The sequence below is a fragment of the Podarcis gaigeae genome, assembly GCF_964106915.1.
Source record: "Podarcis gaigeae genome assembly, chromosome: 13".
NCBI classification, from domain to species: domain Eukaryota; kingdom Metazoa; phylum Chordata; class Lepidosauria; order Squamata; family Lacertidae; genus Podarcis; species Podarcis gaigeae.
Genome location: NC_139689.1, coordinates 16,374,616 through 16,495,553, shown reverse-complemented (window position 1 = coordinate 16,495,553; position 120,938 = coordinate 16,374,616). Strand labels below are relative to the sequence as shown.

The following is a 120,938-nucleotide window of genomic DNA, read 5'->3' as shown; positions in this document are numbered from 1 at the left end:
CTCTCATGGGTGTCAAGTGTCAAGATTAGATTTTAAAATTGGGGGTCTCCAATGTGCCACCTATAGGCTGGGACTACCAAGCCCCACCCCAGATTGAAGTGTCCTATCCCACTCTCCAGAGCCAGCACATGCAATGGTTAACACAGTGCAGAAACACATTTGTATCATGCACCCATCCAAAGAAGTATGTCACCAACTTGAAAAGTTTGGAAAGCTCTGATCTAGCCGGTGTCCTTTGATGCTATACTACCCAGAACTAATTGAAAGAAGGCGATATATAAATGTAATAAGTCTTGGGATGGATTGTGGTTATATCATGTTTGGGCAAGGATTAACATAAAAGGTGCTTTAGCTCAAACATGCCTGGGAATCTCTCCATTGCAGGTGGCCATGCTGCGAATACTCAGTAGGATTTGAAATGCAGTTTCCCAGCTCACGTTATCTGTTTTACACATCCAGGACAGAAGTCTGGCTTTCAGGGCTGAACTTTGCTGGGCCCAACTTCCCACTGTTGTTTCAGTACTCAAAAGACTCTCCCAAGAGGCCTTTACTCAAAATTACAGGTGGCACACCTCTGGGGTGGACGGACTCAAATCCATTTCAGCCAAAGTTCACTGTGCCTTAATTTAAGAACAGAGAGTTCTGCTGGATCTAGGCAAAGGCAGTTCAACATCCTGTTCTCAGTGGCCTATGGGAAACCTGCAAGCAAAACACAAACGCAGCAGCTTTCTCCCCCCGCAACGCAGGAATCCTGCCCACAGCCTTCACTGGGTGGGTTTGACTTTGCCTAATTCTCTTTTAAAACAATCAAAGTTGGATTTGAGCCCAAGCAGCCTTGGACGGGTGGTGCTGTGGGTTAAACCACAGAGCCTAGGGCTTGCCAATCAGGTGGTCAGTGGTTCGAATCCCTGCGACAGGGTGAGCTCCCGTTGCTCGGTCCCTGCTCCTGCCAACCTAGCAGTTCAAAAGCACGTCAAAGTGCAAGTAGATAAATAGGTATCGCTCTGGCGGGAAGGTAAATGGCGTTTCTGTGCGCTGCTCTGGTTCGCCTGAAGCGGCTTAGTCATGCTGGCCACATAACCCAGAAGCTGTACGCCGGCTCCCTTGGCCAGTAAAGCGAGATGACCCGAGTCGGCCACGACTGGACCTAATGGTCAGGGTTCCCTTTACTTTTACCTAGCCTTGGAACGTATGCAATTACCTATAATACATGGGAGTACCTTCAAACATGCAGAGCATCACCACCCACCCTTACAAGAGCAACATCTGAGATTAGGATGGCGTTTTCAGGTCTAACCTTCAAAGGCAGCTGCATCCCTATAAAGTTGATCCTTGTGTCTGCCTCCCCATCACCTTTTCCAGATCAAAGCCAGGAACCCACACAAGGGACAAGTGGCAAATCCAGTTCTTCAGCACAAACATACCTCTCTCCTTCACCCCAGGACTAGTGTGCTTATCTCCATTCTTGGTCTTGGCCAAGAATAACATTTTTCCAGGAGCCACTAGAAACTGGTTTTACAAGCCTGGATGCACAAAGACTGCATGCCAGATGGATGAATGTACCTTAAGGGAGAATAACTTTGGGTAATGATTACAAAAGCTGCCAAGTTTCTTCTGACACTTTGCTTAGTAAAGGTTTTATATACATGCCCACAGTAAGCACAAGAAAGAAATGAAGAAAACCAGAACTTCTGTGTGTTTGTAAGTTTTCAGCCCAGCAAGATTATTTGTCTCAAAGGGAATTTAGCTATATTATTACAAATTCCCTCTTGCCCTGCAAAAGATTGGCCCTTTTAAAAGTCATGCCTCCTGCAAACGAGTTGTGTATCACTGGTTCCAACTTTGATCTCTTAAAATGTAGTAACTAGAATGTTGGGCCAATTCCAAAATTAAGAGCATTGTGTACGACACCTGTTGTTCTGCCTTTCTTCAAAGACGTCTGCAAGCTTAGGCTGAAGATACTTCAGCCGACCCTTCCTCACAGAGGTTTATGGCCAAGCAGGTATCTGATCTAAAGCCCACAATCTGTTGTTACATCAGTGATCATTGCCACAACAACCTGCTCCTGTTGTTTTAAGTCTACTATTTAATCCTCAAAAGATCATCTGCCTTACCAAAATCCCCCTTACTCAGCCCTTAGTCACAAAGGGTGTTGGTGGAATGCAGAGGGTTAACATGACAAGTGACATCACCAGTTGTTACATAATGTCCAAAGGCAGACCGCACAGCAGATTGGATTCCCCGACAGCCGGAAACTGGCTATTATAGAACATCGTGGCCTCCAGTAATTGAATAGTTAATTTACACGGCATCACTATTAACATCTTTCCATCCTGGAAGACGGAAGCAATTAATTGTACAGATCTGTTCCCAGGCAGATGCAGCTGTCTCTAGGCTAAGGGAAGGTGGCTTTTACAGAAGGCTGCCCAAGGCTAACCACCTCCAAGGAGGAATGACCAGGCAACAGCTGCACACAGAGAAAGTCTGATCATAAAACTGAGGTTATCACTTGCATCCAGATCGAAACAATGAGGCGGGGGTCAGTTTCCCCCAGTTCTACTGTTGTATTCGTATGGTCCATGCTGAACCTGCTATGCCACTGATGTGAAATGTAGAAAGACAAAACGTTTTAAACGTCGTGACATGTACAGGGTTTCAGAACTGTGTCAGAATTTGATATTTCTTACAGTTCCAGGAGGGATGGTGGAATGGCGCAGGTGCGTGTGTGCGCACACACACGTGCATTCTCTTAAGTAGAAGCTGGACACTCAATTTGGGATGGCAGGGTAGAGCTTGTTCTCGAACAATGGAAGTGCAACAGTTGGGAATGATTTTAATATAACGGGGCCTGGTTGAGGGTAATGAAACTGCAAAGGACCACTGAAGATGGATAAAGGACAGAGTGAAGGCAATTTCTGAAGAAAAGCTGCACTTGGGCTGTTGTACTAGTGGTACCTCGGGTTAAGTACTTAATTCATTCCGGAGGTCTGTTCTTAACCTGAAGCACCACTTTAGCTAATGGGGCCTCCTGCTGCTGCCGCGCCGCCGGAGCCCAATTTCTCTTCTCATCCTGAAGCAAAGTTCTTAACCTGAAGCACTATTTCTGGGTTAGCGGAGTCTGTAACCTGAAGCGTATGTAACCCGAGGTACCAATTTATTTTAGTTTACAGGTTGAGACTTGCATGATTGTTCAACCCATCACCAAACCCTGCCTCCAAGGAGCATGCTAGAGAGGAATTTCAGCAAAGCCTTCTCCCTGGCATGAGCATCATTACTGCTTTTCATATGGAAGATAATTTAGCAACGTGAGCCTTCATAGTCAAGGCCAGATTACAAATTTGTCAGTCAAAGAATATCGAAAGTATCTGCACAGAGCCCACTCAGATGTAATTAAAACCAAGAATCAAGCAAAATGTAAATACAAAGATTGGTTTGTGACTTTAAAAGTTTGGCTTTAGGCATCAAGCTTCATTGCCTGTTCATTTGAGTCACAAAGGTCAAAGTACACTATCATGCAATGCAAAGCATTAATGAACTGTACTAGCTGCACACCAGTGTTAAAAGGAATTCAAATTAACTTAGCAAAGACTGGATTTAGTAGAGTGCAGTCACTGCTGCTTCAAGACTACACAGAGGATGTAAAAAGGCTTTGGCCTTAATATCCAAGTTTCTGACAGCCAAGTACAATTGTAATTATGACTATGACATTTATATGTATTTTTTCTTTAAACAAACCCAACCAGCAATTCCAGGATAGGATAAAAAGAATCTATTTTTAGAAAATATATAAGAAAATTAAACAGCACAAGAGGAAATTGCCTCCCCACCATGCTTTTGAGACTTTTGTATCCAAATCACTATGAATCGCGTACATTTCAATGGCATTCCATGGAGATTTCATCAACAGCAGTGTATACATTGAGTCAGCTCCATCAGTGTTAACAGCGTAGCTAGACTTGTGCTTATTTATGTATGAAATTAGGCTTAAGCCATAGGTATGTGAACCTCATAAATGCAAGGGAAGGACTCTAAGGATGCCACATTGAAACATTTTGGCTGCATTCTTAAAAATGAGAAGTATCTTAAAGGAAGTAAAACATTTCCACCCACCATGTACCAGCCACTGACTTGGTATGCAAAAATGCTTAACAGCAAAGGCTTACTTATGTATTGAGATTTACCAAATCACGATAAATGAAGCACTCACATGCTATTATCAATTCAGACATTACTGTTCTTGAGTAGTAAGTAACATGGACAACCCTCCTTTCATAAACACTACCAGATGATCCAAGAGTGAGTTGTTAAACATCACATGCCTACCATTAAACAGATTATGCTTTTAGCTATTGCTTACTAAATCAAAACCAATGCATGAGTCAAAAAGTGAGTTTTTCAGTTGAATGTAAACTTCCTCCCATACTACAACAGTTGAGATACTGTGCAGATTTGTTTTATAGCAATTCACATTTTTCAAAATTATGTTAAAGTTGGAAAATTTATACAAATACAAAAGCTTTTCAAACAATGCTTTTTAAACAGTATTGTTACTTTTACAAAGTCAAATAAAACAATGTTATTTTCAGAATTGACTGAAAACATCTTTATTATTCAAGTGCCCTATCCCGCCCCGCCCAGCAGTTATACATGCATGACTAAAACATTTTGGCTTTTAAATGTATAGGATTACTTCCAAATACAGTCAACATAAAATAGAAGGGAATACAAAGTTTGTACACAAACGCAGCAAGGAATACACAGGTTTGCAATGAAGTTGGACATCATACAAAATAAAAAAAGTTTATAAATTCACATGGTCTGGGATCCTATGCAGGCTCAATAGGGTCTCTCACGCCGGTCCTGCCTGTGGTCCCCTCTGCAAAGGAGAAAGGAAAGTTTACATTTTAAATTTGCATATTTGTATTGTTTGTTATACAATAACTATTAATAGCCCCAAGGCTAGGCTGCAAACCCAGCAAGTGGATCCAACAGTCACAACCTCAGCCTCCCTCTTTCACTCCCCAGAAACAGAATTCCTAGATTCCTATTCCTGAGCCTTTACAGTAGCCACCACTGAAGTAACCTTTACCTCGAATCCATTTTTCCTGGTCCAAAGCTGCCTCTGTCTCCGCCTCTTCCGCCTCTGAATCCTCCCCGGTCTCCGCCCCTGCCTCCCCGGAAGCCCCCTCTGTCAAAGCCTCCTCGGCCTCCGCGTCGTTCTTCACCAAATCCACCTCCTGGGGAAAAAAGCAGATTTGTATTATGCAACTATTTTGAAATGAGAAATGTGCTTTTCTCACTGATGCCGTTGTGCCAAATAGGCAAACTGTGTATCTCACACAGACAAAAAAGAATCCGCCAGCAAGGGAACAGGATATACAGTAACTGGTTTCACACAGAGAGAAAAGTAAAACCTTAAACTCACCCATGTGTGGTCCTCCAGGCCCATCTGGCTTTGGTGCCTTGCACTGGTTGCATTCATTACGCCATGAGAAGTTCATGTTTTCACAAGTCCTAAAAACACATTTGGGGAAGACAGATGATTTAGAGTTCCAATAGTCATTAACCCGATTTCTACCTTCATATCTAAACAACTAAAGCAGACTGCTTACGGGTTGGGGCATTTCCAGTCTCCTGCACGTTGCTGACCACCTCCTCCGCTGGGGAAGCCCCCCCTGCTGCCCCCGCTGGAACCACTGCTGCTGCCGCCACCTCCTCCACCACCAAATCCACCACGGCCCATGGGTCCTAAAGGAAAGAGGCATGTAAAAATCAGTGGCAGCAGCCAAGTGAAAAAGGATTTTTTGCAGAATGTTTCCTTGCTGATAAACACCTTATATTAGGTTACCTTTCTTCCCTAGAAAGACTGCAGTACCCATACCTCAACTCCCTTATTTCAGAATGGCTGCACAACACACATTGGTCCTCCTCCCCCTCCCTTGCTGAAACTCAATACAGGTATAACAAGAGCCAATACTGCTACAAGCAACACACTTCACTACTTATCAACCACAGCAATGACGTGGAATATACCTCCCCTACCGCCACGGCCTCTTCCTCCACGGCCATTGCCACCACCACCGCCTCTGTTGAAGTCTGCCCTCCGGGTAGCAAATGATACTTTGATAGGGTTGCCTGAGAATTCTTTTCCTGGTTAAGAGAAGAGCAGGGGAAAGGATTACATTTTCCCCGATATAAAGATAGAAGGCAATTATTTCACTATTGGCACCTCTCCTCTACTGCACATCTATTTCTCTTTCAATATTTATTCATCAATTTATATCTCATCATTTCCCCACCCCCCCAGAAGCCTAGTAGTGGAGGCAGAAAGAAGCCTTCAAAGTACAAGCATAGGAACTCTTTCAAAAGTCAAAAAAAGTAATTCGAAGTCAGCACCATACCATCAAACCAGTCAATGGCAGCCTTTGCAGATGGGGGATCATCAAAGGAAACTGTGGCCTCTCCTTTCAGTTTTCCTGTCTCGCGATCGGTGTACAGGTTGATCATAGGCTGTCCTGTTTTCTTGTTTGTCTGTTTACAAAAAAAAGCACAAGATCAATCTACTGGAAAGATCTAATTCAATGTTCTTGCATCCGATTTTCAATACATGACAGGTGCCGACTACAACTGTTTAGGAAGCTGCAATTGATGTGCAATTACCTTTAAATGTGAAAGGTAACTTGCCTATACAGCCCTGAAGGTTAATGAATGTGCTCATGAGGTTCTGGGCAGATTACTGCTGACATCATGAATTCTCCCTTGGAGTGTAAAGATATCCAACAAAGGTTTGTCTACCAATTAGTATCTGAAAGTAGGTAGGGCTAAAGCAGGGTAGATTTGATTTAAATCAAATTGATTTAAATCACTAGTCAGTAAGACTTTATTTAAATCTTTCTTTTTTTTTACAGAAAGACTCATTCTTGCTGGTATAATCTTAATATTTACAACCAGATGAAGGTTTCATTTTTGGAGTAATAAATTTTCATAGTACTTTTTAGTTATATCAAAAATTACTGATTTGGTTATACTATTAGAAATACATAGACAGATAATTATGACATTATTGTGAGGTTTAATAAGTTAACTGTTTATATTTGGACAACTTTTCTGCTGTACTTTATTGGAAGGAGAAAAATAATCATTTCCTGAATAACAATTAACTAAAACATTATAGTATATGTATCCATGTTTGTTAAGTGATGTGGTTAAACGATAAAAAAAACACACCTGAGACTGAGCTTTAGCACATGTGAAAAAACAAATCCTTATTTCCTGATGAATAGCGTTTGGACTATAATGTAACTTAAACAGAAAACTATCTTTAGAAAGATTTTTCCTCCAAAAGCATTTTATTTTAAAAATCCAATTTAAATTTTAAAAAAATCTTGATTTAAATAAAAAATATCCAATTGATGTATCCTACCTAGCGCAGGCTTTTGGCACTGCTCTGACCATTCAGTGTTTTGTGATTCTACTTGCCAACAGCAACTCCACTAGTAGCTGCTTTTTTTTTTTAGCCAGCTCAGTCTCTCAACCAGCCCTTCAAGCTCTCATTACCCACTTCTACACTGCACACTTTACAACCAAAGAGTATAGTGCAACCTAAAAAATGCAGCCCTATTGGTAATGGGATCATCTCACAGGCATAAATAGCACAATTTACCTTAATGATGCCAATCTGCTTGAAGTAATCTGCTACCGACTCAATGGTTACATTTTCACCAAGTCCCTGAACAAAGATGGTGTTGTTGTCCGAGTTATCCTGCTCGCCAGCTGCAAGGAATGAGAATTAGCTCTATCTTCCATCATAATTTCTGCTTCCCAATAAAGTTCTTCCTACAGCCTCTAAATGGAAGTTCCAAACTTGTACTCCAATGAATACTGAACCACATGAAGCAGTTTTCCAAATTGAGACAAAATTTTGGTTACTGTCCGAAGACCTCAGTTGAACAGAACTCAAATCTGCACAATTCATATATTTTGCAGTTTACAAAGTTTGTGGGTTTTTACAAGGCAACTTGATTACATGAAACTCTGCTGTTCACAGTAATACAAAAAAAGAAGGAAAAAAAGGACACCATAGGCTTCTCTGGTTTTCCTTTGACATTTTTACCCCTCTCTTCAAAGTGGAAGCCTGGAAATACTTTTCTGCTGGCCTCACATTCAGGTTTGCAGCCACTTACCAGAATCGTGGCGTGATCCTTGATCCCGTGGTCCTTTTGCACATGAAAATAAGGAAGGAGAGATTCAGTTAGCGAGTGAGAACTTCCAAACTGTTTTCTCACATCAGCACCACCATCATGACCACATCAGAAACAGGCCAGTGTTGGAACATGTGCTGTTCCAAGGTGAGTTTTAGTGCAAAACAAACACTCCCATTCAGTCAGAAGTGGTCCACGTCTTAATTACAAGACTGCTTACTGCAAAACCAGTTACAACTCTTTCCTCCACGTCATACTAGACCTATTTTTTTGCAGCTCTGCAGGGAGGAGCATGGCCTCCAGACACACACCCAGAACACCATTGGAGAACCACTATTTTGACATCTTTTATAGCATACATTAGCCACTGCTACCCAGAGTCTTCTACTGACCCTTGTTCAGTCTTTTAAGTCTCCAGCACCTTTGCAATCTATTCTGGATTTGGTTCATGAGACGAGACACTTTTTAACTTATGCACAGAGAACAAACCATCTTACACCATAGTACACATTTTGAATAAGCCCTTTAGAAATGAGAGCTTTATGTTCTTAGAAACCATCTGGTTATTTACTTGCATCACCACTCTACTATTAACATATTCTACACGTATGTGTATATATATATTTTTTTACCATTTCAACACCTTTTATTGCACCCAATCTTAAATTTTTTGAAAGCATATGCCCAACACTGGTCTCAAATGCATTAACAATCCTATACAAGTGTGTTTTACTGTTCATGCCAAGCCTTTTTCAGCAAACCCTATGGGAACGTTCCTTAAAAAACAATTCTTTTGATTTGGTACAATCATGTTCAAAACGACCATTTGTGAAACTTCGTAATGTTAAAACCAAACTCTCTTAAAATAGAAGCCCATGAAACCACTTATTTGTGAAAGAGCTCTTAAGAGTTTCATACAAACAAAGTTACACTTCCAAGTTTGAAGGGAGCGGTCCCTCCCTTGATTCCTGTACCAGTAACTTTTTAAGCAAGGTACCATAAACCTTTGTTTTACCATGTTTCCTCAGGACTGCATGCACTTCCATTAACACGCTTTAACCCAACGTTCTCATGTGTTTTTTAAAGGAGAGACAACAAACAAAACCAACACTTACAAAGTGATTTTCTCTCTCACATTCTCCCGCAAAACACGTCTTTGGATTATTGATTTTCTCCCATCTTGTTGCAAAACATACAACCAAAATGTACTGTATTGGCACCAAGAACTTGGCTGAGTAGAAAGCCCCATAATGTGGAAGTCAACACCACAGATACAACCAACCATTTTGGCATATGTGCCACAACAGGGGGTGCTCCCATAGGTTTTTATCTGATAAACGGTGGCTTTTCAAACCCTTTGGCATACAAACATCAGTCTCTCCGAAAAATAATATATAGAAATACACTTTTGCGGTTCAAGTTTTTGAACTCTTTGGACTTACCACCAAATTTATTGAAGCCACCACCTCGCTCACCACCGCTGAGGAGATAAGTTAGAAGATAATGATGCTTTTTTTTCCATGACTAAAAGGTTTTGTTGCTAGAAACTACACCAGATCCATTAAGATGCTGGCCAACACTTTTGTTTGGTTCTTCCTGAAGATCTAAAGACAACCTGCTCCACCTTTTCTTTGCCCTTAGCATTTGTTTTTTTAAAAAAATGGATCAATACACCCTTGAGAAGGTTTGCAAATGAAACAGCTCTAGTGTTTTGTCATTCTTGCTTCCGATCTTGAAACGTTACACGAGGCGTCGTGATGCAGCTTTCGAGACAATGCTGGTTTCCTTGTTGCCGTCCTATTCTTGGCATGATTGGTGAACCAAGCTCGTTTTTAAAATATTGTATACCGTGCACGCTGTTAATTCCAGTTCACCCTTCTCAAGTTTGTGCCTTGTATTTTTGCAAAGCTTTTGTTGTTTACAACCCTAAATGCAGATAACTGCTTTGAAAGCACGTAAAAACCCATTCCCTCATCATAGCATATTCGTAATAGTACGTTATTTCAGCTCTAAAGACTGCATTATCTGCCTGCCATAAGATCTCTCTCCCTTCCTCAGACCCTTAACTAACATGTGGAAGGTGGAGATTTGATTAAAGTTCATTGACTTTCACACCTGTGGCACACAAAATGCAGAATTTGTTAACAGAGCAGGTATTGTTAACAGATCAACAACTTTTCATAAGCAAACAACACTTCAGCTGCCCCCACCTATACTCACCTCTCTACTATTTCATCTCTCCCAGTCAACAGGAGCCCAGAGCCAATGTTGCTTAGCAACCATTGCCTCGTCAAATACCAATTTTAACCACCCCTTCACCGAGGCTTAACGCACACCCAACAGCATTAAGGATACCGCTTTGCAACACATAAACCACAAGTACAGAAAGTCCAGCCGCTATGTGGGAAAACCAAAACACATCATTTTAGCCTACATTGGCTTACACGGCTAGACCACAGCATTATGAGCATTATGAGCCCAATGAAAGCTGGCTTACAACCTGCATAGAAGCTTTGTCTTGCAAAATCTCTTACTGAAGAGATTCATATAACCTTTGATTTATCAGCATATACAAACCAGGCCCCTTCAGTGCACCTCATCAGGTTAACACTGGGGGGGTTGAAGGATAACCCTAGTGTCTAGATCAGTGTTTCCCAACCTTTTTTGGGCAAAGGCACACTTGTTTCATGAAAAAAATCTCGAGGCACACCACCATTACAGCCCCGTGACGTCAGCGCGCAGCGTCACGCTGGGAGGGACGCACAAAAGTGTAAGTTTCAATTTTTTCCCCTCCCCCTTGCCTTCCTTCTGTGCCAACCGCCAAAAAGCCAAGAAAAAAGCCAAGACTTTAGGGCAGCAGGTCGACACGGAAGAAGCTCCTACCTAAGGACAGGTGCGACGGCCGTGTCCTCTTCTGCCACACTTGGCAGCCCTGCCTCACGGTCGTGACTCCCACCCTGATTTCTCCCCGCAGGTCGAGCGGCACAGGCAGCCCAATGTGTCCAGCCCAGACACAAGCCCCGCTTCCCCACTCTAGATCCTGAATGCGACCAAGTGCTCTGGACTCCCGAGCAGGGTGGGAAAGAGGACTCGCATCTGGTAGCCTCCGGGCTCCTCGCCTGCTTGAGGGATGGCATTGCAGGCAAGCTGCCGGCCGTCGCCATCGCCGCCCCCTCATGCGAGTGCACCTGCCCGGAGTGGTGGGCTGGGGGAGGCTCGCTCTCTGTGGGGATGTGGCCCGCACGCGCGGCCCCGCTTCCTCCTGCCCAGGGCTGAGCTCCTTACCCGCGATCTCGGTCTCGCGCACGCGGATCCCACTTATTCCGAAGCTCGCGCCACTAGCCGGGGCTCTCACACCGTGCCAGGGCGAGGCGGCGCGGCCCACTGACGTCATCGCGGCTCGCCGCCGCCCTCGACTTCCCTGTTCCCTCCCCTCCCTCGGGTTGCCGTGGTTACCGAGGACTGCAAGCTGCTCGGGCGAGCATGGGGCATTAAGTGGGAGAAGGAAAATTAAAATTAAAACTCGCCCGAAGGCCGCCTCTCCGGATATCTTTCGAATTTTTTAATTTTTCCCGCGGCACACCAGGCAACGTCTCGCGGCACACTAGTGTGCCACGGAACACCGGTTGGGAAACACTGGTCTAGATACCGATTTCCCCCCATAAGAAGTACTAAAGTTCTTGTATATATTTGTATGGAACGGCAACATTGCTCAAAGAGGACCGTAATTCACCTTTGAGGAACAGTAATTATGTTCATATCAAGTGCGCCTTTTGAGGTTGTCAACAGATCCAAGATGAAAATACGATGTTTTGCCCCATGCACAGACTTGTTACTGCAATGGTTGATTTTCATAAAGTAAGAGTTTTTAACTCCTTCACATGCAGACAAGGAACAAAAACCATTTTGACATCCATTTAGATTCACCCCATAAAGAAAAACACACTGACCCCTAGCAGCATACATGGTGGTAGCCCACCCTTGATTACCAACAATTCTATATATTTCAGCCATTCACACACTGCACCCTCCCAGAAGAGGTTAGCTTTTATGGCAAGTACTAGGAGAGATGCTAATTAAACAAACCCACTCCCTCTCCCACAACTATGGACTGGACACCTACCCCATGCCTCCACGACCACCTCTGTTGCCACCTCTTCCACCACTCCGATCAAAGCCACCTCTACCGTATCCGCCACCGCCACCTCCTCCACTGCCTCTTCCACGGTTGCGGTCTTGCTGGCCGCCATATCCTCCTTGATCCTGGCTGCCGTAGCCTCCTCCACTACCACCTCCACTCATGGAAGACTGATCCTGTCCGTAGCCACCAGCTGGAGAAAGTTTTAAAAAAAGGGGGGTGTTAGCAATAGTTTCTGCTAGCAAAGAGACCTGGATTTTTTTGAGTGGGGGGAAAAGAATGAAGATTCTACAGATCCCCTTGCTTCTCACTGGGGGACAGCCATTGGCTTCTACACTGCACTGCATAAAATTTGGCTCATAGTACTCATGTTTGGCTTTTGGAAGTGAAAGGAAAGGAAAAAGTACTCACATCCACTACCACCGCCACCTCCTCCACTGCTACTGCCACTGCCATACTGACTCTGCTGGCCGTAGCTTTGGGGTGGGTTGTAAGAAGGCTGCTGCCCATAGCTGCTCTGCTGTTGGCTGCCATAGCTGGACTGCTGACCATAGCCTCCACTCTGGGGTTGTCCGTAGGTAGAGGTCTGAGAGCTGGTACCGTAACTGCTGATTTCAAGGAGACACAAACAAAGGACAAAGGGTTCAATACACAGACCATCCTACAATACTGTTCTGGCTTTATACAAAGGCTGAGGCTTTAAGCTCCAGGATTCCATTTGGAATACTGCTTAAGAATTCAGGATGATTGTATGACTAAAGAGCAGAGTACACCTGGGGTTTGATCAGGCAAATTTCAGTAGATTTAATGTAAAAAAAGGTAAAGCCCAAAGCGTATGAATAAGATTTACACCACTATCCCTGCTGTGAGTTCTTGTTGTTTGGGATTTCTCAACTGTTACCTTCCTGTGGTGGAACTGGCTGGCTGTTGAGAGTAGCTGGGATAGGATGACTGCTGTCCATAAGACGTCTGAGAAGTCTGACTGCTGCCATATCCTGTTGATGAGCCGTAGGCCTGTGGTGTTGACTGGGTGCCATAGCCAGCTGTTCAGAAAAACAATTCACTCTTGTTAATCTCAAATGGCATGCAATTTGTGTAGCAATAACTAATCAGTTCTTCAATAATAACATATAACTGCACTGATGCATCCCGAGATGTGACCATAGAACAACAAATTAAGCAGTGCTGAGATGAGAGCATGTTAGATTCGAAGCCCTGCTTGTGCCACCTTTTTGCTACTTTTAAGTGCTTCACAGGATTGCAAAATGAAAAGGCTGCAAATTACAGCATCCGGAAAGGACACTTTAAGTACTGTGTTTTCCTTCCTGTCTCCTAGCTCCAGAAAGACGTGTGCTTCACAGCTTAGCCAATTTCCTCTCATATTTTCCTATACAGTCATGAGAACAAAAAACAAGATAAGCTACAATACTCACAGCTTTGAGTCTGGCCATAGGAAGAACTGTAACTACTTTGGCCATATCCAGAAGTATCTGCCGATTGTCCGTAACCACCATAGCTCTGCTGCCCGTAGGGCTGGCTGGTTTGCTGAGAATAACCTTGTGTGGGTGGAGTTGGGTAGGCCCCATAACTAAGGAAAAGCAAGAGAAAAATATTCAGCAAAGGAACATATAACTAAACTGTAAACTAAATTCACAATCTTGCACTCCCAACCAGAATCAAGCTTGTCACTACCATTGTCATCTGTCTTTTCAAATCCAGTGTGCTATGTCATTGCAGGCATCTGACTGAACTCCTACTTCTGTGAGTGTTTCAATTAAGTCTGAACAACCACAAATGGGTAAGGGAAATTACAAGGAATGTTAAGACTAATTAATTGATTCATTGTGGCATGAAGATACACACACCAACAATTCACTTTGTTCAAAAGACTAATGGCCAGAAATAAATTCCAATGCTGATTCTATTCAGAGTAGACCCACTGAACATGACTAACAGGTACATGAATTTCAGTGGGTCTAGTATAGGATTTGGTGACTATAAACCACAAGTTTTTAAAACTGGCCTACTTTTAAGGCAAGTAAAAGGTATGTGATTGAAATTTATAGTTATGAATGACAGGAAGAGAGTGGAGAGAGAAATTTCTCCTCTCGACACCAGAACTTGTGGAAAGCCAAGGAGGAAGCTGTATGTCGAAAGATTCAGGACAGATAAATGAAAGCACTTCTTCTCTTCCACAAGAGGCAGCAATGACCACAAATTTGGATGTCTTTAAAAGAGGATTGGACAAATTCCTGGAGAAGGCTATCAACGGCTACTAGCCATGATGGCAATGCTTTACCTCCACAACCAGAAGGCAGCAATCCTTTTGAATACCAGTTGCTGGAAACCATAGGAGGGGAGAGTGCTTTTGCTGCCCTGTTTGATGGTTTCCCACCAACATCTGGTTAGTCACTGTCAAAACAGGATGCCGGGCTAGATGGGCTATTGGCCCGATTCAACACTCTTCCTATGTTCTTACAATAGTCTTAAATCCCCACAACTCTTGGAAGCAGCACTAATGAGTTATGCTTTCGAAGGGAATCTTTGATTTTAACCATTTTTCTAAATTTGGAATCAGAAGTTTTATCAGCTTCTTCATACGATATATTTTTCCCCCAATTTTTTTTCCAGTACGTAATACCACCACTTGAAAATTAGGATTTTCTGGTATTGGCAAATTAAGATTAAACAAACCACAGGTCGGATCTTGTCTATCTATTCCTCTGGGAACAGCTCCCGGCACCCTAACATCCTTCATGTTTTTACAGAGGTGACTAGCATGACCTACTTCAAGATTACAGAGACAAGAAAAGCACTACTTGCATATGGCTAACACTGTAGTTATGTGAGAAGAGTATCACAATCTAAAAGCCTGTAAACATGCAATACATGGAGGATGAATTATACAAGGGTTTATTTACCTTTGTGTCGCTGACTGGCTATAATCTGTAAGGGGACAAAATAAAAATGTTTGAGCTATTTTAAGAGCAGGATTCCACCCAAGTTAACTAACTGCTACAGAGAGTAGAAATGATTCATATGGGATGGTGGATAAGGCACATTTGTCAAAATTGACAGACATGGATGCTTGCTTCAGGTATCTACGCACTATGTGTATGAACAGAAGCCCCATTCAAATTGAAAGTCAAGGTGTGGGGGGCAAGTGCACCCCTGCCTCTCTACACTTTTAACTTTCAAGAATTCAGACAAATCCTAAGGAAAGGGTTCAGATTCTCATCGTAACACACATTCACCTATCCAATGGGTACTGCACAAAATATATGTACATACGGAATGCTCTTGCTAGCTTCATTGTGGGTAAGAGAAACTATTTTAAAAAGCAAGGCTGTGAGGCATGAAGTTTGAGGGAAGAGATTAGGAATGAACAGCAACTCTGAACGTTGACACTTCTCATATGAAGCACTTATTACTTAGTTACATTTATGCCACTGTTGCCTTATTTTCAGGACTGTTCACAATAATCAAAAGCAGCAGTGAAGAAAAATCCAAAAATTAATAAACAGAACCCAACCATGTGGGCAGGAGGAAGTTGTGGTGTCATCAGAAAAAAATGTGTATTTATATATTCCCCTTCCCCCAGGGTTTTCCAAGCAATAAATAATTTTCCCCCATCCAAAAAACCTCAGTTTATGTGATGGTTAAAGAACCGATGTAATTCCATCGTCAGTACGGAGGGAAAGGAAAAAAATATATCTGCATTTTCAAGGGTGCAAGAGAGGATAGGTACCCACCCAAGGAACTAAGACATAAGAAGAACAGCCTTTAATTAAACTCACGCGAAGTTTGCTATGGCGCCGGGTTGTTACAAACAGAGCAGCTTGGTCCTTATAGGACCTAAACCCGAGATTTTAAGGGGAGGAGGGCGCTCGCTAGAGCGGAGTACGTTTGCATTAATAAATGATAGGTGCAGGCGGTTGGGGAAGCACCCGGATGTAACACTGCGACAAAGACAAGCCTCACACGCACGCGCAACAACGTACGCCTTTCTCCTCTAGGCAGAAAAGCGCATGCGTGGTCGCAATTTTTACCGCCCCCCACCTCCAATAAACCTTGCTACGCCGACCATCACGTCAGGCTGGATTTTTCCACTGCCCATACGGCCCCCCCCTCGTCCCGCCCGTAGCTCAGGGGACCACCGCGCGCATGCGCAGCTACATAACGGCCTAACCTCTCCGAGCCCCTGGAGTCTGACTAGGAAACCCCGTCCGTCTCTTCCCCGGCTTCCTAGTTCTCACGCTATCACAAAATGGCGGCAGACTGCGCAGTTTAGAGAGATTGCGGCGCGGAGCAGAGGAAAGAAAAAAGGCCCTTCCTGCTCTCTAGAAGGCGGAGCCATTTTTCATCCGGCACTACTTCTACAATCACGTCCACCTTTTGCCCTCGACTTTATCACCACCCCGTTATTTTTGGAACGAAAACCCCGAAGCCTCCATTTAAAAAACATTTGTCTAAAGCAGACGGGGAAGGCCGGAGAACCCTCCGCCCACCATTCCTGCCCCACTGACGGGAGAGGGAAGACAGGCAGCTTTCGCCTCCTACCCTGAAACTGCAAGAATAAAAAAAACCCACGCAAAAGCCTCCTTCCCCTTCACCTGCCAAGTGCAGTGATTTTCCTATAGACGATTTAGCCTGAAACCCACCCAAGCCCCTAGGAAGGAAGCTCCCGAGTCTCGTCAGGAGGAGAAAATAACCCAAGACAAAAACGCTGTTTTTCGGAATTAACTGGGCAGAACCAACCATTAAGCCTGCTCCCCCCTCACTTTACCCTTCCCTTTTTAACCCTCATGTTAAACCCTTTTTAACATCAATCGACCTCCCGTTCCCCATCGTCTGCACAGCCACGAGGACCAGAAACTTAGCTCCCCTGGAGGAAAGAAAGCAAAGGCTGAGGGGTGTTTCCCATTCTCCCCTGTTGTGACCCCGGTTGAAACGCGCCCAACGCCCTCCGCTGCCAACTCCCTTCTTCTCACCGTTGGATGCCATGGCTGCAGCCCCCTAAGCTTCACTCCTCAGAAGGGCTACGTAGCACCAACCTCTCCGCCCGCCTCGTCTCTCTTTCCCGCCCCCACACTTTGCCCCAAATATACCCTCCCCCTCCCGTTTCCTCTGGGCTGCACCATGTCACATCGCAAGAGGGGGGGAGAGAAAGGAGAACAGACTTTCTTTTGTACAGTATAGATATAAATAAAAAGCAGGACTCCTACGCTTCTCTTCGTAACCATGCCTACCGAGGTGCGTCTTTCACATTTAGGATATGTGTGAGCCCGTTTGTTTAGGAATTAAGGGACGGCGGTTGCGATGAAACGGACTGCCAAAGGAAAGTCGTTGGGGTCCCTGCTTATGTGTGCCACTGGCCTCCCCTGCTGCCCGAGAATGGTACAGTCCAGACTGCAGAGTGGGCGTGAGATTACAGAGCGAGCCTGGAAGCGACCAAATTAACAAGCGAGGGGGGAGAAGAGAAAGAATATTAGCATTTTATTGAGCCGTCCAGCTTAAAAAAAAAGTGGGGGAAGAGTATTGTGGCATCTTAATGCCTTAGAGATTTTCTATAACCATAATCCTTTCATAAACTAGATCCCACTTAGATCTGGTGATGAGGACTCTATTCCACAAAGGATTGTGTCACTCACTATAATTCTAAAATTAAAAAATTGTCCAGTAGCACCTTAGAGACCAACTAAGTTTAAAAAGGGGCTTTAAAAGGGGGCTACCTACCTCACTATAATTCTGTTAGTTTCTGCCATAGGACTCTCCTTTGTTTTGCTGTAACAGACCAACACGTTTGCCAATCAGGATTACTTTTATGGAGTTAACGGGTCTTTACAACAGACGTGCAGTACTTCCAACGGGCAAGGCTTTGCAGTCTATTTTATCACAATAAAATACCACTATTGCTATTTTACAACTTTTTTACAGTGTGATTGCTACTCTTCATATTTCACAGGTGGGGATCTGAGAAAGTTTGGCTTGCCAAGTAAGTTTTGCACAACTGATCAAAGCAAATGAAATTCGTAAAATGTGACCGAACCACTCATGACTTCACACTTTCAAGACACAAAGAGACTGTCAAGCCAAAGCAAGTAGCTGGTGGGATCCCTCACTTGGTTCTCTCTCACAAAATCACAGAATTTGAAGGATCCCAAAGGTCTTCGAGTCCAACTGCCTGCAATACAGGAATCACAGCTGAGATGGACCCAAAAGCCTTTCCTCCAGATCTCAGATATGTCATTGTGGTCACTTGGAGGGGGTGGGAGAGACATTCTGCACATGCACAGAGGCACCACCGTCTTTCTTATCACTTCATATGCTGAAGGGCTCAGTCCAGAGATTTCAAATGGATTTGAGAACAAATTATGCAATGGCTCCCTGCCACCACCAGACCCTGGTGTGAGGCCACCATTCTCTCCCATAATAACCTAACAACATAAGAAGAGCTTTCAGGATCAGGCCCATCAAGACCAGCATCCTGTTTGCACCGTGGGCAGCCAGATGCCTCTTTTGGGAAACTGACAAGCAGGATTAGAGCACAAGAGCAACTCCCCTCCTGCAATTTTCAGCAACTGGTATTATTCAGAAGCATCTCTGCCTCTGACCGAGGCAGAGCAGAGCCATCATAGCTAGCAGACATCAATAGCTGTCTCCTCCATAAATTTGTCCAGTCCTCTTTTAAATCCACCAAGTTGTTGGCCATTCCTGCCTTCTGTGACTGTGAGTTGCACTGCATGAAGCATCACAGCCCCCTCCCCGCACTCACCCAAGTCCTTGGATGATGGGCTCTGTTATGTACTGAGTTGAATAGGATCCAAAATCCAGCAGTCTGATTGGTCCTAGAACAATGCAACAGTATGATTGGTCCGCAGGAGCCACCCAATCCAGCTCCAGGTGGAAGTGAATCCACAACCTGATTGGCCTACAGGAGAATCCCGGAATTAGCCAATCACGTGCAGCCCATTGTGTAAAAAATGTATATAAAGCAGATTTTGTGGGAGAACTTCCATTCCTCCTCACCACTATGAGCTGAATAAAGAGCATTAAATCCACTCTCGATTCCGAGTATATTTCAGGCTCACCTGGGTCAAGCGACCAGTGTAGGTCCCTCCCTGCTGGGAGTCCACTGGGAGTGTCCGCTGAGTTTGGTACATCCAGTCCCTGTTTGCTGGAGGCCACTGCTGCTATGGCAGCTGGTCCTTGGCAAAAGAAGAGCCTGTTATATCAGGGAAAAGGCCTGTCTGGTCTCACTGGTCTTGCAGTGACTAACCAGATGCCCATGCAAAGTCTACAAGCAGGACCTGGGCGCAATAGCAACTGGTATTCAGAGAGCAAGCGTGGCCTATCCCGTTTTGCTGCCTGAGGTGAAACAAGAAAGTGCTTCCCAGCATCCACACCCCTCACCATTTGCTGTTCCTGCAGAAGCCTTGCTAGCTAAGATCACACATGATTTTGCGGGCTCTTGTGAGATCTTGCCACCATACCACATCCTCCGACATTTCTCCGATGAAAATAGGAATGTCTTATTCCATAATGATTATTTTACTATTTATACCCCACGCATCTTACTGGGTTGCCCCAGCGACACTGGGCAGCTTCCAACATATATAATAAACAGTGGCGTAGCGTGGGTTGTCAGCGCCCGGGGCAAGGCAAGTAATTTGCGCCCCCTAACCCATGGATTTGCGCCCCCTAACCCGTGGATTTGCGCCCCCTAACCCTAACCCCCAGATGTTGCGCCTGGTGCAGCCGGCCCCCCCCCTGCACCCCCCACGCTACGCCACTGATAATAAAACATTAAACATTTTTAAAAAACCTTCCCCATACAGGATTGCCTTCAGATAGCTCAGGGCTCGGATAACTCCATGCCCTCCAACATTTCTCCAATAAAAATAGGGAAACATCCTAAGGAAAATTCTTAAGGAAATCAGCCCTGAGTGCTCACTGGAAGGACAGATCGTGAAGCTGAGGCTCCAATACTTTGGCCACCTCATGAGAAGAGAAGACTCCCTGGAGAAGACCCTGATGTTGGGAAAGATGGAGGGCACAAGGAAAAGGGGACGACAGAGGACAAGATGGTTGGAGAGTGTTCTCAAAGCTACCGGCATGAGTTTGACCAAACTGCGGGAGGCAGTGGAAGACAGAAGTGCCTGGTGTGCTCTGGTCCATGGGGTCACAAAGAGTCAGACACGACTAAACAACTAAACAACAAGGAAAAGCAGGACATTCCGGGATCTAATCAGGCCAGGATGGCTTCTCTAAATCAGGGATGTCCCTGGAAAATAGGGACACTTGGAGGGTCTGCCATAACTGCTTCTCCTCACGTCTCGTCCATGACACTACCCCTTGGAATTTGCCACCCAAGGCAGCTGTCTCAGTCCGCCTCATGGGAACGGTACAGAGAACGCAGAAATTCTGGCTAGAAGCCTCAGATATCCTCATGCGCCATGAATTTCTTGTATGATCTTACTAGGGTATGGTCGCATAAATCTACCAAGCTGTTGGACCTCCTAAACACCTCTTTATGAGTTGGGTTAGCTATATCTGTCATGGATGCTTTAGTTGAGATTCCTGCATTACAGGGGGTTGGACTAGATCCTTCCAACTCTACAATTCTATTATTTTTAAAAAAATATTACCAGTGACCTTTATGCTATTGCAAATTTCTCCTAAATATTATCATTTTTAATTTTTTATTATCAGCAGCAGTTTTACTCATCAAAAATCTGATTTCTCTGTTGCAAAATCTGTCATCTCTCTTCGCTCCCTTTTGACATAATAGAAAACTATAATACTCGCAAAGGATTCAGACCTGAAGTCGGCTTCCTTTCCGCCTCACAACCCCCCCCCCTTCTACTGCTGCGAAATGGTTCCTTCCGCTGAACTGCCGCTTTCTCTCTGTCTGTGTCCTTGAAACCGGTTCGATCTAGTTTAGAGGCCCGGCCTGTCGGCTTTTGAATGGCCTTCGGGCGTTGGCATGGTAACCGTGGAAATTAGGTCAGTGGCTCAGACAGAGAACATGGCTTCTTCGCCTTGCATGGCGATGGCATGAGTCAGACGAAATGAATCTGCCCCAAACGCAGGATCTTTTTCTCTCCCCCAGCCCCGCCCCACGTATTGTGCAGTAATTAATAAGTAATTAACGACCTGGTCAGGCAAAAATTATCAGAAAGCTTCTTCCCAGCGAGGAAATGCAGTGAACAATGAAACTGACCAATTACAGCCGGCAAACTCAACAGGAAGCCTCTGATTAACAGCGGGGGGGGGGGGCTCAATTTACAAAAGGAACACACTCAACAGGAAGTGGAACATGTTCAGCTTCCAAGGCAAATTTCACAAACCAAAACACCTACTTCCGTTTTTCAGCGTTCTTATTCTAAGTTGTTCATAAACTAAGCTGTTCTTTGTATTTTAATATTTTGTTGGAAGCCGCTCAGAGTGGGCTGGGGAAACCCAGCCAGACGGGCGGGGTATAAACTATTATTATTATTAGTAGTAGTAGTAAACCAAGGTACCACTGTATTTCAATTTCCCTGTTTCTTCCAACACACCACATTTGTATGTTCTTTTTCCTCATTTAAAGTTAGTAATAACACGTTCTTGAGAGAGTTCTTCTTAAACCAGGTTCCAGTAAGATTTGTTATAAAAGGGATGTTGATTTTGTTGCAATTACTCCCTCAACATAATGCTTAACCTGAAAATATTGAAAGGCGTATCATTTGTGCAGGTTGATTTAATGGTAGATCTAGATACTGAGCAAGGTTTTAACTTAATGAGATTGATGGACCTGTGCAAAGGAGAAGAACTTCACAGCAGCCAAGGTTTGCCAGGCAGAGTAATTCATTTAGCATTCATTACCAGATTTGCCTCACAGTAACATTAAAATATCAAGTATTAAAAAAAAACCTGAGAATTTAAAGTAAGAATCTATCTGAAAAGATTAAGGAACACCAAGAGCATTTTTTTGGAAAGCGTCTTTCAAACAGCCAAGAGAGCGACACAGAAAGGTGAATTAGCTTAAAAAGGAGTTAGCAATAGTGCAAAATGTGAAAATGCTATTGTGACTAGAAAATTCTTAGCCATCAGGCAAAAGTTACCTGCGATATTTCCAGGTGCTTCCAACCTTCTGGTGATTAGATCTGGTTTGGCTTGAGGGAAGGAACCTTCATCCCCATGGGAACTCCATTGTCTTGGCAACCAGCAAAGGGACTTTCAGTTGTCATGGCAACAAAGGAGCACCAAGTCCTAGCAGCTGTCCCCACCCTTCAGTCTGGTAATAAAAGCTTTCAAAACCACCACAGGTGTTTCCTGGATGTGGAGGAAACTGGATGTGAAGGCAATCTGGGATGCTAGAGATCTTGATCTTGCAAATCATTTAACATAGGTATGTATGTTCACGTAGGAACCAGTTTTGTTTAGGACCAGTGTGCCGAAGGAAGCAAGACTGACGTACAATTATGGTGATTTGTTCCCAGTTCAGGAAGGCAGAAAACAGTGAATGCGTAAAACCATTGTTTTGTCTGTCCTGTTTCCTGATAAGGCATGAATTAGGCTCCCCTGGTTACATTTGCTTCCCATCTCTCTTACACTCACAACCTCCTTTCAGCCATGGCATCTCTTTAAGTGTTGGTGCTGACCTTTAAAGACCTAAACAGCCTTGGTCCAGTATACCTGAATGAGCATCTCCACCCCCATCGTTCTGCCCGGACACTGAGGTCCAGCGCCAACGCCTTCTGGCAGTTCCCTCACTGCGAGCAGCGAAGTTACAGGGAACCAAGCCGAGGGCCTTCTCGGTAGTGGCGCCCGCCCTGTGGAACGCCCTCCAAACAGATGTCAAGGAAATAAACAAGTATCTGACGTTTAGGAAACATCTGAAGGCAGCCCTCTTTGGGGAAGTTTTTAAATGACTGATGTTTTAATGTATTTTTAATCTTTGTTGGAAGCTGCCCAGAGTGGCTGGGGAAACCCAGCCAGATGGGCAGGGTATAAATAATAAATTGAATTTGATCCATTTTGAACTTATGTTGTGGGAAGGAAGGAAAATATCATTACTTCAACTTAGGTTATACTAACTCCTCACCAAGAAACAGTTACTCCTGGTAAAATAGTAAATGCCTCTGATCCAACTCCTGTGGTAATTTATTTCCCTTTTGTAATTACTCACAGTGTAATATTTATTTGTTGCGTTTTTTATTTATTATGTTAACCTTTTACAAAAACACTCCGCACCAACACCCTCTGTGTTCCCGGCCTGTTATGCAAGAATTGGTAGACTATCCCTTTTCTTTAACCCCTCACAGGGGTAGGTGAGCCATGTCAGTTGCGGTTCTCTCCTTTTCTCAATTTTATAACCAGAAATTAAGTTTTCCACATTTCTGCTGAAATTTGTGTGTTGGAAAAAAACCCCTCACATTTTAGTGTGAATTTGTCTTAATAAACACATTTTTTGTATGTAGTTTTGACAAATATGCCATACTTTTCCGTGTATAAGACTAGGTTTTTTTACTTTAAAATTATGCAAAAAACTATGGGTCATCTTATACACGGGGCAATCTCCTCCCCATTTTCTTAAATTAGAGTGCCTAAAAATATGGGGGCAACTTATACACAGAAAAATACTATTTTTTTTGCAAAAAAATTCATTTAAACAATTAAAAATGCAACCACCACCAATGTTACAGATATCAACAAATGGTATTGGGCAGTAGGATCAGTGCTATTCATCTGAGAAAGCCTGAGCAAACAAGATAGTTTTTAGTAACTAAAACCCCCAACAGTCGGTGCTTCCCCAGTCCTAGGTGGGAGAGCATTCCAGAGGGAATGTAACCACCAGGTGGCCTTGCACAGCTCAGGCACCATCAGCAAGGCCTCCTCTGACAATCTCAGGGATCTGCCGAATGCATATAGAGAAAGGGTGGGGAATCTCACCCATGCAGGTGACCTTAGGGCACTTAGCAATGATGGGAGGAGCCAGATGCAGAAAGTGAGTGATGTCAGAGAAGCAAAAAGGAAGTACTTCAGTCCCACGACTGGAATGTAATAATGGAGGGATACAATCTATTTCAGAGAAACAGAGCAGACAAGAAAGGAGGAGAAGTGGCGTTATATGTCAGGGATGTGTATACCTGTGAAGAGATCCAAGATTTAGAACCTCAAAGCCAAAGTGAGAGCATTTGGGTCAAAATTAAGGGAGAGAAGAATAACAGTGACCTCATTGTGGGAGTTTACTATAGATCCCCAAGCCAAACGGAGGACATAGATGATGCCTTCCTGGAACAGATGGCCAAGCATGCAAAAGGAAGGGAGATAGTAGTAATGGGGGACTTCAATTACCCGGATATTTGTTGGATGTCGAACTCAGCCAAGAGCATAAGATCAAACAGATTCCTCACTGGCCTTGCAGACAACTTCATTGTCCAGAAAGTGGGAGAAGCAACAAGAGGAACAGCCATTTTAGATCTGGTCCTAACCAATCTTGATGACCTGGTAGTGGGGTAGAAGTGGAAGGATCATTAGGCGCGAGTGATCATGCTCTTCTGAAGTTTACTATACAGTGGAAAGGAGCAGCCAAGCATACTAGGACTCAATTTCTTGACTTTAAGAAAGCCGACTTCATAAAACTTAGGGAAGTGCTGGGTGAGATCCCATGGACAGTAATACTAAAAGGAAAGGGAGTTCATGATGACTGGGAGTTTGTTAAGAGGGAGATAGTAAAAGCACAACTTCAGGCAATACCAATGAGATGGAAACATGGAAGGTGCCTAAAGAAGCCAGGGTGGCTATCTAAAGAACTTTTAACTGAGTTAAGATTAAAAAAGGATGTGTACAAAAAATGGAAAAGGGGGGAAACCACCAAAGAGGAATTCAAACAAATAGCCAGCACGTGTAGACACAAAGTCAGAAAAGCTAAAGCACAGAATGAACTCAGGCTTGCTAGAGAGGTTAAAAGCAACAAAAAAGGCTTTTATGGGTATGTTTGTAGCAAAAGGAAGAACAAAGAAACAGTGGGGTCACTCAGAGGAGAAGATGGTGAAATGCAAACAGGGGACACAGAAAGGGCTGAACTCCTCAATGCCTTCTTTGCCTCAGTCTTCTCCGATAAAGAAAACAATGCCCGACCTGAAGAATTTGGAGCAAATGATTCAGCCGAGGAAACACAGCCCAGAATAACTAAGGAAATAGTACAAGAATACTTGGCTAGTTTAGATGTATTCAAGTCTCCAGGGCCAGATGAACTGCATCCAAGAGTATTAAAAGAACTGGCAGATGTGATCTCAGAACCACTGGCAGTCATCTTTGAGAATTCCTGGAGAACAGGCGAAGTCCCGGCAGACTGGAGGAGGGCAAATGTTGTCCCTATTTTCAAAAAGGGGAAAAGAGAGGACCCAAATAATTACCGCCCAGTCAGTCTGACATCAATACCAGGGAAGATTCTGGAGCAAATCATTAAGCAAACAGTCTGTGAGCACCTAGAAAGGAGTGCTGTGATCACCAATAGTCAGCATGGATTTCTGAAAAATAAGTCATGTCGGACTAACCTGATCTCGTTTTTTGACAGAATTACAACCCTGGTAGATGAAGGGAACGCAGTGGATGTAGCCTACCTTGATTTCAGGAAGGCATTTGACAAGGTGCCCCATGATATTCTTGTAAAGAAGCTGGTAAAATGCGGTCTTGACTATGCTACCACTCAGTGGATTTGTAACTGGCTGACTGACCGAACCCAAAGGGTGCTCATCAATGGTTCCTCTTCATCCTGGAGAAGAGTGACTAGTGGGGTGCCACAGGGTTCTGTCTTGGGCCCGGTCTTATTCAACATCTTTATCAACGACTTGGATGATGGACTCAAGGGCATCCTGATCAAATTTACAAATGACACCAAACTGGGAGGGGTGGCTAACACCCCGGAGGACAGAATCACACTTCAAAACGACCTTGAGAGAACTGGGCCAAAACAAACAAGATGAATTTTAACAGGGAGAAATGTAAAGTATTGCACTTGGGCAAAAAAAATGAGAGGCACAAATACAAGATGGGTGACACCTGGCTTAAGAGCAGTACATGTGAAAAGGATCTAGGAGTTTTGGTTGACCACAAACTTGACATGAGCCAACAGTGTGACGCGGCAGCTAAAAAGGCCAAAGCAATTCTGGGCTGCATCAATAGGAGTATAGCATCTAGATCAAGGGAAGTAATAGTGCCACTGTATTCTGCTCTTGTCAGACCTCACCTGGAGTACTGTGTCCAGTTCTGGGCACCACAGTTCAAGAAGGACACTGACAAACTGGAACGTGTCCAGAGGAGGGCAACCAAAATGGTCAAAGGCCTGGAAACGATGCCTTATGAGGAACGGCTAAGGGAGCTGGGCATGTTTAGCCTGGAGAAGAGGAGGTTAAGGGGTGATATGATAGCCAAGTTCAAATATATAAAAGGATGTCACATAGAGGAGGGAGAAAGGTTTTCTGCTGCTCCAGAGAAGCGGACACGGAGCAATGGATCCAAACTACAAAAAAGAAGATTCCACCTAAACATTAGGAAGAACTTCCTGACAGTAAGGGCTGTTCGACAGTGGAATTTGCTGCCAAGGAGTGTGGTGGAGTCTCCTTCTTTGGAGGTCTTTAAGCAGAGGCTTGACAACCATATGTCAGGAGTGCTCTGATGGTGTTTCCTGCTTGGCAGGGGGTTGGACTCGATGGCCCTTGTGGTCTCTTTCAACTCTATGATTCTATGATTCTATTCTATGATTCTATGATACCATTTTCACATGTATACTGTGAGCAGGCCCGGATTTAGGTTTGATGAGGCCCTAAGCTACTGAAGGTAATGGGTCCCTTTATATGTCCAGCTGTCCTTTGTCAGCAACAAATTGTCGCTGTATTTCGTGTTTAATGTATGCTATAATAATAATAATAATAATAATAATAATAATAATAATAATTTATACCCCGCCCATCTGGCTGGGTTTCCCCAGGCTCTCTGGGCGGCTTCCAACAGAATATTAAAATACAATAGTCTATTAAACATTAAAAGCTTCCCTAAACAGGGCTGCCCTCAGATGTCTTCTAAAAGTCTAGTAGTTGTTTTGCTCTTTGACATCTGGTGGGAGGGTGTTCCACAGGGCGGGCGCCACCACCGAGAAGGCCCTCTGCCTGGTTCCCTGTAACTTGGCTTCTCGCAGGGAGGGAACCACCAGAAGGCCCTCAGGACTGGACGTCAGTGTCCAGGCAGAACGATGGGGGTGGAGATCCTCCTTCAGGTATACTGGGCTGAGGCCGTTTAGGGCTTTGAAGGTCAGCAGCAACACTTTGAATTGTTATCAGAAACGTACTATATGGTAATTTATGGACCTAATAGGTATCTAAAGCCATTTGCTGTATGTAGTTTTTATTTTATTTGTTTTTCATCTTCTATTTTAGAAATGTGCATCCAGGTTTTTTCCCTTTAATTTTTTTGGGCCCCCCCCAAGAGAGTGGGGCCCTAAGCTATAGCTTGTTTAGCTTATATGTAAATCCGGCACTGACTGTACGCTGCATTCCAGCAACATGAGAACCAGTGGTCCATACACAAGCACAGCCCTTCATTCATGCAAGCAAGAAAGATCATAGCAGTTGAAGGATACAATTCCAGCCTGGCAAAAGCCACTAAGGGAGGGGTGGTGGAGGGTCAGTGAGGGGTCCAGGAGGGAGTGCAGCCTGGGGGCAGGAGGGCTTGAGGTTCCCCATCCCTGATATAGTAGAAGGCGATCGTTTAGGTAACCTGGTTCTAATTTTCCTAATTCCCCCCCAGAAACTTTCCACCAGCTGCGTGAGCCAGTGCCAAGGTGTGGAGGTTGCCCTCAGCCTCTGTGGTGGCCACAATCCTTCTACAAAAGAATAGTCGGTAACCAATTCCACACCTTGATAACCAAGGCTGCCTCCTCTCCTGTTGCATCATGGATTCTGCCTCTTTCCGGTCTGAACAATCATTACGTTCTGATCAGCTTCCATCCAGAGGAGCAGGTCCCAGGGAGCTGGCTCAGGTCCACCCAAAAGACGCAGCCAGGAGACGTGGGAAGGAGCCAGACAAAAGTAGCCAAGAACCACAGGGCCTGATGAGGCTCCGCCATCCCCTGAGAGCACTGGCCGAGTTAAGAGCAAATGTCCGCTGTCAGTGTCTGAGGTCTTCTGCCCCCCCAGTCGAAACGTACTATACTCAACTCAACTGGCCACAAGGAGTGCTACAGAGGTGGGCAAAGGAGAAGGAGGACAGGGAGAGAAATCTTTGCCTGGATGACTGCCAAGACGCAGCCGTCAGGAGAAGCAACATATTGGACGAAGCCCCTGAGGAACATCCGTCGGGGTATGGGGAGTTGGAGGCTGAGGAAAGCGACTCCTGAAGTACCTAGCACTGAAATGAAACCCTGACGCAGGTGCTTGGACAAGAAACTATCGTGATAATATTGCCTGGTGTGGCAAGTGCATAGTAAAGAATTTTCTGGTTTCTGTATTGGCTTGTTCTAGTTTAGTCTTCCGGGCTTTGGGTAGACCTGTGAAAGTGATTGTGTATAGTGGGGTCCCAACAGAGTGGTGCGCAACCAGATACTGGGCATACCAGGCTAATCTCAAGTTTGATTGGGTTCCTTTGCTTTAAACATGTTTATACTGCACAAAATCGGCTTGAAAGCAGGCCTGGTGACATCTCAGAATCCAGAAGAGGCTGAGCAGGATTTGGCGCCAGTGTTAGGCCTCAGGGCTCTGCATGGCCCGTGCCTCATCCCTTTGTATAATCATAAAACAGCAGGGAAGGTCTCGGGAGTTGTTGGTGGGCAGGAGATGCAGCAGGTAACTGGGTGGAATCAGGATCTGCCAAAACACTCCTGCCATCTGAAGCCGCGTTCACACTCTTAAGCCAGGCCATTTTCAGATATCCTGTTGATTGAGCGTTTTGTTCGCACAAAATGTGTGGGGAGGTTAGAGGATCTCGGCTTTTTATTGAGCATTCACTCTGTTATAGAAAAAACCTGCTCTTTTTCCCTTATGGGGCATCCAAGAGCCAATAAGTGGGTTCCCTATTGGTAGGAGAAAATAACAAGAGGCCAACCAGAGAATATTGAGAAGCAAAGCAGCTAGTAAGCCTGATCTTTATTAAACTGTTGCAACAGGGTCCTCACTCACCACATGCAGGAGGAACCCCAAACAATGGTGCACAAGCCCTTATATACCGTATTTTTTGCTCTATAAGACTCACTTTTTCCCTCCTAAAAAGTGAGGGGAAATGTGTGTGCGTCTTATGGAGCGAATGCAGGCTGCACAGCTATCCCAGAAGCCAGAACAGCAAGAGGGATTCCTGCTTTCACTGCATAGCGATCCCTCTTGCTGTTCTGGCTTCTGGGATTCAGAATATTTTTTTTCTTGTTTTCCTCCTCCAAAAACTAGGTGCGTCTTGTGGTCTGGTGAATCTTATAGAGCAAAAAATACAGTAGACTTTTAAAATTGCCCACCCTGCGGCTCAAGACCACCCCCTGAAACATCATACATACATCACAGAAGGCGGTGGTCTACAGCAGAAATCCTGTTTGCCAGGATATCTGTTAATGGTCACTGATTGCTTTACCTGGGCAGCCTGGCCATTCATTTGTGATGGTAAATACTTTCCTGAAACCAGGTCACAGGCTCACCCTATTCCTGCACAAATATGCCCTTAAGACAGGTAAGCAAAAGACAATTGGAAAGCTTTTCCCCGTTTCCTTCCTCCTTGCATAGAAATAATTAAGGTCAATTTGGGAGAGTCAAAATAGCTTCAGGATTGCTCTCCTGTACTATTTCAGACACATGGTTTATATACTTAAGTATGTGTTTGCCTTCTACATTTATGAACGTTTATTTTATATTTAGGACATTAGAATTCTTATAACAACTCTGACTTGACTGTGGGGAAGTTACAGGACATTGCATCAAGCAAATGCTGTTTCACTCTTTCCATTGCATTTCCCTCTTGATCACAAACATTTTGCTTTACTTATCAGAAAAAGTCTGAGATTTTTGGTGAGGAGAGTGCATTTGTTGTGCAAGAGTTGCAAAGCAACTTTAATTGCACAGCTTTACCGACTGAATCCACCAAAATAGCAACAGGACAATCAGAAATGTTGTGCTCACATTCGTAAGAACTTGTCTCTTCAGTTGTGAAGAGACAAGCAGATATTGAAGCTAAGCTAATCGACCATTCATCCTGGTTTGTTTGCAGACAGGTTAGCCAACACTAGGTATTGAATGAGCTCTCACCCATATTTGTTTGTGAGGAGGTTAGATGGATTGTGAGGGTAGTGTCAGGGAACTGCCATCGGAAGGGCAGGTGGTGGAAGGGCTCACGGAGGCTAGGAGAGACTTAGCAGCAGAGGAGGGAACCAGCAGGGGGAGAGAAGGAGCTCCGAGGGAAAGTGAGTTGGAGGGATGGCTCAGGGACACTTCCAGCAAAAACAGTGGGGAAGTTTCAGGACTTCCTATAGGGACACCCACCCCTCGCCCGAAACTGTCGCGCCGAGAATCCCGAAGACGCGTTTCCGTTAAGGAGCTTTTATGTTGGAAGAGATTCTGCAAACGCCCACTGTCGGATTCTGCCAGCGATTGAGGGAGTCATGCTTAAGGGGCTCCGCTATAGACAGAGCTTTGATAATCAGGCCAAACTCTGAGGGACCAAGCTTTACGCACAAGCAGCTCATCATCCCATCACAGCTAGCAAGTGTTTATCTATCACTTTCTGGGGCATTTCCCCATCACTGCAAGAAATTGCAAGAAATCTTTGCATCATTGCAAGAAATCTTTTGAGGAACTGGGTTTGTTTTACAAGAGGGGTCATTCCATAACAAGTGATCCAATTTTCAGGTAAGATTCAGCCACATGCCAGCAAATTCAGGCTGTGCAATTAAAGCTGAATCTCACCTGAAAATAGTCACAGGCTAGAAGTGCCCTAGACTTCTCCCACCTCTCTCAGTGAAAGCTGGAGTTTTTAGGGGCCTCACAGATTCACCAAGTTCTGCACCAGAAAGCAAATGCCACAGTGTGCATCAGGAAATGCCACCAAGCAGAAAGCAGTGTCCCCACCCACATGGAATCAAGCATCCAAACATACAGCCTGTGAAATTATAAAACACTTTTTCTTTATTAGTGCTGCTGGAAAAGGCAAACCCCCTGAGGACATTGGCTGAGGTGAGCCTTCACTTTTCAGGGAAACCTCTTAAGGGATTCTGACATTGGACTTTTGGCTCTCAGAGCTCCATGGTGAATGTCAGGGTAGTATCAGCCATCTTTCTTTGGTAGTCTTCATTGAACCGCTCATTCTGAGCCACCGTGAAGTGATTCTTCCAGTCCCCAACTGTCCCTATAAAAGAAACACACACAATCCACTCAGCGTAATGGGGAGAAGTTTTCAACGGCACTGTCTGCTATTATGCCCCATAAACTACCAGGGTGGGTATATTCACAGCGCTCAATGTCGTTAGGATGTAGCAGTAATCTCTCAATGAGAGATTTTGCAAGGGCGTGGGGGGATGTTCGAAGAAAAAGTCTATATATGTTGGAGACTTAGATATCCTTCTTGTACAGTGATACCTCGGGTTACATACGCTTCAGGTTACATACGCTTCAGGTTACAGACTCCGCTAACCCAGAAATAGTGCTCCAGGTTAAGAACTTTGCTTCAGGATGTGCTCTGGCGGCGCGGCAAACATGGGGTAGCATCACAGAACAATTAATAAACCCACCGCCAATGAACATTAAAACACCACTCTGGAGGGCCCTCTAAGACAAGGCCCTTTTCCTTCAGGTAACGTGACTTGTGGGATTTCAGCATTCTGCCTGTTGAGCTTAGTTGGCACCGTCCAAAATAAAGATGTTAAGGGGGAAGCCATACCTTTCCTCATGAATGGGGAAATGGACAGGTCCATGACCGAGATGGGCACGCCAGCCCGGTTGGCCATGGGGTTGTCTTTCATGACTTCGAAGGAAGTGTGGCGGACAATCTTGTCCACGGTCGCCTCATCCAGTTGCTTCCCTATGAACTGCATCACCTTCTGGATCTCACGCTTTGGGTCCTGTGTGGAGATGGAGAAAGTGCAGCAGGGTTTGGCCTGAGAAAAAGGACGCTGGGAAGGGGCAGGGTGGTGCTGAGAACAGGAATGTTTAAGGGAAGTGCCTTGGCATCCCAAGCAGACAGATCTGCTTGTAAATCTTCCACAATCTGCCCATTTTTTCAAACTGGCCAACATGGAGACCTCCTTCATAATAGTGTAAAAGCCAGAAGGAAACCACGTTAACAGGTTTTATTCCTTGTTCGCAGGGCTTATTGCTGTGGTCACTGTATTCTTGTCCTCCCTCAAATGCAGTCCCCCCTCAACCGTGAGTCCTCCCATCCCCCCCTGGTTATAGGCCACGGTGAAGGCTGCTGTAGTGTCAAAGGGTACCTGGGACATGTGAGCAGTGTCTGCAGGATCAGGCCTGGTATCGTTAACATAGAACAAGGAGGAGGAGGAGGCAAGTAGACAAGATTGGAAACCAGGGTTGGAGACACAACACAGGATCTGTTGAAAGCTTATGAAAGATGAAGGTGGGGGAAGAGGACCAAGGATAGGCAGGAAAATATGTTTGTGGAGCTGTCCCACCCCCAGCTTACTAGCAGCCTCTTCCTGCTTCCTTTTGGCAAGAGATGAGGGAGGGGCGATGACAGAGCCGCCATCTGATTCTCACCAGCAATTCATTCTGGGTGTGGCAGATGGGACAGGCTTTTTGACACTTTCTCCCCTATGCAGATTCACTCCACATCATCCCTGCACTATTGCCAGAGTCTGATCTCCGCAAGGGATGCTGTCCAGAAGGCCCCACCGCTTTCCTGATCAGCTCACCTTTTTTATGTCTTCATAGAAGAGGTAGAGCACACGGTGCGTGTCTTTTGCCTTCCACCAGCCTTTCACGTGATCGTACCACGGGCCCCAGCCCACTGGAAGACACAGAGTGGAGGCGATGAGGAGCACAGTGACAAATCCCCCAGCAGGAGCAAAAAAACACAATGGTACTGCTGCTAACACCACCACCAAATGCAATTTATAAACACTGTCACCAACTGCATCTGACCTTTTCATTATTGTAACTTTCTCACACGTGCAAAGTGTTGTCATTATTGCTATAATCAAAAAAATTAGGAGGGAAGGGTGCATAGTTTTTAACTCACCTTTGCCTGCCATGAAAGTCTCAAAATATTCCTGCCATGTTCCAGGGGCAGGTACCACCTTGCTCATCCTTTGGAAATGGAAATAGGACACCATGCAGTCCTTAGCGTTCCTTGCCATGTAAAGGAACTGAATGGGGAAGACAAATGGGAGGCATTAATGCATTTAACTAGGAGATTCAGTCATTAACAAGCTTTTGCTCCAGGAAGCTCCAAGGTGACAGACGTAGGACTTCTCTAGCTCACCCAAGTATCCTCTTTTCAGCATCTTTCACTTCTTCCTTTTGCTTGCACAAAGTTTATACAGACATTAGACAAGGGTGCTTCCAAACTGAATGCCACACAAAAATAATGAGAGTCGTGTAAAGAAATATTCAGGTTGCATGATTATAGTTGTCTTGGAGGCAACACACTTTTCATAGACTTAAACCAGCTCCCTACAACTTGCCCAACAACTCAGGGAAGCATTGTAACCTTTCCTAAACACAACCCCAGACTTCTCAGCTGGACACGGCAGCAAATAAAAGTCCTCAAAATGCTATGGGCTGCTTCAGCCACAATCAGTCTTGCATCACAAACCTGCATCCCCATAACTATTGGATTTTTTGCAATAAGGAAAGTGAAGGGGAAATGTACTGGAAAGTGTGGGCTAGCTCTTGCTTTGATGCAACGTCATCTAACCTCCCCACAACAAGTCAGGATAAATGCTCACTAAATCTATGTCTGCTAAGCTCGCCACAAAACTAATCAGGATGAATGGTCAATATATTAACAGGTCATCTGGAAGCACCCACATTAGGTCTTCCCAGAGCATTTGTTCTGATTTGTTTGCAGGGAGGTTATACAACAATGGCATCCATCCTGTTTTGTTTGCATGGTGGTTGTACATTTCCCCACTGCTGATCATTCATTCACCCCAAACTTTGCAGTGTATATCCCCATCATTTTCCAAACTGCAAAAAGCACTTCAATCTATTTTAACTGCTGTCAGGGACTGGGCAGAGGAGGAATGGTGGAGACCGCCTCCCCATCCTGAACCTTCCAGGGAGGAGGAAGAGAGTATAGATTTACAACAGGGGGTTGAGGGAGGTCGCAGCTCAGAGGCAGATGAGGGGGAAGCTGGGAAATCATGGGAGAGCCAGAGCAACACCTGGCTGACATGTAGTCATTAGAAAGCATTCCAGACCCTCTATCTCCCAGAACCCGGTGAGGCTTAAAAGTAGGAGAGCAAAGAGTTTGAAGACAGAGGACACATAGTAGCACCCATAGAGGAGACGATAAGAATGACGAATGAGGAATTGGGAGAGACGGGGGTGGGCGGGGTGGAGATTCACTTGGGACAACGCCATTATCCAAGAGGCTGGGTTCTATAGCCTCTCTCTGTAAAGACTGAAATGAAAAAGGGCAGTAAGAAACTCTTCCTTGTATTTATACTTTCCTGGGCAACCAGCCAGGATCCGCTGACAGCACCCTGACAACTGCAGAGATCTAATGTTCTGGTGTGTGCCTGAATCCCTCGTGCAGAATACAGACAGTCTGGAGCTGACCCAGCCTAGCAATGCAACAGCATCATATATCCTTGGACCATTCTCTTGCAAAGGTCACAAGAGGCTGAGATGCACCCCATGGAGTCCAGACACCTCTTTGCCACATGGTGGCAGCTGAACCACACAGGACATGTGCAACCATCCCACAACAAAAAGACTTTCATCGCATCCAGACGAACATCTGGAAATGGGAAGTAGCTGCTCCGGCAGTTGGGTTGAATCTGGTTTACAAGCCAAGTGGTAGAGAGCTGCCTAAGGTCCAAATTTGGGAATGGGAAACCTGTACCCCTCCAAGAGGATGTCAGATTCCAACTCCTATCAGCCCCAGCCAATGTAGCCAACCATCAGGGATAATGGGAGTTGTAGTTCTACAACATCTGGAGGGCCGCAGGTGTTGAAATTAATTGTGTGAATGCAATTACTATGCACATTTTTTAAAAATGTACAGAGCAGGTGCTGAGGGTGCTGGAACCATAGGGAGTGGAAAGGGAGAGATTAGCTCTCCACCACATCTGAATCCCAATTAACTGCCTCTGCAAAGCTATTTGCATCAAAAAGACATTTTTGTTGCAACATTGCAACGGAGGGGAGAAGAAGGAGTCCTGCTTAGGGTATCTCACAGCTGTTATTGATATTTTTACATTTTTAAAAGCATACATGCTGATTGCCTTCCCGAAATTAGCATGGCACCTAGTTTAGCCCTAGGATCTACCTCTCAGAATGAAGCAAAAGCGTGTCTCTTCCCAAAGTGTGAGGCCCCCTTTCCCATCCCTTACCTTGCAGTTCTGCTCCCAAAAGGACGGAGGGAGCAACTGCACGGGGAGATGGGTTTTCAGAGTCCGTGGAGAAGGCATCGCGTTTGCTTGATTAACCCCTGCTCAAAGAAGAGTGAGGCATTAGTGGCAGAACAGGGAAGGGAGATCATCCTGTCCCATTTCGGAGGGCAAAACACAGTGAAAAAGGAATCCATTTCAAAATCCAAATCGAGTTACATGATTGGCCTTTCAGGGAGACCTGGGGAAGGTAGTTATGCTGAGAAACCCATTTTATAATGTTATAGGATTGAAGGGTTGGTTTGGAGGAAGCCTGTGGGTTCCAACCAAGCCTGTGGTTTTGTATCTACAACATGGCAGCCTTTTACAAGAGGGAACCTGCTGAACTGGTCAGAATGGTCTCTTTTTCAAAATAAGGGCCCTGGCCAAGTCTGTTAAGCATCCTATCTGCACATGCCTAGAAGCTGGCGAAGACCAGGTGTGTTGCCATAGAAACAACTGGAGATGCTTCTGGAGGAGAAGAGTGGGCCTTTCCCCATCTCACCTGGCTGGATACCATTTCATCCTAGAAAAGGGGGGGGGGAGGCCAGGGGAGCTAGTCTGGGGTGAGTTTTGTCTGGGCTGGAAGCTTGAGAAAGACAGGGATAGAGGCTCCCTGGAAACCTAAAGGGGAGGCCAAGATCTGCTGGAGTGTTCCTGCTGTGAGCCTATGCTCAGGTTGCACATCTGTGCAAGTAAAGCCATATATCCTAAAGATGCCACAGTCTCTAGTGACCTTCGTTCCAAGGAAACAGATTAAAAGCAGGCATCCCTGAAGTCTCTCCCCACCCAGAGATTGGGTTGGGCACCACAGGAATATGGATGGTGCTGTATTTGTCACCTGAGGGCTGGGGTGGCCGTGCCCACTCAATGAATGGGTGGCGATGATGCACAGGGGCCCGCTGGCATTTCTCCAGGTCGCCTTCTTGTTGGATCATATCCACTATCTCTTGTATCCAGGTGGTACCTGGCATAATGCACAAAGAGAGAGAGAAGGAAAATCAGCACTCATATATTCAGGCCCAGTCTTTTGCCCAGGACCTCAGCTCTCTTGCCCTGTATGCTATTTAAAACTTAAATCCCCTTTCCCCTTTTGCTTACAGGGCTCCTGTGCATGCTGTATGCAGCTCAGCACCCATGTGACTCCAGCCACTAATGCATATTACTTTCCATCTATCACTATGAACTAGCAGGTGCAAAGTTGTGTTGTGGATCTGTGCCCAGAAAGTTTACAGTAATCAATAGCACAGCAAGCTAATTATTCTGAATAGATTTTGCATATTTACCACTATGTGCCAACTTTGCACACTTTATACTGCTTCTGCTAGCTGTAAGAACGGGAGATAGAGACCTTTAAAGCCCTCTCAGCACACATGAGTTTAAGTACAGCGTTCAAACTCACTAGGACTAGGAACTTGGTTTTTTTTAAAATAATAATAATAATAAACACACAAAAGATGAACCTAGAGATTCTGAGCCCTGCATGTGCTCCGAAAATAAAAAGAACAAACATTAATGCATGGAATGGTCACCACCCACAGAGCTGAATGTAATAATCATCTACCTGGCACAGGCATAGGCAAACTCGGCCCGCCAGATGTTTGGGGACTACAACTCCCATCATCCCTAGCTAAAAGGACCAGTGGTCAGGGATGATGGGAATTGTAGTCCCAAAAGATTGGAGGGCCAAATTTGCCTATGCCTGACCTAGCAGAACCGTCTTTCTGAAGGCAATATAGGACTCTCGCTGGACTAATCTTGAGTTTTGTGCTTCTGCAACTCTCAGACTGGGTGCAGCTTTGTCCCTAGATAATTACCTGCTTTGGGATATGTACAAATGAGCAGGTCGTCTGGCTTCGCCTGGAAGCTCTGGATCCGGCTCCATTCCTGACAAGTAGCCTTTGCCAGGGGAATCCCGTCCACTTCGCCCAGCTCAGGGCGCCCCTCTGGTTGGGCATCTTTCCCTTGTCCTGTAGGCATTGCTCTCTGCTGGGGAAACAAGACACAAGGAAAATACAGCACCTTGCATTATTATGCATCTCTGTCTTTGAGGGAAGAGACCTTCCATGGTTGCCACCATAAGCGTTTGGGTTACGGTTGCCATCTCTCTCTTTGTTATATATATCAGGACTCTTGAGCCTTTAACAACAACAGGCATACACAACACAGCTGGAGGTGGGTTTCCTCAGAAGGGCTTCTTCACCTTTTTAATTTCTGCCTGCCAAAAGGTGCAAGAGCCCTGCCAGAGAAAAAGGAAGGCAGGAAAAGAGGAGGATACAGTCATGGTCCCTGTGCATCCCCATTGGACCCACAGCTTCTCCCAGATAGCTCTGCCCCCTTGACAACCTCATCCCCACCTTGGCCTTTCCCCACCTTTCCATCCACCAGGGCGCTGGGTATTATAGCTCTTTGAGGGGTAAACTACAGTTCCCAGTTTTCTTTTTTGGGTGGGTAAGTGCTTTAAATGTGTGGCGTGCGTGGTAATGTCGTGGATAGTAGGAGAGGATATATTGATTAAATATTATCCTTCCTCACTTACACTTGTGAGTCAGTGGCAGGGTACATTCCCCAGTATATTGCAGGAAGCTAGTTGGTAGATTCGTTTAAGCATCCAATCTGGCTTGTCCAGATTGGGTTTGATCCTGGTAAATTCCCCCTTTATCCCTCCTAAAAAGAATAAAGACACAACAGTCTTCTTTTAAAAGTATAACAGGAAGTTTGTTTGTTTGTTTGTTTGTTTGTTTAAATTACTTGATTTATTAACAATCTCTTATATCATATGACACATATAGCACATCTCGTATAACATATACATATACATACGTATTGTAAATCTTCTTGAGTAAACATATATATATAATCCGTGTAAGCAAAAACCATATACAAGTAGTATTCTGCTTACATAAATTAAACTAATTCATATTTTTACTAACTTTTGTTGTATTATCTATTTATTAACAAGAATTAAAGAAAGAAAAAACCAGAAAAACAAAAACAAAAAGGTGTAGTTGGACTTACATGCCGTTCGCAGTAGGTTCCCTGAAGGCAGGCTTTAGCTTGAAGTTACAGAAACCAGAGTGAGTTCGTCCCATGTAGGGATATAAGCCCATGCCCTGCTGGCTGAGAGCCAGCAGACAGCTAAATACACCAATATCGGAAGAAGGCAGCAAAAGAGAGAAAGGGAAGATGGCTGCGTGAGCAGCCCTTTTACAGGGTCTCACAGGGTCACGCCCATCTACCTGGTCACACGGAGGGGGAGGATGCTCCAGCCCAGGTGTGACAGGAAGTCCTCCTGGCTGCAGTAACATCCCCCTCTGTGTCTGCTCAGGGCAAACAGGAAGTGTTGTACTTGCCTGCTTATGTTACATCCCACAGTGTGTCTGCAGCCTGTGTCTTGGGGCATTTTAAAATTTAACGTGTCACAGAAGAATCACTCTCCGTTGCATCTAGGTAGGCAGAGGCTCTGCAGCGGATAAATGGCCAGATCATACATTGTGCGTCCCGCCCTCCCACCCCCCGTAAACTTAAAATGTTATAGGTTCAGAAAAATGTAAATTGAATGGGCGGGGAAGAAGGCTCAGGTGTGAGTTTGAAACACCTTAAAATTCCTTGCCCAAGCAGAGAGTGGACACCCATTTGGGGTTTAGCAGGAACCTCTTGAGATAGAACGCTTAGATTTAGATGGGACTACATGAGGTTTATGAAGGGACACGGGTGGCACTGTGGTCTAAACCACAGAGCCTAGGACTTGCCAATCAGAAGGTCGGTGGTTCAAATCCCCACAATGGGGTGAGCTCCCTTTGCTCGGTCCCTGCTCCTGCCAACCTAGCAGTTCGAAAGCACGTCAAAGTGCAAGAAGATAAATAGGTACCGCTCCGGTGGGAAGGTAAACGGCATTTCTGTGCACTGCTCTGGTTCGCCAGAAGTGGCTTAGTCATGCTGGCCACATGACCCGGAAGTTGTACGCTGACTCCCTCGGCCAATAAAGCGAGATGAGCGCCGCAACCCCAGAATCGGCCATGACTGGACCTAATGGTCAGGGGTCCCTTTACCTTTACCTGAGGTTTATATACTACTTGATTGTAATGAAGCCCCAAAGCAGTTTGCAAAAAGAATAAGATGATCAAATAATCAGTAAAAAACAAAAACAAAACCCAATTCAGTTAAAAACAACTATTTTAAACATCCAACAATTGCTGTAATTCAAACTGTAAGCTAAAAGCCAGTTTAAAACACATGCCAGCACATGTCTGGGTAGGTTTACCTAAATAGAAATATTTTCAGCAGGCACCAAACCAGGGAGCACTTCAAAGTGTGGGTGCTGCCACTCTGAAAGACCAACTTATTGCCAATTTTGTACCTTTCGTCCTTGCCGAGTTGATGTTGAGTTTCAGAGACTTCCCGGTTAGCTCTTTCCCTGCAGCAGCCACAACGGGAAAGGAAACCGGCTCTGATTGGTTCCTAGTTGAAAAGCTTGGAAGGTCCCTCCCAGAAGAGATGGATTAAAAGCTTCTCCCTTCAAAGCTTTGTAGCGTAAAAGCTACACAGTTAAACTTCCTAAGTACTTTTGGGTTGTTTTCTCGACAATTTAACCAGGCAGTTAGCTGCCGCCTGCCTCCAGCCTTGACAAAACAGATTCCGCTCCTCAGCTGCCTTTAAAATTAAAGAGGAGCGCAGCAGGTGACATCAGTTTTGCATTCCTGGAACTGTGAAGGATCACTGAGCTGGACTTATGCAGAGCACTGGCAGTAAGTTTGCTCTTCAAACCTTGGAGGGAGGGAGTTTGAATAGCTACATAAAGAAGCAAAAATGCTTCCCATCCTCCAAGGGGTTATCGGAGGAAACTTGAGGAATGAGGGGGAGCCATTTGGGGAAGCGATTTTTTTGTGGTGAGAGAGGTATTTTCAGAGGAAAGGGATTAAGGTCTTTCCCACACCGTGCCAGTCTTTTGCTGGAGTTCACAGGGTGTCTTTGGGGAGGAGATCTCCTAGGAAGTAAGTGCCATATACTGTATAGTTCGGTCTCCAGGGGATTAAAGGTAAAGGTACCCCTGCCAGTACGGGCCAGTCTTGACAGACTCTAGGGTTGTGCGCTCATCTCACTCTAGAGACCGGGAGCCAGCGCTGTCCGCAGACACTTCCGGGTCACGTGGCCAGCGTGACAAGCTGCATCTGGCGAGCCAGCGCAGCACACGGAACACCGTTTACCTTCCTGCTAGTAAGCGGTCCCTATTTATCTACTTGCACCCAAGGGTGCTTTCAAACTGCTAGGTTGGCAGGCGCTGGGACCGAGCGATGGGAGCGCACCCCGCTGCGGGGATTCGAACCGCCGACCTTTCGATCGGCAAGTCCTAGGCGCTGAGGCTTTAACCCACAGCGCCACCCGCGTCCCCTCCAGGGGATTAGAAGCCCCCAAATTTCTCTTCAAACCAGTACATGATTTTTGGAATGCAAAATTCTTCCCCAGATTGCCTGCTGCTCTGGAAGGCTTGCTGTTGCTGTTTTTGTTTGGAAGCTCTGGATCTGGCGTCAATTCAATAGCAGTGGACTTAAGATGGGGAATCCTGTCTACTTTACCCAGCAGAGTCTGTCACTTTGCTCTTCAAGGTTTAACCACCAAGTTCATGTCTTTGAAACCAAAAGTGTGATGTGGTTAGGGCTTTGCTGTCTAACGGAGGGTCATTAGATGGGCAGCTCTCTCTGTAACACTTCATCAGTTTTGATTTGACAGCCATTTGGATTAGGCTCAAGATGTGTGGAAATTCTGGAGGAAGCCAAACCATCACCAAAGTCAGATGATACTGATGGGCTGGCTGAAGGCCACTGTCATGGGATGGCTGGATGCAGAGGAGTGGTGGGAGGCCCCGGCTGGGTAAACCCCAAACGGAAGAAGGCTCAGAGCCCAGGGAGTGGTGGTGGGACAACAATGAGTTGACAGGGAGAAGAGTGGGAGGAGGTGTCGGAAGCTGAAGAGGTAACAGGGCTTAGTGAGCAGGAAGAGTCTGTGGCAGAGAACAGTTCAGTATCAGAGGCAGAAGCGGAGGCTGGAGAGGAGGGGGGCCAAGAGACAGAGATGAGGCAGGCCATTGAAGCAGCTGGGATGTCACCCCCTCCTCCTGTGACCAGCTCCCCTCCCCCATGGTGTCCCAGAACCAGAAAGGTATGAAGAGGGAGGAACAAAGACAGATACAGTGACAGAGTCTCAGATTGCTTGGGAAGGACCTGGGGGAGGAAGAGACTTAGGTAGAAGGACTGTGGAAAGGCAGTCCTCACAACTGCCTCATAGAGGCAATATCTGCTGGGATAAGTGGCTGTGCTCATTAGGCCTGGCCTCCTGAGCTGACCGTGGTTTATTGAATAAAGAGTTAACTTCATTGATGCTGTGTGATTTATTGCTGGCCTGCTCCTGACACCCGCTCCTGACAGCCACCAGCTCAGAAACAATTACTGCATGATTTTTGAACTGTATCATCAATTGCGCGTAACGTTGGACCCCCCCCCCCCATCTCCCTCATGAGCTGGCGCCTCTGTTGTGAGGTAGGTTAGGCTGAGAGAGATAACTAGGCCCAAGGTCACCCAGTGAGCTTCATGGCTGAAAGCAGGAATTTGAACCCGGGTCTCCTCAGTCCTGGTCCAACACTCTGCTGCTATACCACCCTGGCTCTCTTGTTCTCACAATGGCCAACCGGGTGCCTGGAGGAAACCCACATGCAGGACATGAACGCAACAGCGCTCTCTTGATCCTTGGCAATTCCCTGCCTACTGCCTCCAACAGCAGAGGTAGACCCAGCTATCGTGGAAGCTGGAAAATGAACTGTTTCCACCTCTGCAGCTCGACAGCATCCATTCCACACTTGGCGCCTTGAAGGGAAACATGTCTCTTGCTTACGCACAACGGAGGACTAGAGAGACTCAGTGATCTGAAGTGACAGGCCAGCATCTGGCAACACTGCGTTTACAGGCACAAAACGGCTTCGGAGGTTTTTCAGAAGAAGCCCTGGTGAACTCATTGGGGGCTGCGGTCACACCCAGATTTGCCCGGTTCCTGTTAATTCCAGTGAAACTTGCCTGAAGAGCACTGAGTCCACAGGTCTGCGCTCTCTCTCTCTCTCTCTCTCTCTCTCTCTCTCTCTCTCTCTTTCTCTCTCCCCCTCTCCTCCTTTCTCTCCAAGCTTAAGCAGAAAATTCACATCATGGTAGGTCTCTGCCTCTGGGTGAAATTACCATATTTTTTGCTCTATAAGACGCACCAGACGACAAGACGCACCTAGTTTTTGGAGGAGGAAAACAAGAAAAAAAATATTCTGAATCTCAGAAGCCAGAACAGCAAGAGGGATCGCTGCGCAGTGAAAGCAGCAATCCCTCTTGCTGTTCTGGCTTCTGTGATAGCTGCACAGCCTGCATTCACTCCATAAGACACGCACACATTCCCCCTTACTTTTTAGGAGGGAAAAAGTGAGTCTTATAGAGCAAAAAATACAGGTATTTGCCTCTTAAGGCACCCTTTTCTTAATTTGCAGCCTATCGCACCCAGAATTTAGCTGTGCATACTCCTACAACATCAGACTTGTTCAGTTCAGTCTGCCAACACCATTTAACAGAGATTTCAAAGGAGAAAGTGGTGAAGAGTCTCCTAGACGTAGCTACTTACATGGATCTGTCCAACAGCCAAGCACTCTGGGGCTCCTGGAAATGGCAAGTGTGGCCTCAGTGCCTAATCTTTTCCTTTTTACATTGAAACATACTGTAGGTCATTTGATTGGCAGAACCCCAACCCAGTCACCATTGCTAGCATCCAAGAGACTTCCCTTTCCACAACCTGTTTGAGCTTAATCCCGGTTCCAAAGTCCATCTGCTTAGTTTGATCAGTGATATGGTTATGAATTGTATCAAGAACCAACCCCCTTGTTTGTTCCTGGGCAAACCTGCCTAGATCACCAATGATTTATAGCCATCTATTTACCTTTGACGCCTTTCTGCATTCAAACTGCATTTGTTTCATCTAAAGAGGGGTGTTGTAGTTCTGTAGAAAGGCAGAGAAAGTTCTGTATGTGGGGGAAGTGGTAGAATCTCAAGCTGGGCACCAGTCATCTTGCTGCTGCAAAAACACAGACCACAGTCTCAATTTCTGACTCTCTCATATGGAAATAAGCCCTGCTGGACCAGGACAAAGGCCCATCTAGTCAAGCATCCTGCTCTCACTGTGACCAACCAAGGGAACAAAAAGGAACCAAGAATTCTAGAGTTTAGCTAGACCCTTTGTGGAATAGCCCATCTTTTTTTTAGGGCCCGAATTATCTAGTATTCATTACCATCGAACACTTCGTACATACAGTGGAACCTCGGGTTACATATGCTTTAGGTTACATACGCTTCAGGTTACAGACTCCGCTAACCCAGAAATATTACCTCGGGTTAAGAACTTTGCTGAGAACAGAAATTGTGCTCTGGTGGCGCAGCAGCAGCAGGAGGCCCCATTAGCTAAAGTGGTGCTTCAGGTTAAGAACAGTTTCAGGTTAAGAACCGACCTCTGGAATGAATTAAGTACGTAACCAGAGGTACCACTGTACATACTAAACGAGGCATGCCCAAAGTCCGCCAGTCGGTTTAATCTGGCCCCCCAAACCTCAATCTTCAATCCTATAAAAGAAGCTCAACAACTATGGGGTAAAATCCTAAAAAAGTTCAACAACTTCAATCCTAAAAAAAGGTTAACAACTTTGGTCGGCCATTATGGCCTTTCACTTCATCAAATCTGGCCCTTTGGACACCACTGTACTAAATGCTTTGTTTGCACTCTACTGAATTGCTCAATATTATTCTTGGGATAAAATGCCCCTGCTTTTTCAGTCAAACTGAACTGAACTAAACTTACACATTAAGCACCAATCTAAAGGAGACCAGAGAGGATGCACAGAGTACAGATCCATTACCAAAATTAAGCAGATGGGAATTGACTCACTTACTAGGGTCATGCCCATGCAGCAAAGTGATTCACCGTCAAATTCTTTTCCTGAAACTTTGGGCGTTCTTGTTTTGTGAAGAGAGGCTAGGAACTTCTGAAAGAGGATTCTTTGCATCTCAGAATTCAAATTCCCAGGATTTCTGAGAAGTGAGGACAGGCAAAATGATACAAAACTGATGTGTGTAGCGTTCATACAGCCCAATCGCTGGATCACATATTACATGGTAAACTTGCCATTTCTTTTTTGATAGGCTTGTTCCCATGTTACACTAAAGACAGGTAGGTAGAAGCTGTTTCTCTCTACATGTGCCCAAGCGTTTATGCAGCTACAGACTGCAAGACTGTTCAGCTCAACTACTTATGCCACACAGATCACGCTCTCCTTTAATATAACTGGTAAGCACTCCTAATTTCTCTCTGCATGGCTAGCACATCACACCAGGGGTTGTGGAAGATTTATTAAATTTGTAGCCCAACCTGGGAAGGTAGACCATAGGAGAAGGAAGTCACTAGGCCTAAACCTCCGCTGCCTTGGGGCTATACTCATTTCTGAGAAAGGCTTCAGGAGTAAACCCCGAGGAAAAATCCATATCCACTGCCTTGCAGGACATCTTCAGGAGAAGAAAAGGCTAAGAAGTACCGTATTTTTCGCTCTATAACACGCACCTGACCATAACACGCACGTAGTTTTTAAGAGGAGGAAAACAAGAAAAAAATATTCTAAACAAAACAGTGGATGTATGATTTTTGTGGTTCATGCTGTGGCCACAGACATGTGATCTGACGGTGAGTTTGGGGTAGCCCAATGCAAAAATCCTATGGATCCATGTGGATCCATGCTTTGTAACCACGTTTTTGCGCCATTGCGGCCCCATGAAACAGTGGGTGCGTGTGTTTTTTGGTGCAGGCTGTAGCCATGGATATGCTATGTGATCTGATGGTGAATTTGGGGTGACCTAGTGCAAAAATCCTGAGGATCCATGTGGATCCGTGCTTTGTAACCACATTTTAAGTGGGGAGGGAAGGAAAAGCACTCAAGGGACAAGGAGCACGCATGGGGGGGGGTGGAGAAGGATGCTGCTGATAATGCAGGAGAGGCTCCTCTCCAGCTTTGCTCCTATAGAACAAGCAGGCTCTGCGTCTCTCCCTCCTCCCCGGCAAGGAAACCATGATAGTAACCACTCTGAGACAAATCAAGAAAAATTGCGACCAACACTCTCCCCCAACAAGCGCAGTGAGGTCAAAACACACACACACGCAGAGAGAGAACTGGCCCTAAAGTCGCAGGGGCGCAGGGAGAGTGAACGGAAGCAGGAGAAGGAGAAGGAGCCCTCACACACAGAGACACACAGTCAATTTTAAAGTCGCAGGGGCGCAGGGAGAGTGAACGGGAAGCAAGAGAAGGAGAAGGAGCCCTCACACACAGAGAGACACACAGAGTGTCAATTCTAAAGTCGCAGGGGCGCAGGGAGAGTGAACGGGAAGCAAGAGAAGGAGAAGGAGCCCTCACACACACACACAGACACACAGAGTGTCAATTCTAAAGTCGGAGGGAGAGCGCAGGGGCGCAGGGAGAGTGAAGGGGAAGCAGGAGGAGGAGAACGATAGCTCAAGCACACACACACACAGCCCCTACAGTGGCTAATCCAAAATCGGACAGCAAAAAACTGCAGGCAGGGACAGAGAGCAGGGGGTTGTTTTAAAGCAGCCAACCCCGTTCTGCTTCTCTCCCTCCTCCCGGCTAGGCTGGCTGAAAAGCTTTGCTGCTACCTAGCAGCTCAGTGGGGAGGAGAGAGGAACGGCTAGGCTGGCTGAAAAGCTTTGCTGCTACTTAGCAGCTCAGTGGGGAGGAGAGAGGAACATAGAGGACGGGGCTGTTTTAAAGCAGCCAACTCCCGCTCTGCTTCTCTCCCTCCTCCCCGGCTCCACTAGCTGACAGGAGCCGCTTATACCCGCTTTGCTGTTTCAAAGCAAGCCACGGACTGCTCACAACTGCAGCAGATTCCCTCGCCATCTGTAGGCATTCGCTCCATAACACGCACAGACATTTCCCCTTACTTTCTAGGAGGAAAAATCTGCGTGTTATGGAGCGAAATTTACGGTAAATCCTACACAATTCTGGAGTGGAGTCCCTAGGACAATTGGTGAGACAAAAGTCTTCAGAAATTTATGGCTTTTTTTTTTTTTTTAGCTGCTACTGCAGACGTGGTCCACCTTCTTATTAACTTATTGTGGTCTGCCAACAGATTGCAAATACTATTGGTCAGGGTCCAGGAAAACTAAAATAGTAGCATAGCATAAACCCTGTTATTGAACAGGAGTAAAAGGTGTAAGATTAAGATATTATTATTATTATTATTATTATTATTATTATTATTATTATTATTATTATCATGCAACCCTAACATTTAAAACTTCCCTATACAGATTTTAGGGACATTTGGGGAAAATACAACATTCCCCACTCCCAAATAACAATATTAACTTAGCCCAAGCTAAAATACTTTACCAACACTCTTTGTCCCCCAGAAGAGATGTTGCTCAAGGCACCTGTCAGGAAAGTGCAAACTTTTCTTTAAAAAATATTTTTTATTAAATATATTTTAGTTTACACAAGTACGTGCATTGTCTCTTTTTTCAGGTTGTCAAGTCTTTTCTGTAGATCAGTAACATTCCATGTGCAATATTAGTGCTGTATATAGCATAACATTAGGGGATGGGGTGGTAAAACTAGGAAAGCGCAAACTGAAAAGGTGAATGAAAAGCGGCAGAGAAACAAATATAAAATAGTCTCCTGAGAAAGGTTCATTCCAACCTTGATTTTATATTTGACTGGCATTTTATCCAATCTAATTGTTCAGTTTGGTTGGCACTGTATCCATTTCTTATGCATCCATTACTTTAGAAGTAATGTTTTCTTTAAAAAATGGAAAGCTTTCCACATACGGAGTAAAAAAGATAGCAGCAGAAAATTGTGTGCTTTGGAGTCTTTCTCCCTGACTTCGATGGGCTCTTTAAAAAAGAGCAATCAGTGCATAAGCCACCGTTTCCTAAATATTCAGAAATAGGCAGATCTTTCCAAGCTCATAGCCTTAGCTCTTCCAGACAGTAGAGGAATAACTTATGCATTATTTCTTTTTTCCCCAGCACCGTGTTGACCAGGCTCTCCACAAACTCCTGTGCATGATTCATCTGACTCAGGCATAAACACTCGCCCTTCGTAAGAAGACGGTTTTCTTCTGCTATATTCAGGAATGCCTCTCGGTTTCTTTGAAGAGCAAAATCTTCCGTTAACTTCCCTTTAGACTTCTTTATACAATCAGCAGGCTTTTCAGCAGAAGGCAGAGATTCCAAACAAATGGAGCTGAGAATCAAGGGGAAGCAACATTACAACACACACACAATATATCTGTTTTCCAGGGCCTCCCACCTGTCAATCACCTGAAATCACAGTAAGATTATCTTACTGCCCTTTCAGCAGCCTGTATCATCCAAACCACACAGGCAAAGACACAGAGGTGTTGCTTTCGGCAGGTGGCTGCATCTTGGCCTTCCCCACACCTGATGTTAAGCACAATGTTACGGGGGAGGGGGGAGCACTGTTAATGGATAAATCTGAAGGCTCCCTTGGACAAAAAAACAAGGACACCAGCCAGGAATACCAGAGCAAAACAGCAGCCAGTAGGCTTGGTCTTTATTGAAGACTGTCGTGACAGGACTCCCACCTGCCACAAGGTGGAACAAGATGGAAGCTCAGAACAAAAGAGCCCCCAAACTTTTATTAGCTGCTAATCCCCATGTTATACCCCCCCAAACTACATTACTCATACATCACTGTTACATCATGAAAGGGGAGGTCTGGTGGCAGTAATCTGAGCATCCTGGACCCTGCCCCATGGTTCCCCTTGCCCTCCACCAAACACCCATCAAGTGTAACAAAAGAGATATTTACATTTCCCTGTTTCCCAGCCAAGTTAATCACACCCTTTTGTCTTCATCTGGATTTGTTATTTCTGGAATGCCTGCCTGTCTGGCACTCAGGTATCAGGATGCCAGGGATTATCACTCAGGCAGAGGGGCTGCTGAGTAGCTGAGCTCACGTCTATATGAATTTCTGAAGTTTTCCCAGTGAGCCAGTACATAGATACATTTATCAATGAATTGTTACATTTGGTATCGTGCAGCAAAGGCCCTTTGAATAGATAGGAAGAAACCGTGATGAAGTGTTTTGTGGGGACAAATCACAAAAATCACAAAAGCGATTGTGCTGATTTTTTTAGTGGGCTGCATGTGCATGATATCTGCTGGAGGGGCAACCCCCCCCCCCCACTATACATAAATTCCTGCAACAGCACATAGGGCAAATGGGTTTGGCTTGGCCAAAAATATCTTATGGGCCGAATAGAGAGGCCTGCCAAGCCTAATTAGGTCCTTAACTGCTGCCATAAATCTAGCAATAATCTAAACAGCGATAAAATCCAGGGATCCATAGTACAAAATCTCCAACCACCCATTAAAAGGGGAGGTCTTCAATCTCTCTTAAACACTTCAAGGAACAAGGCCTGTGTGTGATGTAATCCACTGGAGCAGTCAAAATACAACATTCCATTTTTCCCTAGTGTGGACACAGACAGGGGGATGTCACTCCAGCCAGTATAACTTCCTGTTACACCAGGTAGGTGGGGGGTGACCCTTGCAGACCCCACAAAAGGTCCAGTCATGCAGCCATCTTTCTCTCTTTTGATTCTCTTGGACTGCACTGCTGGCTCTTAGCCAGCAGCACACGGGATCAATCCCCATATGGGATGAATCCACACCTTTCTCTGTAACTGTAACTACAAGCTAAAGCCTGCCTTCAAGGATCATACTGTGAACTGAATAAAAGTAACAAGAAGTTTACTTAAAGGAAAGACTATTGTGTCTTTATTCTTTTGAGAGGGATCAAAAGGGGTCTTACCAGGAAGAAATCCAATCTGGGCATGCCAGACTGGATTGCTTAACTAAAGAGATTCAAATGAATCTGCAAACTAGATTCCTGTTGTATTGAGGGGAATGTGCTCTGCTACATGACTCTCTAGCGCGAGTGAAGGAAGGATAACATTTAATCAATATATCTTCTCCTACTATCCACAACATTCCTACAGCCTGCTGCACAGGCTCTCTCACTCTTTCCTCCTTAGGCTGCTGGTGGGGAGACTAGATTATTCCTGTTAGCTTGGAGATGGCTATAGGTCACCTCCTCCCCACCCTAAACCTCATTTCTGTCTGGTTAATCCTCTCCACCCTCTTCCAACTGTCAAGTTTCTATGGCCACCCCAACTGCCTTTAAATATTCCTTTCAACTCCTCCCACTGCCCCAGCCTGGCCCACTTCCTGTGGCATCTCATACTCTCCTCTCCGCTTCAGATGTGTGCCCCAGACACAGCTCCATACAACATCATTCCAACCCATCCCAAATGTTTAACTCAGCTTCTGAAAACCATCCAGTAGCCCTACAGTTACCATAACAACACCACTGCATTTCACATGTGGCCTCAACCATCCAACTCAACATCACTTCCTTGCTGGGGATAACAGCCCTGTCCCAATCAAACAAGTCTTTGCCCGAAACTGACCTGTACAGTATTTCAGTTCCCCACATTCTTACTACTGGCTGCTCCTGGGACACAGCCACAGCAATTGAGAACAGAAGAAGAAGGTGGACGTCCAGTCCTGGTGTAAACATGGCCCCTAGCGTGGTCCTCCAGCAAAAACTGGGCAATACTGGGCAATGCCTCAGCTCATCACTTGAGCACAGAAATTACCCTTTGGTAGCTGTTCTTGAAGAAGCGCCTCTCCCCGAATCCTCTTTTGTCTCCATGGTACAGGGCACGGCACAGTCCACTTCCGACCAAGGGCGCTTTATTCCACTCTGATGTCCGGCCTGGTCCTGAGCGACCCTTAAAGGGAGGACTTTTGCTAGAAAGCAAACACAGAGAAAGAGATTTATTTAATCAACCCAATGGCTTATCTGCCCTGGGGAAACAGACCAATTACGTGCTCACCAGCAACAGCCGGTGGGGACTCTGTTTATGAGGAGAGTGGCTTCCCTGCCCTCTGAACCAACAGCAAAAGCCATGGTGGTTGTTAAGAGATTGATTCAAAATGTTGGTTATTAGTTGGGACCTAATAGCGAGGTCCCAACTAAAGAAGATTAGCAACTTAAACTGATGGAATATGCGCAGCTTGCGGACCTAACATACAAAATAAGAGAACAAGAAGAATATACATTTAAAGAAGATTGGAAAATGTTTATTAAGATAAATTCAACAGTGTAAATAAGTTTTGATGGATGGAATAATGGAATACTGAATGGTCTGGTTTATATAAAATATGCAGGGATTTATGTTATGCAAAATGAACCATGAAAAGAGAAGAAGGGAAGTTTTGGATATTTTAAAGTTGTTTAAATGACTATTCTAAATTGTAAAACAGAAAATTTAATAAAAATTTATATTATATTATATATATTATATTATATTATATTATTACACACACACACACACACACACACACACACACACAATGTTGGTTATTACTCCCTAGCTCAACTCATTTGGCTCCTTCACTGTTGACATCTAGTTAACATCGTCCTGCTCAAATGTGCTTTTGGTACACAGAACTGAGATTGGTATTATTATTATTATTATTATTATTATTATTATTATTATTACTGTATTTATATCCCATCAAGGAGCTCAAGGTGTGGTTCTCCTCCTCCCCATTTTATCCTAAAAACAACCCTATGAAGTAGGTTAGGCTGACAGTCTGTGACTGGCCCAAGCTCACCCTGTGAGCTTCATGGCTGAGTAGAGATTTGAACCCAGGTCTCCTAGGTCCTCGTCCGACACTCTAACCATTATACCACAACGGTCTGTTGGCCCCATTTATCCTGAGCTGCTTTTGTTTCTTTATTTTCTGCTGCAGTAATCTTTTTTTTTTTTTTAATTGTTCCATTAAAAAAAATAAATTTTGCCAGGCACCTCGGGCCTACACTTTGAGGAACAGAAAGGTGTGATAAATTTATTAGCACATTACTGCTACCTAGTGGATGGTTGAGAATACAAAACTGACAAGTAACATGGTTTTAGTACCTTTTGCCAAACTATCCTGAACTTCACGAACAGCAGTCTCAATGTGCGGCATGTAGCAGGCATAGATTTCCTCCATCTCCTGGCTGCAGACTGAGCAAAATTGAAAAGTAAACAAAAGAACAACACACTTTTCCCACACAGCTCTGACAGGGTTTTCTATGCATTCAAAATGGCACTAGGGTCAGTCCCACATCCACACGGAAAGCCCCAAAGCACTTATAAATTCTCTCATGGAGTCACATTTGTGTGCTTTGACTTCTGACATTAAGTCAGGGTTACCAGGGCGCAGCCCCAAAATCTGTTTTCAGTGCCTGGGTTTATGTAATGAACAAGAGGACCTTTGAAAATGTGCCATCTGCCACAACACTTTCCCCTCCAGAAGTGTATTTCTTTTGTCTCACAAGTTTTGGGGTTAAAGAAGGGCTTCTGAATCAGAAGACTCAACTTTTGAAGAGGCTTGAGGTCTAGCACCTTTAAAATAATAATAGGGACTGAAAGTCAGGGGCAGAGGTGAGAGGAGGTCACGTTTACCCTGGAAGGATGGTCTTTGGGCCTTTTCTTTCTGCCAGCACCTTTTCATTAGGCTGATCAGATTTTCCAGTTTCTCCACCTCGTGTATCTTCCCCTCCAGCTCCCGGGTGTTTGGCCTTTGATTCTCTTGGATTTGCATTCTGAAGATGGAGTTGTCTCTCTGAGGGTTGGCTGAGCAGGGATGGATATCGAGGCATTCAACAGAACATTTCCATGACATATCACTTGACACAGTCATAAGCAGGGGTGGCAAACCTTTGCCACATCAGGCCTCGCTATTTGGCCCACCGCCCTATAGGTGATGCAGCAAAGGGGGACTGCAACCACCAACTGGCTAATTGCTAGAGCCTGCAGGTTGCCATGCACAGTGCTTTGAATGCTCCAACCACCAGCTGATCACATGGACAAAAATGCGCCACCTGAACACAGGTGATTGACAGGCTAGCAGCCCCACCCACTTGTTCCACTTGGGCCATGGGGGTGGGGATAAGAGATAAGAATCTGGCACACCAGCCAGATCCAGTTCCCCTCCCCTGGCCTCAAGGCAACTTTAATTGCATAAGCCTTCTTTTCCCAGTACAGTGGTATCTCGGGTTAAGAACTTAATTCGTTCTGGAGGTCCGTTCTTAACCTGAAACTGTTCTTAACCTGAAGCACCACTTTAGCTAATGGGGCCTCCTGCTGCTGCCGCACCGCAGGAGCACGATTTCTGTTCTCATCCTGAAGTAAAAGTTCTTAACCCGAGGTACTATTTCTGGGCTAGCGGAGTCTGTAACCTGAAGCGTATGTAACCTGAAGCGTATGTAACCTGATTTGTATGTAACCCGAGGTACCACTGTATGTGCTTGACTCCCTGCCACAAGATGCTGTAGATGCCCCATTGGAAGGGTGACCATTTTTCTCTTGTGTTGGCTTCCCAGGGCACAACTGCATTGAATACATATTCTCTGTAATTCAGACAGGCAGAAGTAATCCATAAGCAGAAAGAGCACAACTCACATGGATACGGTTCCTTGCCGGTTAGCACTGAGAACATGAGGATCCCATAGCTGAAAAGAAAAAAAGCAAGTCGATTAAAAGCCCCTCCCAACTTCAACTGAGAACTTCCCTCTTCCTGTGGGACAGCAATATCAGTGGTCCCATGCCATTTTCCATCTCTTGGGCTTCTACATTACCCTGTACTATAGGTTAGTCAGCAGAAGGAACGTCGCAAGAGAGAGGTTAACCAATGTCAGGCTCACTGCCTTTATTCATTCACACAAGAAGCAGCCTTAGCAATCTGGCGCCCTCCAGATGTTTTGGAGTACAAATGCTACAAGCTCCAGCTGGGGCTGATGGGAATTGTAGTCCCAACAGCATCAGGTTGTGCAAGAGTATCCAACCCACAATGTGCTCCAAAGACAGGGACGTAAGGAGAGCCTTTCTGGATCGAGCCAATGGCCCATCTAGTTGAGCATCTGTCATGCTAACCTTTTCCCAATTCTATAGTGCTCATGCAATTGCGCCCACCCCCTTGTGCCCCACAGCAGACGCTTCTGTCCACCTGTAGACATCTGTGGCTGGCTCTGGCTTGTAGGACTCGGCAAAGGCTTCGGGGGGCATGTATTCGAGGGTCCCGCCAGATACTTCTGCGCTTTCAGAGGGGAGAGGGGAGCGCTGAGCCGTCCCAAACTTGGACAAGCCAAAATCGGCCACCTGAATGGGGGAGACAAGGCAAAACAGTGAAGAGAACTCCCAACTGGGACAACATAGGAAGCTGCTTCCTGCCAGGTCAGACTATTGGTCCATCTGGCCCAGTCATGTTCACATTGACTGGCAGCAGGAGCTGTCCAGAACGGGGACATTGCCAATCCTACCTGGAGATGCTGGTGACTGAACTGCAGGTGCTCTGCCTCTCAGCGACAGCTCCTTCCCAAGGTATTGCTTTCCTGCACTTTGTCCTCTTTAGGATTACTAACCGCGCTGCCTAACAAGCAACTGGGTTTTGCACCACTGCTCTGCACAGCAGGCAGACTCTCATCACAGGGGTGCAGCATCCCCTCTTCTGGTCTCCAAGCAGGAGACGCTCATAAAGAAACTTTATATTACAGAATTGTGGCAGCCAATGTGCCACTCTGGTTTCAGATAGTACATGGGTAGACGCGTCTTAAAAGCCCAGGACACAAATTTTCACAGCCCTCTAGCAACTATGGTGGCTCATTTACCAGAGCTAATGTATTTAGTGTTCACTCTGGAAGTGTATACTTGATTCTGAGCAAACAAAACCTCCTAGAGCAAAATATATACATCAGTATGACACCCCTGCCAAATATCATAGAATTATAGAACTGTAGAGTTGTAAAGGACCCCAAGAGTCATCTACCCCCTGCAAATTATGACCACAAACCCTTCATTTAATGATATGAGACTCTGCTAGGCCACAACCTATTTTTTTTTACTTATAATATGTAAGATTTCTAATACTTCTAATACTAAAATTTATCTTTGTTTTAAGGCAAGTGGCGTAAGGAACAAAAGCTGAGCGTATCATGAGGATGAAACATCATCACAGTGGAAAGTAGAGATTGCTGGTGTCTGCTTCAGAGAAATCACAAATAATGTCCATGAAGAGGGAACACGAATTGGCTGGTGCTATGACTGACCCTGCAGTGGCACAGTTTTTAATGGGACTTGTGTTTGTTATGCCAGAAACATTCAAATGAGTGTTTAATTATTCCAAGTCCATGGGGTCATGAAGAGTCGGACATGACTAAACGACTAAACAACAACAACAACATGAAGGCTACATTTTTTTGCTGAATATTGCAATCTTCCAACAACTGTAAGGAATTTGGATACATTGTACGATGGATGCGCTCATTTGCAACAGCACCGTGAACATGCAAGCTGCAAGAGCACATGGTGTAGGGTGGACTTGCTTCAGGAGGAGTTATAGCAGGAAACTCGAGAGGCCTGCTTACACCCAAGAACCCATTTCAGAATCTCAGCAACTTACAAGTGCTTCATGACACGGTTGCCTGGAGTCACTCAGCCGATGGAGAAAAACTTTCCCAGAATCAGAAAGAGAGCACTGACCTGGACTGGTCCCAATTAGAGAGAGAGAGAGAGAGAGAGAGAGAGAGAGAGAGAGAGAGAGAGAGAATGGCTCACCTTCACATTCAGAGCTTCATCCAGCAGGATGTTGCTGGGCTTGAGATCCAGGTGGAACCGCGGAGGATGGAGGCAGTGCAGGAAGTCTATCCCCAGGGCTACCTGGTAGAGGATGCGGATTCGCAGGGGCCAGGGCAAGGCACTGGACAGCAAGCCAGACAAGTTGCCGTTCTCCACATACTCCATCACTAGGCCCACTTCATTTCCCTTCTCGTAGAGACCATAAAGACGAGGGATGGGAGCGAAAGATGCCTCATCCATGAAGCGGGCTTCAGACAGGGCTTGCTGTCGGATGCAAGACACATTTGCGCTGGGTGCATTGGTGCTTGAGGGTGAAAGAGAGTCCACGGTGAGAGTCGAAGGGAAAGTTACAAAATACTGTTGAGACACAGACTCATTGAATGATGAACTCAAGATGAGGTTGCCTAATCAGAAGGTCTCAAGAGCTCCTGAGTCTGTCAAGAGCTGGTCTGAGTAGGTTGGGAGGAGATATGGAATGCTGTCTCACATCAAGTCAGATCAATCGTCCACTTAATTCAGTACAGCCGAAATCAGCCTTCACCAACGCATTTCCCACCAGATTTTTTGGACTATAACTCTTATCAGCCGCAGCCAACATCTGGAGGGAACCAGGTTTCGTGAAGGCCAGTCTACACTGACTAGCAATGGCTCTTCCAAGGTCTTAGGTAGGGATCTCTCCCGGCCTGACCTAGACAGACAGCTCTTCCCCCAGGAACTCCATGAATAAGGAGCATTAGCTACAAAATTCTGAACATGGAACCAAGATGTCAGCAGTCTACATTGGCCTGCCCTTGGGGTTTCCTTTGAAGGATCCAGGAAACAACCTGGTACCGTCCAAAGAAGGCACAACATACATTCCCAAGCCCTTAAAATTATTTGCCACATTGCTGAAGGCAGAGTGTCTGGGATTTGGGACCTTGTGGGTGCAAGATAGAGGCTCTACCACATCTGTATAACCAATTCAAGGTTAGATTACTGCAATGTGTTTTACGTAGGGCCGCCTCTGAAGACGGTTCGGAAACTTCAGCAAGTGCAGAATTCAGAGGCCAGGTTGCTCACCGGAGGAAAATGGTTTGAGCTTATTAAACCAATCCTGGTCAGACTGCACTTGGCTACCTATTCGTTTCTGGGCCCAATTCAAAGTGCTGGTTTTGACCTATAAAACTTTTAACAGCTCAGGACCGCAATACCTCAAGGCCCGCCTCTTTCCATATGAACCTACCCAGACCCCATCTTCTGAGGCCCTTCATCATGTGCCTCCTCCTCGAGAGGTCTGGAGGGTGGTAACAATCCGTCTGTGGAATGCTCTCCCCTGAGAAGTTCACCTGGTGTCTTCATTATATACCTTTAGGCACCAGGTAAAAACGTTCCTTTTTAACCAGCCCTTTGGTTGACCTGATCGACATCCTGTACCCTTTTAAAATGTGGCTCTTTTTTGGGGGGGGGTATTATTGGGTTATTGTTTTTACTTTGACTTTCTATATTGTGATCTTTTATGTGAACCACCTGAGACCTCTGGGTATAGGGCGGTATATAAATTCTAATTCTAATAATAATAATTCCACCCTCAACCACACACCCAACCACCAGCTTTACCGGTGGAAAATCTTCACCGCCACAATCCCCTTTTCTTTGTGCTGAGCTCGGAAGACGGTTCCAAAGCCCCCTCTGCCGATGTGTTGCAAGTTCTCCAAGCAGTTCTGGGGGATCCTCTCGTGGAACATCTCCAGACCAGGCGGTCTTTTGGAAGGAGCATGTGCCCCAAGCGAGGTCACTCCATTCTGACTTGCGCACAAAGCAGATCTTAAGGAGGGTGAAGGAGAGAAGAGAAGACCATTTACATATGTTACGATATACTATGAAAACAAGTGTGTGGTGTGCCGGGTAGACTAATGAGTTGGAGCAGGGGAAACCTGAGTTCAAATCCCTCCTCAATTTGGCAACTCTACTCAAGCCAAAGAAATGTACCATCTTGTTGCCCCCAGTAGCCACCTAAATGCCAGCAGGAAGCTCTAGCAGATGATGCACTTTCACAGCATTCTTCCCTGGTATTTGGCGATATGCTGTCACTGCACAGCTAACCCATCATGGCTAGCAACTTGTTGCAAATGAATGAGCCTGATCCCATTGGATGGCCATCATCTTAATGTTAAGATAAGCTAACGGCCTTTGCCACATTCTGTGACAGTGAGCTCCACAAAATCGGTTGTCTGAAGATGCCCTTTTATCTCTCCTGACATCTCTACCAACACTCAAATTTCCCTGGGTTGCCCCTTCAAATCCCACCTGAAAAATCCATCTTTCTCACAAAGATTATGGCAGTTGGCATGCCCTGCTGTAAATAACCCTAAGAATGTTTAAATGAAATGGATGTGAATTCTTATTCCGTACTCTCCCATCCCAGCTATGCCACATGTATTAAATTATAGATTGCAAGTCCCTCTTGGCCTCCGTAAATTATCATGCGTACTGAGGGTGCTATACAAGCCCAAATTAAGAACCGCATTTTGTCTATCCACTTTCTCCACAGTGCAAAAGCACCAGGAGAGAGAACGGCAGACGCCTAAGCTATAGCTCTGTTGTAGGCATAGTCTTTAACAAGTTGTGATGATTGACAACTCTTTAACTCATTGCTTAAGCACAGAGATCACCTTTTGGCGGCTCCTCCTGATGAATCTTCTCTCCCCAGATCTTCCTCTTCAATTACAGGTACATCTCCTGCTAGCACATGGGAGAACTCATTTCTTAAATTCTGGAAATTTGCAGCTGCCTCTGGAAATCTCATGATTGCAGGTGACCTTCCTGAGAGAAATTGAGAGAGTGCAGAGATAAACCAGACTTACAGTGTCATCCTAACCGGTCTGCTCAGAAGTAGGTCCTACTGAATTCAGTGGGTCTCCCTCTAAAGTTAGAGGAGTCAGGATTGCAGCCTTACTTGAACGATGGCCTATCTCTCCATACTACATGTGTGCGCTAGAGTAAGCTGGTTAATATGTTTCGGATATACGCTTAGTACACTCAAGTCTCCCTGTGAGGCTGACCACTCTGCTTTTGACTAAGCACATGTTGTGAACTTTTATGCTGTAGTGTAGACTTTTATGGACTTGAGTCTGTAGGGCTGTAAAGCTGATGAGGTTCCCCCTCTTCATTGCTTTACACAGCCCCCAAAATATGTACAACAAGGAGCACAACTGAACACTGCCCACTGTCTATCCCCAAAATATACTTCTTCTTTTTTCAGTTTTGCTTTTCATTTTCACACACTGGGTCTGCAACTTATGCTCACTTTACTTATGTGATCTCAACCTTATGCAGGTGGGGGGAAATAAATAAATGGAAGGGGGGAAAGCAGCCATTCCCTGCTCTCAATTTATTTATTCTTCCCCCCACCTGCACACCCCCTGGGCTTTCCCACTGTGGAGAGAGTTTTTTTAGTCTTCTGCCTTGCCCGCTAGCCTCTGGGAAGGAGGCAAAACCTTCTCAGAGCCCAGTAAGCAGCAAACAGAAAGGAAGGATACAGGAAGAGCTATAAGAGTGACAGTATTCCAGAAAGAGCATTGTAATTCAAGACTATTGCCCTTCCTAAGCACTTTATCGAATAATGTTTTTCCTCAGGAACACACTTGACCTTAAACATCTCTGTAAAAAAACCCAGAAAACACTTTTGCAAGGCTTTCATCCTATCCAAAGTCGTTTGAGAGAAGGCCCCATTAAACTGAGCAGATTTATCTCAAAGTAAGTGGGTGGCGCGGTGGGTTGAACCACAGAGTCTAGGGCCTGCCGATCAGAAGGTCGGCGGTTTGAATCCCCACAACGGGGTGAGCTCCCGTTGCTCAATCTCTGCTCCTGCCAACCTAGCTGTTCGAAAGCACGTCAAAGTGCTAGTAGATAAATAGGTATCGCTCCAGCGGGAAGGTAAACGGCGTTTCCGTGCGCTGCTCTGGTTCGCCAGAAGTGGCTTGGTCATGCTGGCCACATGACCTGGAAGCTGTACGCCGGCTCCCTCGGCCAATAAAGCGAGATGAGCGCCGCAACCCCAGAGTCAGTCATGACTGTACCTAATGGTCAGGGGTCCCTTTACTTTTACCTTTTAAGTATACACAAATAGTGCTGCTAAGCTGTTCAAAATACAAATGCACCATGAGAAACATTATAAGTGCAGTGGCCTAGCACAAAAATATTTCACTTCTATCCAATTGTTCCATACAGCTGATAGAAGCCGTATATAATGAAAGTGTTTACTTTCAAAAACGTCCCAACTAGACGCTCCAAATAGGACTCATTGTAAGTCTGAACACTTCTGACAAAGGCATGTGCTGAATAACTGGCTATTTAAAAGTAGAACTGTGTCTTACCAGTTATAGCCAAAGGGTTTAATTCGTCAATGTCTTCAACTTCTTCATTTTCTTGTCCGTTCTCAATCATTCTCCTTCTGATGCGTTTTCTGCCATCAACCATTTCGATTGACGTGGATACACACTTGAAATCTCCTGCCCCAAGAGCATCAAATGATGCAGAGAGCGTGAGAGAGAATGAAATAAGACCCCCTTGTCTCAAATGGCGAAGCGAAGGAAAATCCTTCCCAAAGGAAGGAAATCTACAGGAGGCTTCATTTCTGTTTCCACACTGCCATTGTCCATGACCACACCAACCATCGAGGTGGCCTGGGGAACAACAAAAATTATAATGAAAACACTCTCTATAGACATCATTAAGGTGGGTCTAAAAAAATTAAATCCTTCCTTAAATTAGGATTTTTTCCCCCTACACTAGTACTATGAAACAAAATCAAGGGGGAGGTGAGGGGAAAACAAATATGAAAAATACTGAATCTGAGGCTGTTGGTGTATTGTAATAGAGAGTTCTGATGCACCTGGACCAGGTAAGAAACAAAAACTCCTCCTTTCTCCGAAACTCTGAAAGATCCTCTTTCAGATGAGATGCTCTGGATTACCAAGAATAGTTTTCCTTCACCTCTCAGACTCCCCACACCCAGCTCAGTGTGCACCCGGGACTCCGCTCTCCTTACCATCATTCTCTGTGATAGCGAGAAGATTCCTCTCCAGATCTCTTTGGTTGATGGATTTCAGCACCGTGAGGACCACCTCCACAGCATAATGCTCATCGTAGAAGCCAAGCAGCAGCTGGGTCAGGTCAATGGGATCTGCCTTCTCCAAGCGCCCTCTGGGGATGTTGCTGTAGCCCTTCTTGACTGGGAGCGAGTTGAGACGGTACTTGAATGCCCTCAAATTGTATGTTGCCAAGTTCTCCAGGGTGCCCAAAAGACGGCTGTGTGTGGTCTTCGCCACTGTACTTCTGCAACAAAATGGCAAAGCAAAAGAAATGTCAAAGTTAGGCAGGAAGGGGAACAGTCTCAGTCTGCTGCAAAACCAACAACTCTGTGTGATGCTGGCTGGAGGTAAAGGGCATGATGTCAGCATGAAACCTACACTTTCTCAAGCTTTCTATCCCCAGTGATATGCCAACAACTAAATAGTGGCAGATTGAGGCAGAATTCACTGTAATTAGCTGGCAATTACCGGCATTATATCTATTCCAGCTTCGAAAATGACTAAATTATTTGCTGCTGCATTTTCCTTGCGGCTCGGTTTCCATCAGACAGGTATCTACTCTGTATTGTGACAGCGTCCCCATTTTAGGCAGAATTTGCGGATCCAGAGGGTTATTATAGCCAACACTAGTCTCAATGGGTCAAAACAGGCCCATAGAAACTAATGGATATAATTAATTTAGGTTACTTACAATAGGTTTACTCCAAGTAGAACTTTGTTGAATATAGGCCAGTGGTTCTAAGTGAAGAAAGCTCTTCTTTTCTATTTTCTTTTCCACCTCACCTCCACGTGCCTCTCAAAGTATTTTTACCCACCTCCTATAATTTCTTCTCCAGTTCTCATTGCACACTCAGCTTGCACCTTATTCTACTTAATACAAAACACCAACAGAGAGGGACAGTGTTGCAGCGGCAGCCGAGGTGTAAGTGTGGCATGGAGCAAGGAGTGCCATAAAGTTGTGTGGTTCTTGGCAACAGTTCCGTCCATCGCTTAAGCACTGAGATTACCTCCTAGTGTTTTTTCCTGACGAAACCTTTCCTGCCACATCATCTTTTGCCTCTACCAAATGAGATAACTCTCCACCCAGTACTTCAGTAACCTTGATTTTTAAGTTCTTGCAATTGGCAATGGACTCTGTCTCTCCGATGGTTGCAGATGATCCTGTTGACAGGGGGGGGGGGGAAATGAGAGAGGACAGATAAGATCAGCCTTACTCAAGAATCTTTCACAGAAAAATTCAGTGCCCAATGCCCACGCAACATTGCTTTTCACCTGTAATCATGTAATATAAAAAGGAAGTGTAAAAAAAAAAGATACGGATAATCTCAGCAGGTGGAAAACTTAACCTACTGGCAATTAAGGTGAAAACTGGTATTATTAGTGCAAATGAGCTGTTTATAAATACTTTACCTTAGCTGCCATTTGAAGTCTTTCCAGAAGGTTCCAATGGAATGCTCAAATTGGTTCCATTCAACATTTATGTTAAACATCTGCATTTAATAACTAGTTATTTAAAAGGAGAAACCACTTCTTACCATTTATAGCTAAAGTATTTGATTGGTCAACTACAACTTCTACTCTTTCTTGTCCATTTTCAACCATCCTCCTTCTAGTAATGCTTTTGCCACCGACTGTTTTGGTTCTGGTCGATGCAAACTTGAAGTCTCCCATCCCACAGCTGTCAAATGAAGTGAAGAGCCGGAGAGAGAAGGAAGGATCTCTCAAAGAACGAAGTGAAGCAACATCTCTCTCAAAGGAAGGAAACACTCTTCCACCAATGTTTCTGATTTCTCGCTGCCATTGCCTCAGACCAAAGCAGCCATCGAGGAAGGCTGGGAATATTAAAAGAAAAGTTCACATAGAAAACGGTCTCTGATTAAAAAACCAAACAGTAGCACAGAATTCCCCCTGTAGGAACTGCTGGATTATAATCCATAAGAAAAAAAAACTTATAAATAAAATAAATAATAAAAGTATTATTAAAAGTATTTAATAAAATTATGAATAAAAGTATTATTAAAAGTATTTAATAAAATTATGAACAAAAGTATTATTAAAAGTATTTAATAAAATTGTTAATAAAACTATTAATAAAAATTAAAATGTGGAGATTAAAGAACAGAATTAATCTGGTAGGTGAAGTGAAAGAAAGGTTAAGTCCTATGCCAGCCTGTTGATTTAGGAGTTTTTATCCACCTTCACCTGCAGCAAGGAAGAGGGATACACGTGGGCCAGGTAAAATCCCCAAACTCTCCTGCTTTTAGCCTGTCCCAGATGATCTGGACTCACCAAGAGCAGATTTCCCCCATCACTAAGACCATTTATGCAGTCACGACCCTCCCCCGGCCCAGTGTGCTTCTGCGACCCCCCCGCCCCTCTCCTTACCACCACCGCCGTTGACTTGCAGGAGCTTCTCCCGCAGGTCTCTCCGGTTGATGCATCCCAGCACCTTGAGCGTCACCTCCATAGCGCCATCCTCCGCGTAGTAGCCGAGCAGCAGGCGGCACAGGTCCAAGCGATCCGCCTTTTGCAGCCGCCCCTTGGGGATGCTACTATAGCCCTCCTCGGCCGGGAGCGCGTTCAGATGGAACTTGAACTGCTTCAGATCGTACTCCTTCAAGTCCTCCAGGGCGTCCGCCAGGTGGTCGCGGACAGTCCTCTTGTCCTCCTCCTCCGCCATCGCGTTTTCTCCTTCCCCGAGGAGAAAGGGAGCAAAGAGAAGTCCGACCCCGCGGCAAAACTTGCCCCCGACGGCTGTGGGGGGCGGGGGGAGATGGCAGCAGCTTGAAACCCCGCCGTGGGCCAAAGGCGGCGGGCGGGGCGCCGTCTGTTAAAGGCAAGGATCCGCTTTCGCTTTCAGTTCCCTCCTCCCCCCTTCCTCTGTCCCGGAAGGATAAAAGTGAAGCGGGCTGGCAGTGGTGTAAACCGAGGAAGAAATCGGGCCCCAGGCAAGCCGGTGCAGCAGGAAGCAGAACGGCGGATTTGGGCAGCGAGGCGTCGAAGGAGACGGGCTCTCTTTTTGTTGCAGCCTGGAAATCCAAAGCAGGTTTAGCCTCCAGCGCCTAACCCCGTCGTATAAACCACGGACTACATCGCAGGGTTGTCGTACTTTCCCATACCCTCCGACATTTCTCCGATGGAAATGGAGACACCCTAAGGACGCGGGTGGCACTGTGGGTTAAACCACAGAGCTTAGGGCTTGCCAGTCAGGTCGGCGGTTCAAATCCCCTCGACGTGAGCTCCCGTTGCTCGGTCCCTGCTCCTGCCAATCTAGCAGTTTGAAAGCACCTCAAAGTGCAAGTAGATAAATAGGTACTGCTCCAGCGAAGGTAAATGGCGTTTCCGTGCGCTGCTTTGCTTCGCCAGAAGCAGCTTAGTCATGCTGGGCACATGACCTGGAAGCTGTACGCCGGCTCCCTGGTCAGTAAAGCGAGATGAGCACCGCAAACCCAGGGTCGGTCACGACTGGACCTAATGGTCAGGGGTCCCTTTACCTTTAAGGAAAAGCAGGACATTCCCTAATCAAATCAGAAACTGGGACGGGCTTCTGTAAATTTAGGGCTGTCCCTGGGAACCAGGGACACTTGCAGGGTCCTTCTTTCTTCTCATTGCCCACCCAGTTGCTGGACGCTGGGCTGAGCTGCAGGACTGTCATTACCAGTTGGTTTCTATATCCACTGGCAGGGGAATTTTTTTATTGGTAAAACAGGAAACATTTCTTACATTGACACCCAACTTCCTCCGAAGAATCCTGAGGGCTTTACTTACCGAGTTTGATTTTGGTTGTGGCTGATGGGAGTTGTGGTCCAACACATCTGGAAAGCACCAAGTTGACAAAGGCTCGTCTGGTCTGGAATCTACAGTATGTACTTGGGAGACTGTATCTCCCGGTGTTTGTGTTGGGGGTTAAGCAACGGCGCTTGCAATGTTAACTGAACCAGTGGAGGGCGATCAGACAGAAAGGCAACCTTGTACCATGAGGGATGCCGATGCTGTGGCTACAACAAGCACAGATTTTATCGTAAATCAGAGAACTAGATGGGTTAAGAGCTTGAGACAAACCCTTTGTTATCTTTTGCAAATTTATCAGTTCTCTGCAGATTGAGAAGATTGCACGTTGTGCAAAATCATGCTCTCCAGCTGCTTTGAGGGTGTGGCAGTGCTCAGAGTTGTGTGGGGATATCACCTGCTCCTGTGACCAGGTTGGAAGTTGTATGCTTTAAATCCCTGGTTCTCAAACGTTCCCCCCTCACAGACCATTAAAAAACTTCTAATGTTCTTGGTGAATCACTTGATGCCTGTTGCAGCAGTTGTGATGTGCTAGATGCTGTAAACGGCATTTCTGTGCGCTCTGGCTTCCGTCACGGAGTCCCGTTGCGCCAGAATTGGTTTTGTCATGCTGGCTACATGACCTGGGAAGCTGTTTGCGGTCAAACATCAGTTCCCTTGGCCTGAAAGCAAGATGAGCACCACACCTCATGGTCGCCTTTGACTGGACTTAACCGTCCAGGGGTCCTTTACCTTTTCCCTAGATGCTGTTATGTGCCGAGAACCATTGTGGTGTAAAGGTTAGAGCATTGGAATGGCGCATAGGAGACCAGGACTCTACTCCCTACTCAGTCACGAGGCTCACTGGGTGCCCCTGGGCCAGTCACTGTCCCTCCACCTAACCTACCTCACAGGGTTGTTGTGAGGATAAAATGGGAAGGGGACACCCATGTATGTCACCTTGAAATTCTTGGAGGAAACATCAGTATATAAATAGCTAATATTTTAGTTTTATTGCTTCTTTTATTATATTGTACTTCATTGTATTACCCATTTGAATTCCATAGAATTCAGATTTCGAGTGGTCTTCCAGGATGAAGCTCACCAGCCACAGTTTGCAAACCCCAGGTCTAAACAAATGCTGTTGCACCGTTTCAGCAAAAGGGTTGCCCTAAAAGTTGCCCACAGATGTGTGTTACAATGTGCATGTCTGAACCCACATGTTTGTCCAGCATGGACCTAAAATAGGAATGTAACTTTTGGCACAGAGTCAGGGTGTTCCCTCATTAAAATGCATTAATACCTTCAACCCTTATACCCAATAAAGAATTTGTCACACCAGGAAAGAGTGAAAGATTGGTTTATTACACTTGGAAAAGAAAGACAAAGAATATATGTGCTGCTTTAGGCTGTGGATTACAAAATATGGGGGCAGCAAATAATCATGGGTACAAGCACATACCTGAATGCCATGGAGTAAAAAAGTCCCTCACTGCCCCAAAAGGTATATAATTAAGTGGTTATAGACAACTAGGAATGTGTATGGCTACTGACTAGGACTACTTTAGCGCAAGGCGTTTACACTTTTACCATAATCTGAAAAATGAAAAGACATCATTGTTTTGCTAATTTCAACATGCAACCTTGTCATATTATGCACAGAGTCACATTATGTTTGGTGGCTGTACATAACATCTGAGATTTTAATACAAAAATGGCATACATTTAATAAAATTAGATGCAATCTGTGAATGCAAAAACTTGTTTGAAACCACTTTTGTTTCCAGGTCTTTAAGGCAAGCATTCTGATGGTGGTGTTGGTTACAACTTGTATCTATCTTTTAAGGCCTGCAGTGCGTGTTCTTTGGTTATATTTCCCCAGTCCTCTGGCAGATCAGCTGGTTTAGCATTGTACTGTCTGGCAAAGTCATCATTGAACATTTTGAAAATGTACTTCCAGTAATCAGAAGCTTTGATACTGGGATCAGGTTGGATACGCCAGTCTGGATAATACTTACGATACTCTTTGTATGGATGACTTTCCCAATTTGTGTCCTGATTCTGGAACACGTCATTGGTGGACACATCGGTGGAGCACAGAGAACATACCAGCTTTTGGGAATGTTTATATCTGAATCTTCCTAATCCTTGAAGTCGATGGATTGTTGCAAAATGCTCCTGATGAGCGCCCCCTCCAGCTTCACAGGGGGTGTAGCAGAAGGGACACTGCTTCCCACAGCCAAACATTTGCTTGAAGATTTCGTCTTGGGGCTTCACAGGCAGTTTGGAGAGTTTGGATTCGATATCCAAGTCTCTAAACCTGCTTAATATTTGTTCTTGCAAATTAGGAAGGAAGCTTTCAACAAAAACAAAAAAGTGGCCAGGATCAAATGCCTGTTTCATGTGTGTCCCCACCAAATTATCCTTAGGAATGACTAACTCCTTCTGCATTTCTTGGGGAAAATCCTCCACAAATTCCGAGATTGTCGCAGCACCTTGATGCCTCAGCCTCTCCAATGTTTTTCTAACTTTGTCTAGTATCGCAGAGAAAATGTTTTCCTCCAGATTCTTCAGATCCTCATTTTTTGTATACTAATCCACCATTCTTTTCCATATCCAACTCTTGACAAACTTTTCATAGGTTGTGATGTATTCAACATATTGTTCAAAATCCCATTCATTTAACAGATCCTTCAGGATAGAAAACTGGAAAAAAACTCCGAGAGTCAAAGTCAATAAATTGCTCACTACTGTGAAAGTTGTCCACTATTTCTACCCCAAGTCTATTGTTGACATAATTCACTATAGCAGGATGGAGACACATTTCACAGAAATCTTTAGCTTGGATGTGATGGGCATCTTTTCCCTGATAAAGATCTCTGAAAATTGCAAAATAGTGGGGTTTCAGTTTTTCCAGGTGCATGTGAGGATCATTTTCCTTAACAAATTCTTCATGTCTCCTTTGAAATGCATGAGCTGCTTCTCCCAAGATGTGGAGCTTAAGGTCCACTTCAAAGCCAGGGGTTGTATGAAGATTTTGAACATCAGGCTGTTGAAGCACTTCATTGATCATACACAAAAGGTCAATGCAGTAGGTTTCATCATAATCTCCTTTAGAATTGAGCTTTTCATCAATATATGAAGTGCATTTGGACAACAAGGAGTAAGCAAAATCTTTTATTATATGCATATACTCCATTTGAGAAGTAAAATGAATTTACTCCATATACTCCATTTGAGAATTAAAATGCTGCCATCACCTGGTGAATTTCAAATTCCAAGTTAGCAGCAGTATTTTAATACATTGGAGGGGAAGAGGAAAGATTGCTGCTCAGGGTAAATAATATGCTCTGGGTTAAGGGCATCGGGGAAGAGACGAAAACTGAGATTGGGATAAACGTGCACCTGAACAGGGAAAATGAACACAGTGATAAAGGGAGACACAACTGGCTGAAAACATTCCACTATATGTGGCACAAAATGTAATAAATGGAAATCCAGCCAGGGACTTAGGGATGCAGAACCCTATTTGCCCTATCTATCAGTGTTATCTGAAAATTAAGGGTCTTTCAAAGAGATTCATTTTAACTTTCAAGGGGCCTTTTCTGCATTATTAAGTGTGGCATGCTTTCATGGGAAGAAGACCCATGTTTCTCTTCTGCCAAGGTAAGAATGCTCACTTCATATTATAAATGTCCTTTAAGGCCTTCAGTGCTTGTTCTTCAGTAATGTTTTTCCAGTCCGCTGGCAGATCAGCTGGTTTAGCTTCATATATTCTTGCAAAATCATGGTTATATTTGTTCAAAACAAACTTCCAGTAATCTGAAGCATTGATACTGGGATCTGGTTGGATGCACCAGTCTGGATAATATGCACGGTAATCTTTGAATGGATAGAGTTCCCAATCTGTGTCGTGATTTTTGAACTCAGTGTTGGACGCCACATAAGTTGAGCAGATACCATAAACAAGCTTTTCTGACTCTATTTCTCTGTATGTTCCCAGTGCTTGAGGCCGATGGACGGTTGCAAAATGCTCTTGATGAGCACTCCCTCCAGCTTCACAGGGGACTTTGCAGAAAGGACACTGCTTCCCACAGCCAAACACCCTCTTGAAGATCTCATCCTGGGGGCTCACAGGCAATTTGGAGAGTTTAGACTGGAGATCCAGGATATCATATTCAGATATTATTTGCTGCTGCAAATCATCAAGGAAGTTTTCAACACAAGCAGAAAACTGTGCAGGATCAGTTGCATTCTTAAACTGTACCCCTAACAGACTGTCCTTAGAAATGACTAACTCCTTCTGCATTTCTCTGCAAAAACTGTCCAAAAATTCTGAGACTGTCTCAATATCTTGATGCTTTAATTTTAACAGTGTTTCTATAATTTTCTTTACAATCGCAGAGAGAATCTCCTCCTCCAGTTTCTTCAGACCCTCATTCTCTGCATAGTAATCCAAAATATGTTTCTGGATCCAGTTTTTGACAAACTTTTCATAAGCCCCAAGGTATTCTACATAACTGTCGACATTACCCTCTTCCAACAGTTCCTTCAGGACAGTGAACTGGAAGAAGCTCCGACTGGCATACCCAATGGACTGTGCACTGTTGAGAATATCATCCACTATTTCTATCCCAAGTCTTTTGTTGATATAACACACAAGGGCAGGATGGAGACACTGGTCGCAGAAATCCTTGGCTCTGATTTGCTGGGCATCTTTTTCCAGGTAAAGATCTCTGAAAATTGAGAAATAATGAGGCTTCACTTTCTCCAAGCGTATATAGGGATCATTTTCCTTAATAAACTCTTCATGCATCTTTTGAAATTCATGAGCTGCTTCCCCCAAAATGTGAAACTTTAGATCTACTTCAAAGCATGTTGTTATATGAAGTTTCTGAGCATCAGATTGTTGAAGCATTTCATTGATAATCTGTAAAAGTTCACCACAATATGTATCATCATAGTCTCCTTTGGAATCAACCTTTTTACAAATGTAAGAACTGCATTTAGCCATCAAGGAGTTAGCAAGTTCTTCTATCTCATGCAAACACTCCTTGTTAGCAAACAAGCGTTTCACACGGCGCCACCATGTTGAATCCATATATTCAGATTTCATTTGAAAAGTATTCATTCTGTAGCTTAACAAAGATTTTGCTCCCTGTACTTTTACATTGACTGAACTGCCTCGATGTAACAATTCCTTTCTCAAATATAAGTCAAGCTCTTCATATATTTGTCGTTTCTCTAAGGGAACAGGTGATATTTCTGATAATGTTTCCTTCCACATTCTTTCAAACTCTTTTTCCAGTTCTTGATCTTCAATCCTATCTTCATTTTCCCGGCATTTTTTAAGTAGCCCATCAACCTTTCCTTCAATTATTTTCAAGTATTCAGTTTGTAGAGAGTGAATCTTGTGAAGCCCCTTTTTAATGCGAACAGCTTCCTGACATTTGTTGTAAGAATAACTTTCCAGTTCCTGCTTGAGGCTGTGAGCACTGCGGACAAAATCTTCTCTGTACCTTTCTACCAAATGCAGATTTGCTGCTCTGCTTTCAAAGTATTGCTTCAAATTCTCCAAAATCTGCTGTTCTCCAGCCAACAGCTTCTGATAAAGCTCATTTTGCAAACTGCGTATATCAAATTCATCAGGAGAAACATTCTGTATTGACGCTTCCTGTTCAGACACCCAGAGGTGCATCTCTCTGCGAAAATGCCAGTCCCATTCAGAATATTTCATGGAGAGCTGGTTATAAGCTTCCGCTATGAGGCTGTTTCGGAAGCTGAAGATGAAGTTCTCATGTTTCACAGCATTCCACAGACTTTTCACCCATTCAATAAACTGAGGGATGTCCTTTGGAGGTATTTTACATGTGCGGTTCTTTATGAATTCAAATATGTACTTCTTTAATTCAAGGACTTTTTCACTGTATCCCATGTTAACTGGGGCCATGGGTGGGACTCCATGCCAAAGACCTGGGATGTACCAATTGTGCATTTCTGGGTCATAGTCCATGATGTCTGAAAACTTGATGTCCTTATTGAGTTTTTCCATTTTTGCTGCAGCCTGGGTCATTTCATTCAGCTGTTCTAAAAGATGCTTCCTGTCCCTCATGTTTTGGTCATGTGCAGAAACGTCACTGACGTTCTGATGAACAAACTGAACAAATCCTCTCCATCCTGAGGAAGGCATGGGTCACAATTTGCAGGATGTCCTTCATTTCGGTGGCATTTTCCATGGCCATGTTGACAATGGTGATGTCGCTCAGCCCAATGACTAGAGTGGCTAATTCGTTGTCATGCTGATAGCTGTCTTCCAGTTTGGCCAGTTCAGGGGCTTTCAAGCCCTCTGTGTCTATCACCAGGATGAAGTCACAGCCAAAATCCTGAACCATATTCTCTCTGACGTTAAGAAGCGTCATGAAGGCACCTCGTGTGCACCGCCCACTGCTGACAGCAAACTGCAGGCCAAACATGGTGTTCAGAAGGGTCGATTTCCCAGTGCTCTGCACCCCCAGAACGGTTATCACCATCATCTTGGATTGTCCCCTAAGTTTGTTATTGAGTTTATTCAGAACATCAGTTATCCACTGAAGGGGGATATTGGATGCATCACCATCAATGAGCTCCAGGGGAAACCCTTCCAGAAGTAGTTCAGCAGCAATGCTTGGGAAATGGGCAAACTGCCTTTTGTTTTTAGCTATTTTGCCCTCATTAACCATTGAGCATTCTGCCTCATAGAACTGCCCCAGCTCACGCATGAAATGCTCAACTCCCAAGGAAGAGGATGATATCAACTGGTCTACCTCTGCAATCTTCCGCCCATCAACTCCTAACTTCTTGCATTTCTCTTTATAGTCAGCACGTAACTTGGAAAGATTTCCCCTAGCAATATGGTCCAGGTTGAACTTCATCCATTTCAAGAAGTAATTCCTCTCTGCATCCTTCAAATGTTTTATGCCATGGATGAAATTAATCAAACCAATGGTGAGATCACATTGACTCTGCTGCCTACGCAGTTCCAACCATCTGCCTCTCAATTCTGATCTGTATTTTTCCGAAGGCATGTCCCCTTGTCTTTCCATTCTGCATAGTTCTTTCTCCACTTTGGCCAGATTCTTCCAGAGATCACCTTGGAGTATCAGTGTTTCTTTTTTGTAAACCGCTACATCTTTTATCTCTCCTGAAATTTCTGTGGCACATCTGAGGGCATCCTGACATTCTTTGTGGTCTTCATCCACCTGGATTGTCAGTTCATGGGCTGTTGTACACATCTTATCAATACTTACACACTTAGGATTTGAGGCTATTATTTTTCCAACTGCAGCTCGAAGGAGTTCTACAAATACTGCTTTATTCATTGTGGCATTCTTTACCAATATATTTGAATTGTCAAGTTTAATCACTGGTGCCAGTTTATTTAAGAACTCCAAGGTACAACCAGATTTTCTACTGCGACCTTCCAAGATAAAGTAGAACTGAGTTGACAGGTCCTTCAGTGACGACAAAAGAGTATATTCTCTCTCGCCAATGCATTCAGCAAATATGAACACAGCTGAGGAGACCTGCGTTAAAAAGCTGAACTGCACCCAGTGAGACTCAACATCTCCACGGAGATTTGCAACAGCAACTGGCTCTGGGAAGAGATCTGTGTTCGTCCGTCCTCCTGGGAAATACCAGGCAATCTCTACAAGCCCATCAGCAATTTCCCGAGGGATGTTCCCACACTCCATATCCCGGTGTAGAAAGAAATCATTATGCTGCTGAGAAGGGCTGAGGAACTCGTTGAGGACTTTGGACTTAGATATGTTACAGTTTCCCATCCGTACGAAGGAAACAGTCGGCATGGATGTCAGTACCAGGCTCTCCTCCCTGAAGCCTCTGCTTTCAGCCAAGGAATGGGGCCTCCATTTTTTCACAATGTCCCTCATGGCCCAGAGCATCAGGGTGCATTTGGAGGTCTTGAGGGGAGGCAGAATCAAAGGCAGGGCAAACTGGCACATGGACATTTTGAGGAGGATCTCCTGTTGGAGGAAACTGTCAGAACAAAGCAGAACAGCACAAAGGACATCAAGGGGGTTCACAGAATCTATCTCATCTGTTTTGGTATCAAAGAAGATTCTCTCATCAATCCTTTTTTCCTTCTCCTTTAACGGCATTCCTTTATTGTCCAGTGTTTCATGTTGAAGGCTTGTGCTCCTGGCTGTCACATTCAAAGCCAAGACCTTCTTCAGAAAATGCCAAGGCAAGTCTCCCAATGTACACGGGCTGCAGTCTTTTAGATTTCCAGAACTGATTTCCAGAATTTCTTTCAGGGCAAGTTTCTTGCTTGAATACTTCCGAAACTTCAACTTAGCAATGATGTTCTTAAGCGCTTTTCTTCCTTCTACAGAACCATTAGAAAATCAGTATTATTCTTTTTGCACCCATGTGTATCCAAGATTACTGTTTCAGTGCCAAATTTTCTAATGTGTGTTTAACAATGTTATTGAATGACTCTCTTTTTTTAAAAAAAGATCAATGCAAGTGCAAGTGATGTGTGTAATGTCACACGGACTTTGGCTCTTAGCCTCTGCATCTTTTTCTTCTCTACCACACTTGCTCACACCCTGGTACATTTCTCTTTTGCATACAAGGGGTTGCTACAGTATTTACACTGCATGCATTTATTAAGAAAGAAGGTAGCTACTACTAGGGCAGTGGCAGCAACTGAGAGGTCAGCTTTTGCCTCCTGAAGCAAAACAGAAAATGCTATATGCTACAGCACACACAATGCCTAAGGCACCACCTGCCAGTGGGCTGGCCCTGAGAGAAGAAAACACATGGGAATGATCATATTTCTGACATGGTAAATAAACCATTTCAAACAATAAAGCTAGTCATCTGATAATGAAACTGAGTTTACCCTAACCCAGAAATTTTTATTCAAGAAGAAACTCCAACTTCCCTTAAGGGCAACATATTAGCCAAAGCTGCATTAACCAAGTGGGAGGATTTCCAGATTCTGCAACCAGAAAAATGAAATTCTGCAATCATAAAATGGGTAACCTAGATTAATATGTTTCTCTGAACAAATGAAACAAGACTAAAGGCAATGGACTGTGAACACCTGATATAACTGGGGAATGCCTGGATAAGATGCTATCTGGAAACATGGCTCCACCCTCCACTGTAGGGAGGGTACAAAATTAAGGTGCAAAAGACAGAAATACCTTTGCTATTATGTTTCTTCTTTTGCTCTGCTTCGGACTCAAGCTCATCTTCTTTCTCTTGTCCTGCAGGGACTAGAAACACACACAAACCTTTAACCATGTAATGTTATATCATTGTTTACTTAAAACAGTTGATTTTAAGCTATGGTTTAATGCCCATGGGCATATTGTTCCTCCCTGTTCTTTTTCCCCTTCTTCCAGAGCCCACCGCAGAAACAAATGAGAGTTTGCTTGTTATAGCAGCATGCAAACTTGGCTTGAGTGGTAAATCAAGAATAAGCCATGGATTCCTGGATTATTGCTTGGTGTTTGTTGGGAGCAAACAAATCATAAGCTGAATATGAATGACACAAGCTCAACTGTGTCTTGCCTCTGTTGCACCAGGGAGGGAGGGGAGATACTATTGTGTGTGTTAATCCATAGTTTAAAAAAACTATGATTCAATGTTGTGTGAAAATGCAGTCATAGCCCATGTTCATGTCACAGGGAAGCCATAGTTAAAATAAATTATGGCTTATTGTGAACCTGCTGAAATAATGGGTGCTGTGTGGGATGTAACATCACAAAAGCAGTCAACTATAACATTTCCTGTTCGCCCAGAGTAGACACACAGGGGAATGTTGCTCCAGTCAGGAGAACTTCCTGTCACACCTGGTCTGGACCATCTTCCCCCTGAGTGTGACCAGGTAGATGGACATGACCCTGGGAGACCCCATAAAAAGGCTGGTCACGCAGCCATCTTTCCCTTTTTTCCTCTTGATGCTCTTCCTCATGTACTATCTCGATGCTCTTTGCTGTGTGCTAGCTCTCAGCCAGCAGCACATGGGCTCATCGCTCACAAGAGGAGGAACCCACACTTTCCTCTGTAACTGTAACTAGAAGCTAAAGCCTGCCTGCAGGATCACAACTGTTGTGACATGGGGTTTGTGATTTCAGCTCTCTTGACATAATATGCTGGAGACAGTTCTCTAGTAACACTTCTTTATTAAAGCAAACAAGGCTGAGACCTGAGGAGGGGAGAGCTACATTTATAGGGACAGGGAACTAGCTAGAAAGGATACATTTTGGAGGGAACAATATCAGGCAATCACAGTCCTGCCTTTTGGAGGAAACCAATAAGACAGAGGATCCAAATACAGCAGCTTAAATGAACCAATAGTAGCTGTACCCTCTGGAACCAAAAGGCAGTTACTTTACCCTAATGCAAATACAGACAATAATAATACAGATATAAAATCCTTTGACTCAATACACAACAACAACTGTGGACTGAATGTGAGTAAGACTTATTACTTTTAAAGAGGACTGTTGTGTCATTGTTGTTCTTAAGAGGGAACAGGAAGAAATCCAATCTGGATTGCTTAACTAAAGTGCTTCTCACGAATCCAATCAACTAGCTTCCTACTATGTATATGGGAATGTGCTCTGCTACAAGTCTAGATGGGAAAGGAGATTCGAAAGTCACACCCACACCATACATTTAAAGCCTATCTATACTGCTTTAACAGCCATGGCTTCCCCCAGAGAACCCTGGGATTTGTATTTTACCCCCTCCCATCACCCTTAATAAACTACAGTTCCCAGGATACATTGGGGGGGGGGCCATATACTTTAAATGAATGGTCTGGAGATGGTTATCCAAACTTCATCAGGGGTAGGAGGAATCTTCCTCCCTTCAGCAGAGCCCAGGCTGCCCCATCCTGCCTGGCTTGCTTATGGAAAGGCTAAGCAGCAAAGGAGAATTAGACCACGGGGTCAGCAGGACCTATTCTGAAGAAACCAGTAACAACCAAATGTTGCCCCCCCCCCCCCCCGATCACGAAAGGAGATACCTTTGGGAACTGCTTCTTCTGTCTCTCCCAATACTCCTGGGCTTTCAGTCTGCTCCTCTGGAGGCAAACGCTCTAGGGAGAAAAATATAAGCTACATTAGTTCCCTTCCAGCAGCACAGTTCTACGATTCCTGGTCCAAAAAGCCATGCTGACAAATATTCTAAAGCAAACCACAACAATCCACTTGTTGGTATGCCATTAACTGGGGATGTGGATGTAGAACTGCAATGGCCGTCCGAATGCATAAGCTGTCCGTGACAATATGAGACCTGATAAGGTAAAACAAAGTCCAAGTCTCCTCTTAGCATCTCTTTTAAGGAATACACTAACCACTGCAGTTTCCTAATTTCCCTGCTGGAGCTGGGGTGGTGAGAAAGCACCCCCCCCCCCCGTTCATCTGCCTTTGGGACATGTGGCTAAAACAAAAATGTAAAATGAAGACATTACTGATTACTAATATCCATGGGATTCCACTTGCCAAATGATCTCTCTTGTCTAATAGCAAACTCAACTAGTGAATGCAAAGGCTAGGTAGCCCAAACAGGGTTACAAGACAGAGAAATTATTCTGCCTGGGGAGAAACAAAGTAGTTTTTTTTAAGAACTAAAGGGGTAACCCTGCTCCAAAACAAAACACAGACCAATGAGCACTGACTACAGAACGTAACAGTTACTGGTAAGTTGAGAGAATACTTTGTGCTTTGCTCACTGAACCACTGAAGAATTGGGAAAAGGAATTACCGTATATACTCGAGTATAAGCAGATATTTTTCAGCACATTTTTTATGCTGAAAAAGCCCCCCTTGGCTTATACTTGAGTGGGGTCCTTTTGGACTGCTCCTTCTTCCTTCTCTGCCTTTGCCGCTGGTGGTGGCAGAGGAACGAGCAGCCCGAAAGCAGCCCTGTTGGGCTGCTTGTTATTCCTCTGCCGCTGCCACCACACCAGGTTTGTGGTGTGGTGAACTGGCTTATACTCGAGTCAATACATTTCCCCAGTTTTTTGTGCTAAAATTAGGTACCTTGGCTTATATGCGGGTCGGCTTATACTCGAGTACAGTGGTGCCTCGCAAGACGAAATTAATCCGTTCCGCGAGTCTCTTCGTCTAGCGGTTTTTTCGTCTTGCGAAGCAAGCCCATTGATGGCTTAGCGGATTAGCGCAATTAGCGGCTTTTAGCAGCTTATCGGCTTAGCGAATAAGCAGATAAGCGGCTTACAAAAGGGGGGGGAGGAAAAAACCCCCGCAGGAACTCGCAAGACATTTTCGTCTTGCAAAGCAAGCCCATAGGAAATTCGTTTTGCGAAGCGCCTCCAAAACGGAAAACCCTTTCGTCTAGCGGGTTTTCCGTCTTGCGAGGCATTCGTCTTGCGGGGCACCACTGTATATACGGTACTTAAGATGTGCTATTCCACAATCTCATAGATCATATTTGAGAAAACACACAGCAAGTCATCTCTCTTCCCTAAGGATCTCAGAAAAGGAAACTGATGAAAAATATTTTGTTCAAAAAGAAGAATGGTTATTAAAATTAAGCGGATACCTCGAACTGGCGAAATTAACAGAAATGGTAAGAAACCAACCAAGTGATAAAATCAGGAGAGAACGGTTGAGGAATTTAAAGGAAAATTTGTTCCAATTGAGAGGAAAGTGGGTGAACATGATGCAACTTTGGCCTTGATGGAACTTGAGAGAAAAGGGAAGAATCTGAAGCTGAGACTTGTCCCTGAGGAAGAAAAGGACGACCTTAAGGAATTCCTTACAGAGAATATTCATGGATTTTGGTTGGAGGATTGGGAAGGAGAAGAAGATTTTGAGATAACCACAGCCTTCCGGCTGGGCAGGAGACAAGGCAAAAAGCCGAGGGATTGTCTAATCACATTAAGATCCAGAGAAGAGAGAGACAAAATATTAAATCTACATTTTCAGAAGGCATTGGTGATAGGAAACTCTCAGATACAGATTTTTAAAGACATCCCTCGTTACATCTTGCAAGTAAGGACCTATTTTAAAGACCTTGTTGACCTGCTGAAGGGAAATAGCATCCCATTTAGGTGGGAATTCCCACAAGGATTGTCCTTCAACTTTAAAGGGAGGAAGATAAAGATCAAAACAATACAGGACAAGGACCAGTTTTTGGAAAGAAACTTTGAGGACTTACAAAAAGGGACTGTGACCCTAAGAGAACCAACAGACATTTCAAATCTATCATTTGGACTTACTTCACCACCACCAACCGAAGAAGAACAATTATTGGGTGCGGTCGGAGGAACAGATACCCATCAATAAACAAAGATGTCTCTGCAACTATTAACCTGGAATTGTAATGGTTTGAACCTTCCCCGAAAAAGAAAACAAGTTTTTTACATTCTAAAAAAAGAACAATTGGACATAATATGCCTCCAAGAAACACATATAGCCAGGACCCACAGGAAGCTTCTGATAAATAAGAGACTAGGATTGGAATTTATATCATCAGATAAAGTCAAAAAAAGAGGCGTAGTGATGTACATTAAAGAAAAATTGGCCCCAAAAATGATATTTAAGGACGAGCAAGGAAGATATTTGGCAGTTGAAATTCAATCGCAAGGAGAAAAACTTTTAATAGTAGGGGTGTATGCACCTAATGAGGGGAAGGCGGAATTTTTCAAGAAACTGCATGAGACTCTATCAGACTTTATGGACTATAAAATTGTAATGATGGGCGATATGAACGGAGTAGTCTCCACAAACATGGACAAAGCTCAAAGACTTGTGATATCCAAGGACGGGAGACTACCAAAGGCTTTTTTTGAAATGACCGACAACATGGACTTAATAGACATTTGGAGAACAAGGAACCCTCTAGAAAGAGAGGGAACCTTTTTCTCCGAAGCAAAGATGACATGGACTAGAATTGACCAAATTTGGATCTCCAGCAATCTGGCATCAAAAGTTAAGAAGATAGAAATCTGCCCAAAAACCTGCTCCGACCATAATGCTGTAAAAATGGAAATGAAACAAACAACGGCGGGAACATTTCGATGGAGAATGAATGACACCCTCTTAAAAGATGAAGAAATCTACAAGAAGGCCCAAAAAACCTTAAGAGAATACTTTGAGATAAATTTAAGAACAAATGTGGAGAAAAGAACAATCTGGGATGCAAGTAAAGCCGTGATGCGTGGTTTTCTTATTCAGCAGAATTCCCTAAAGAGAAGAAAGCAAAAGGAGAGGGAAGAGAAAATCCTGGAAAAAATAAAGGAAGAAGAGAAGAAGTTAAGATCTAAACCAAAGTCACAAGAAATATTAAGAGAAATAAAATTCTATCAGATGCAATATATGGAACTGATGAATCAAGAAATAGAATGGAAGATAAAGCAGATGAGACAAAAGACATTTGAATCGGCAGATAAATGTGGGAAACTGCTATCATGGCAATTGAAAAAAAGACAAAAACTGAATACTGTAACATCTTTGGAAGAAGATGGAAGAATAATCACTAGACCAAATGAGATAAGCAATTGTTTTCAAAGCTTCTTCAAAAAACTGTACGCGCAAGGCCCAACAAACGAGCAAGAAATAGAGGAATTCATCAGAAAATATGGACTTTCAAAAATCTCAGAACAGAATAAGATGACCTTAAATGGGAGAATAACAGAACAAGAAATAGAGGGTGCCATTCAGAATATGAAATTGGGGAAATCTCCAGGACCGGATGGTTTAACTGCAGGATATTACAAAATGTTAAAAGAATGGTTGACTCAACCATTGAAAGAAGTTTGCAATCAAATTTTGGAGGGGAAAAAGGCTCCCGAATCGTGGAAAGAGGCATTCATCTCACTTATACCAAAGACAGAGACTGGCAAAAGCCAAGTAAAAAACTATAGGCCTATATCACTGTTGAATGTGGCTTATAAAATTTTTGCAGACATTCTGGCAAAAAGATTTAAAAGAGTGCTAGTAGGGGAGATTCATAAGGACCAAACAGGCTTTCTCCCAGGGAGATATATGTCAAGTAATGTGAGAAATATTTTAGACATTCTGGAACTGTTGGAAATGGACATTAACAAAAAGGCAGTTTTGATCTTTGTGGATGCGGAGAAAGCCTTTGACAATATCAATTGGAATTTTATGATGAAGAATCTCCAGGGAATGGGGGTAGGCCAAAGATTTCAAAATGGTATAGGTGCGATATATGCAGAACAAAAAGCAAAATTAATCGTGAATGGTATGGTGATGGATGATATATCAATAGAAAAGGGTACACGACAGGGATGCCCTATGTCTCCCCTCCTGTTTATATCTGTCCTGGAGGTTTTGTTAAACATGATTAGAATGGACCCGCTGGTTAAAGGTATTCAGGTCGGAGCGAAACATTATAAATTAAGGGCATTTGCAGACGACTTAGTTCTAACATTACAACAGCCAGAGGAGAGTACGAAAAGAGTGTTGGACCTAATTGAGATATTTGGTCAAGTGGCAGGATTCAAATTGAACAGACAAAAAACAAAAGTGTTGGGGAAAAATTTGACACCGGAAGAAAAAGATAGATTTCAAAATGTAACGGGTTTGGAAATTGTTAAAAAAGTTAAATATCTGGGGGTAAACTTAACATCAAAAAATGCTAATTTATTTAAGGACAATTATGAGAAATGTTGGACAGAAGTTAAAAGGGATCTAGATATATGGTCTAGACTGAAACTTTCCTTGTTAGGCCGTATAGCTGTTATCAAAATGAATGTATTGCCGAGAGTGTTATTCTTGTTTCAGACTTTACAAATTCTGGACAAGATGGAGTGTTTCAAGAGGTGGCAAAAAGATATATCTAAATTTGTCTGGCAGGGCAAAAAGCCCAGAATTAAGTTTAAGATCTTAACAGACGCAAAAGATAGAGGGGGGTTTGCCCTGCCGGACTTGAGGCTCTACTATGAGGCAGCAGCTTTCTGCTGGTTAAAACAATGGCTACTTCTTGAGGACACAGACATCTTAGATCTAGAAGGTTATGATAATAACCTCGGCTGGCATGCGTATCTGTGGTATGACAAGGTGAAAGTGCATAAGAGTTTTAAAAACCATATGGTACGGAAGGCATTGTATAATGTCTGGATCAGGTACAAAGATTTAATGGAAAATAAAACCCCCAGATGGTTATCACCAATGGAAGCAAAAGCAGTTAAAAAACTTAACATGGACTCAAATTGGTTAAAATATGATGAAATGTTAGAAAAGGATGGAGAAAAGTTTAAATTAAAGAGCTATGAAAAATTAAAACATAGAGATTGGCTACATTACCACCAAATAAATGAAGTGTTTAAGCTGGACAGGAAAGTAGGATTCCAGAGTGAAAAGTCAAAGCTAGAAACGGAACTGTTAGAACCCAATACAAAAAACTTATCTAGAATGTATAACCTGCTGCTGAAATGGAATGTACAGGATGAAACGGTAAAATCAGCTATGATTAAATGGGCACAAGATGTTGGTCATGACATTATGTTTGCTGACTGGGAACAGTTATGGACCACCGGTTTGAAATTCACAGCATGTACTGCTTTGAAAGAAAATATTATGAAAATGATTTACAGGTGGTACATGACTCCAGTCAAGCTTGCTAAGATCTATCATTTGCCCAATAACAAATGTTGGAAATGTAAGGAAGCTGAAGGAACCTTCTATCACCTTTGGTGGACCTGCCCAAAAATTAAGGCCTACTGGGAAATGATCTATAATGAAATTAAGAAAGTCCTTAAATGGACGTTTTCAAAGAAACCAGAGGCTTTTCTGCTGGGCATGGTGGGCCAATTGGTACCGAAGAAGGATAAGACTTTCTTTATGTATGCAACCACGGCAGCAAGAATTCTTTTAGCAAAGTATTGGAAGATGCAAGAACTACCCACTCTGGAGGAATGGCAGACGAAGGTGATCGAATATATGGGATTGGCAGAGATGACCGGCAGAATCCGTGACCAGAGGAAGGAGGCGGTGGAGGAAGATTGGAGAAAATTTAAAGTATACCTTAAGAACTATTGTAAAATATTGGACGGTTAAGATGTCGAGAGGCTAGAAACAAAGAACTACAGCTGTAAATCGTAAATTAAAGGGGGAAACTTAATGAGAATATATAGAGAAATTGACTGAAGGGTTGCTGACACATTATAAAATAATGATGCAGAGAAGGGGAGGTATGGGGAAGTCATGTTTTATGTATTTGTTTGTGATTTGTTTGTTTTTCCTATACCCTTGTTCCCTGCTCTTTTTGTTTTGTAAAAACAATAAAAAATTATTATAAAAAAAAAAGATAAAATCAGGAGAGAATGGGATGTATTTTCCAAATTATATGAAGAAAATCAGTTCTCAAAATTATAATTGGCTTAGTCTAGACTAAAAATTCCACAGGTAAATAAACAGTATCTCCATTAATGCAAAATGATTACAGACAACTAAAGATATGAGATCATATAAACTGTATAGTGGTCAAAGGAAGTAAACCTTTTCTATTTTCCTTTTGACTTAAAAAAAATAATTCTCTTTTTTTCTTTTCAATATGCATCATTTTCTTAATTTTGTATTTTTCTTCTTATTATTAGTAGCATTTTGGCATTCAGGAACTTGCAGCATTTGTGTAACTATTCTTTGTTTGGCATGTACGTAATATTTATATAATAAATGTAATCAAACATTTTTTAAAAAAAGTTTTATTCAGACTCACCATGTATTGAATTTTGTAGAACCTGATTTGAACCTGGACGTGCAATTTCTAAACATTCCAGGAATTTGCCACAGGCTATTTCTCCCATTTTCTGTACCATTATCAGTAGTTTCCGAATTTTCTTCTTGGAATCCTCCTCAGTTTTGTCTAAGGCCTCATATTCTTCCTCTGTGATAAGGGACTGGGAGAATAACTCGTCTAGAACAAGTTCTAGGTCCTTCTGGAGGATTTCAATTAATTGTTTTCTCGCCTTGCGGATTATCTCACCACCAGAGACCATCACTGAATCCATTGATCTGTGGTAGAATAAATGTATTTTATTGATTAATGGAAAAAGGAAAACAAACATTAGAACTAGTAAGGAACAATTTTCACTCATGCATGCTGATTAAGGAACAATCCAATGCTCACCGTCTCTGCATAGAATGAAATCTTGTTGCATTCAATGGCTCTTCCTCATAGGCAAGTGGGGCAGGGAAGACAGCAGCCTGATCTGGCATACTGTCTGCCTAGCTGCTAGTGAATCTACGCTCAAGGTTAGGAATGACACTATAATCATGGATATCTACTCCAGACTAAACCATCTAATCCATTTTTAGGTTAATAGTCTATGTTCTTAAGAATGTTGGGTTGGGTACTGACTGTTGCTCATGGAAGGGGGAGCAGGAAGAAACCTAAACATGTACAGCAGAGTTCCCAAAAAATAGACCAGAGGCAATTGTACTTCATCCAGCAGAGCTTTACTGCTACTGAAGGCAAATGAGCATAATGGTCACAAATCCAATACATTCAGGACTGGCACAGTCCATAAAAATCCAGTTGCAGCTGTGATGGAAAAGTTGGTTTTGCTGGACAGGATGAATCAACAAGTGTTTCTTTTCTTTCCCTGCCAGCAAATGGTTAATGAATGGCAGCCTGTGATTGACCATGGTTCCAGGAGGAAGAGTTTAAAATTTTGATTTGAGGAGAGAGTTGGTCAAGGTGTTAGGAGTTGAAATAAAAAATTAAGATCTTGTGTATATAACAAAGGTTCATAAATGTACCAAGCAAACACGTACATCAATATATAAACCACATGTCTGAAGCAGCACAGGAGAACAGCCATGAAGCCATTTTGATTCCCAGTGTTTTCTCTGCAAAGTCAAATGGAAAAGCCTCCCCATTGTCTTTTCCTTCACAAATCCTGTCTTAAGGGTATGTCTGTGTATGAATAGGGTGAGCCTGTGACTTGGCTCAGGAACTAAGTATTTATCATTACAAAAGACTGGCCAGGCTCCCCAGGGTATCCACTCAAGTAAGCATTAACAGTTAACTTGCCAGACAAGAGGTAAACAACCCACTCAGATTTCTGCTGTAGCCTGCCCTTTCTGTGATGTATGTATGATGTTTCTGGGGGTGGTCTTGATCTATAGGGTTGCAATTTCAAAAGTCTTTATAAGGCCTTGTACACTATTGTTCTGGGTTCCTCCTTCTTTCCTGTGGGTGAGGGGAGCACCCTGTTGCAACAGTTCAATAAAGAACAGGCTTCCTAGCTGCTTTGCTTCTCAAAAACTCTGGTTGGCCTCTGTTACTTTCTCCAACCGATGGAGAACCTGCAAAGGACTCTAAAAGGGCTCTTGTATCCCCCATAAGGGAATAAGGGCAGATTTTCGTTTATTACAGAGTTAAGGGAGTAAGAGGGTTGGAATTGAGGGAGACCGGTTAGGAGACCGGTTGAGGTATAAAGAGTGAATAGGAGAGTGTTGGTTCTGGAAAATCAACTTCCACTCTGAGTGGATTGTGAAGGACAGAGTGTGGTGTCCTATAGGAGGAACAGACCAGAATTTTACTGGGAGGTAGAGGTTGAGTCAGGAGAAGTAGGAGCTGGAAAGAAACAGCCTACTTGGGACTCAAATCTAGCCTGGAGGGGAGAAATTCTTCTTAGGAAAAGAAGAAACTCCCAAACCTAATGAAGGGAGGGGGTGCGGAGAGCCCTTTGGTCGATTACAGTGGTACCTCGGGTTACATACACTTCAGGTTACAGAGTCCACTAACCCAGAAATAGTGCTTCAGGTTAAGAACTTTGCTTCAGGATGAGAACAGAAATCGTGCTCTGGCGACAGCAAGAGGCCCCATTAGCTAAAGTGGTGCTTCAGGTTAAAAAGAGTTTCAGGTTAAGTACGGACCTCCGGAACGAATTAAGTACTTAACCCGAGGTACCACTCAGGAGCAGGAGTGTTAAAGGGGGTAGATAACTGTAAGAAAGTATCACCGTATAAAGGAACCGAACCTATAACACAAAAACAACCGAGGATGAATTAAAGTGAAATCGCACTGTATTCTTGAAGTAACCTAAGTTTAATCCATTTGTGCTATATACTATCTTGCTTTAAATAAATCTTTTATTGTTTATTTAAAGAAAATCTGTCTGAGACTCCTAGTTACCCCCTCACAAAGATCCTCCACAGGATACTCTGGGCTATAATAATAATAATAATTTTGTGAGGGAAGGGGGGAAAAACCTTTAGGTAAAGGGTTGTTCAGCGAGGTGGGGGCAATTCATCTGAGTGAGAGTGGGCCTAAAGGCATGAGGGGGGAAAGTGGCGACGCCCCCGTCACAGCAGCACTTGATATAAAACTTAGAAACTTATAATAAGACTTAACCTTAACACTAAGCATACAGAACAGAATATGAGATCAAAGAAAGAGAAAATAAGAGAGAGAGCCAGGCTCCTCCTGGCCTTACTATTATAGTCAGCTCAACCTTGACAGAAACATAACAGAATGGGTTTAAACCAGCTGTACGCAGCTTCCCCGCAGAAATAACCAAAACCTTCCTGTTTCTCTCACATAGAAATAAACCTTCTAGAACATTCCTGAACTAATCAGAATAGGAAAGATCTCTACACATCAGATCAATACTTTCTGTACTAAGAAATTAAAACTGACACAGGGAAAGATGGCGTCAAAGGAGGGCCCAGTGGTGTAGCATGGGTTGTCAGCACCCGGGGCAAGGCAAGTAATTTGCACCCCCTAACCTGTGGATTTTAGCACGCCCCCCAGCGCCCCCCCCAAATGTTGCACCCGGTGCAGCCGGCCCCCCCTGCACCCCCCCATGCTACACCACTGGGAGGGCCCAAGGTGTTCCTTTCTGCCTTGGGTCCTGGCTTACCTCACTGCAGCGGGCAGCCATTTTCTCCCAACATTAGCAGGAGTCAAAATGTTTTTTAACTCCCCACCCTCTAACCCAGTGAAAATAAAATGAACATAAAATTTAATTGTTTCTTTTATTTCCTTCATTTATTTTATTTATGACTCTGACCTGTATGCCAAGCTGTCTCTTTTATTTATAAAAATATTTATATTAACAAGGCCTTTGGCTGATTAGTATTCTACAGCCTTTTAAATGTGTCTGTGGGAAGGGGAGTGTTATCGTTTTGCTCTTTTGTTTTACTTGTTTACTTAGTTTTATCCTGTATTTTATTCTGCGAACCGCCCTGGGATGTTATGATGAAGGGTGGTATATGAATCCAATAAAAAATAAATATATTTATATACTGCTGTAACATAATTCCCTGGGGGGGTCACTTTGGTGCTGCTAACACACAGTTGGGCTTCACCCCCAGAGGTGCACTCCATTGTCTTTTGAGACAGATGAATGCCAACAATATCACAACAGTTTACAAAAAAAATAAGAAACATAAATTAAACATTATTATAAATCAATATGAGTATTTCACGTGGACATGCCATGGACCATCTAAATGAAGGTTGTGAACCACTGCTGATCGATCCACAGACCAAAGTTTGGGAACCCCTGATACAGAATAAATTCTAAGATCTCTGGTCCAAATCGAGTCATATATCGAGAATGTTTGCTGCCATGTACACAGCTACAGTTAACTTCATTAGGGGAAGAATGACTACCTGAGATCAAAGAGCCATTGAACTATGAACCCATCAGCCTAACCTACTTTACAGGGTGGTTGTGAGCCTAGCGCCCCCCCCCCCCCAAATTCACTTTGGAATGAGTTGCTTCCTTCTGTCTCCCTCCCAATACATTAAGGAAGACATTCTTTTCTTGGTTTTTGCTAGCCTCCTATTTTTTCTGCACCTTCTAAGCAAGTAAGAGAAGTTCAGTACACACTCAGCCTCAAGGGGAGAAAACAAGAGACTCTTGATTACTCTTGAGACTGATTTCAAAGTGGATCCTACACCAAGTCTCTGCTTAGTCACTTCCCCTTAACCAAGAGCCACCTTAAGAGGATCCTGAATCTTTTCAGACCAGAAAAATAACAGACAAGATGGAGAGACAGGCAAAGTCATCACCCCAATTGCTGACGTACAGGTGACACACACATCAGAGCCTCCAAAAAGGAAAGTTCAGGTACTCATATGTAGGAGTAAGAGATCTTTCAAGAGCAACACTGAAGTGATTGAATAATTCAGCCCTAGAGAACAGAATTCTAAAATAACGTGCCAACTTCTTTAATCAGCCCTGTTCCTAGCCCTTTATTAGCAGACTAATTTGCAAAAAACAAACAAACCAAGCCAGTGGTCCAGCTTGCCCTCAATGCCAGAAAGGTTTGACAGTGCCTGTTTCTGCAGATCAAGTGGCTGTTTAACGCCCTTGCAATTATTGTTTTTTCTAATAAATTTACAACCTTAATGGAGACAGAACCAAAAAAAGAGGGAAGATAACAGCAGTTCTCTAGAGGACCCATAAATCACCCAATAATGTTGTTTTTACAAATCAAAATCTTGATGATAATTTAAGAATAGACATTACCCTTTGATGGTTGTTTCATTAGGAACATCCTTCTTCAGACTCTCTTTTGTCTTCCCGGAATAGGATTTCTTTTCAGCTGGGGTTAATTCAGGTGTTGCTTTCATGAGCTGCATCCTGGCTAGATCCTCTGAGGTTTGGAAGAAGGCTGGGTCGAGAAATCAAGAAAGCACCAATAAACATCTTCAGTAACCCTGTACAATTAGATCTCTTCATAAGATGAATGTGTAGAGGGAGTCAGGATCAGGCCCACAGATCCTGGCCCCAACCTTATAGTCATGCACATACAAGCTGTTAAGTGTCTAGATAACTAGAAAATGAGAATTGGCACTACGCATACATATTTTCTGTGGTTTTTGATGAACGCACAGAAATCAGGGACTTCCTAGTCATCTGCTCAAGGCTTATGAGCCAAAATACGGTTTATCTATACCTGAGTAATGTCAAGGAAAAAAGATAATTAATACCAGGTTTTTGCATCAAGAGTCAAGATTCTGCAGCCAGTTGATGTGCTGCAGAATCAACATCCCTGTATATATAATTATTCTGCTTCTAAGTAGTATATATTTGGCTGTATGATTGTTACTCCCCAGATTTCTGTGCCCAAAACACCACTACTAAAGTGGTTTACAGCAAGGAAGTGGAAGCTGCACACAAAATATATGCTGCACTGGAGTCAGATTTAGATATCCAGTTGTTTTAAGTGACTTTCTTAAAAATTCACTTTTGCTATGGGAAGTCTTTGATTTATTACAACTGGGGCTTTGGCCTACTGAGCAACAACTCATCCCATCCAGAGTTTCCTTTATTGTGGATACAAACCTCCTTTTGAGTTCTCAGATCTCTCCCTTCTCATGGGAGACCCGCTTGTCCTTTTTCTCTTGGAGCAATCCAGTTGTTTGGCTCCCTCTTCTTCTCCCTTTGATGCAGAGATGCCAGGAATTTCCACCCCACTTCCTGTTCCTTCGGATTTGCCACAGTTCCCATCGCTGGCTCCACTTCCTTTGCTGGAAGACGGAGGGGCACTTGGGCTCTCAGCCCCACTTCCTACCCGTGGAGATGCAGAGCTCTCTAGATCCTCATCTCTATCTCTGTTCTCTGTGGACATGGCAGCAGCAGTGGGGTTCTCAGCTACATCTGGGGCATCTGGAGTCTTGACTTCTCTTTCTTTGCTGGAGAGCAGGAGACTGGCATCTGGGTTCTCAGTGCAGCCTGCATTCCCTGGAAGCATAACAGCATCATCTGGGCTCTGAGATTCACTTCCTGCCTCTGAGGATACAGGAAAACGTATAGTCTCAACCTCTCCTATGCCCTCTCGGGACTGGGGAGCATCCTGGTTTCCAGATCTAGCCAGATCCATGCTCTTGGATCCACTACTTTCCCCTGAAAATTCAACAGAGTCTGGGACCTGAAGGTCATTCCTGAGATTCATGTGATCTGAAAGCATCAGATTTAAAAAAAAAAAACAAATAAGTAAACGAAAAGGTCAAATGGAGGGGGGGGGCCTCAATACTTCGTCATTACAAATTCCATTTCCTTCCTTTTCCAATTAACTGAGAGTGATGCCCAATGACTCCTGTTGAAGAAGGGTGGATAAAAACCAATGATTTTTTTAAAAAAAAATAATCAGATTTTTTAAATTTAAATTTGATTTTTAAAATAAAATGCTTTTGGAGGAAAAATCTTTCTAAAGATAGTTTCCTGTTTAAGTTGCATTATAGTCCAAAGGCTATTCATCAGGAAATAAAGATATATTTTAAGTTTCTCATGTGTGCTAAGACTCAGTCTAAGTTTTTTTAAAAAAAGTTGTTTAACCACATCAGTTAACGGATACATATGATATAATGTTATTGTTTTAGTTAAATAAATTTTTAAAAATTGTTACTAAGGAAATGATTATTTTTCTCTTTTCAATAACGTACAGCAGAAAAGTTGTCCAAACATAAACAGTTAACTTATTAAACCTCAAAATAATTTTGTAATGGTCTGTCCATGTATTTCTAATAGTATAACCAAATAAGTTATTTTTGATAAAACTGTAAAAACTACTCTGAAAATTTATTATTCCAAAAATGAAACCTTCATCTGGTTGTAAACATTAAGATTAAACTAAGAAGAATGAGTCTTTCTGTAAAAAAAGAAAAAAGATTTAAATCAAGTCTTGCTGACTAGTGATTTAAATTGATTTGATTTAAATCAAATCCTCCCTGTGTTGAAGCAAAATCAAAAGCATCTGAGAGGTCCTAGAGAACTATCAGGCTTGCCTTCCCCTTACCTTTTTCCCAGCACAGGTCAGCCGGCAGAGAAACTCATTGCCATAACTGAGCTTGAAAACCAAGCCAAACCACACAGAGTTATCCTGGCAACCTTCCAAATCCCTGACCTGGGGTGAGAGGAAGGACAGTTTTCTTGCATTGCCAAAGGCTCTCAATCCCCCTGTATTGTTTCTTAATGGCCCTAGCTTGGCCAGGTTGTTTTGCATAAATTAGTTCAGGAATTCCTCTGCAACTGGTATTTCTCCCTTCCCAAATAATCAAAATCCTACCATATATTAATTTCTAGGGTGTGGGCGAGGTCCCCCAAACTTATAATCATGTAAACGAAAGTTCACAAAAGCAGCACGAACAGCTTTGGATGAAATTCAAGGCGCAAGAGGACTTCAAGACATAGAGAGAGAATTTGGTGCTGCTGCAGGTGAGAAGTTAACCCTTAGGAAAAACAGAAAGCACCTCCAGGTTTTAAAAAGTGTTACTCACCATCTTCTACATATTCAGAAATGGGCTGGAGGCTTGGGAAGGCTTGCCTCAGGTTTTCCAGGCAGTCCAAGAATAGTTCCTGAGTTGATTCTTTTTTCCCCAGCACTAACTCGATCAGGCATTCCACAAATGCTTGTGGATCCTTTATTTCACTCAGGGAGAAGAACTCCCCCTGTGTGAGGAGCAGGTGGGAATCTGCTATATCCAAGATCAGCTCTGAGTCGATTAGAAGAAGATCTTCTGCTAATTTCCTTCTAGCCCTCCATATAATTTCGGATGGGTTTTTCCCAGAAAATGCCATGGCTTCCAGACAGGTAGCCCTAAAATTGTTGAAGAATGAACACACACTGTCTTTGTATAAACAGCATTGCTCTCTAAGGATTTGGAGTAATTGATCCAGCAAATGTCCAACAGCAAATCTGTAATTCAACAGAGAAAGCACCTATATGATATCGAGCGACAGAATCATCTGGCCACAATTTTTGTCCATGATATGATTATTTTCCACCTAGTCATTTTGACACCCTATTTGCAAAATGTAACAGTTCCAAAATACAGACGTGCTTTCACTTTCGCAAGACTGAATACGCTGCCTTTGGCTGTACCAGAGGGTCGATTTCAAACAATTCCACTGGAAAAATGGTTATGTGCCTGGGGAGATGGCAGTATTGAGTCAGTGGCTCATGTGCTTCTGGCTTGCCCTCTTTATAAAGATTTGAGTTTATTATTACCCCTCTGTTATTGTCTGTGCTGGGCTGCTCAACCATTGCTACTGTGTCTTTCCTTGAGCAGATCAAGATTATCAGGTGACAGCGAAAACTGCAAGGTTTTTAGCGGGGGCAATTAGAATAAGATCTATTATTAGATTACTGATGTAAACCTCCAAAATGTATTTTCTATAGTTAACTCTAAACCTGTATCTTCAGTACATTTTATTTCATTGCTATGGCTAGTGGCTGAGGCAAATAAAGACTTTTCTTCTTCTTCTGATCCAGCAAATGCTAATTGAACTATTTTCCCATCCTGAGCATTTATTTATTCAAGATGGGGCCTGCCACTAGCAGGATATAAGAAATCTGACTGAATGAGCATTCACTTTCAATAGATTAAGTGGATATCCTCACAAATGAGTCGTTTGCCTACCCTGTTGTTACTGTCTAGTAGTATAGATTAGCTGCAACAAAGGCTACAAATAGCGTGATTAGGTTAAAATTACCACCTTCCTTTCTGATGGAGGTTCTGTGCCTTTAGAAGCTAAGTCATGAGTAGAAATTCAACAGGTTCTGCTCTTTCAGCACAGCATTGAGAAGCTGCATGTGTTGGTATCTGCCTGTTAGGCAGTTATTCAAGGCTTAGAGATTGTATGCAAGCTTTGGGGGGGGCAATCGCCAATATTTATAATATATTTAAAATATTATGCCAATCCTGAAATATAATAATTTATTTTAAAAACAATTCCAAATATAAAGCTTATCTACAGCTTTAAGATTGCTTTTAAAGGAGCAGAAAATCTAAAGTTTTCCATAAAAATGTTCAAACTTCAAAGGAAGCCCAACTACAGTGCAAAAATGAATCCAACCTTAATTTGGCAAGGGGGGTTGACAATAAAAAGCTATTGAAAATGTATATGTTTAGGGAAGCTTTTAATGTTTAATAGACTACTGTATTTTAATATTCTGCTGAAAGCTGCCCAGAGTGACTGGGAAAACTCAGCCAGATGGGCGGGGTATAAATAATAAATTATTATTATTATTATTATGTACACATAACTGTTGTATAAAAACTTGGGAACAGCAAAACACAATGCTCTGATGAACATCAGATGTTTCCTGCTTGGCAGGGGGTTGGACTCGATGGCCCTTGTGGTCTCTTCCAACTCTATGATTCTATGATCAAATATTCGTGTTCTCAAGTTTGTTGTGCTAATTTAGGATTGCACTGATATATGTTTGTTAAATTTACACCCCCTTCCTTCCTCCAAAATTTCATTGATTTTCTTGCATCTCGAGGAGCAAGGCTTCTCGTTTATCAGAGTATTTAATGCTACCGGTAACTTGTATTTTTGCAATTGCTACTTGTTTTAGCTTTCGAATTGGCTTTTATCTGAGAGCTGACTTTGTACCTCTGAATTAATAGCCGTGAAAGACTTCATTAGCTATTCTGCTTTCACACAAGCATACACAAAATCCACCTATGTTTTTCTGTTTATTGCAAGCAGAGGTTAAGGAATATGGTCAGTAAAAATTATAGTTGACAACCTAAATCATCAAAATTAAATGCATATACTTACGTGAGACGTAAAGCGCAGAGCCTACGTGCGTTCCCTGAGAGTTAAGTTTCTACTGTATGCTTTGCGCTTTCGCTTCTCCTGTAAACGACCCCACCTCTAGAGAACAGAAGAAACGAAACTGAATGTAGAAAAAAAAAGAAACACATTTAACTGTTTCTATGACTAGATGGGCTGGGAGGAGCTAGGAGGAGATTGTGCTATTGCCTCTGACTGATTGCTTTGTCATTGTTACTTATTAGTTCATACCGTTGTTTATACACATTATATCCAATTGTTTTAAGTTGCTTTAAATTTCATCTTCTGTAAGTTGCTATATCTTGTTTTATTTTCTATCTACAAATTCCACAATCTTTCATAATACCAGTGAACTTGTAGCCCAATAAACTGAGTGATTTGTTTCAGTCAAAATCCATTTCTGTGGTCTTACTGGTTCTACTTGCTTGCTTCTGAGCAAATTAGAACCTTGAATGAAGGTCAATGCATTGGCCAGGATTTGGCACGATATGCACCGACCTTCATTGGATCGCCAAATTAACAATGGCCACCTGTCAATCAAACCCACTTGGATCACCGGTGCTTAAAATGCAGCCTTCTTTGTCTCTCTTGACACCCCCCCTCAGACTACAACTGCTGCCCGAAATCAACAGCACCAGAGGCCACAACTGCTTTTTGCTGTGTTAACTTGTGCATGGACAATTAGACCAATGTTCTGGTACAGGGTTTTATTTCCATTATGCTCTGCATATTAAATAATCGTTTGGGATAAGCTGCTGAATTGGATTTCTGAGCTGTGCCGAACAATGAACACACTCAAGGGGTGTGTCCCCCCCATCTCCTCCATCGCTCAGTGCTTGGGATAGCGAGTAGGTGGGTAGATTGAAGTAGGCAAGCAGGAGATTTGGGATTCATCTGGATGCTTCCCTGCTCCAGAGGAGACCCTTTTAATGATTTAATTTACCAAAATTAGGAATGCCTAAATGCTTTACGGTGTGTGTTTAATTCTAGAATACTCCCCAGTAACTCATGTGTGATTAAAATAAATAAAAAAATAGGAAAATGTCCAGTAGCACCTTAAAGGTAAAGGGAACCCCCGACCATTAGGTCCAGTTGCGGACTCATCTTGCTTTACTGGCCTTGGGAGCCGGCATACAACTTCCAGGTCATGTGGCCAGCATGACGAAGCTGCTTCTGGCGAACCAGAGCAGCACACGGAAATGCTGTTTACTTTCCTGCCGGAGCGGTACCTATTTATCTACTTACACTGCGTTGCAGGGATTTGAACCGCCAACCTTCTGATTGGCAAGCCCTAGGCAAGAAAAGAGCCAGTATTGCATATGATGTTGATTTCCTAGCTGCAGTTTAGCTACGCTGTTAACCAGACCACCATAAGGTCCTTATTCTGGGCGACACTCTATGCAGGCGGTGGCAAACGGAGAGAGAGAGAGAATTGGGATGGGGGAGGCTTTGCAGCTGGTCTGCTAGCAGGGTTGGCACTGGAGTGGGGGGGGGGGGTACCATCTGCTACAGAGCCCCGAGGAGCTGACTTCTGAGGAGACTGTATTTAATTGCACCATTGTTTCCCAGTCTGCAGAGATGAGTAACTGCACACGCATTGTCCAAAACCAACCCTTCTCCCAAATTTGAGGACCTGCAAAATGTTTAGTTTGGCCATAGCTACTGCTGCACATATGGGACTTGCAAGCCCAGTTTCCTGAGGCCAGCTCCACACAGATATCAGCAGCAGTAACATTGGAGTCGGCATGACGATCAAGAGCTCACCTCCCAGGTTGAGCAAGCAGCAGCAGGAAGATATAGTTGCAATCTCCGAGCGGTGCAAGATTCCACGGATTCTGGGACAGGGTTCATGTTTTGGGGATGAGGCACAGCTGACACTGTGCTGTCTTTGGTTTGTTTATGCACACATATATAACCTGAGCCTATGATGGAGGGGTTCACAGCATTAACACCCAAAAAAGGTCTTGTTTCTATCATAGCTGCAGTCTTGGATCCAAACAAAAAAATTGTATTGGTGTTCTCTCTGTCTTTCTAGCCTGCAGCTTTTTATTCCAGCTTCTGGTTCATATCACTCAACTCTGACCGTTTGTCTTTCCAACTATCCAGGGAGGGAGGCTGGCAAGTTCCCTTCAGGCAGAACTTTCCAAACATTTCATGTTGGTGACACACTTATTTGACATGCATCATTTCGTGACACAGTAATTCAGTTTTTACTAGCAAACAGGAGGTTCAACTAACCCCTTTCCAGCCCCTGGAGGAGCGCATGGACACATGACACACTAACATGTCACAACACAGAGTTTGGAAAACTCTGCCTTAAGGACTCCTGCTGTGGGCCATTAGCAGGCTGAATGGCTATTCCAGCCTTTGCATCCATGCTGCATCCAGGAATTAGAAGGGGGCAGGCATTTAGCCTACCCCTCTCCCCAAAGTCATAACAATATATAGCCAGCAAAGGATTAATTCTTCCTAAAGGTAAAGGTAAAGGGACCCCTGACCATTAGGTCCAGTCGTGGCCGACTTTGGGATTGCGGCGCTCGTCCCGCTTTATTGGCCGAGGGAGCCGGCGTACAGCTTCCGGGTCATGTGCCCAGCATGACTAAGCCACTTCTGGTGAACCAGAGCAGCACACAGAAACGCCATTTACCTTCCCGCCGGAGCAGTACCTATTTATCTACTTGCACTTTGATGTGCTTTCGAACTGCTAGGTTAGCAGGAGCAGGGACCAAGCAACAGGCGCTCACCTCATCATGGGGATTCAAACCGCTGACCTTCTGATCGGCAAGTCCTAGGCTCTGTGGTTTAACCCACAGCGCCACCCGCGTCCCTTCCTAGGCAGCAGCAAAAGGAGGATCAGCATGGACAGCCATCACTTTACTTATCTGCAAAGTGTGCTTGCAGAGAAGGGATTCTGGGGGAGGCAGTCTGCAATCATCCACCTGTGACCACTTGCCTGTTGAACTATATCCCAGCAATGACATACAGTACCTTCTCTTCCCCAGGGCTGACGCCCCAGCTTATTTCCCACAGTCTGTTTTCAAACAATTTGATCAGTGATATGGTTAATAAATGGTATTCTTATAGAAGGGTGTGTGTGTGTGTGTGTGTGTGTGTGTGTGTGTCCCTCCAAGCTCCAAGTTTTAGATCCGCAATAAGGGATTCTATAGGAGAAAGACTGCTAAAAGTGGCCGCACCAGCCTCCTTGTTAATAGCCGTAGCCAAGTCTGTTAAATATCTCTTCGCTTGGCTAAAGATGCTTCCAGAAGGTTGAACTAAGCAAGCAGGCCTGCCCCCCTCCCTCCCCAGCTGGGATGTCATCAGTTAGTGGAGCAGAATAGGCTCTCAGCTTGGACTGGGCTGGAAAGAAAGACAGAGAGGCATGGGCATAGCCAAGGGGGAGCAGCTGTCCCCCTAAATCAATAAAAATACATAAATAACTGAGGTTCTCCCCCCCCCCCCAAATCCTGCCTTTGCCCATACACAGAAACTTAGCTTTCTCTCTTCTAGCTATGAAACTAATTGTTCTGCTTCTCTATGTCCTGGAAGTAGTTGGCTATCCCTGGTCATGTTTATTCGTATCCTCTGTTGCCTTCGTATCCTCTGTCTGCAGTGTTATTTCTCCCACCACTGTTAAATACAAGATCTGATGGATATTCAGTCCTACTTTATTAACAAACAGGCAAACAGGCCGGACCATGAAGATTACAGAGTGTTCGCTAGACTTGGGAATTTGCACTTTTTAATTGGAGTATCACAGCAAAAAATAAAATAAAAATCCCTCTAACACAGTGATGAGGGCAGAGGGAAACCCTTCGTCCTGATGCCTGATTTTTTTTCCTTTTTTTAAAAAAAGTTGATGGTAACGGAAAGATTGAGTGGATAGAGGGAGGACGGAAATAATACATCATTGTGCAGCGAAGGGGAAGAACATTCTGGAATCCCACACCATTTGTGGCAAAGGTGCCAACTTGGTGTGGTGAAAGTCTTTTCCTCTCAAGGTAAGGGGGGATGTTTTTGGTGCTTGTGCAACGGAGAAACCCTTCCCTGGCTGAAGACTGCTGTCTTGCTTTTGGTTCCCCCCAAAGAGTGTGCAATAGAAACTCCTCCCCCGGCAGAAGGAAGGGGGATTTTCTTTTGGTGCCGGGCGCTGCAAGGAAAGTCTTTCCTGTGAGTTCGAGAACGGCCCGAGAGGGCCAAACGAGAATCAGTACATGCGACAGTAAAAGCTTCCGGCTCACCCAATCTTTGTATCCACGAAAAGAAACAGAGAAAAATTAGGCCGCACAAGAGCCTGGATGAGCTGGCTGTGTACAACAGTTGTATGACGGCTTTAGAAGTTCTCAAAGGGGGGAGGAAGAACGATGTCCACAGGCTGTCCCAGTAAATCTGGATTCGAGAGATCTGTGGTTAACCCACCCATCCCCAAAGGACTGGAATAACCAGCAGTAAGTGGATGACGTCCCATCAGCAATTGGACAGGAAGAAGGAAACTATTTTCTCAGCTTCAGTAGGATAGCATAGCACATTCGTAGGAATCCATAGGAGAACAAGCAGATCCATGGGAAATTAGGTCTGGTGTCATGTGCAGAAACTTCCTCCTGCAGCCAAGGAAGGTTCAGCCCACATGAGAGAGAGGGGGTCTTTAGATGCGGAAGCTCTCCTCTTTGCCATCAATGTGCTTGAGGCGCAGGTACACATCGGTGCCAATCCCCTGCATAGACTGGAGGGTCAGGGAGCCACCCAGATACTCGGCATAAGCACGGGACGTCGGTAGTCCAAATCCAAACCTAGAGAGAGACAGGACAGACAGGCAGAGGAGTCCTTAGTTCCACAGCCAATTTTGAAGGGAGAGCAAGCTTCAGTTGACTGGGGGGGGGGTCTGGAAGGAACACTCTGCAACACATTTATATGGTAGTTAAGTCTTCGTCTATGTAGCTTTCATTCCACAGAATGCTTTCGCCACATGATTTTTTGAAAGGGGGAGACATTTCAGGGAGAGCTGCCGCTTGAGGAAAGCTACAAAAAGGCCAGAATATCTTGTGACAATTGCGTTTTTAATAATACATCTTTTTTTGCCAGGGCCCTGCGTGATCTGCTGCTGCACTACGTGTAAAAAACACTCAATTTTGCATTTTGAGAATTTCATTATTGTTCCTCTTTTCCCCCCCTCCTTCAAATGGCAAGCTTCTAGGTGAACGATGGGGAACCCATGGCCTCCCAGATGTTCCTAGACTACAAATGCCATCATCCTTTTCTATTGGCCATGCTTGACCATGCCTGATGTGAGTTGGAGCCCAGTATCACCTTGGAAGCCCCCAGGTTCTCCAGCCCCCAAGGTGGAAAGAAGTTTGAAAGAAAACCTGGTCCAATTAGTGCCACAAGTATTTATCTATTTACTACATTTCTGTTCCATCCTTCCACCCAAAGGAACCCAAAGCAGAAAGTGCTTTAGGTTCCTCTTCAGTTTCTATTTTTAGTACTCATAATGTCTGCAGATTGACTGGTGTTTTCTTCCCAGATATGTATAATTCTTTTCCCCCTAAGAAAACACCCTTCATGCAGCAGCTGCTGGAAATCCCATTTGCCCCTTCTGTCCCCCCCCCCTTTGTTCTCACCCATGCATGGGTCCCGACTGGGCGCTGTTCCCCATTTCCACCATGTTCCCAAAGAGGGTGTTCATGCGGGGGTCCTGGGCGCTCGCTTCTGCTGTGGTGAAGTGGTAATCTGTCACCTTCTCAACGTGGTCATGAGGAATTCCGGCACCTCGGTCTGAAATCCTGCCGGGAGAAAGAGGAGTGTGGCGTTAAGGAGCCACACATTAAGGTTCTCAAGATGCTTTAGTCCCTTTCACCTGCCAACGCCCGTCCCTCCCCATCAAGAGGAAGATCATCTCAAGTTGTCCGCCTCAATGGGAGGACCCCCACAGATTTTCAAGGGTCCCTGGTATTTGGCTGCTGTTGCCAAGTTCCCACCAAGATGGCGGAAATGGGTGGTGGCCTAAAACCTCTAGGAAAGGGGAGAAACTGAAGACGCTTCGCTGGCAAACCATACCGTATGATCAGGTCAATGTCATTGTTGGCAATGGTGATGATGATGTCTGGCACGTTATAAGGGGTATCCAAGTGAGACTCCATCGTGGCTCTGAAAGGAAGGGAATGGCAAGGGAGTAAGTCTGCGTCCTACCTAAGCAGGACCCCTACACCCTTTCCCACTTGGTATGAAGCTCTCCTCCATTCACAAAGTCTTGCAAACCTATCCTCATTGCCAAAGATTTGGTAGAATACTTCCAATCAGCACACCAAATCCTGCCTTCCATAACTTCTGCAGGCCCCTCTCCCCTCTGCAAATTCCTTCACCCAGTTAAGAGTCAGGAACGTTGGTCAGAATCGAGTGTCTGCTTCCAGAATTAAAGCCAAATACATTACTTCTGGTAAATGAGTCATCATAGTTGCTATAGGGCTGTGAAAATTTGTGTCCTGGGCTTTTTAGACTCATCTACCCATGTACTATCTGAAACCAAAGGGTTGCCAGATGTGAAATATCTTGGTATTGTTTCCAGCTCTCCCACCCCACTAAATGGTCACTTTTTAAAGCCAGCATTTGTCAACTTTGGGTCGGGGATCATGGGAGTTGTAGTCCAGCAACATCCAGGGACCAAAGGTTGAAGCCAATAGTTTCACCCCTCTGTGTTTATGTATTCCAACCCAACCCAACCCAGTGCCCTTCAGGCAACAGCTCCCATCATCCCTGACTCACTAGCCAGGACTGATGGGAGTTGTAGTCCAACAACATGTGGAGAACACTAAGCTTGAGTAAGGTTCATCTATTCCTTTCAAAATGAAATAAGCAACTTTTGAGACTGGAAGGACTTTGCACCAGATTGGCCCTATAGAAAAGGGAGTGAATCAGTGCTATGGGCTTTAATATTTCATTATTCATATAGGTATTTACATGCCACCTTATCAAAAGATCTCAGGGCAGTGGAAGGCCCAAAAAGCCATTTCCCTTGCAGATTCTAGCCTGCGTCTCATCCTGGGCTACAAAGAGGAGGATAAATAGCGCACCTCATGGCATTCTTGAGCAGCTCTGGAAGGATGTAGTCAAGAGGCATCGGGATGAAAGGGAAGCGGGCAGCCACGTGGCCATTGATCCGCACCCGAGGTGCGTTCCCGTACTTGTGCTCACACAAGCGCCTGCAAGGAAATACGGAAGCAGGATTAAGTGCAGGCTCCACTGCTGGTGGCTTCCCTGGGAGCAAGCAGGCACCAAACACAGTCTCCATTCCCATTCCTGTGCCCTACATGCGTTTATTTAATGCAGCGGTTCCCAACCTATGGGTCCCCAGATGTTGTTGGACTACAACTCCCATCATCCCTGAGCTCTGGCCTTGCTAGCTAGGGGTGATGGGAATTGTAGTCCAACAACATCTGGGGACCCACAGGTTGAGGAAGGCTGATTTAATGGGATTTCCTACCTGTCCCTCCCCAGAAGGTCACAACAATATAATATAGAGATATAAAAAGGACAAACCTATTACAGTTATAAAAGCAAGTGAACTGTTTCCAAATGGAACCGAGCATTACAATTTAAGCCAAAAAGCTGTGTCCTAAGAAACAAAAAATACCCTCAGTTTCAAAGACCAGGGTTAAGATGTGCCTCTTTGTCATACAGCAAATGCTGTACAATGAAGATGCTGGAGACACACCTCTGCGGGGAGGGAGTTGTACCCAAAAAAACCCTCAGCCCTGGGCCATAATCCCCCCCAAGAACTTTTGAGGGTGGCAGAACTGCTGAGGGGCCCCCTCTGCAGATCTCAACACTCAAGAAGGTTGGGGGATAAGCCCTTAGGGCTATGCGCTATGTGAGCCTAACTTGGCACTCACAAAAGACCCTGGAGAGCTTCCAGGGCCCAGCTCTCTTACTATATCTGTTTGGCCTCCATCCCGGTGAGTCCCATCTTAAATTCAGATTATTATGCAGGAGGGGAAAGGCACAAGGCCTTAGGGATCAGGGCAACTGACGTGGGATGCTGAGCTTTACCACTTATGTTTGCTTGCAACTACAGCAAAGCTTCCTGCCTAGCAATCCTAACAGCTATTTGTATTTCATTTACATATTTTACGTTTCGAGTGACTTTTAAAACCAATATTAAAAAATAAGGTTGTTTATGTATGCAACAGCAGCGGCCCATGTTTTGTTAGCCCAAAAATGGAAAATGAGGGCAGTCCCAACCAAAGAAGATTGGCAACTTAAGTTGACAGAATATGTACAGCTTGCAGGCTTAACATATAGAATAAGAGAAGAACAACAACATACGTTTAAAGAAGGTTGGAAAGCTTATATTGAATATATGGAAAATAATTGTGTACAGCTGAAAATGCTGGCAGCATTAAGATAAATTCGACAGCGTAAATAAGTTTTGATGGATGCAATAATGGAAAACCGATTGGTATAGTTTTTGTAAAATATGCAGGGATGTAAGATATTCAAAATGACAATGGAAAGAGAAGGGAAGTCAAGCGTGTAAAATATATATCTGAAATTGTAAAACAGAGAATTTAATAAAAATCATATTAAAAACAGAAAACCCGTATTATTTTTTAAAAAAAGATTATTACATTGCATTATTGCCACAATTAATTGGCTTTCATTAAAAAAAAATAGCAATGGAAAAAAAGTTAAACCGTCAGAAAGAAATGCAGCAGAATGAGGAAGATGGAGCCACAGAATATGACCATGAGAGGGAGCCATAGACTGCTGTACACACATAGCCAGTATGATAACAGGATGATTTGAAATAATCAACAGAACTGAGTACCTGGCAAAATCTACCCATTTCTCAATTATTTTCTTTGGAGACAAGCGAGTGCAGATGATCCCAACGAAGTCTGGCTGCAGGAAGATGAGAGAAGGAGAGGATGACATTTCAATGTAGGATCAAGACCTAGAATAACGGTTTCTAAACTTTTCCTGCATGGACCACTGGAAAACAGACGAGGGCAGACCACTTAATGATTTTCCTTCATGTTTTGAAAGCAGAAAGTCTCCAGTCCAATCTGTGCCATCTCTAGTTACTCAAAAGATTTCTTAGAAAACAGGGCCAGGGGGAAAATCTCTTACCCAAGGCCCCAAAGAGCTGTTGCGGGTTATAGGAGCAAAAACGGCATTAGGCGAGCCAGTGTTATGTATGGGTTGCTATAAGGCAGCTACATACGTTCACATGCACGGGAAATGCAGAGGGCACCAAATGTTAAGTATCAATTCTGGGTCTCTCCCTCTCTGGTCACACAGCCATTCACAAAATCTATGTCCTGTTCAAGTTAGAAGAAAGGTTGTACCTTGTCTTCATGCAAGGAAAGATGATGAATGGCCAACATCCGGATGCCCAGGCGAGAGGTGAGGGTCTTGTCCAGGAATGAACGGATCAGCTTCTCATCCTGAGAAGGGAACAGGAAAGGCTCACCATCTGTAGAGCAGCCCTCACAAGCGGTTGCCCCATACAGGAATGTCCAAAGTCTGCTTTGGGGGCCTAATCTGGCCCACCAGTTGGTTTAATCCGGCTCCTGTGGCAGATTATTTCCTGGGGTAAAATCCTAAAAAAAACCCTCAACGAATTCAACCCTAAAAAACTGGGGAACAACTTTGGTTGGCCCTTTGTTCGGCCCTCACGGTCCTTCACTTCATCAAATCTGGCCCTCTCTGAAAAAAAGTTTGGACACCACTGTTTGAAACCCATCCAGGAAGAAGTCTGAGGGAAGGGGACATGTGAAGGGGACACACGGGTGTGTACGTGTGTGTCACATGTCTAACCTCTTACCACACCCCCTGCTTAGTGCAAATCAACTGCAGTTTGAAGGATGACACTGAAGGGGCCAGGGTGGATTTGATTTAAATTAAATCAATTTAAATCACTGGTCAGTAAGACTTGATTTTTTTTTTTTTGATTTTTTTACAGAAAGACTCATTCTTGCTGGTATAGTCTGAATATTTACAACCAGATGAAGGTTTCATTTTTGGAAGAAAATGTTTTCAGAGATGTTTTCACAGTTATATAAAAAAATACTGATTTGGTTATACTATTAGAAATACATAAACAGATAACTATGAAATTATTGTGAGGTTTAATAAGTTAACTGTTTATATTTGGACAACTTTTCTGCTGTACTTCATTGGAAGGAGAGAAATAATCATTTCCTTAACAATTTATTTAACTAAAACAATAACATTATAGCATATGTATCCATGTTTGTTAACTGATGTGGTTAAACAGTTGTTTTTTAAAAAAACACACCTTAGACTGAGTTTTAGTATACAGGTAAAACTTAACACAAATCCTTATTTCCTGATGAATACCTTTTGGACTATAATGTAACTTAAATAGAAAACTATCTTTAGAAATATTTTTCCTCCAAAAGCATTTTATTTTAAAAATCCAATTTAAACAATAAAAATCTGATTTAAAAATAAATAAAGCCTGATCTTGATTTAAAAAAAACCATGGATTTTTATCCACCCTGGAAGGTGCTGAAGTGACAAGGACCAGGTTGGGCTGAGGATCTACAGAAGGCCTGAATAAACATCTCAAGAGTCTGCACTCTCCTCTTCGAAGCCCACCCTTCTCCCAGAAGCTTTGCCCTGCCCAAACCCACCAACCCTACTTTTCCAAGTCTTTCTTCCTCCCAAGCATGTTTTGGGGATCTTGAGCGGCAGACAGGTTGACCCAAATGGAAAGCAGTACCTGTATGTGCTTCCGACATTCCCGTAAGCCCTCGGCCAGCAACGTCACCACGTCCTTGTGGTCGTCTAGGAGCTGCCGGACCAGTTTGCAATACTGGGCCTCTGACTCTTGGTCCTTGATCTGTAAGCAGAGGAGAGGCAGAGGAGAGGGAGAGTGCGCATCAAAAAGAGACGGAACTTGGGGAGGGAGGTGAGCAGAAGCAGGCAGGAGTCAGCCATTTCATTCCACTCACCCCAGAACCAGCAGCCCCATATTTATCACTCTACAGAGCAGGGATGGGGAACCCTTTTTCAGCCTTAGGACTTGGTAACCTTCTGGAAATGGCTGCCAGTGGTGGGTGGAGCAACAAATTAGACCAGGCATCCCCACTCTCGGCCCTCCAGAAGTTTTGGGACTACAACTCCCATCATTCCTAGTCAACAGGACCAGTGGCCAGGGATGATGGAAACTGTAGTCCCAAAACATCTGGAGGGCAGAGTTTGGGGATGCCTGGATTAGACTCTAGTAGCTGGCAATCCAGCCACACAACAGCTGAAGGTTCCTATGTGTACATCTCTCAACCCAAGGCAAGCGAGAGGCGTTATGACCATTCAAGGACAGGGCTGTCGAGGGGTGTGGCTTATGGAGAGAGCAGAGGGCCACATAGAGAGACCTGGAGGGCCACATTGGTCTATGTACCTGAGATTTCCCATCCCTTCCATAATAGCACCTTGACACAACACTGCAGGCCATTTTGACAAATAAATAAAAACAGGAGCTTCCTGAGTTGAAAGCAATACCGTGCCCCTTTGTTTTTAGAAATGACATACACGAGGCCTGTTAAAGTTTGTTTGTTACCATTGCCTTTATTGTGCAAAACCAGTAAAATATATTTGGGAAAACAAGGTCAACTTCCCTGTATGCTCTGGTTGCCATTCCTGCTGCTATTCTATTAAATGTGGCCAACTCAATAGGACTCAGGACACGTTTAGCAACTTCTGCATTCAAAGACGAAGCACATGCTTACCGGGGGAAATTCGCTCAGTTTCTGGAACGCTCGGATGTAAAGCTCGTGCTGAAAGAAGAGGACAGAAGCGACTCAAGGAGAGAGGCACAGGCTACAAAACAGGTTTGACATCAAGGCCCTGAATCCCCCTGCTAGCTTCTGATAAGGGTGTGGGATCTAAAAAGGTTAAAAGCCAGAGGTGCTAGGAGCCCATACTCCAGGGTGGGGTGCGATATCTTGCATTTATATGGGGCACTGGGTGGCTTCGAAAGCAAGATTAGACAAATCCATGAAGGGAAAGGCTATTCATATTTCCACTGTGGAGGCAGTATGCTTGCAGGCTTCCCATAGGCAAAGATGGGCCCTTAGACTGAACCAGCCAAGCAGTTCTTATGCTCTTTTGCTAGGTGCCCTAAGACTGATGAGGTGAAAGGAAACTCCATTTGGCTCCACCCACTGCAGAAAGGCCTAAAAGCTGCTGGGTCATCTGTGTGGAATATATGTTTATTCTCTTCTGCATTATTGCCATTTGTTTTAAACCACCTTGGTGAACAATTAATTCAAAGGCGGAGAACTAAGATGCATGCTGCGGTAAAAGGATAAAAAACTGGTCACAATTATGCACATTTATTTTCTATTATTTGAATGCCAGCTGTCCTGGTATCTCAAGGCCTGTCACATGGAGCAAGCTTGTTTCCTCCTGCTCCAGAGGTTGGAACCTGAACCAAATGTTTCAAGTTACAAGAAAGGAGATTCTGACTAAACATCGGGAAGAACTTTCTGACGGTAAGAGCTGTTCAATGGTGGAACGGCCTCCCTCAGGAGGTTGTGGACTCTCCTTCCCTTGGAGGTTTTCAAGCAGAGGTCCTCTATCCTGGATGCTTCAGTTGAGATTCCTGCACTGCAAGGAGTTGGATTGGATGACCCTCGGGGTCCCTGCCAAATCTGAGATTCTAAGATTCTGAGGTTTCAAAACTATCCCTCAGTTATCACTACTTCTCGGTAGTGGCGCCCGCCCTGTGGAACGCCCTCCCTTCAGATGTTAAGGAAATAAGCAGCTATCTTATCTTTAAAAGACATCTGAAGGCAGCCCTGTTTAGGGAAGTTTTTAATATTTAATGCTGTATTGTTTTTAACACTCGATTGGGAGCCACCCAGAGTGGCTGGGGGAACTCAGCCAGATGGGCAGCGTATAAATAAATTATTATTATTATTATTGCCATCTCTTTCGGTCAGCCCCTGCCAACCTGGTGTCCTCCAGATGTTTCGGACTCCCTTCAGCCCCAGCCAGCTGTGGCAGAGGCTGTTTCAGGTACTTTCCTGCCAGGCACCTACCACATGAAGGATGGTGGGGTTGCACCCAATAATGAAGGGAAGACTCCGAAAGCCTTTGATACGATGAGCAATGCGGACGGGGAGTTCGTGGTGCAGGTAGCGGGCGCTTTTCTGTAACAGAGCACAAGGACATGTTAGTGGGTTGAAGTTTCCAGAAGGAGCTGGGTTCTCTCCCATGCCCTGCAATACAGACTGTATTAGAATGACGGGTAAGGCGGCTTTGCTTTGCGTGCAGAAGATGTTGGGCTCAATCTCTGGCATCTCCAAGTAGGGCTGGGAAGGAGCCTTGCCTGGAACCCTGCAGAGCTGCTGCCAATCAGTGCAGAGAATACAATACTAAGCTACATGGGCCAATGGCCTGTCTTGGTATAAGGCAGGTTCCTATGTATCTACGTTCTATCTCACTCTGCCTAAGGATAGGGCCGGCCCTGTTCTTTTGGGCTCTTAAGGCCACCAGAGTGCCACAAATTGACCAATGTGGTTATGTGCAGCCAGGCAGTCTCAAAGAGACTGTTTCATGCGGTGGTCTTCATTTCAGGGGGCATTACATTAGCTGAGCAACTTCAGGTTGTTTGGGCCCAATTAAGTCTACAATGAAGGAACCCTCATTCCTCCAAAATGGAGTGTGCAGAGCTTACAAGCCAGTTTCCCCCCTAAAGGCATTCAGGGAGACAACAGCTACTGAGTTATGGTGTTGCTGCAGCTACAGGTTTCCATCTCCTGGAGAAGTGGGGGTAGAGATCCTGCTCTGAGCCAAAACTGGCTCTGGAGATATTGTGGGCTTCCTAGTTGCTTGGCCTGAAGCAAAAAACGAACACAAAGCAGACCTAGAAAGAAGCCTCCCGTCCCCAGAGAAGCAATGGGGAAACAGGGATTCCTCTACCAATGGGCATAGTGGGATTCCTTGTTATGTCCACTACAAAACTAACATCCTGCCCATAGAAAGTGAGTTTAGAAGACAGGACTTTGCAGAGTTGAAAACCAGAAGGGGATGATGCAGTGCTAAGGCCTAAGCAATTAAGAGTAGTGAAGGGAAAAGAATGGGGCTGGTATCCAAGAGTCCCAAATTCAACCTGCAGCTCTGATGATTTGAGGACAGACGTTAATCTCACACCTACCAGCAGGTGGCTCCCATCTTGGGACCGTCCAGAATACAACATGGTGGTCGGCGTCAACCTCACAGAGGGCTGGGAAGAGAGAAGAGGAAACAAGTGTTCAAAAAGGCTCCAGAGAGCCCCCGTGAGGTCAGGCAAAACAGCACCAGCACTGAGCATTGCCAGCCGCAAAAATACCTTCTATCATTACTTAATGCCTTCCCTCTCCTGTGGTATGAAGGGCAGTTTCCCCCCAAGCTCATGGCTTCTTAAGGATGCCCTCTCCACACACCAGAGATGGGCAACTTTTGGCCCTCCAGATGTCGCTGAACTACAACTCCCATCAGGCCCAGGAAGCCAACAGCCAGGAATGATGGAAGCCATAGTTCAGCAACATCTGGAAGACCAGAGGTTCCCCACATATCCCATACACTCCCACTTGAACAGAGAGCACTAGAAATGGGACCCATCTTACTTCCTGCTGAGAAAAACAACTGACTCTGGTTGCAATGGCTAACCTTCCAATTTTCTATAATTCCCTCTCACCCTCGCAGACCAACCATACACACTGTTTATCACTGGGGAGCAAGATTCCCAGTATTCATTCATTCTTTTATAAGATTTCTTACCAGCTCTTCACCACATGACCCCAGGGCGATACAATCAGACAATTAAAAACAAATGCAGCCTTTCAGATATTTGGGCCTTAAGTCGCTAGGCTTCAGTTCCCTATACGGCTCACTGCCACCATTTCCATGGCAGCCAGGAGTAAAATAAAAAGGACCTGCTTCATAAGCAAATATGTGGAACTGGTTTTCTTATTAACAGAAACTGCTTTGTTATCAAGCAAATGGTGGTTGCCTTCTCTGGCACTGCACATGCAACTTTCAGGAGCTGCGAGGATGTATAAGTGCAGCACTCCCCCGGCGCAGAGCTGCAACGAGGGGGGAAAGCTGCACCTGTTGCATTTCTGCCTGACAGAAATGCATGGAAACCCAAGGTGGGGGGAAGGAAGGAAATTAACACTGGCAAGTGGTTCCTCCAGACGTGTGAGGACACCTCTTTCCCCACCACACACCTAAAACTGTAGTCTTATGCAAGTAACTTCGTAAAGAAGTTTGTCTAAACCTAAGCAGGCGATGTGTTCCTGCGAGGAGACGTATCAGGAACTTCTCCTGCCAGGCCTCTGTATAATGGCAGGCAGGTAGTTTATTTAATTAACCAGCATTCTCCCCAGGGCAGGCTCCAGACGGCCGGGAAAAGATTAGGCCTCTCTTCTCCCCAAAGCCCACACTGTGGACTGCCTCTCCAGAGCCCTTGCCAAGTTGTTAGGGGAAGTCATTAAACAGTAGCGATTAGCAAAACGGGGACCAAAGGCTGAGGGATCATACTGCTCAAAACAATAGCTGGAGGGATTTCAGAGGGGGAAAATGAACACAGAGAACTCTCTGCTACACGCACACACCCATCCCTCACGTCTCATCTTGCCCCGTGAGCACTAAAACAGCACTGGCCATGCCAAAACCAACAGTCTTCTCAGGCTGCTGAAGGCCATCTGTTTTTCCACTAGGCCAGAAACCAGCACCAAAGGAATGCAATCCACCTGCTCAGACCTGTCCTTCATATAACACTCCTTTCTTGAGGAGAACTTCTGCCGCCAAGGAGCACAAGCGTGGAAAAGCCTAGACCTGCTCCTGGCTCCCAGCCTACAGTTTTAGGAAGGCGAGGCAAAACCTGCCCTCAAAGAGGCGGCGGTTGAGGAAACGGGAGCATCGGCCACCTCTGCTGTGCGCACAGCATGTTCAGCGGCCATGTTTGCGCTCACCTTCTCGGCCGCGATGTCAATGGCCGACTGGTTGTAGAAGGAGGTAACGGTCTTGGATCGCTCGCGGGCCAGTTCGTGGTGCTGGTCAATGGCTGAAGAGGACCGGTACCGCAGGACCGAGGGGAAGGAGGGGAGAGCACAGGGAGCCCGGCCCCCTGCTCCCCCCAGCTCCAGCATCAGCAATGTCTTCCACATCATTCTCTCTTCCGTAGGAACCTGGAGACAGAAAGACAGACAAGGCAGTGCTAGGGGATTAGCGAGGCAGAAAACTTTTCCAGCGTTTTATTTTTCAGCAGTTCCCCCCCCCACCCGTTTTGCAAGTTCATTAGTAATGGTGAACAGATGCCAAATGTCTAATGCAGTATGAGGCAACCTTGGCAATTTCCTGGCTTGTTTGGTTTTTAAGGTTCATTTACTAAATACAGATAAAACAAACATACTAAAATAGATCACCCACGAGGCCAGGGATGGAGAAGCTGTGGCCTGCCAGCTGTTGTACCTTGGCTGTTGTGTACCTTGCAATCTCTCCCCCTCTCCAGTATGTGTGTGTACACACACACGTTTGAAGACAGCTTTACTCTGTGCAAAAGAGAGAGGGAGGCAGACACAGAGACAGAAAGTCTCCGAATGCATTTCCACTCCAGTTGTGAACTTCGAGACATCTGGCTGAGGTTAGAATTGTTAAGTTCAATAGTGCACTGATCTGATCCAGGTCAATTCTCAGATTTCTTTTTTTAAAAAAAATATTCATTTGGTTTTTCAGATTAAAGTTTTACAATCACATATCCAACATACAACATAAAAACAAGATTCCAAAGAACCTCCTGGACTCCCCTCCTCCCCTTTGTGGCTCCTATTGCTAATCATTTCCTCCTCCATCTTTTATGATAATCCAAATCTTTTACATCTCCATTATGTCCAAGAATTCACCATTGAACTACAAGTTTTATTCCAATCCTACTAACAATTTTAGCTGTTTACAATGGTTTTTAAGATATAAATTTCTCCCATTCCTTATTCAAATTTTGGTCTTTCTGATTCTTCCGCTCATTTTAGCCATTTCGGCATAATCCATCAATTTAAATCTGCCATTATTCTCTGGTAGGGACTTTATCTTCTTTCCATCTCTGGGAATTGAATTGCCCAGAGATGCAATCCTCAGATTCCTATGGTATCTCCCACTCACCACACCCTGACGGCTTGTATTTCCTGAAATGTTTAGCTACTAGCCATTTTGGCTATACAGTCGTACCTTGGAAGTCAAATGGAATCCATTCTGGAAGTCTGTTCGACTTCCAAATCGTGGCTTATGATTGGCTTCAGGAAGCTCCTGCAGCCAATCGGAAGCTGTGGAAGCCCCGTCGGACGTTCGGCTTCCAAAAGAATGATCGGAAACCAGGAACAGTTACTTCCAGGTTTCGAGTGTTTGGGAGCCAAAACGTCCGAGTTCCAGGGCGTTTGACAACCAAGGTACGACTGTACTCCATAGTCGGATGCAGCATGCTTCTGGATACCAGTGGCTGGAACCCACAAAAGGGAAGAATGCTCTTGTGAGAATGGTTTTAGCCGCCACTGTGAGAACAGGATGCCTGTCTAGATGGGCCATTGGCCTGATCCCGTAGGCTCTCCTTATGACCATAGAGGCAGCCAAGAGTCTGCCTCGCATGGCAAGCTTTGGCTGCCATCCAGTGCAGCAAAGAGGAATAGAAAGAAAGATCTATAAATAAGCAGACATAAGTCAGAAAGATCTATAAATGAGTCGGCATAAATCTGACTCATTGGACTTCATCCACTGGGAAGCTGCCCTGAAAACACCCCACCAAAGTGAAAAGAGGCACAGCAAATTTGCCCCATGCTCTTCTGAAACCCTAAAAATGTGGGACCAACTTTCCAGTCAAGGGCACTAGATTATGAGCAGCTTCTGGGGTGTGGCAGGAGGGTAAGAAGCAAACAAGAAATATGTGCTGTATGTATGGTTACTACAGTGAGGCAGTTAGAGAAGAAAGTCATAGCGTATATAATAAACAGGGTAGGAAGTTAAGGCAGCCAAGGGCATACGAAGCCTGGGTTCATGCCGCCAGTACCAATATTAGTTTGCTCCTTGAATGATACGGATCCACACACCACCCTTCCCTCATGTTAGCAATAATACTTACTCCTAAGATAAGGTTACCAGATTTTTTTCAATGAATCTGGGGACACTTTTCAGATTCAGTTGAATTCAGTGGATTTTGTGAGGGGACTGATTTGTAAATCTGGGGACTGTCCCTGGGAAATGGGGATGTCTGGTAAACTTATTCTAAGATTACAAGTTACAGGGACGTTTCTGCTTCCCCCAGATCTGGGCACTGCTATCTCTCATGCATGTCCAACGGGTGGAAGACACAGGCCTAATCCACAACTTGGCTTCATTACCAAACACCTGACTGGCTGGACTTAACTTGGCTGAACTGAAAACAGCATCCCGCTTTATCACTACCCTAAGGAGTCTCAAAGCGGCTAACATTCTCCTTTCCCTTCCTCCCCCACAACAAACACTCTGTGAGGTGAGTGAGGCTGAGAGACTTCAGAGAAGTGTGACTGGCCCAAGGTCACCCAGCAGCTGCATGTGGAGGAGCGGAGACGTGAACCCGGTTCCCCAGATTACGAGTCTACCGCTCTTAACCACTACACCACACTGGCTCTCTAGGAGGCACTAGGAGACGTGTGGGGGAACCTCCCTAAAGCTGTTGATAAACTACAACTCCCATCAGCCATGTCTCTGTAGTTCAGCAACATCTGGAAGGCCTACTCTAACTTTTAACAGCTCCCATTCGCATATGCAAGTTGCTGAGGGGGTGAACGCAAAGTGTGTGAAGTCACCAAAATGGGATTCTAGCTCATTTTAAAGATCTAATGTGTGTCGTTCCCCCCCCCCCCCCATCTTTCAAGATGAGGGCAGAAAAATAGGTGGGGAGGTTGTTAGGACTGACAGAGATATCTGAAGAAGTGTGCACACACACAAAAGCTTATACCAAGAACAAACTTAGTTGATCTTTAAGGTGCTACTGGACCTTATTTATATATATTTATATTTATATATATATATATATATCGACTGTGTTAGTCCAACACGGCTACCTACCTGAATCTAGACACCCACACCCACTCACCCACACAGTGTCCTCCCAGCTCCGACAACTCCAGATGGATTTCAAATGTGGAAGTGTGCAAGAAGAGGATCGTCTTTCTCTCGCCAAGAGGCGGTTTTCCCTTTCGTCCAATCATCTGACAGCTAAGAGCCACATGGAATGCCGGAACATTCTGAGAAGCCTTCCAATTATGAGGCCACGTGCTCCAAGCATGCCACAAATGCCATGTCTGCCACAGCCAGCCTGTCGTCATCCAAACACTGAATCAGCACCGTCTCTCCCAGGGTGACAGACAGACATATTTCTCTGCCCTCCCCCTGTTCACTTAACGCCACAGAGTCCAATATCCCTGGGTTCACAGCTTGTTTTTTTAAACTCAAGGCTTAAACGTTAGCTTCTTAGAAACAGGAAATAATATCCCATTAAAACACCAAAGAAAACCTGGAGGAGATCCCACACAGACCCTACTTACCTCAAGTAAACTTGGTTATCTTATGCCAGCTTCCTTGTTCTACAGGGGCAGATAGCTCCGTTTCCATCTGGGAGGGATAGAAGCAGCGGAGAGATCCAGTTATCATAAAGACAGTGGATTGCAGAAGAGAAGCTTTTGAGCCGTTTACTGTTGGGATAGCAAACTGATTCACATGGGGTTTTTTAATACACAGGATTGCTTCTGGTAGTTGATCCTGGCGAGAACCAACCACAGTAATAACCATAAAAACGAGACCTTGCAAAGGCCTACAGTGGGAATGGAGAGTTATTTTGGTCCAATTCCATTGTGAACCACTAGTACTGCATTCCAGGTGGAAAAGTGGGTGGAGGACCAATGGATGCCTTTCTACCATATGCTACAATTCGACCAGACAAAACTCTCATGTACACACACTTGCAGCGGGGTTGGTAAGGAGTGTGCCTTAGGGAAAGGGGTGTGCATGTGAAGAGGTGTCTAATAAGAGATGCCTAAACTCCCTATGCCTGACCTAGTGCACCGCTGCAAATTAACCTCCAGCTTTGCCAATCTAAACACATTTCTCTCTACACAGGTCCCCGGGAGCAGAATTAATCTGACTAGTGATGGAGGTAGAACCAAGCAGCTGAAATACGTTGTATTTAATAATAATAAATAATAATAATGGGGGGGGGGGGGGAGGAACAGCCATTATGGCTTCTTTGATACAACCTGAAATCTGTTCTTTTGGCTATTCTTAACTTGCTCAATTGATTAGTTACTTGCTACAAAGGAATCTCTAAGCAACTTGGAAAATTTTAAGCATAGCATAAACATCAGAAAGTGAACAATATAGTGCAGCAGAAGCCATACTGTAACAACCCATAGAACAGACCCAGTAAACCGGTGGCAAACACTTATCATCACCAACAAATTCATTAGCACCTAACAGAGGCTATTTAGCACCTAGCAGAGGCTCATCTCATCAAATCTGCACAGTTCCTCTTGCACTTCACCTCAGGACTTAACAGATTCTGGGCTTCCAATTAGCATCCATCCTGAAAGAAACATCTAGAAAACTTGCTCACTGCTTTGTGACATTTTAGCTGGTCCTTCCTTTCTTTTACCTGATTATAGCTTCTGATTTAATTTTCCTACTAATGAACCAACGAAACTGCCTACAAGTTTTGTGTGATGTCAGGATTGTCACAGGAAAAGCTACGCGGTTGACCCAGACCTGGAAAGAGTAAGTGAAAGATGGCAAGAGCAAGGAATCCATGGCATCCTTCTTCTTGATTTATTTACTTCCTTCATCCTTTGCCAACCTGGTGCTCTCCAACTGTTTTGGACTACAACTCCCATCAGCCCTGGCTGGGGCTGATGGGAGTTGTAGTCCAAAGCAGCAGAATTGCACAAGGTTGACAGAGACGGAAGGGAATATACTTACGATATTTAAATCAGCTCCTCAGTAACTCTGTTATTTAGTCACTCAAAACATAAACATGTTTTAAAACACAAGCCATAAAACAGTAATAACACTCCATATAAAAATGTGTCGGCATAGAGGGACCTGAAACTAGTTCACGGCACAAGTAAATATACAAGTGTTGGCTACAAAAAAATTAAAGATTCTTTTAAGGCCACAGATTTAAAAGGACAAAATGACTACAGAGAAGGTGTCAGGCAAGCCTCTCTGGGCCTCACTCCCTACTTCCTCAGGGAAGCTCTGAGTTTTCGCTTCCAGCTCCCTCACTGTGTAACCACTAGCCTGTGCTACCAAGACATCCAGACGTTATTTGTTACTACATTTCAAGACTGCATTTCCTCCAATCAGTTCAAGGAACCAAACATGCTTCTCCCCCTCCCCATTTTATCCTCACAACAACCCTCTGAGGTAGGTCAGGCTGACAGACTGCAACTGGCCCAAGGTCACCCTGTTGAGTTTCATGGCTGAGTGGGAACTTGAACCCTGGTCTCCCAGGCCCTAACCTAGTCCAACACTCTAACCATTACACCACACTGACACCGCATTAGTTCTCCCTGATCCGACCACTAGATGCACCTCCAAGAGCTACTACAAAATAATGCCTTCCTAGCCCATTTAGCGCAGGGCATGCCAGTATGATTTATTGCTCTTGAGAAATATGCCAGGAAAAATGCAGACAAAAGGTTGTGGAGTTGCACTTCCATCAAACTGGGGTGGGGTGATGAATAATATATAATACATAAAATCAAGCAGGAAAACAAGGTTGGAAGGTAGGCAGGGGAGAAGGCAACATTGCTGAACAGTCCTGAACAGTCCTACCCCAACCCAGGCTGATCTCTCAGATGTCCTCAACCTGGATCTAAGCCTTCAAGCCTACAAACAAACTCCCTGCACATAGAAAGCTAGCATGACAGGGTTGCAGCCTCCTCTTCTGCCTGATACCCTTTAATGCTCAGGGAATTTTTATTTGCAGGGAAAACAACAGAAAGGCGGGGGGTGGGGTAACCAAGGACCACATGCAGCCTGCGGTGGAAATACCGCAGAGGGGAGGTGTTGTGGCATCCACTTTTTCCAAGGCCACAGGTTCAAATCCCGAGCATCTCCAGACAAGAGCTGGGGGCAGCTCCCCTGTTTGAAAACCGCTGGCAGACAGTGCAGGCAGCGTTGAGCCAGGTGGATAAAGGGCTGTTTTTGCTGGTGGCAAAGAGGAAGGGAAAGGGGTTGGCAGAAAGAGAGAGAGAAGGCTGCATAAGCCGGCTTGGAAACAGCGGCCCAAGGAATTGGGCCACAAGATGCCAGGACTCCTGGGTTCTCTGGGGCTTCAAACAAGAGGGGCCGGGAGCCCCGGGACACCTGGGTTCCATTTGTAGCTCCGGGAAGCCGGGCGAGGAGGCCTTGCGGGCTCCAGGAAGCATAAGCCTGGACGCATTCCCGGGGGAGGGGAGGAAGGAGCACCGGGGGGGGGGAGGCGGGTCTCCGGAACACAAGCACCCACCTCCTGCTCAAGCAGCTCGGGGTCCTTTTCCATATGGCGCTCCCCGGATCCCACGGGCGATGCAACGCCACAAAGAAGAAGAAGAAGAAAAAGACGAGGAGGAGCAAAAGGAGGAGGAGGAGGAGGAGGAGAAGCAGCCGCTGCCCTCTTTTAATCCGGGCCAAGCGTACACGCGCACAGCAGCCAGGCTGGCCCCGCCCCCCGGCTCCGACCTCATTTCACCCCAAGCAGCTGAAAGCTGCAGGGGGGGGGGGGGAGGAAACGGAGCAGCGCCGCGCAAACAAGAGAGATGTCAGAGATCTTGCAGGTTCCGGAACGCGCAGACAACTTCAAGAACGCCCCGAGATCACGACGCGCGGATCTCACCACGCGCCGCGCTCATGCACGCATGCATGCACACCGCGAAGTCTGTCTACAAACTGGGTAGCCAATCAACAGTCGAGATTTTGCTCGGAAAAGAAAGCAGGGGGGGGGGGGAGCGCGCGTGCGTTATAAAGGAAGCTGCCTCCCTCTCGACGTTTCACTTTCAATTAACTTGTCACCGTGAGCTGTCGAAATAGAAGGAACAACTCCATGGCCACTAGCGCTCCCTGGAACAGAGGAGAGCTGGACACCAGGTTCCCCCCCAAACCTGTTTTCAAGTGTTCAGGCAATATGCAATACTGTATCCTAATATTCAGATTTATTATTCGTCTACCAACAAGAACTCCAGGAAGGCAACTAACTCTACCCAGTAAGAGACTTAAAGAGACTTTTCTGGAAGCATTATATTGACAACTAAAGCTGTCGCTAATTGTCACTAAATGCTTGTTACTGAAGTCACAGTGTGGGGGCACTTGAGGCTGCTAGCTCTGAATTACTGGTTTAAATCTCAGTTTAAACAAGAAGCCTAAACTACCCCATCTCCGTCTATCCAAGAATAATCTACTTCACCAACCAGTTGCGAGGAATACCAATATAGATTTTCCAAGCATTATGCAGAAAAAGGTGGCATATAAATGTCAATTATCATGATGAACACTATAAAAGGACCATGAATTTCAAATATCATGTTCAGAGTACAGTACATTTCGGATACCTGCATGGCTCTCACCCTTTTTCTTGCTTATGAACTTCTCACTGCAAAAGCACCAAGTTAGATGGGCCTGGATCTGATTTCATTTCCACCCCCCACCCCAACTTCCATGAAGTCCCCCTACATAGGGCACCTTCAGCTGAGCAACTACCCCTGATTTTCAAAATCTGCTTCTGGCCCCCTTGCTATACCAGCCAGTTATTTAAAAGAAAAAGTTAACAGGCTACTCTTTACTAACAGATTAAGGAGAGCTATTTACATGCTAGTCATTATTTAACTAGTGATTACTTTCACTCACACAGAATGTTTTAAAACCAATCTGTCTTTCATCTTCACAGCTCTATTATTCTAACTGCCATAAGCTGAGACCAAGATATACTATCTCTCCAAGACTCAGGCGGGGGGGGGGGGGGGAATCTGGCCCCAGATCCATTAGACCTTTGTTGAAAACTCAGGCATCTATCAGTGGCTTTCAAAGCTTCTGTTTCCTGGGGACTTATTTCCACTTGTCTGTCAAAGAACTTCTGTGTGTCTACGATAGGACCTCCATGTACTGTGGAGGATTCCAGAGGGGACAACATTCTGAAACACAAACGCCAGGCGTGTTAGGCCTCACTGCCGTCCCTCAGGAGTTGAGAGCATGCCCAGAATTGTCATGTGGCTGCACATTTTAGGTCGTCTGTCCTAGGCAAAGTGTCTTTGAGGGAAATCCATGCGTCTTTACCAACCATCTCTTTTTAAAAAATAAATAAATTATAATTTTCATTTATATACATTACAATTATTTAACCAAGTTTTATCATTTTCAGATTTGACTCCCTTCCCCCTCTTTCTGTGGTTCCTTACATTTATTTTCGTCCTTTCCTGCATACTCCAAATTGCCTTAACTTATTCCTTTAATTGTCTATTCTCATATATATCTCATATATATACCGGTATTTAAAACTGCAGGTTTTTACAATAATCCTGCCAGTGTCTTGATCTGTTTACAGTTTGTTTGTAAATACTCAATAAGCCACTTCCATTCCTTTCTTAAAAGTTTGTTGTCTTGATTTCTTATTCTTCCAGTAAGTTTTGCCATTTTTGCATATTCCATAGTTTCTGTATCCAATCTTATTTTGTCAGGACCTCTTCATCCTTCCACTTTTGGCAAATAACATTCTTGCAACTATAGTTGCATGCATAAATAAATTTCTACATTATTTGGGTAGTTCTAATCCTTTTTGTATTACTCTATCTTTGACTCTTTTCGAATTGCAAGACCATACAGTCACCCAGCAGTTTTTTTGCTTTTGCATACTGTACTTTGATTTTACTTGGAAAAATTCATCCACTGCTGCACTGACCTCATCTTCTCTTTACCAACTGTCTCACTGAGGAATCCCAGATAAGTAAACCCCAGAGTTCTCCAAGACACAGATTGAAAACTCACTGAATTAATTCAGTGGCTCTTCAACTAGTTTGACTGCCAATCCTAACAACTGTAAAGCAATGCACCAGACTCCTTCCTTGTTCATTCAAAATATTTATCTCCCGCCTTTCTGTCAGAAAAAGGAGGTATTTGAGGCATCTAACAAAATGTCTTTGTTTTAGAAACATACTCTCAAACTACCAGACTCTCCAAATGGATCTGAAGTACTTAGGTGCTCTAAGCTCTTTATATATGATCTAGATTTATCTCTCACCTCTCAGCATAACATTTTATACCATGGGAATATGGAACATGGTACGTTATAGAACATAAGCTAATGAGAGAGAGAAGTTCTCTGCCTTTGCGAAGAAAAGTGACGCAGGGGGTAGATCCTTCCTGAATATTGACTTTCCACCGCACCTCATTTTTATACCTTTTTTGAGCATTCATTTGTAGGAACTGCTGCCTCGTGCCAAGAGTTTTAGAACAATTATTCCTCCCTTGCCAAGTCCAGTGTTTACATTCCCAGGTCGCAGCAGGCTAAGGAGAAAGGAGCAACACAGAACGTCTTGGATGCCAGCCTCAGCCTATCGCAATGCCCTAGGTCTTGGTTTCAATGGCAAAGAACGAAGGAACAGAGCCAGCCCATGCCAGCAGCTGCAGACTTTTCTCCCTGGAGTCCCCGTGCTTTAACCTACTGGACTCAGGGCTGGGAGTCATTGACTTCAATTCTCTAGGCTCCAATCCAACGCAGATCCTAGATCCCTGTCATTAGGGGAACTGTTTATAGCACCACCACCGAGCATGGTGCTTTATGGAGCAAGCCAATCAGCAGCAGCAACAAAGTGCCCCAATGAGCTTACAATCTGAATGCTCGCAGTAACAGTGGTGGTTGCTGCAGCATGGGGTTTGGGATAAGAAAACCAGGGAACGGGAAAAACAGGGGTGTAAAAAAATAAATACGGTAACAGAGGGCACCGGAGTTGAATGGATCACAGGAAAATAATCCTGGCACTTTGGCCCCATAAATTTCCCACCCACTCCAGGGGATCAGACACACTGGGGGACCAGGAGTCGTTAACCCAAAGATCTACCCAGGAGTCCTCCCCATAGATTATGGGAGTTTAAACGCTCATCATCCCCTGATCTTATCTGGCCCGCCCCATAATCAAAGAAGCACGCTCTACCTTCCTGACTGAAGAGGACCCGGGATCCCCAACCCCACCTGTCTCCTCTAAAACCTCCTGCTGTCTTCCCTTCCGGAGATCCAAGGAATCCTGGCTCCCTAAAGCCAGCCCACCAGGCTCCTCCCTATGCTGAGAAGGGAACCCAATGACAATCGCGGCTCCCTCCCAGTCGTCTCCCTCCTAACCCGCTTCTTCCTTGCTAGAAACCCAGCAGTTTTGCATCCTGTTCTCCACCCTCGGGGTAGAGACTGTAACGCACGAGCCTCCGCCCCGCCCCCCGGCAGCGTTCACAATGGTACTTTCCGCAGAGGATCCCTTACCGCCAATTCCAAACACCGCAGCAGCTCCCGCACTTGGGGACCGGACTGAACCAGCTGTCTCTTTCTCGTTAGGGGTGGGTGGCTGGGTGCGGGGAAGGGGATTGACGACAAGGCAGTCTCTGACGGAGGAAGGGAGCAGTGCAGCATGGGAAATGTAGTCTCGTCTACGCTCTCTCTGCATGCCTGCAGTGCTCTGACGAAACTACGATACCCAGGAACCCCTGCGCCATAAGGCAGAATTATGGTGGGGAAATTTTTTTGCTTAAGTTAGTGCCTCATGGGAAATGCAGTCCGTCAATGAGGCAAAACAGGGAACAAGGCAAGCTGAAAACAATTCCTGCTAAAAGAGGGGAGGGCATAAGGCGGACGTTTTCAGCACATTTTTGGGACACGGGTTAACTGCTGCGTTTAAAGAGGAGCACCTTTCAAACCAACCAATGTTATTATGGTGTAAGCTTCATTATGCAGTCATGGCAGCATGGTGTAGTGGTTAGAAACGTTGGACAAGGGCCTGGGAGACCAGGGTTTAAATCCTCATTCAGTCATGATGCTCACTGGGTTACCTTGGGCTCGTCTGTCTCTCAGCCTAACCTGCCTCACAGGGTTGTTGTGGGGATAAAATGGGTCTGGAGGGAGCCATGTATATGCCAGCTTATTGGAGGAAAGGTGGAATATCAGTAATAAACAATAGTGCAAGGGTTTGAGTTTGCTCATGTATCAGATGTGTGCATTGGAAAACTGGTCCCCCACTACGAAGTGCACATCTGAAGCCTCTGACAAGAATCAAATTCAAACCAGAGTATTTGTACAAGAGAAGATGTGTCAAATAATCTAAATTTTGGTGCAGTATTTTGGCTGACATGCATCGTGCCGCAACAAAGAACTTATTTCACAAATGAGATGCCTTCCCCTTTTAAAAACAACAACACACAATTAAGCCTGGCCTATGCAGAATTCCTGTGCCAATTGCCACTGAGGTTTGGGCTATAAATGTTAGAAATACATAAATGCTTTTTGGCTTGCCTATCTCTGCGAAGGATGGCCAGGTGGCCCGACACAGAGGTGGAAACTAATTTCCACATGTATATAGGATCGATCTCTTAACTGTAGCATAAACATTTCGTGAGCAGTGAAGTGAGAGAAGGCTGCATGGCAGGAATGGGGATGCTGATTGAAAGAATACTTATAGTTCCCTTCATGTTTGGGAGACAAATGCAACCCTAAGCACTTAGGAGTCCCACTGGAACATAGGAAGCTGTCTTATATCGGATAGTCAGCCCTTTGGTCCATCTAGCTTAGTACTGCTTACACAGGCTGGCAGTGGCTCCTCAAGGTTTCAGGCAAGGAATCTTTCAAAGCCTTACCTGGAGATGCCAGGGATCAAAGCTACAACATCCAGCATGCAAAACTGATGTTCTCCCAGTGAGCTACATCCCTTTCCCATTGAGTTCAATGGGACATACTCACAAGCGCGCCTAGAATTTTAGACAGAACAAGGCTAAAGTGAAGCACAGCCTGAATTGTTGGTAATACTTGAAACACTGTTGACTCTGATCTTGTATTACATTATCTTCAGTGACAAAGCTGGGGAATCAGAGAAAGCACTGGAATTACTCAATAAGCTAGCTCAGGTGTCGACTATGAACAAGTTACACTGACAGAGTGGGGCTGAAATAATGTCGACATTGTGAAAGTCCCATCAGAGGAATGGTGAAGTCACAATCCTTTGGGATGCAAGCATATGAAGATCATAGAATTGTTGGGTCGGAAGGGACCCTGAGAGTCATCGAGTCTAACCCCCTGCGATGCAGGAATCTCAACACACAGCCTCCCAATTTGAAACCATTACTGGATGAACGTTACGTTGTGAGCAATCTTGACATGGCAATCACTACAAAAGTCCAAGAGGTTGCAAGAGAAGATTTCTAAAACCCCAGAAGCACTCCTGGAAGAACATGGGGAAGATCAAGAAGGGACTGTTCAAAATAAAGGACTTTAAAGAGATGCTTCCAGTGGCGTAGCGTGGGGGGTGCAGGAAGGGCCGGCCACACCGGGCGCAGCATCTGGGGGGCACTGTGGAGGGGGTGGGTGCCAGGCATGCGGTGCGGAGAGAGAGCGAGGGACTATCTGGGGGAGGGACAGTGCAGCGGCCGCCCAGCGCAGCGCTGAGCGCAGGAGAGAACCACACCAGACCAGCTCAGGCAGCAGCAAGAAGCTGGCAGTGGCGGCAGGTTAGGGGTTGCAAATTACTTGCCTTGCCCCGGGTGCTGACAACCTACGCTACGCCACTGGATGCTTCTGAAGACTATCCATC

At 44.6% G+C, this 120,938-nt stretch overlaps 5 protein-coding genes, 2 long non-coding RNA genes and 1 pseudogene across 20 annotated transcripts; 2 read left to right on the top strand and 6 right to left on the bottom strand.

Moving 5' to 3' along the window:
* Nucleotides 1-4,579: 4,579 nt before the first annotated feature.
* On the bottom strand, nucleotides 4,580-17,450 carry FUS (FUS RNA binding protein). Of its 4 annotated transcripts, none has more exons than XM_083707441.1 (15): nucleotides 17,331-17,450; nucleotides 15,261-15,285; nucleotides 13,773-13,927; nucleotides 13,241-13,382; nucleotides 12,751-12,947; nucleotides 12,325-12,532; nucleotides 9,644-9,681; nucleotides 8,184-8,216; nucleotides 7,664-7,773; nucleotides 6,402-6,531; nucleotides 6,034-6,150; nucleotides 5,613-5,748; nucleotides 5,426-5,514; nucleotides 5,090-5,237; nucleotides 4,580-4,876 (listed from the first exon to the last, which is right to left on the bottom strand). In XM_083707441.1, exons 1-15 carry the CDS (start codon nucleotides 17,341-17,343, stop codon nucleotides 4,837-4,839), a joined length of 1,581 nt encoding a protein of 526 aa, XP_083563567.1. In that variant the 5' UTR covers nucleotides 17,344-17,450; the 3' UTR covers nucleotides 4,580-4,836. The 4 variants fall into 4 exon arrangements, with proteins under 4 accessions (XP_083563567.1, XP_083563568.1, XP_083563565.1 ...); XM_083707442.1 differs by having other exon boundaries at nucleotides 12,751-12,944; XM_083707439.1 differs by lacking the exon at nucleotides 17,331-17,450 and adding an exon at nucleotides 16,399-16,504.
* Nucleotides 17,451-22,578: 5,128 nt separating this feature from the next.
* On the top strand, nucleotides 22,579-28,833 carry LOC310829315. Its single transcript, XR_014557215.1, has 2 exons — nucleotides 22,579-22,732; nucleotides 28,135-28,833. It is a non-coding gene; the product is annotated as an uncharacterized lncRNA (long non-coding RNA).
* Nucleotides 28,834-31,461: 2,628 nt separating this feature from the next.
* On the bottom strand, nucleotides 31,462-45,085 carry LOC310829249 (sulfotransferase 1C2-like). Of its 6 annotated transcripts, none has more exons than XM_083707517.1 (9): nucleotides 44,871-45,085; nucleotides 43,868-44,002; nucleotides 37,723-37,894; nucleotides 36,747-36,872; nucleotides 35,870-35,967; nucleotides 33,550-33,676; nucleotides 33,224-33,318; nucleotides 32,236-32,416; nucleotides 31,462-31,704 (listed from the first exon to the last, which is right to left on the bottom strand). In XM_083707517.1, the coding sequence occupies exons 2-9, from the start codon at nucleotides 43,904-43,906 to the stop codon at nucleotides 31,592-31,594; spliced, it is 951 nt and encodes a 316-aa protein (XP_083563643.1). In that variant the 5' UTR covers nucleotides 43,907-44,002; nucleotides 44,871-45,085; the 3' UTR covers nucleotides 31,462-31,591. The 6 variants fall into 6 exon arrangements, with proteins under 6 accessions (XP_083563643.1, XP_083563644.1, XP_083563645.1 ...); XM_083707518.1 differs by having other exon boundaries at nucleotides 37,723-37,891; nucleotides 44,871-45,084; XM_083707519.1 differs by lacking the exons at nucleotides 43,868-44,002; nucleotides 44,871-45,085 and adding exons at nucleotides 40,266-40,337; nucleotides 43,556-43,612.
* On the top strand, nucleotides 38,521-40,194 carry LOC310829327. Its single transcript, XR_014557228.1, has 3 exons — nucleotides 38,521-38,621; nucleotides 38,914-39,601; nucleotides 39,969-40,194. It is a non-coding gene; the product is annotated as an uncharacterized lncRNA (long non-coding RNA).
* Nucleotides 45,086-47,272: 2,187 nt separating the features above from the next.
* On the bottom strand, nucleotides 47,273-65,767 carry LOC310829170 (uncharacterized protein). 3 transcript variants are annotated; one of them, XM_083707339.1, is made up of 15 exons: nucleotides 63,162-65,767; nucleotides 62,312-62,608; nucleotides 61,784-61,937; nucleotides 60,734-61,020; nucleotides 60,060-60,368; nucleotides 58,356-58,506; nucleotides 57,301-57,507; nucleotides 55,684-56,008; nucleotides 54,077-54,228; nucleotides 53,533-53,582; nucleotides 52,534-52,704; nucleotides 52,003-52,092; nucleotides 50,674-50,827; nucleotides 48,085-48,233; nucleotides 47,273-47,419 (listed from the first exon to the last, which is right to left on the bottom strand). In XM_083707339.1, the coding sequence occupies exons 1-15, from the start codon at nucleotides 63,454-63,456 to the stop codon at nucleotides 47,355-47,357; spliced, it is 2,856 nt and encodes a 951-aa protein (XP_083563465.1). In that variant the 5' UTR covers nucleotides 63,457-65,767; the 3' UTR covers nucleotides 47,273-47,354. The 3 variants fall into 3 exon arrangements, with proteins under 3 accessions (XP_083563465.1, XP_083563464.1, XP_083563466.1); XM_083707338.1 differs by lacking the exon at nucleotides 47,273-47,419 and having other exon boundaries at nucleotides 47,439-48,233; XM_083707340.1 differs by lacking the exons at nucleotides 47,273-47,419; nucleotides 52,003-52,092 and having other exon boundaries at nucleotides 47,439-48,233.
* Nucleotides 65,768-65,888: 121 nt separating this feature from the next.
* On the bottom strand, nucleotides 65,889-67,743 carry LOC310829222 (interferon-induced very large GTPase 1-like; annotated as a pseudogene). The gene has a single exon. The product of its transcript is annotated as an interferon-induced very large GTPase 1-like (transcript).
* On the bottom strand, nucleotides 65,889-93,354 carry LOC310829158 (interferon-induced very large GTPase 1-like). The gene is given in 10 exon segments (XM_083707297.1): nucleotides 65,889-70,704; nucleotides 70,706-72,927; nucleotides 73,754-73,825; nucleotides 75,586-75,657; nucleotides 82,269-82,564; nucleotides 87,037-87,181; nucleotides 87,856-88,470; nucleotides 89,790-90,208; nucleotides 92,080-92,175; nucleotides 93,340-93,354. Coding segments are annotated over 8 exon segments (6,207 nt in total). The 5' UTR covers nucleotides 90,091-90,208; nucleotides 92,080-92,175; nucleotides 93,340-93,354; the 3' UTR covers nucleotides 65,889-68,220.
* A 2,462-nt stretch (nucleotides 93,355-95,816) lies between these two features.
* Nucleotides 95,817-118,755, bottom strand: BCKDK (branched chain keto acid dehydrogenase kinase). Of its 3 annotated transcripts, none has more exons than XM_083707472.1 (13): nucleotides 118,625-118,755; nucleotides 111,675-111,741; nucleotides 108,072-108,287; nucleotides 106,271-106,339; nucleotides 105,153-105,263; nucleotides 103,839-103,886; nucleotides 102,833-102,952; nucleotides 101,433-101,531; nucleotides 100,913-100,986; nucleotides 99,159-99,287; nucleotides 98,146-98,235; nucleotides 97,710-97,871; nucleotides 95,817-96,881 (listed from the first exon to the last, which is right to left on the bottom strand). In XM_083707472.1, exons 3-13 carry the CDS (start codon nucleotides 108,267-108,269, stop codon nucleotides 96,737-96,739), a joined length of 1,245 nt encoding a protein of 414 aa, XP_083563598.1. In that variant the 5' UTR covers nucleotides 108,270-108,287; nucleotides 111,675-111,741; nucleotides 118,625-118,755; the 3' UTR covers nucleotides 95,817-96,736. The 3 variants fall into 3 exon arrangements, with proteins under 3 accessions (XP_083563598.1, XP_083563600.1, XP_083563599.1); XM_083707474.1 differs by lacking the exon at nucleotides 118,625-118,755 and adding an exon at nucleotides 118,343-118,417; XM_083707473.1 differs by lacking the exon at nucleotides 118,625-118,755 and adding an exon at nucleotides 114,632-115,550.
* Between the last annotated feature and the right edge of the window lie 2,183 nt (nucleotides 118,756-120,938).

Excerpts from the sequence above, each read along its gene's own strand:
- LOC310829170 (XM_083707338.1), bottom strand. The coding sequence starts at position 63,456 with ATGGCGGAGGAGGAGGACAAGAGGACTGTCCGCGACCACCTGGCGGAC. Across the intron at positions 52,093-52,533 it reads CCAAAGACCATCCTTCCAGG|TCTGCAGCCAGGAGATGGAG; the intron begins GTAAACGTGACC and ends AATTTTGCTCAG. Across the intron at positions 48,234-50,673 it reads TCAAGAACAGCTACCAAAGG|CTCCATTTGTTTGGAATCTC; the intron begins GTAATTTCTGTG and ends CTTGATTCTCAG.
- BCKDK (XM_083707472.1), bottom strand. The coding sequence starts at position 108,269 with ATGATGTGGAAGACATTGCTGATGCTGGAGCTGGGGGGAGCAGGGGGC. Across the intron at positions 106,340-108,071 it reads TTGACATCGCGGCCGAGAAG|CCCTCTGTGAGGTTGACGCC; the intron begins GTGAGCGCAAAC and ends CTCTCTTCCCAG. Across the intron at positions 102,953-103,838 it reads AACTGAGCGAATTTCCCCCG|ATCAAGGACCAAGAGTCAGA; the intron begins GTAAGCATGTGC and ends CTCTGCTTACAG.
- FUS (XM_083707439.1), bottom strand. The coding sequence starts at position 16,456 with ATGGGCAGTGGAAAAATCCAGCCTGACGTGATGGTCGGCGTAGCAAGG. Across the intron at positions 13,928-15,260 it reads AGCCAGTCAGCGACACAAAG|TTATGGGGCCTACCCAACTC; the intron begins GTAAATAAACCC and ends GCTTTTCCTTAG. Across the intron at positions 5,749-6,033 it reads AGGCCGTGGCGGTAGGGGAG|GACCCATGGGCCGTGGTGGA; the intron begins GTATATTCCACG and ends TCTTTCCTTTAG.
- LOC310829249 (XM_083707517.1), bottom strand. The coding sequence starts at position 43,906 with ATGAAACAAATGCAGTTTGAATGCAGAAAGGCGTCAAAG. Across the intron at positions 36,873-37,722 it reads TTGTACATATCCCAAAGCAG|GTACCACCTGGATACAAGAG; the intron begins GTAATTATCTAG and ends GCATTATGCCAG. Across the intron at positions 33,319-33,549 it reads GACTTTCATGGCAGGCAAAG|TGGGCTGGGGCCCGTGGTAC; the intron begins GTGAGTTAAAAA and ends TGTGTCTTCCAG.